This window comes from Phragmites australis, chromosome 14 (genome assembly GCF_958298935.1).
Source record: "Phragmites australis chromosome 14, lpPhrAust1.1, whole genome shotgun sequence".
NCBI lineage: Eukaryota > Viridiplantae > Streptophyta > Magnoliopsida > Poales > Poaceae > Phragmites > Phragmites australis.
The window spans coordinates 28868261-28990156 of NC_084934.1; the positions used below are offsets into that span (position 1 = coordinate 28868261).

The 121896-nt window shown below is 43.2% G+C and overlaps 10 protein-coding genes across 14 annotated transcripts in view; 6 read left to right on the forward strand and 4 right to left on the reverse strand.

Moving 5' to 3' along the window:
- The window catches only part of LOC133891633 (protein transport protein SEC31 homolog B-like), a 10259-nt gene extending 2289 nt beyond the window's left edge, over positions 1–7970 (forward strand). For both annotated transcript variants that reach the window (XM_062332364.1, XM_062332365.1), the window contains exons 8-22: positions 74–171; positions 283–402; positions 2103–2145; positions 2665–2792; positions 2869–2996; positions 3073–3589; positions 3681–3773; positions 4359–4544; positions 4623–4833; positions 5449–5558; positions 5700–5846; positions 6272–6397; positions 6477–6828; positions 7140–7378; positions 7514–7970. In XM_062332364.1, coding sequence (XP_062188348.1) covers positions 74–171; positions 283–402; positions 2103–2145; positions 2665–2792; positions 2869–2996; positions 3073–3589; positions 3681–3773; positions 4359–4544; positions 4623–4833; positions 5449–5558; positions 5700–5846; positions 6272–6397; positions 6477–6828; positions 7140–7378; positions 7514–7606 — 2591 coding nt within the window. In that variant the 3' untranslated portion in view covers positions 7607–7970. The remainder of the gene's footprint in view (positions 1–73; positions 172–282; positions 403–2102; positions 2146–2664; positions 2793–2868; positions 2997–3072; positions 3590–3680; positions 3774–4358; positions 4545–4622; positions 4834–5448; positions 5559–5699; positions 5847–6271; positions 6398–6476; positions 6829–7139; positions 7379–7513) is intronic.
- A 9875-nt stretch (positions 7971–17845) lies between these two features.
- Positions 17846–19818, forward strand: LOC133891360 (xylan glycosyltransferase MUCI21-like). The gene has a single exon (XM_062332072.1). The coding sequence runs from the start codon at positions 17968–17970 to the stop codon at positions 19573–19575; it is 1608 nt and encodes a 535-aa protein (XP_062188056.1). The 5' UTR covers positions 17846–17967; the 3' UTR covers positions 19576–19818.
- An 8543-nt stretch (positions 19819–28361) lies between these two features.
- Positions 28362–34205, forward strand: LOC133890139 (thioredoxin reductase NTRC-like). Its single transcript, XM_062330584.1, has 10 exons — positions 28362–28862; positions 29063–29267; positions 29358–29463; positions 29905–30170; positions 30642–30921; positions 31255–31362; positions 31776–31862; positions 31938–32042; positions 32621–32751; positions 33845–34205. The coding sequence occupies exons 1-10, from the start codon at positions 28673–28675 to the stop codon at positions 33903–33905; spliced, it is 1539 nt and encodes a 512-aa protein (XP_062186568.1). The 5' UTR covers positions 28362–28672; the 3' UTR covers positions 33906–34205.
- A 116-nt stretch (positions 34206–34321) lies between these two features.
- Positions 34322–35892, forward strand: LOC133890140 (uncharacterized). Its single transcript, XM_062330585.1, has 2 exons — positions 34322–35523; positions 35609–35892. The coding sequence occupies exons 1-2, from the start codon at positions 34863–34865 to the stop codon at positions 35752–35754; spliced, it is 807 nt and encodes a 268-aa protein (XP_062186569.1). The 5' UTR covers positions 34322–34862; the 3' UTR covers positions 35755–35892.
- A 6137-nt stretch (positions 35893–42029) lies between these two features.
- LOC133891733 (uncharacterized) lies at positions 42030–45872 on the reverse strand. The gene is made up of 8 exons (XM_062332473.1): positions 45429–45872; positions 44913–44946; positions 44544–44777; positions 43966–44055; positions 43262–43327; positions 43090–43184; positions 42423–42470; positions 42030–42343 (listed from the first exon to the last, which is right to left on the reverse strand). Exons 1-8 carry the CDS (start codon positions 45707–45709, stop codon positions 42226–42228), a joined length of 966 nt encoding a protein of 321 aa, XP_062188457.1. The 5' UTR covers positions 45710–45872; the 3' UTR covers positions 42030–42225.
- A 6194-nt stretch (positions 45873–52066) lies between these two features.
- On the reverse strand, positions 52067–55295 carry LOC133891735 (small ribosomal subunit protein uS9m-like). The gene is made up of 5 exons (XM_062332474.1): positions 54644–55295; positions 53525–53965; positions 52752–52832; positions 52422–52516; positions 52067–52332 (listed from the first exon to the last, which is right to left on the reverse strand). The coding sequence occupies exons 1-4, from the start codon at positions 55236–55238 to the stop codon at positions 52425–52427; spliced, it is 1209 nt and encodes a 402-aa protein (XP_062188458.1). The 5' UTR covers positions 55239–55295; the 3' UTR covers positions 52067–52332; positions 52422–52424.
- Positions 55296–59549: 4254 nt separating this feature from the next.
- On the forward strand, positions 59550–70366 carry LOC133891736 (rho GTPase-activating protein 7-like). 4 transcript variants are annotated; one of them, XM_062332475.1, is made up of 22 exons: positions 59550–59987; positions 60941–60977; positions 61051–61127; positions 61305–61375; positions 61526–61604; positions 61762–61906; positions 62010–62129; positions 62224–62301; positions 62392–62447; positions 62555–62624; positions 62967–63054; positions 63384–63627; positions 63969–64184; positions 64585–64908; positions 65178–65230; positions 65387–65447; positions 65525–65608; positions 65819–65932; positions 66024–66190; positions 68971–69037; positions 69629–69811; positions 69903–70366. In XM_062332475.1, the coding sequence occupies exons 1-22, from the start codon at positions 59946–59948 to the stop codon at positions 70092–70094; spliced, it is 2568 nt and encodes an 855-aa protein (XP_062188459.1). In that variant the 5' UTR covers positions 59550–59945; the 3' UTR covers positions 70095–70366. The 4 variants fall into 4 exon arrangements, 3 of the variants coding, with proteins under 3 accessions (XP_062188459.1, XP_062188461.1, XP_062188460.1); XM_062332477.1 differs by having other exon boundaries at positions 69629–69787; XM_062332476.1 differs by having other exon boundaries at positions 59552–59987; positions 69906–70366.
- Positions 70367–71502: 1136 nt separating this feature from the next.
- On the reverse strand, positions 71503–91844 carry LOC133889993 (ferredoxin-dependent glutamate synthase, chloroplastic-like). Its single transcript, XM_062330425.1, has 33 exons — positions 91244–91844; positions 90222–90534; positions 89254–89696; positions 88969–89100; positions 88702–88800; positions 88542–88612; positions 84871–84967; positions 83941–84033; positions 83703–83848; positions 83011–83170; positions 82302–82412; positions 82001–82216; positions 80977–81134; positions 79381–79510; positions 79094–79152; positions 78622–78727; positions 78280–78376; positions 77666–77781; positions 77390–77587; positions 77182–77292; positions 75368–75607; positions 75047–75145; positions 74444–74539; positions 74160–74357; positions 74017–74091; positions 73752–73880; positions 73570–73668; positions 73164–73306; positions 72984–73077; positions 72677–72915; positions 72516–72594; positions 72194–72277; positions 71503–72107 (listed from the first exon to the last, which is right to left on the reverse strand). The coding sequence occupies exons 1-33, from the start codon at positions 91472–91474 to the stop codon at positions 71940–71942; spliced, it is 4830 nt and encodes a 1609-aa protein (XP_062186409.1). The 5' UTR covers positions 91475–91844; the 3' UTR covers positions 71503–71939.
- Positions 91845–99814: 7970 nt separating this feature from the next.
- Positions 99815–101457, forward strand: LOC133890098 (aspartyl protease AED3-like). The gene has a single exon (XM_062330548.1). The coding sequence runs from the start codon at positions 99907–99909 to the stop codon at positions 101239–101241; it is 1335 nt and encodes a 444-aa protein (XP_062186532.1). The 5' UTR covers positions 99815–99906; the 3' UTR covers positions 101242–101457.
- An 8649-nt stretch (positions 101458–110106) lies between these two features.
- LOC133891579 (phosphatidylinositol 4-phosphate 5-kinase 6-like) lies at positions 110107–114976 on the reverse strand. Its single transcript, XM_062332309.1, has 8 exons — positions 113461–114976; positions 112887–113051; positions 112625–112790; positions 112407–112523; positions 112100–112293; positions 111883–111989; positions 111690–111780; positions 110107–110942 (listed from the first exon to the last, which is right to left on the reverse strand). Exons 1-8 carry the CDS (start codon positions 114957–114959, stop codon positions 110645–110647), a joined length of 2637 nt encoding a protein of 878 aa, XP_062188293.1. The 5' UTR covers positions 114960–114976; the 3' UTR covers positions 110107–110644.
- Positions 114977–121896: the final 6920 nt, after the last annotated feature.

Sequence of the window (121896 nt, forward strand, 5' to 3'; positions counted from 1 at the left end):
TGCATGATGATATACACAAATTGCACTTAGTAGTATACTTCCTTATTCTATTGGTGATTCTTCTGTTGACCAGGTGTAATTGCTATGTCATGGTGCCCTTATGATAGTTCATTCTTGCTTACTTGTTCCAAAGACAATAGAACAATATGCTGGGATACTGTTAGTGGAGAGGTATATTACGACCTAAACATCTGAAAGCAAAGTACAGAGATATATTGTTTTCTGATATGCTGTACTTGTTGTGTTCTTACTGTGCCCTTTTCATCGTATTATTTGTTACAGATTGTTAGTGAGCTACCAACAAGCGCTAATGGGAACTTCGACGTTCACTGGTACCGGAAAATTCCAGGTGTCATAGCAGCATCCTCATTTGATGGGAAAATTGGCATATACAACCTAGAGGTAATGATGGTGATATTATTCCACTTCGGAATAGATGTTAGATATCAGTTCTTAAATTGTTATGTGAATTTGAATTTACTATCAACTTGCTTTCACTCCAAACTGTCATCCATTTATCGAGAACTACTCTTGGATTTTCTAATGTAGTGCATTGAACAATCTTATTGGTCATAGGTTGATAGTGCTGTATAACTCATTGGTATCATTAAAGTAGTGTGACATTTTCTCCTAGTTAGAGTTATCCTATAAGCCAACCTATTGTGCCATTTCCCCTCCCCCCCCCCCCCCCCCAAAAAAAAAAAACCCCTATTGTGCCAACTCAGTAATCCGTCTGGAAAAGGTTTCTGATGAATCTTTCTTGAAACATTGCACAGACACCATGTAAACCTCACAAAGCACCTTGCTAGATTAGCCTTACAAGTTGCCTTGGTAAATACATCATAAGCCCTTCCCAATTCTGACCATCTTAACCATTCTTAGGTTTCCTTAATATGCCCATCTTTTGGGCTTATGACTAAGCATAGAAGGCTGATTTATTGGATAGTTTAAGAGATCTGTTTGGCAGAAATTTCTCGATCATGAGCTTATGGCTGAAGAGTTTGAGGTTATGTTTCTCTACTTAGGAAGTGTGGAAAAGTGCAAACACTTTGATGTGTCCTTGGAGACAGCTGATAATGGCAGTGCTTTCGTTGGGGGTGGGTTTGTGACCCTGACAATGTGCGATTAGATCAATCAAGTTCATCACTCAAGCACTCACATTAGTTATCTGACAGAACATACACAGTATCGTGGATTGCTATCCGGCAAGGTGGAAGGGCAGCCCTCTGGTAACAGCGAGCACTCGAGCAGGAAGCCAGGAACTGGTGAGGTTGTGAATTGCTCATAAGTTAAGCTGTTCACGCCCCAGCGGAGCAGTCCAAGGGTGGGTGAGTGTGCCTGTTCGTGGAAGGAGTGAGGTGGGGAATAGTGGCATAGACTGCCTTGGATCTGGATCTTGCAGTTAGGTGAGAGCACCTGGAAAGGTTCATGTTCTGTTTGGAGATGCGGAGTAACCTAGATGAGGGGGGTTTAGTGGGCTTGAGCTTAAGCAAATAAAAAAATATGAAAAGAAAAGACTAGGCCACATCTCAGAATGGTTAAGATGTTGCTAAGGTTGGCCAAATGGGTTGGGTCCTCAAGCCTCTAAGTTCGACCTTAAGATTCTCCTTTTAATGGGACTTATCACTAAAAGTTGTGTCATAACTAAGCCATTTGATTCACCCTGATTAACCATATTTTTTTAAGAGTGTATATTTATTGGATACCAGTTTCTCTTATTTATTTATTCGGTGTAGAGTTGAATTTTATACATGGTCCATGTACTACCTATAAAATGCATTAGAGTTCTGCTGTGTAAATTTTGTTTCAGTTTGCTCTATCTTGTAGCTATATGTAAACAATTATGTGTTACTCCACTAGTTAATATATTGCAAGAAACTAGGCCCTTTTTAGTAACATCAATATTAATTTGATTAAAATGCATTAGAGTTCAGCTGTTGGTCTATTGCACCAGGTTTATTTTGTCCACTATGCTGTTATCAGAATGACTTCATCCTGCATCACCCGAATACCCGATAGTATTTGTGGGTCTGATTGCGCTTTCATGTTTGCTGTTTGGCATACAAAGCTAATTAGTCCCCTAAAATTTGTATATTTTACAGTTCTCTGGCCTTTATGCGGCTGGTGATGCTGTTGGTGCCCCAGGTAAATTAACATACTGCCTCTTGCTTAAGTTTCTGAGATAATAAATATTCAATTAGATTATTGTGTTTGATCTTGTGTACAGCCTTACATCATCTAAAAGAAATTTCAACCATATTGATGCTTATCCACCATTTCACGACAAGACTGAATGCCATGTATCTATTAATGCCCTTTTCTATATTTGGACTTGTAGTCTGTTGATTATTGGTGGGTTTGTTTCCCCTCATTATGTTGTGTGAACTGTTATAGCGCTTATGTTGCCTTTGCTTGGCCACAAACTGGGTTAGCTGATCTGAACTTACTTTGATTTGAGTGAAGTTACTGAGATGCAGTGAGGCATATATACTCATTTGGACTTTTAGATCTATAAACAGTAAACACTGAATGAAAGGCATCTATTTCTTCAGTCTACAAAGTAACAATTGAACAACCTGAGCAGGTTTTATTTTTCATTAATTATACTAGTGTGCTTACCTTTTCTGTGATATGATTCATTGATGACCAATAAATTATATTCAGCCCGTCCAAGAGCTCCAGCTCCAAAATGGTTGAAATGCCCCACTGGTGCATCTTTTGGCTTCGGGGGTAAACTTGTTTCTTTCCATCCGGCAGCACCCACCCAAGGCGCACAAGTGTCTGCTTCTGAGGTAAGTTTTCTTGGTCACTGCCCTGTTTTGTGCTCCTCTTCAAGTTCTTCTGTGTTAATATATTGTTTTTATATAGGTGCAGGTACACAATTTGGTGATTGAGCAAAGTCTGGTGAGCCGGTCAACTGAATTTGAAGTTGCTATACAAAATGGTGACAAAAGTTCGCTGCGTGCTCTGTGTGAAAAAAAATCACAAGAATCTTTGTATGTACTTCCCTATAGTAGAACACTTTCTAATCTTTGCATAACAACTAACTCTATGCTATGCATGTTTGAGCAGATCTGATGAGGAGAGAGAAACATGGGGCTTCTTAAGGGTTATGTTTGAGGATGGGGATGTTGCAAGGACAAAATTGCTTGCTCATCTTGGTTTCGAACCACCTCAAGAACCAACTGTGAATTCAACTGATGAACTGAGCCAAACTTTGGCAGATACACTTAATCTTGATCATGGCACAATAACCGATAGCACAGATGCTCAATTTCTTGTTGATAACGGGGATGACTTTTTCAACAATCCTCAACCTTCTGAGTCTAGCTTGGCTGAAGAATCAATTTCTACAAATGGTCAACAGATAGAGCAGGAATTGCCTGGAGATGTTGTGCCGTCTGATCCATCAATTGACAGAATTATTCAACATGCATTGGTAGTTGGAGACTACAAAGGGGCGGTTAACCAGTGCCTTGCTGCAAATCGTATGGCTGATGCTTTGGTTATTGCCCATGCTGGTGGTTCTGCTCTATGGGAAAGTACAAGAAATCATTATCTTAAGAACAGTATCTCGCCCTATCTAAAGGTTTCATTTTATTCTCTGTTATTGAATATCTGTATTTTATTGTAGGCATCAATTATTACCGTGGTTCATTGTTATATTGTTTCAAATTCAGGTTGTTTCTGCTATGGTGGGCAATGATTTAATGAGCTTCGTGAGTACCTGGCCACTAAGTTCATGGAAGGAAACACTTGCGCTACTGTGCACAGTAAGTGTCTTTGTGACATTATATATTGCAAGTTGCAACTCGTTTCTCTTGTTCAATCAGTTTGCGTTTTCTTGTATGATTCTTCTCATTTAGAAGAATTACTCTGACGGTGGTTTCAAGCTTTCATAGATTGCCCTAAAGTGGCATTACATTTTACATTGTTATCTCGTGTATGTTCACTGAAGACTAAACTGGTTTCGTTAGTTGTGGGTCCCCATGTAATGTGATGACCTCAAACTGGAGCAGCAGAGTTAAATCGGTTACAGGTGAACCAGTATTGCACACCTGAGGATTGATCACCCTCCTTTTCTTTGGGGAGTGCGGTTTGAACCAGCCTGCCAAACCATATTTGCTGTGTCCAAGCTGCAAGTTGCAAATAGAACCTTATTAAACAAACTTTGGTTATCTACATGCATTTTAATAAATTACTGTTGTTTAGAGAACTAGTGGTCTAACCAGTGGACTGGGTGTTGGCCCAGTGAAATGTTGCATTAGCTGGGTTGATGACTTTTCAGATTCCATATCTATGGTATAGCCGATATGAGTTTGTATTTGTAAGCTAACATAATTGTGAACTTGCAACAGTTTGCACGGAAAGAGGAATGGAACGTTTTATGCGACACGCTTGCATCTAGACTTCTGAGTGTTGGAGATACGCTAGCTGCAACTCTCTGTTACATTTGTGCTGGAAATATTGACAAAGCTGTGGAAATATGGTCTCGCAACTTGAAGTCTGAAGATGGTGGGAAGACTTATGTTGATCTTCTCCAGGTAGAAATGGATAATAGATGTTCATTGTTCTATGGCATGCTCCCAAACAGTTCCTAATTGATTAGTGTGTAAATGCAGGATTTGATGGAAAAGACCATTACTCTTGCCCTTGCTACGGGCCACAAGAGATTTAGTGCGTCACTATCTAAGCTTGTTGAGAACTATGCTGAACTGCTGGCCAGTCAAGGTCTTCTTAAAACTGCAATGGAGTATTTAAAACTGTTGGGATCAGATGAACATTCACATGAGCTGGCAATATTGAGAGATCGAATTGCATTTTCTACTGAAGGTTGCCACAAACTTATATTGTCACTTGATTTTGGTTTTCTGTGCTGCCTCCTATTGGTTTAAAGTTTTTCTATGTGTTTTTTTCACTGGTTTATATTTTGGCCTTGTGATGTGACCACCTATTGTTGAGCTGAGCAAGTTTGGTTGTTTCTGTTATGCGTTCTCTGCAAGCATTGGCAATCTCTCACCTTGCACTAGTTACCAACCTAACACTATAACATAATTCTTAAGTATTAAATCCTGTTGTCTTTGGTGTTTCTAGTTGCAATTTACTATCAAGTTTCTCACTAGTTCATTTACCTTTTGGCTAGCATTCCGCGTTCTAGAACTCTTTTTTAAGCCTGTTGCTAGAGCTTCTGAATTTAACATGCCCACCACACCCCTCCCACCCCATTATTCCTTGGTTTAAAATTGGTGCATCAACATTACTTTAATCATCCTCTATGCATGTGAGCTGTGAATATTCACATTTGAACTTACAGCACAGTATTGTCTTTTGTTTTCACCTTTTTGTATGCAAGAGCAAAAAAAATTTCTTCATCCTGTTGTGCTAATATATTGATAATTAGATCTTGAGATTTTATATCATAGTATTGATCAGATGTATGCTTTCCAGAGAATGATCCTGCTAGGAGCTCTGTTTCTGAAAGCACTGGCACCAATTCCCCCTACGTCACAAATCAACCGAGTTATATCGCCCCTGAACCTTCTCAGAATCCTTACCAGGTTTCCTCTTGTACATTGTTTCCTACTTCAAAAATTCCTGTATGATTTTCACGGTTTAAATGTTTGGAGGAACAAACTAGTAATATCTTTGCTGGAGATACTCGTTTCGTAATATAATGTTTTGACTACCACGAACTGCAGGTACCTCAACCATACAATGTGCCAAGTAATACATATTCAGGTGTTTACCAGCAACCACCTAATGCAGCCTTTGGATACAACAACACATATCAACCTCAACAATCAACTCAGATGTTTGTTCCATCAAGCACACCCGTCAGCTCCCAGGTATTTATGATTCAGGAAGCCTTTTTTTGTTTAAGTATCATGTATGAGAGTTAGCCTAGGCCAATTGTGCTCTGGAGAAGTGCCCCAGTGATGAGTTATGTAGTGCCAAGGACGTAGCAAGGAGTATTAGCATGTCTCATCAAGAATTTGAGAATCTGCCACTTGATGTCTCATTGACATGTCCTTGTGCCACATCAGTGAAACAATGAAATAGCAAATCGGATTTCCATTTTTATTTTCCTTGCTGTGCTTGAATGAAATAGCTAAGCCCCCACTTATCTGTAATTTTTCTTGCTCAAGTATCTGTTACTTTTTACCAGCTTAATTTCACCTCATGTGAAGTTAGTGCTTTGTTTTACCATTTTTCATTTAATTGCTGAATTAACATTCTCATTGTTTGTTTTTGTTAATTTTTCCATCACCAGCAAAGTTCTGATCCCCTACCAGTGCCACAGCAAACAGTAAAGACATTTACTCCTACAAACCTACCAGGTCTCAAAAACCCAGAACAATATCAGCAACCTAATACCTTGGGTTCCCAGCTTTACACGGTAGGTAAACTGGCGACTTTAAGTTTCACCTGATGTTTGTGTGATGTCAGTTACAAACTGTTCTCTCTGTTCTAAACAGGGTGCTGCAAATCCACAATATTCTTCGGGACCATCCGCTCCATATCAAAGTGGGCCTCCAACCACATACAATCAGCCTAGGTCACCTGCTCAATACCAGACTGCTCCACCGGTCCCTTCTCTTGGTGCTAGCGCCCCTGCACCAGGAATGGTCCCTAACCAGATGTTTCCCCATTCTGCTGCAACTAACTCAACATCCAGGTTTATGCCATCAAGCAATCAAGGCTTTGTTCAGAGGCCAGGTTTGAGCCCTGTACAGCCATCAAGTCCAACACAGGCACAGGCACAGGCACAGCCAGCTCCTCCTGCACCTCCCCCGACTGTGCAGACCGCTGATACGTCGAAGGTGTCTGGTATGTGGATTGCAGATGCAAGGCTTGTATCTATTTGTTGTCGGACTATTGAATTTCTTGTTTTACTTGCCGACTAAAGTGATGCTGACAAGAAATCATTAACATGGTCTTCATAGTTCATACTTAACAAACTTTTGCTATTCTGGTTTTAAGGAACAATTTTGCTTGACTTCTTATGTGATTGAAATGGTTGTACGTTAGAATTCTACCAAATATCTAACTTCCGTTTCTAGGAAGCAGCAATTAAAAATGTTCTGCTGTGTTGGTATCGACCTTTTATTTGTGCTGACTTCTCTGATTGTCTTTTGCAGCTGAGCTGAGACCCGTTATTGCAACATTGACCAGATTATTTGATGAGACATCCAAAGCTCTGGGAGGATCACAAGCTACTCAAGCCAAAAAGCGTGAAATCGAAGACAATTCAAGGAAAATAGGAGCATTGTTTGCAAAACTAAATAGCGGTGATATATCTCCAAATGTTTCATCGAAACTCATTCAACTGTGCTCTGCAATTGATAGTAGTGGTTTTGCCACTGCGATGCACCTCCAGGTAGATTTTACCCATCCATCTTATTAGGTTCTGTAGAGTCTCTTTTTTCCATGTTCTGTTGGAAGTTGCTGGATGCTGGATATCAGTTTTCATCGCCTCTGATTCTAACTTTCAAAAACTGTTCAATGATGTCAGGTACTTCTGACAACCAGTGACTGGGATGAGTGCAACTTTTGGCTTGCAGCATTGAAGCGTATGATCAAGACAAGGCAGAACTTCAGAATGTAAACCTGTGTGGCCAGTTCTGTATACACCTTATCTGCTTCTTGTCAGAAAGGTTAGCGTTAGCAATTCAGAGGGTTCGCCAGCAGAGGTGTTATCCTGCTTCTTTGTTCTTGTCTACCAATTCTGCCTAAGCTTGTTGGTGAAAGTGGTCTGTTACTTTGGTGCTATTATACCTTTTGATAATAGTTTTTTTTTTATTTCTTTGTAAGATGATCAGCTGTTGGATTGTTGGTTTTGAATATTATATGTAATAGGGCACCTGTTATAGCTGGTCGATCATCTTTTCCTTTTCAGTTAGAATTCATCACTTTGGACATTTGAAGAACGCCAGATGATTAATACGAGGGACAATGGCTTGTTTTTTGTAGTGTGAACAGAAATTAAAAAAAAATCCTGGAATCGTGAGGTTTGTATTGCTTGTCGAACGTAATTTGAGGGCCATTTGCCGCATTCAGGAATGCCTCCATATTTCCGCTTTCGGACGGATTGTGCTGGCCTGGTCGCCTGGACCATTTCCGAGGTCCTGGCTCTGTGCTTATGGCAGTGTTTCGTCACTTTGGATATTTGTGCACAGGCTAATATTGTGTGAATGGTTATTCAATTCCAGTACGAAGGTCACTAAAAAAGATCCAGTAAGAAGAGTATGTGAATATTTGGGACTTGGCGTTTGGTGCACTAAAAAGATCCAGCAATTCGGAGAGCTTGTACCACCAATGAACCAAATTGTGAAAAATTGAGACTTGGAGTTTGGTGGTTCAGAAGCCTTCAGGGAACCTTGCAATATTACGATGATTCCATTATTTTTTGCGGAAAATAATAATGCCCACTATCAGCTCAGCTTACTGGTAAAAGCTAGAGCTTATACCAATATATCACAGGAGAAACACCACTGGTTTTACCCAGTTCGAAATCTGTGTCTGCGGGGCAGTGTGAGACACCACCGGACCGGACTTGCTCATCGGTCCTTCGCCATCACCAGGCGCATTCAGTTGTCATCCAGATCATTCCCAGGCATTTGGCTTGCTGCGTCACATGAGCGTTAGATTCGCCAATCCCGAATATGATGGAGCAAATGCGAATGTGGTCCGGTCAACTTGCGCATTCTGACACCTCAAGCAATTCTCTCGTGTCTCTCTCCACACCACCGCCTCGCCTCGGCGACGTGCCGTCCGTCGTCCACGGCCGCCTCACATGCCATTGGCGCCCTCCCTCTCCATCTCATCGGCGTGCGCGCCTCGTTGCTTGCTCCCTGCTCCACGAACCACCTAGAGGCCCGATTCCCGCACGCAACGCGCACCCGGTGTTTCAGTTAGCATCTGCATCTCTCTCCCTCCATGTGCTCTGCCAGTTCGATGGCACGCCAACTTGGCCTACTTAACCTGGCATTCCTCCTCCTCCCTGCAACCTGGCTGTTCTACTGATGCACTTGTGTTAGATTAATGCCAGCAAATTCCCCTGCCCCATGAGGACGCCATCAGGCAGCCCATGGCCCTACCGTTTCCTATCCTAAGCCCGGCCGCCGCCTCTTCTCATCGCCATCATTCCTGCTGGTGCAGTTGTGCCCGATGAAGGGAACATCGGTTTCTGGCTGGTGCTCGCTTGTTCTGACAACAGAAATATTCAGATACCCGTAAGGCCGTAATCATGCATATAATGGTAGAGAGACACTGATGGGGGATCTTGTTCTGCTATTGCTAGCATAAATAATTTCGTAATAATTTGGAATCCACATTAGGTCCTCATTTCTGAATGTATGTCATGATAAATTGTCCAACTGAATTGTGAATAGCCAATGACAACAAACTCACTGCCGAGTGCAAGTTGCTTCTTCTTCTCCTGTATGTGCATCTCGATTGCTCTGTTAGACAGACAGTTGCAGAACGTCCTAAAGGCCAAAAAGGGGAGAACAAGAATCTAGAGCCGCCGCAGGCAGGCACCAGAACCGGTAGCCCCCACTGGAACAGAGAAAGGTGTCCGGTAGTTTCAGCCCTCCTACCTATCCAAAAGCTGGGGACCAAACTGCCATCAGCCTATCATATACTAATAACAACTTAGCACCCCAAGAACCACTCAATAAACCACTAAACTATCCTGTTCCCCACAAAGCATTATTTGCAGCTGATGCAATCCAATCTGTTCCAAGTCATGTACAGGTCTCACTGGTGGCAGCATTAGGTCGGCTGTATCTAGTCAGCTTATTTTCGTTAGGCCCATCCAAATGCATGAACTAGTCTAGTACTACTCTACTAACAGCTGCTGCTGCTCTACCACGTACCCAATTGCCTACTCCCTCGCGTTACAGAAGAGTGTCATTTTGGATTGTACGTAGTCAACACGTTTAAACTTTGGTCATCAATATCTTTTTAAATATTTTGATTGAATTTTTGAAAATAATATATCTGGATTTGTCTTGAAAAGTAGTTTCAAAATATTACAACCTCACTATAGTTTTCATATATTATATTGCTAACTAGTGGTCAAAGCAGTGTATTGTGACCGTGTCGATATCTAAAATCCTAAAACGACACTGTTTTTGTGACTGGAGTGAGTATTTAATAAGGGCGAAGCTAACACCTAGGGCAACTAGGTGCTGGTCGAAAACACCTAACTAGAATTTAAGATAAATTCAAATAATTGTAGAATCTAGTTTAGGACACATCAATCCGATCCGGTGTTGCAGGACAAAAACGCCTATAAAAATCTTATTAAAATTTAATGTAAATTCAAATGATTGTAGAATTTAGCGTAGGACACATTAATCGGACCTAGGCGTAGTAAAGTCCTAGCTCCGCCTTCGCCTCTGATTGATAAGCACAAATAATCACTGTTAGTATTCACGAAGTCACAGGGATCATCTCCAGCTTCTGATCTCCACATCCTCCTCAGTTCCAAGCTGTACATCACTAGTTTATTATCAGCTCAACTACCGGTCCCGGCTGCCCCTACCCACACTTGCTGCAGGACTTGGGAACTCAGCTGCTTATCCTTAGCTGCAGCTGAGCAGATGTTTTTTTTCTTTTTCGAAACGGACAGCTGAGCAGATGTGATGTTGCTGTTTGTTTGTTTTTGTTTTTTGGTTCAAGGCAGATGTGATGGTCATGACAGTAGTACTGGACTGTGTACTAGCTGAGCTTGTTGACCTGGGAGAATATTTTAGCACCAACTCGGTTGCTTGCAGCAAAAGTGCTCCAGTGATGCTGTCCTGGATCCCAAAGCAAGCACACGTACAATTGACTTGTTAACATTTTTCTAGGAACTGTTAGCACGGTGATGTCAGTGATCTTGTGTTATAAAAACTGTGGAGGCAGAGGCAGGGTCAGAGTCAGAGTCATTCTTGCATTTACCATTCAGTTTCTGCCTGCCAGTGTACATGCAGCAGATGGATGGCACATGAACACCACATGCAGCAACTTGGAGAGATGGTTAGTGTAGTAAAACTTGGATTTTCTCCATGATCCATTGTAGCTAGTGAAATATCTAGGAATCTATCTGATCACCAAGAAGGTCAAGCAATTTAATTGTTGAGAAAAAAAATAGTGGTGAACTGATGGTTGACAAATGGAGCTGATCAAGAACAGATTGGGTCAAACAGGACCTGCAAGGTACAAACTCCACTACTAATTTTCATTCCGTGCATAACTGTGTATGTATTGACGATGATACCAAGATGTGCTATCCAGTGGACTTGCAGGAGACGGTAAAACTGAAGCAGTACGCCAACCTCTCCATTGCTGTTACTTGGTCAACTTCTGTGTTCTTTTTGACATCAAATTTTCCCTAGCTATTTTTTCTTGATTCTTGCAGATATTGAATTGTTTCTTGTGAAATTCCTAGCTAAAGGAGTCCTTACATACATGGGGGAATTTTTTCTGACTGTAAATAGTTGGAGAAATAAAGAATGGGGTGAAGCAACGAGTGCAGGTTTCAATAACAGCCTTGCTACCCCGTGTTGGAACATGCATGATTCAGCTCTAAGCTGGCTATGCCAGTTGCAATGCACCCCCGTTTTGGATCGCTGGAACTATTGTTTGTTTGTGCCTTTTCAAGCAGATGGATAGGCCTCAGTTTCTGTTTCCTCAGAATCCAAGCTAAACGCAGTGTTAAAAAGTCACTCCTTGCTTTCCGCTGCCTAAGCAACACCTCACATATCTTTCAGATACGATAATTCCAGAAGTTTCAATGTGATGAATCAGTGAGAGGATCTCATGTGGAGTTTCTTTCAGTTCAAAATTGTTATAAGCACCAAAAAAATAGATCGAAAACGAGACACCGAATTTCATGGACACTTGAACATGGAAGTCTTAAAATTCGATCCTTTCTAGTAATAGGAAGTCCAACATGTACCATGTCCATGCACACATCCTTCATAATCAGTAATGCACCTCCGGAAGCTTCATTTCCTTTATGAGAAATGAAGTGGCTGGTGGTAAGTGGATAAGAAGTCATGTCCAAAACCAAAAGGGGTGTCCTCAAAGGCAAAAATCAAAACGCGTGATCACGCATAAGAAGAAGATGAAGAAGAAAGAAAAGGCTGGATCTCCAATCATATGCGTCCAATTATTGATATTTGATTGGCGGCAGCCAAAAGAGAGAGAGAGAAAATAGATATCATTCGGTAGCTTCAGTAGGAGTACTGAACTAAGTACTAGAATACACATCGAATACTTGCTTTCTCCTATCTGAAAGTCTTGCGAAAGTAGCAGTGTATCACACGATCATTAGTTAGTTTCGGTGGCGGCCGATGGACCGATCGGCCCGTGACACCTCGTTCGAACGAACGATCCGATCCGATCCGGACCCCGCGCGCGACGCCGCATCGTTATCGAGCGAGCAGTGGAGCCGGCCGGCCTTTCTCCGCATGCAACTCTAGCTTATCCTCCAGGGCTGGGCGGCTGGCTGGCTGGCGGACGCCATTCCTTTGGCTTCAGCTTGTGAAGGCAGAGGCAAACAATAAGGGCCTCTTAACAACGAAGGAGTAGTGTAGGATTTTTGGAGGATTTAATTCCTATAGAAAAAGTTCATATGAGGGTCTTTGGAGCAAAGGAATGCTACCCAATAAATCCTTTGAAATTCCTATAGAATGGGCTATTCTTAAGGAATTTTGGAGGAGACTGAGCATGCAGGAGGTTCAACCTCATGGTTTTCTTCCTTTGTGTCTTGGATTCCTGCATGTTTTCTGTGTTGCATCCAAACGTCACTTTTTAGACTTTCTTGTGTTCTAAATTCCTATAGGATTTCAAGTGATTGGGCACTTCAATCCTAGTTTTTCATGTTCTTATGTTTTAAAAATACTACGTTCAAAAGAGACCCTAAATTATGCCTTGCACTATAGTGAAATGCAGTCATCCACTGTGGCTAATGCAATACTATAGCATCACCACTTATTTAGCGCAGTCGTATTGTTCGCCGAATACTGTAGCACCAGATATGATCCATCCATCTTTGATCCAATAGCTCTAAGGTAGGGATGTAAGTGGATATCTAACGGGTAGGTCTAGGTCACTACTTAGTTTTTTTCTTAACTTAATTAGGTGGAAGTGAATCTTTAATTATTTTTATGAGTTTTGGGTCGATATAATAACCTAAAAATACAAAACTTGTATCCCTGCTAAGAGCATCTCCAAGAGGCTTCTAAAACTCACTCATAATATTCCCATATAGGGAGACTTATCAGTAAAATTTACTCTCTAAATCTTCTTCCTCTCTAACAAACTCCTAATACTCCACTCCCTATATTCCAACATATCAGAGTTTCTTCCCTCTCTTATATCATTGACGAGTGGACCCTAGCTATCATATGTCTCTTCTCTCCTTTTCTTTTTGTGCCGTCGTCCCAAGAAGCCTCAACCATGGTAATGCCGGGTCAAGACCGTGACACCATGTCCACGCCTCTACTCTCTCCTGCTCCGTCTCCTGCATCTCGCTCTCGGCTCGGCCCTGCTCATCCTCTCCCTAACTCTCTCACGCCAAGACACAGAGTACACTGGCGCATCATAGCCGTTGAGCTCCACCACAGACGCCACCCAAATTCATCGCTACTGAGCCTAGGTTCCCCAGCCGATCCTCCATCCGCTAGAGGAGTGCCGTGTGAAACTACTCACCCCATGTCCACGCGCGTCCCTGCCGAATTGAGGGGTCGAGCTCTCGGCGGGTGGACGAAGGGTGGGCCCGGGGTGGTTGGACGTTTTTGGGAGCGAGGAAGCGTTCTCCATATTTAGCCAGTGAGAGAGAGACGATTTTAGGGTCGATAAATATTATGAGTGAGATTGAAAAGCTGTTGGAGCTAGAATTTAAGATGAAATTCTCTAAATTTAACTATTGAGAATGATATTAAAAGACTTTTGGAAATGCTTAAAGACGTGAAGTCATGGCTTCAAAATCCTCCGAAGTTGAGGCCATGTCATTCTCGCACCGGTCGATTAGGACTCCCAATCCCAATAGTGTCAGCGTCCAGGGTTGGTAACCACGATTAATTGATGGGTTCACGAGCGTTAATTGCGTTGGTAACCACGATTAATTATTTGGTGCGTCCCAAGTGCGTGTATCAGATTAGATTGGGAAAGGGATTTTATTAATCTAGTCGTGGGCAGTGGTGCGGTAGAATAATGGACGTGATGCTTTATGGCTCCAGAAACAAACCGTGCCTAATCGGACTAACTGCCCAATCTCGAAGGATTCATCTTGCACCAAGTTCAATTCGGAACGCGAGAATTTTTCCTCTTCTAAACCTTACAGGAATTGCTGGAGTTTTCGCTTACCAAGGAACTCCTGCGGAATTCTCGCGTTCCAAACGTGGCCTAAATCATTTGGAAGACAGCCTTATTTAGATCGATCCATGAAATTAAAGCATTCAGCGTTGGTACGTGGTTCATGGAAGCAGGCAAGTACGATTGCTCAAAATTCCTGTCACTGGAAGTGAAATAGCTAGGTGTATATTTCCTGTCGTCACTTGATCGAGTTCGTCCTCGAGCAACAAGCACGAGTGATCGCCAGGATCCAGCGAAGCATCGGAAGGCTCCCCTTATCCATGCATGCAGTCGCACGCAAGCGATGGATCCTAATCAATCCAGTTTTCTCATCCCTAACTTACATTTTGGGACTGGTGATGCCGAGATGAAAAAATCATCACAGACGACTCACTGTTAATGTTACATCATCTATCACAGAAAGAAAATTTCGTCTTAATAAGATTTAAAACACAATGAGCAAATATAAGATCTGAGTTTTAGTGGGCACATATACAACCGCCCTCACTTATCATATTCCAATAAATAAACTTGTATGAAATCATCCTGAACTGACATTGACATGTAGGTCAAGTAAACTATACGGTTGACTGTCTATACCGGCTTCGTCAAGAACAATTCACACGGTGGAATTGAAAATTTCTTTTCCGTGTTGTGATCTCGTCAAAAAGAAAAGAAAAGAGGCAGATATGTGCCATTCGAAAATGTGATCACAGCTACCGAGACGTGTACCACAGGTCATACATAATATTAGCCCCCTTTCCCCTATTTTTTTCTTTCAATTCTCTAGTTTTTTTCGGGGCCGTCGATATGTAAAATAGACGGCAAGGCAATGGCGGCGGTCTACGCACGCAACGGTGCAGCGACTTGCCAACTGACAGCCGCGCGATCGAGAGCATGGCACGGGTCAAGGAAAGACGAGACGTCGCCGTCGGATCCCTGCGGCGAGCTTGGGGTCTACCCGGTGCCCGTCCTTATCTCCTTTCCGATCACTGCGTGCTTGTTCGGTCACTACAGCCTCTTTCTTTGCAAATTGCAACCTCGTCACACACTTCATCCTTAAGCTCTCGAGCCTCTTCATGATCTGGTGCACTGCAGCACAGGTCCAGCTCATGCATGCAAGCTTGGTCTGTGGTCTCTTTCTTGCTAGCTAGCTTGGTGGCCTAACCATGCAAAGTACTGGACAATAACCTTCCACTTTGTAAAATATCGTGTGTGTGTGTGTGTGTATAAAACCATATTGATTAATGCAAGTCATTGGTCTCTTTAGACGTCATGAGGAGATGAACGAATCTTATTTTTATGTCTATGTTGGTAAGTATGGATATAATATCATGAGACCAAGCTTATAACCATATTTGTCAGCATCGTAGGACAGATACAATATCATGAGCCTGCATCAGAAAGTTAGCTCACCGAAAAAGTGTACTTGGTTCCTTTCTTTCTCCAAAAGTTGGCATTAGAGGACACTTAACAGGTCAAATGCTAAGCCATATGATGCTCACCAAGTAGCTAGACAAAGGATCGGTCGTTGCTTTCCCTGAGCTCCTCCATTTCCAAGCCATATGGGCATATTACTCCTTGACCCTATTTTTTTTAGGACACAGTAATTTTACATAAAACAATTTAATTCTTCTTGAGTAGGTTGTGTAACATCGCATTGCTAGTATGTTGAGTTGCTGCATATAATCCTTCTTGGAGTACTTAACAGAGGTATAGTAGGTGCCAGCTGAACTTTCTCAAGCTTTTCTCGAGGATGAAACTAGTCTAGAATTTCTTGCTCACGATGATAGGAATGGTGCTAAGTACTGACTACACTTCTAATTCCGTTCTTAAAGCATCTTGCTGTGCAAGTACTGTGTTTATTATAGTGATGCTAACCAATGTGATGTTACTTAGGACCCGCCTTCTTAATTACTCATAAACATCATGATCTGGAATCATGATCCCAATGTATTCCTCCTCTATTCTTATTTCAGTATTAATTCTGTTGTTTTTGCATGGACCCAAGGTGTTTCCTCGTCATGGTGTTGCTTTTGAGAAGTGCGATTGGTGGGTTGCTCGATCAAATCAAACTGAGATGGCTTGGTACCCCTCAAAAAATAATTCCAAATCGACCCAACGCCATTGCTCAAACCACCCTGCAACCTAGCATGTAGCGTATGCGAATTCAAACTCACCCCCAATCTCCCAAGCCCGAGGCAAAATCCATATATCACAATTCAGCTCACACTATCAATGTAATGGATACACCCATCTCACTACACTAGTTTTTTGAACCATTGACGTCCCAAATGTCGTATCGTATAAGTGAGTTATTTATGATCGAGCAGTCTAACACAAGATAAGTAATTTTTTTTAAGTATACGTTATAACGAATTAAACTCCACATGTCATAATTTCTTAGTTTTGTTATTGTTCTAGGAAGCGACAATATATGTCAATATGCTATAACAAATTCCGCACGTCAAAATTTATTGCCTGGAAGTGTTTGCTTTAATAATTGATGATGTACGCTTAAAGGATAGTCTGCAAATTAGTATGGCTTGCATTTTTGCTAAGTGAAAATAGGACATGACTTGATTTAGAATAAATGCTTACAATTATAATTTTTGCGAGGGGAAATTGTTATAGTTTAGAACATAATACTTGACTTTACTATTTAGAAGTCGCATACGCTGATATGCCAGTACGTTGAGCAAAATCCTCACGTCATAATGTCTTAGTTGTGTGTGTATATCTGTTTTAAGAAGTGATTATGTTTTCCTTTCATAAGGGATAGACATACTTCACTACACTAAATCTTCAAGCATCATCATCCCCAATGTTTTGTCGCTTTATACGTGACTTGTCTATGACTAAACAGTTTGATGCAAAACAAGCAGAAATTATCGATTATATATGTCATAACAAATACCACAAGCCACAATATCGTAGCAGTATTTGTTTTAAGGAACAACAATATATGCCATTCTAGCATAATAAATCCTGCTGGTCACAATTTCTCTGTTGCACTTGTTTCAGGAAGAGGATATGTGCTAAGGGATAGATTGAGTTCACTAACCCAATTTTCAACCATAGCCGTTGTAATGTTTTATCATATACACTGGTTGTTTGTGACCGATCAGTTTGGTACAAAAACAAGAAAAATGTCTCAAGTATACATCATACTCGCTCTAGCCACAAAAGAGTATCATTTAGACATCAACACGGTTAAAAATATACTACTTTGACCACTAATTACTAGTATAAAATATATATGCAAAATATAGTGAAGCTTATTTTGAAACTGCATTTCGAGACAATAATCATACAATTTTAAAAAGTTCAATCTAAATATTTAAGAAAATATGGATGGTCAAAATAGAATGATAAGGCTTGATTTATTGATCTAGACTAGATGCTTACTGTTAAGCTGCATAAGAAATCCGCTGCACAGATATTGCGCATTTTGGGTGCCAATAAAATAACTGATGGCTGTGTTGCTAAAGGTAGCATAGCCCAACCTCTAACTGCCACTAGTCTTCTATACTCTTCTGCTGAGCCATTTATACCCCTCTCTCTCTCTTGCTTCGCTCCTCAGCCCTCCGAAACCTTCTCTCTTCTCTCGCAGCAAACATGGTGCAACAGCAGCACAAAATCTACATCTTGCAGTTCAGGAAGGGCGAGCCGGAGCAGGAGGTGTCATGCAAGGTGTCTCCGCCCAAGGGCGGGGGTCGCCGCGTCATGTACTACTACCAGGACTACGGCGGCGGTGGCAAGAACGGCAAGCCGGTGCAGTCCAGGGCGTTCAGCCTGAGGCGCTTCTTGGCTATGCTCCTGCTCTCCTTACTCTGCGTCGGCACGATGTTCGTGGCGCCCGTGTCCTTCCTCTCCTTCGTGCACAGCGACGACGGAGGGGCGGCGGCGGCTGCGGCTGCGGCTGCAGCCACGGCCACGGCCACGCGGACCGGGCCGGCTGGGCCGTGCTCGGCCGTGGGCAACGATAGCCTCTGCTGCGACCGCACGTCCGAGCGCGCGGATATCTGCTTCGCGAGGGGGGACTTGCGCATGCACTCGGCGAGCTCGTCGTTCTTGCTTGTGTCCGGCAACTCGACGGCCGAGGAGGAGAGGATACGGCCGTACACGCGCAAGTGGGAGGCCAACGTCATGGCGACCATTGACGAGGTGCGCCTGCGCCGCGTGTCCCCAGGCGACGCCGCGCGGTGCGACGTGCGGCACGACGTGCCGGCCGTGCTGTTCTCCACCGGCGGGTACACGGGCAACGTGTACCACGAGTTCAACGACGGCATCCTGCCGCTGTTCGTCACGGCACACCACCTCCGGCGCCGCGTGGTGTTCGTGATCCTCGAGTACCACGACTGGTGGATCACCAAGTACGGCGACATCGTGTCCCGTCTCTCGGCGTTGCCGCCGATCGACTTCACCGCCGACCGCCGCGTCCACTGCTTCCCCGAGGTGATCGCCGGCCTCCGCATCCACGGCGAGCTGACCGTGGACCCCGCGAAGACTCCCGAGGGAAAGAGCATCGGCGACTTCCGCAGGCTCCTCGACGACGCCTACCGCGGTCGCATCCAGTTCCTCGAGCGCCTCGAGCGCCGGACCGCTCGCAAGCGCCACCGACGTGGCACTGTCCCCCGCGCGCAGCTCGCGCCCCCGAGGCACGCCGCTCATCAGGACAAGCCGAGGCTGGTGATCGTGTCGAGGACCGGATCCCGCGTGATCGAAAACGAGGCGGACGTGGCCGCGATGGCCGCGGACATGGGCTTCGACGTGAACGTGATCCGCCCCGAGCGCACCACCGAGCTGTGCAAGATATACCGCGAGCTTAACGCCAGCGACGCCATGGTGGGCGTGCACGGCGCGGCCATGACGCACTTCCTCTTCATGCGCCCCGGCAAGGTGTTCATCCAGGTGGTGCCCCTCGGCACGGACTGGGCCGCCGGCGCCTACTACGGCGAGCCCGCGGCGCGGCTCGGCCTGCGGTACGTCGGCTACAAGATCCTCCCCGAGGAGAGCTCGCTCTCCCGCGAGTACCCCACCGGTGACCCCGTGCTCACCGACCCCGCCGGCGTCGCGCAGCGCGGCTGGGACGTGACCAAGAAAGTGTACCTGGACCGGCAGAACGTCCGGCTCGATCTGGCGCGCTTCAGGGAGGAGCTCGTCAGGGCTCACCGGTACTTGGCCGCCGGCGGGAGGAGGAGGAGGCCAACAGCAAGTGTGTGAATGTGTGATCTGATCAATCAATCACTTTGGCCCGGTTTGATTAACCAACAACTCAACTTCACCTGCTGCTATAGTTTTTACACATTTCCCCTCTTTTTTTATACTAACTTGACCTGACAATTCTTTGCATTAGTTTGCGTTTGTCCTTGTACTCGTGATCGATGGTCAATTTACAGTCTGAACTTAATGTGCATACGTACCCAATAAAGAATCAGTGACAGTGAATATATGAGGGGAGACAAATTGCTGTTTGCAAAGCAAGAAAATTTCAGGCCCTGCTTGAAACGCGGGAATTTAACTATATTCTCACGGAGATTTACACTGTTTCCTACAAAATTTCCCCGAAACTATATTCACGAAGTTCTGGTTGGTGCTGCCAAGCGCCAACGGAGACAAACTGCTGCTTGCAAAGCAAGAAAATTCCAGGCCCCGTTTGAAACGTGGGAATTCGACTATATTCTCTACGAGATTTACACCTATTCCTATGAAATCCCTCCGAAATTATATTCACGAAGTTGGTGCGTGTTTGGCGTAGTGCCGTGGCACGACCGCACGAGGATCCATCTGAAATGCATGAAAGGATCGGTCACTGAAAGTGCAACGCTGGCTTGCGTACGAGCTTGGCAGGTTCAGGAGGGAGATGTGTTCCGTGTCTGCTCTCCCATTTCCAGCCAGCCTGCGCCGATCGGTCTTTTCTTTCCGTTGGTTGAAACAGGCTAATCAGCTTTCGTTAAGCGTCAATAAAGCCTGCTCATCAGTGGCCATAAAAAGCGTACGTCACCTATCAGAGTTGGACAACTCTAACGGAACAGGACCGCGGTGATGCATCAGGCATACCTTGTCACGCTTAAGCAACAGCTAGCTGATAACAGCACGATCACCACCCAACAGATTTTTTTTATGACCCGAGCCCTGTTTGTTACGTGGGAATTTTACACAAATCAGTTGTGAGAATTTTACGAGAATCAGTTCAGTTCCTTCAGTGATCGAAAAAAAAAGATTCTCGCGTTCCAAACAGGCAACTGTTCAGGCTCGAGCGGTGAGCTTCTAATCCTTTTTTTTTTAAAGATTGGAAGATGATTTTTCTGGATCCAAAGATGGCTGGCCCTGCCACTGACGTTGGCCCTACCCGTGCTCTCAAAGATGGCTGGATCCGTCACTGGATGGGATAGATAGCTCGTAGTCATAGCTGCTAAAATGCGCACCCATGATTGAGAGTAAGAATGACAATACGGGTATAAGTAGTGCTCATATATATACTTCTATTTATTAGTTGTTTGTCCACCCGTAAGTACATCTACGAACACCCTTATAAAAAGTTGGTCTCAAACTCGTTACCCACGGATACCCGTTACTTGCGGGTATTTTACGCATGGGACGACATGGCGGCGGTGGTGGCTGAGACATGACGATGGGGTGGGGTGGGGTGGGGCGGGGCGACAAGGCGGGGTGGCACGGGGAGACATGGGGTGGCAGCGACGAGACGAGGTGGGCTAGGGTGGTGTGACACGGGGCGGTGGTGGTACGGTGGGTGGGTCGAAGCAGGGTATTTATATGATATAAAAATATTAGGTTTAGAGATGGAATATTTATATGACGGGTATACGGATTTCACATGTATAAGTATGCCTTACCTATATCCGTATTTGTTTATACGTCGAGTAGTATTTTTTATCCATAAATATATTCGTGGGTACCATTTGCTATCCATACCCTATCTGAATATTCGAGTATTTATCCACTGATAAATGGTTAATTAGGATAAATTATCATCTATAAGATCATCTTCAACTATATTTTCTTTATTTGTTCTTTTTCTGATTCCTCTCTCCGTTTCCATTCTATTTATTTTCTTTCATCTACAACGACTTCATTTTGAAGTGATTCATGAAGGGAAATAAGAGAATCTCATACTGAAGGGAATAACTTTAAAAACCTCTTCGTAATATGAATCGTGAAGTGAAACTGTTGTAACGTTAAAAAAAAACAAAATTTTTTTTATAAAAAGATTCTAGACTCTGATGAAAATCGATTGAAAATGATCAAACCGGATGGGTAGATAGGTAGTGGAATCTCGCCATCCATCCATCCGGCGAGACGAGAAGAAGCTGCGAAAGTGGCTGGTGCCTGCTTCACTTGGTTCTGCAAGGGAAAGCGGCGCAAGCACCGTCTCCGGTCGTCCGCACGCGGTGGAATACTTGTGGAAAAATCGGACGGAGAAGCCGCCCGTCGAAATCGAGGCTCGGAATGGCTTCAGGCGCACGCGCACTGCTGGCTCCTGATGGCTTGGCATCCAAGGGCGCTTGATGCCCAAGATGACATCTGCTTCTGTTCTAGGCAGTGCAGTGTGCGGCAAGTCGAACCAGCACTTGTTTTTTTAGACGAACAAGCACATGTTATACTTTCAGTTCTGGGTTTCTTCTTCGACCAAGCATCTTGTCCGTGATGGCATCGTGAAAATAGGAGTATTTTGGGCGTTGGTTTAGCTCTCTCTTTTGTGTCTATATTAGAGATGTTCGGTGTTATCGTATGCTAATGTTTTTTCCGTAGTTTCTCGTCCCTCTGTTTTGAGTAAGGAGTGTACTTTGTTGTAATTTTTTTTATTCTTTAATGAATAGCCGAGATCCTGCCATCTTTTTGGGAAAAATAACATCTTGTCAGTTATCGGCTGCCAAGGTTCACAAGGACTGTAATCTTGACAAATTGTGCTATAATAAAGCTCTCGGATTCGCCTCAGAAACAAGAAGAGAAGAAGATTTGCTCTATTTTTTTAAGGGAAAAAAAGAGAAGACATTCTCTGTAGGCCCTTCGGCAGTGGGGAAACGAAGAGAAGAAAAGGAACGGGCCGAGAGCCCACGAAAAGCATGCATACCCTGAGCTGTCGAGCACCACATTACGGCCCAATAAACGAGGCCACGGCCCACAGCGCCGACCAAAAACATCCCCTCCCGCTCCAACAAAACAGCCCCTTCAGTCGCATTGTCCGTCCCCAACCCAAAGTGTCAAGCCCAACCAACTTTGCTTGCCGACTTTTTATTTTTATTTTTTTAAATCCGAAAATTACAAATATATACATCCGTTTTGAAATTTTACAAATTTATACTCATATCACATGCAACAAGTTTTTTTTTAAAAAAAAAATGCAGCCTTTCAACGCTCTCAAAGTTTTAAATATTGAGAGCATTGGAACCTTGCATTTTTATTTTGTTTTAAATTTATTACCCGTTGGAAGAGCGATATAAGTATAGATTACAAATTTTCAAATTTAACACATATATTTGCAATTTTTAGATTTTAAAAATATAAAAAAAAATCCTTGCTTGCTCGCGGCGGCTCATCAACCAAGCATTCATTAGGTACGGCCATAGCTGCCAACACAGCGGCGCGGGAGGGGGTCATGTGCGGGCGCGGCAACGCGGGAGCGGGCCAGCCGTGGACGAGGGGTCGATAGATGTAGGGGGTAAGAGAGGTGATTTAAGGACTTCTCAAAGAAAAGGAACCAAATGAGGAGTCGGTTGAAGACGATTTTTATCGTCGGCCCTCAAAAATAGAATAGGGGTTAGATGGGAGGTCGGTTAGAGATTCACTAAGGAGTCACATGTGTGTCATGACCCGGCTAACAGGAGGTCGATACAAAAGGAAGCAAGGCCAGTGGCTGGAGGCATCTAAGAATACAACCTGGAACAGACTCTCCTCTTCCCCGATCTTCTTCTTTCCCCGAGCTCTCCTTCGCTGATCCCATTCCCTCACTGCTGCTCTTCCTTCCCACTCATCTGCTCTCCTCATCTACGGCTCCAATCCTGCTCTAGCCTCCCTCTCCTCTTCACTGTATCTTGATTGAACCTGTAGACTTAAATACTTCTGTGACATTTGCAATTGAACTCTTGGTTGAGTGGATTTGAGTCTTTCTGTGTGATTTGATCGCTTGATTCACTGAGGAACGTGATGATAATGTGCTTCCTGTTTCACCGGCAACTGAGGGCATGCTAGAAAAACTTCCATCTGTCTCCAAATAAGTTATGTCATTGCCAGTACCGGTTGCCGGTCTTGGATCCTCCAAGCTCTCCAACTCATCCTCTGCAAATCTTGTTTCTAGTTTGACACGAACATTCTACTTCTTGCTGTGCTTCCTTTTGCGTTCCCTAATTGGAGGTGTCCTTGACTCAAAACCTTCGATACTAGATAAACAAACATTTCAGCTCCAACTGAAGCTCGCACAGTGCAGTGGCCATTGACAAGGTTCTTGTCCAGATGCAGTTCGATAGCATACTTGTGTGAGACATCTTGCAAAAAGGGTTAAGAAATAATCGATAAACTATACCTTTGACGCACTCCGAATTCATGATTGTTCATTGTGTTTAGATATATTCGAACACACAGCTGCAATGCCTCGTCTCAGAAGCAAACATGAAGCTAACCCATTTTGTATCTACTGGTGAAGCACAGTCCATGTTAGTGGCTCTGTGATTATATTGCCGCCGTAGATAATATCTCTTGTAATCATCAGTACACATGAAAAACACCTATCTCTAAAGATCCCAGCTTTTCTTTTCCTGGGTAAGACTGACGGTCCCAATTTGCTTATACCACCACACACATGAAAGAGGGAAAGGAAAACTTAACTGGCAAATTGCAGAGGAGGATGCACTTGAACGTTTTTTTTAGAGGGTACGTTGAGGACGTATACTATACACATATACCACACTCACACACTCGTGCATATCCATACACAGGTCAGAGTGAGATTAAAAGGCACGACTCTAACATATCCATACACACGTCAAAGTGAGATTAAAAGGCACGAGACCTCCAGATAGAGGTGAAAACGGTTCGTATAGTTTCCGACCGATCTCGGTTGAAACCGGAAACGAATAGCTTTTTTTCGAAATCGGTATTGGATATTTTTGGCTCGGAATCAGTATCGAATATTTTTTATGGAATCAGTATAGGAATCGACGTAGCAGTTTTCGATGAAATTGACATCGGCATCGGATATCCGGACTAACTGGGTTCGGATATTATCCGAAATCTATGGCTAAAACAACATTTTAATACTAAAAAATTCAAAACATTATTGAAATAATTATGATATTTTTTTTAAAAAAAATATGTTGTAAAAGATACTATAATCTAGCTCTAAAAAAATTCAACTCCAAATATGATCGGTTAAAAAAAAGACAAATTTCATTATACACAGGTAGCTAAATCAACTATCTTCTACATCACCAAAATTGTTTAGAATTTTTTATGATAATATCGATAGTGTTTTGAATTTTGAGAGCAAGAGAATAAAATATTTTTTATTTTTAAATGTGTCGCCCATTGAAAAGACAACATATTTACTTTTTTAAATAGGATACTTCTATCTCGATCTTAGCCACCATACGGGACGCTGATCAAGGACATAGACATGGTTGTCTAGTGGTTATCATCCTACTCGACAGTAGTGTTAGGGCGCTATTCTTATGGCGGTAGGCTCACATGAAGAAGATCATCTCTTCTATTTATGTATATGTTATCTTTAGTTTTTTTACTAGCTTTGTGAGTTTATAATAAACTAAGTTTAAATATGTGTACTAAGTTTAAGTATTATGTATCTGTGTGAACTTATAAAGTTATGATGAACTAAGCTGTATTGTTTTTTATCCAAGCGACTAAGTATATATATCTCAACTATTGCGTACTAACTTTTTAGTATAAATATGCCAATTGTTTATTTATGTTCTTACATATAATTTGAGTAGTTTTTCGTGTTTCAGTAAATACTCACCGGCCGTTTTCATTTTTGATCTTCGTTTCCGATATTATCCGTGATCATATTCGTATCCAAACTATCCGTATTCGAATCCGATTTTGATTAAAAACAAATAGTTTCAAATACAATAGAGCCCTATTCTGATCGATTCTGAGCCATTTCACCCCTACCTCTAGTGCATGGTAACACATAATACCACTAAATGCATACGCGTGTCTACCTAATTTACCTCGGACTAATTTTGAGTGCTACTGGGAAATACCACATGAGGCACGCAAAGTGCCGATCGTAGGTGTCGGTGTATTAGGAACCAGGGGTCCCTGAGTCCCGAGACCGGACCGGCCATCCGCCACATGTCACCATCCCGCGGGGTCCACCCTGCCGGGTAAGAAGAAACTAAGTCCTGGGGGAAGGTGCTCGGGGCCGTAGCCTCTAGGTTCCCGAGCACCCCGGTTCCCCGATGATCCGCAGAGTCCAAATACCGGGAAGGAAGTGCTCGGGAGAGAGTGTCCGGGGCTGCACGTGGCAGCCCCCGAGGACTCGGTTCCCCGAAGGTCCCACCGAAGTGCTCGGGAGAGAGTGCTCGGGGTTGCACGTGGCAGCCCCCGAGGACCCGATTCCCCGAAGGTCTCACCGAAGTGCTCGGGAGAGAGTGCTCGGGGCTGCACGTGGCAGCCCCCGAGGACTCGGTTCCCCGAAGGTCTCACCGAAGTGCTCGGGAGAGAGTGCTCGGGGCTGCGCGTGGCGGCCCCCGAGGACTCGGTTCCCCGAAGGTTCGCGCAAGATCATTCGACGACCCGAATGGTCCTATCGTCGGGGTGTCAGCCAGTCAAAGGCCCAATGCCGCATTTAATAGGCACGCGTGGCCTGACATCCTGACATACTGACATTCTCAGCTGCCCACGCCCCAGTGTCAGACCCTGCCATGCCCTGGCAGGGGGGGCGTGGGTCCATTAAATGCACGAGTCCCGTCCCGTTTCATCCGAGTGCCTCGGGATAATGTTGCCAGAATCGAAGCGCTCCGCCCGCCACCCTGCCCTGGCAGGAGAACAAGACAGGGTGGGCGCAGCGGGTACCTCTGTGGCTGCCCGGTGGGCCCCCTTTATGGCCCCCGAGGGCTTCCACAGTGGCAGGTGGTCGGATGCGCGCCGCATTTCTCCACCGCCCCTGTCACTTCGCCAAGACGAAATAATGACGCCTTTCTCCGTGGCACCTTGGCACTCGCACCCCCTCTTTCCCATTCAGGATATGTCGAGGTCGGCGCGCCTATAAAAGGAAAGGATGAAGAACACGTAAGAAGAAGAAGAAGCTCTCGGGAGACAGACCGAAAGTGTGTGGAAAAAGAAAGAGGACGCAGACGCTCGAACCCATTCAAGCCAAGCTAGAACACGAGAGCCTCAAGCTCTCTGTAAGCTGCTCTCTCTTGTACCCAGATACATCCTTGAAGAATTCCCTTCGAGGATAGATATAGCACTCACACATGAGTAGGGTGTTACGCCCCCGTGCGGTCCGAACCTGTCTAAACCCCGGTGCACCCATCTTTCTCGCACTAGGACGATCATCTCCCACCAGCCACCGCATTTATTTCTGTTTCCCGCTTATTTCCTAAACAAGCTCGCTCAGGATCATCCCCCCGGTCGAATCTCTAAAAAGGGGGTCTCTCGGGATCCCTGCGACAGGAGTTCATCCTCCGACAGTAGGGATTGAACTTGTGAGTGGCCGCTCGACCACACCGAACACTACCAACCGAGGTGAGGCTTGGTCCTCATGATGCACTTGATCATGTTCTCGAACGGTGTGGAGAGTGTAAGATGGATAATATCTATTGAGCTTCTAAACTAAGTATCATATTAAAAAGGGAAAACTGCAAACCCCCCCCCCCCAAAAGTCACTTGGATTTTGACTTTCCCCCCCAAAAGTTATTTTGTTGCAAAAAACCCCCTAAAAGTTTGACTTTGTTGCAAAAAACCCCCTAAAAATTTAAAAAACTAAAAAAATCATTCAAAAATTCTAAAAAAAACTAAAGACAATTCTAAGACCTTCTGTGAAATTTGTTTTCAAAAATAATATCCTTTGCATCATATTTCATGGAGAGGAAGTTTGGAAAAAAAAGATAAATGTGCAACTCATTTATTAACTCATGTTATTTTAACTTTTTCATGTCTACCATTATTTTTCCTACACAAATAATTGTTTAAGTAAACTAATAAAAGTGGTTTAACTAATTTTGGGGGTGTTATGGATTAGTTATGAATTAATCTATCTGTAACACATTTACTCAATTCTGCACGTTACAATAACTAATTCAAGATTTCATGTATTTTTACAAGATAGAGGATCATGTAAGAAGACTAGAAAATTTTGTTTCATGATTTTTGGATTAGTAAATAATTAACTATGCATTTAACTCGAATTAATAAATGAGTTGTAAGTTTTTCTTTTTTTTCAAACTTACTCTCCATGAAATATGATGCAAAGGATATTATTTTTTAAAACAAATTTCACAAAAGTTCTTATAATTGTCTCTAGTTTTTTTTAGAATTTTTTGTGATTTTTTAATTTTTTTTTTGAATTTTTGGGGGTGTTTTTGCAACAAAATCAAACATTTGAGGGGTTTTTTTTGCAACAAAACAACTTTTGGGGGGGAAAGTCAAAATCCAAGTGACTTTTGGGGGGGTTTTTGCATTTATCCCTATTAAAAATAATAAGAGTTCTATAAAAGATAATTTACGGTTTCAGTTCTTAAAGTGATTCAATTAGATTGGTTCAATAAAAAAACTAAATAATAGGAGTTGAAAAAAATCAACTTTTTATTCACGTTTTTTATTAAATTTTCAAAAAAATCACTTTGGGAAAGAAGAGTTCTGACAAACGGTCCTAGGTCGAGTGCGTACCACCGTGGCACACATTTCCAGGAGGCACGTGCCACGACTTGCTTGACGGGCCACAACGAGATTGAAAGAGGAAAAATATTCACGGCGGACTGTTTTCTAAAACAAAAATCTCCTCGGGAGACGAGGAGCATCGCATGGTTTGATGATTCGATGAGAACCAGTACGCCGGAAACGACAGTGGTGAGGTGGGGGCGGAGGGGCACAACAAACAAGGATGTGAGGAACCAACCAACCAAAGCCCGCCTGCTCGAGCCTTCGGCGATCGATCGGCAGCCACCGCGAGCACGTATCCCACCCATCTCCCCCGTTGGCTCCTGCCTCCTGCGCCCTCCCTCACCCACCCAACCCTATCCATCCATCCATCCATCCGCTCTACACCCTCCGCCACCAAGGCAACAGCAGCCAGCCAGCCAGCCGCCTCTCGCCTCCCTCCCCTCTCCCGCTCGCGATGGCGGTCACGCGCTTCGCCGTGGCCGCCGCCCTCTCGGCCGCCCCGCCCTCCTCCCGCCGCCGCCGGGTCGCCCTCCCCTCCTCCTGCCGCCTTCTCCCTGCCGCCCGCGCACCGAAGGCGCTGCGCTCCGCTGCTGGCCCCGCCGCCGGCGCGGTTGACGAGGATGTCCCCGCCTCGCCTCCCTCAGGTGCGCCTCACCTCTTGCTTCCGCCGCTTTCGGACTTCAGATTGGATTGTCCTCAAACTGCGACTTGCTCTTGCAATAGACGATAGGATACTCGCTTAGCCGCATTTGATCTGGGAGCGGTCGAAGTAGCGGTAGGTTACTATTAGTGGAGCTCAGAGGGAAGCGATGTGAAGTGGATGATCGATTGGTTGTTCTTGCAGATCGGGTGGAGAACCTGGTGATCATCGGTTCCGGCCCAGCCGGGTACACTGCTGCGATTTACGCTGCCCGGGCGAACCTGAAGCCCGTCGTGTTCGAAGGGTACCAGGTGGGTGGTGTCCCTGGTGGGCAGCTGATGACCACGACTGAGGTGGAGAATTTCCCTGGTTTCCCAGATGGTATAACCGGGCCTGATCTGATGGACAGGTAAAAGTGTTCATTATCCAGCTATTTGAATCGATTTGATAGTGCCATGTTGCCGTACTTACATCATCACGGGGGCATTGATTAAACCAGAATACGGAAGCAAGCAGAACGCTGGGGTGCCGAGCTTCACCAAGAGGATGTTGAGTTTGTGAATGTAAAGAGCAGCCCATTTGTTATTCGTAGTAGCGATCGTGAGGTACACGCTTTTGTGCTCTTCCTCTTGTTCCTCCATAATCTGTTTTGGACCAAGGTAGTTTTGCATGTTTATTATGTGGCTGTTCAATGGTCACTAGTATGATCTAATGATTTAATAAAAAACAAAAACTATAGTCAATAAATAAGGAAAAAAAACAAAGGAAATTTTGTAAAAAAAAGAGAAAGAATATAAGGATACAAGATAGATTTTTTAGCTCTTGAGTCAATGCAGTGTTTTATATGGTTTACTTAATCAGGTCGTACACTATTGTCTAGTCTTATGGTTTACGTTTATGACTGGCCTCTTTAGTTTTTCTGCTATCTGTGTCTTGTATGTACAATATATACTCATTTGATGTTGCAATCAGCCAATCACCTGCCATAATGCACACAAACTACTTTATGCATGTTTTCTCTGCACTTATTTCAGTGTCATATATAGGTGAAATGCCATAGTCTAATCATTGCAACTGGAGCTACGGCTAAGCGCCTCCGGTTGCCTCGTGAACATGAATTTTGGAGTAGAGGTATCAGTGCATGTGCAATATGTGATGGAGCATCGCCGTTGTATAAGGGTCAAGTTCTTGCAGTTGTTGGAGGTGGTGACACAGCTACAGAGGAAGCAATATATTTGACAAAATATGCTTGCCATGTTCATTTACTTGTTCGAAGGAATCAGCTACGAGCATCCAAAGCTATGCAGGACAGGTAAATCAATTTCAAGTCTTTCCCTAGAAAAGTTATATTCTGTTCACGTAAACATATTGCTGATGGATTGCCAGTATTTTTGGGCCTTAGGCTTTAGCACTTGTTAATTACTGGGAATGGTGGGTTGGTTTTCTCCTTTTAGCCACAGTAAATCTTGGTAACCCATATTTACCTTTTGGGTTATGATGGCATGGTAATATGCTGCATTGTAGTTATCGTACTTTAGCCCGCGTTAATTTAGATAATGCTTGACGCTGTTCACCAAGTTAGATAATAAAAATCATAGCATTGCTTGAGTTTTCATAGAACCTGCGGCCTGTCTTTGTTTTGGAACTTATATGTTATATGTAGATGAAGTTATTATGTTCTTTGGAGGATGTTAGCTCCTTTTCAGTCACATGAATATTAATGAGGTAAAACTTGAATTCCCTGGATGTTTGGTTAACAGGTTGATTATGGCGAATGTTTCAGAGTACTCAACAACCCCAACATAACAGTACATTTCAATACAGAAGCCGTGGATGTTGTTGGCAATGACAAAGGCCAGATGTCTGGTATTCAACTGAAGAGAATCGATACAGGAGAGGAATCAGTTCTTGAGGTGAAAGGTCTATTTTATGGCATAGGACATACTCCAAACAGTCAGCTGCTACAAGGTCAAATTGAACTTGACAGTGCTGGCTATATTTTGGTTAAAGAAGGTTCAGCGAAAACTTCAGTTGATGGTGTATTTGCTGCTGGTGATGTGCAGGTAACCCCATCTTTCACCTACTGTATGGGACTTCTACATGGTTGCAACTTGCAACCTATCGTATTTCACTATTTATTGAACTTTGGACTAAATCGTGTTGTAGTTTATACACGCTATTGTCATCAGCATGTCATATCTTTGATATCACATAGCATATCATTTATTGATGGATCAAGAAGGAAACCTTGCCTCTTAGTGTCCAGAAAATCCTCAGTACAAATTACAATCTACGTTGTGCTAGATATGTATTTGTGAAATCGAGATATCCTTGTGAATCTTTTAGCCATTCCATGACCATTTTGGTTTTTATGCTTCACTAGTCTGTACATGCAGGATCATGAATGGAGGCAAGCCGTTACTGCAGCTGGATCTGGATGCATAGCCGCTTTGTCAGTTGAAAGATACTTAGTTGCCAATGATCTTCTTGTTGAATTTCACCAGGTATTATTACTTTTTCTCACAGCATCTGTTTCTCTATGGCTAGCTTTGTCGTCATTATTTCAATGGAGGTTGGCTGTCCAATCTTAGATCACTGGAACTACAGTACCATGAACAGCTGCAGTCATTTGTTCTGTTGACTTTTTTTCCAGATATTTCTAGTCTCCTGGTCACCATATATTAGCATTGCCATACCATGTAACCACATTGGAAATTTTCCATGTATGAAATTCGGAGTTTAGACTTTTCGTCATTATGTTACATAGCTAGGTGAAGTTGTGAATGGTGACACGAGCTATTACCCATCTTCTGTACATGCATACTTAATGCACCTTTAGCACCTTTTGTTGGCTATCTAGTAACCGATCAAGCTTACAAGGTACAGTTCTTTGTTCTAATTTGTTACTAAATTGCAGCCTGTTCGCGAAGAAACAAAGAAGGATGTTACAGACAAAGATGTTGAAATGGGCTTTGACATTTCTCACACAAAACACAAGGGACAGGTATTTACGCATAGTTTGGCTCATATGACACAAATATTGATGTGAAAACTGATCCTAATGTTTCCTTTTTTGCAGTATGCACTCCGCAAAATATACCATGAGAGTCCACGGCTTATTTGTGTTCTATATACGTCTCCCACATGTGGTCCCTGCAGAACCTTAAAACCAATTTTGAGCAAGGTTAGTTCCTGAAAGTTGAGATTGAACTCTGAACATCATGAGACGTCATTCTAAATAAATAAAGTGGGCCTTGATAATCAGATTTTTTTTACAACTACATAACTATAAATCTGGAAACAACTTTACTTTCTACCCTGCACAGTTTCTCTTGACCATTGTGTGTTTATAGTGACAATTCAGACATCCAGTAGCAATTTGTATCTGCTAGGAGCATGTTGGAGCTCATTTCTCTGATCTAGAAATAAATACCAAATACTTAAAGAAAGGCTAAGCCAAGCAAGCTAAGGATTCAAGGTCCCAGTACTCATATTTTGTTGGTTTATTTTTAGGTCTTATCTTCAACACAACCTATCAATCATTTAAAAAAAATCCCCCACAATGGTAGGAACTCGGAACACCACTTGGCTGTTAGAAATTAAAATCAATAGTTGCTTGACTAACATTGTGTGCGGCACTGCAACTGCCACTCACTTGCTGATACTGTGCTACAGAAGCTCTCATTCTAACAGCTTACAGCTGTTCATGTGTTAGTTTGGTTGTTTATTTTGTTACTTGCTAATAGATGATGTTTCTTCCAGGTCATAGATGAGTATGACGAATATGTTCATTTAGTTGAAATTGACATTGAGGAGGATCCTGAAATTGCAGAAGCTGCAGGCATCATGGGAACACCTTGTGTTCAATTTTTTAAGAATAAAGAAATGATCAGGTTTGCCATATTTACATGGATTGGTTTGGCTAGCTCTCTTGCTATAAGATCTGTTCATGTTTGTGTCTATCTGTTCTCTTCTAGGAAATGTTAGATCATATATTTCGTAAAGAATGCTGAACTAAACTTACTAGCCTAAGACTCATCTTTGCTAAATATTGGGGCTACTTTGATATATGTGTCTTTTATTGTGCTTGGTCAATCTTTGCGCTCCATCTTTGCAAAAAAATTATATGTTTTACATCATTCTTCACTTTTCAAGTGGAAGCTTTGGTAACAAAAAAGACAATCTAGTCATGAATGCTGCACTTGCAAAAAGTTGCAATGGCAGATCTTATAGTACTAAATAGCGTTGGTAGCGGCCACAATAGCGATCCGAGGTAGCGGTCAAAAATAGCATATTGGAACTTAGCGGCGCTATAGCGCTTCTCAAGCTGCTATAGCGCTTGTAAGACTGCTTTAGCGGCCGCTATTTAGTCATGGTAGCGGTTCATTCCTAGCGCATTATTTCTTTAAAATTTAAAATTTTAACTTTTGTTGTATTATTACCTTGTTGTATGTACAAGTTATGCTTCTAAACTATAAGTTTTAGTTGACTAGTCTATTTTGCATGATTTTTATGATGGGAGAAAGTCATAATATATACACTATTACAAAAAAAAACTAGGTGTTTTTAAATACCGCAATTGGAGCTTAGCACCCGCTATATTTAGGTGTATCTGCTATCAACTACCCTGATGCCAATCTGCTACAGCCCCGCTATCCACCATTTATTTCCTTGATAGTGCATTAGTACCGCAGCCCTTGCATCCAGAGTTCCAGACACAAGCTGGACCTGAGACATGTCATGAAAATGAGGCCAAATCACACAAATAATTCATAGCACTTATGTTTTCTCTTGATATATTTTCTGGTGAGGTTCTCCAACTAAAATGTTCAAAGCCAGCTCCTAATTATAATCATACAATGGAACTACCCTCGAGTATGTGAAACTTCTTTGACGCCACTGAGTGCATTGGAAATCCTTTGGTGCGAGTTGTATATGATGTCATAGGTAAACCCCTCTCATCTTTGGTGATCTTGGAACACGCAGGACTTTCTCTGGTGTGAAAATGAAGAAGGAATACCGGGAGTTTATTGAGTCGAACAAATGAGGTGAAAATGAAGAAGTAATAACGGTTCTTTTGCCCTCTTTAGATGCCGCTCTGGTGGTCAAATTTTGGTCAGAAGTTTCAGATGAGCCTTGATTAGTGCGATGTCAAAGGAAATTTGCCAATAGCTCATATTGGATTCAGCAGCACAAAATATATTGTTTGTTGTACACAGCCTGTGGAGTTGATCCCCTGCTGATCACTGCCTTAACAATGTGCAAGCTTCTTTATAGATTTATCCTCCATTAATCTTCAGGATATACTCGATAATGTATCATTCTATTATGATTTTCTTTTTGGAAATGATGCTAGGAACTTTGGCGCTCAGCGGAAGAGTGAGGGTGGGCACTGGTTAGACTATTCGATGGCCTTCTCTACCAACGAGCTATGATCTCCTGCAACCGCAAGCCATCTCCCTCCTAATCGCTCGCCGGACCCCGCCCGACAACCATCCCGCCGCCGTTTTCCGCGTCCACAGCTCTTGAGAAAACAGATGAACACGCTCGTCTCCCGTCGCTCCGATGCCGTCTCCCGTCTCATCAGCCGCCGCCGCCGCCTTGAGGAAACAGATGACCATGCAACCGGACCCCGCCTGTCGCCCGAGACGAGTCACCACACCTCGCGCCAGGACCCCACACACGACACGGAAACGAAACCAGCGCACGCATGTAGGCGGGCGGCATCCGCTTCCAGATCCTTAGTTTATCCGCCACCCAAAACCGGCGAACCGACCTACCGCCCCGTCGGGCCAGCCAATGCCCACCTCAAATAACTCCCCGCCTCCGGCCGCGGCCCCACCCGGTGGCCCAAGAAAAATAACGTGCCCGCACGTCCACACGCCACCGCGCGGCCACCGCCGCGAGCGTCCCCCGAAAAACGCAGCGAAACTAGCGGAAAAAAACGGGCGAAATCCCCACCGCCTCACGCGCCGCGGCATCGGCGGCGTCTCCCACCGCGGCAATGGAGGTCGCCTCCTCCTCTTCCCCGTCGCCTTCCCAGCAGCCGACCGCTTCCTCCAAGCCGGCCCTCCGGCTCAACCCCGCGGCCGTCCTCCTCCGCCGCCTCCCCACCCCGACCCCGACCACGGCGACCCCCGTCACCGCTGCCCCCCGACGGCCCAGCGGCGGCGCGACCAACGCGCTCGCCGCCTTCCTCTCCTCCCTCCTCCCTCGGCGCGAGCGGCCGCCAAAACAGCCGGACCCCGCCGCATCCGCCTCCGCCTCCGCGGCGCGGAAGGCGGCCAAGGCGGCGGCAGAGGCGGAGGCTGAGGCGCGGCAGCTAGTGGGTTGCGCGGTGCCGCTGTTCCGGCCGTACGTGGCGCAGCTGCCGTGGCACGGCGGCGCGCGGGCGTGGCTGTCGAAGCTGTTCCCGCGCTACGGCCACTACTGCGGGCCCAACTGGTCCAGCGGCAAGGAGGCCGGCTCCGTGCTCTGGGACCGCCGCCCCGTCGACCACCTCGACTTCTGCTGCTACTGCCACGACATGGCCTACGACACCCACGACCAGGCCCAGCTCCTCCGCGCCGACCTCGCCTTCCTCCGATGCCTCGAGGGCAGCCGCCAGACCCCCGCACGCGACGGCGTCGCCGCCGCCGCCATCTACCGTGCCATGTGCATCTTCGGTAAGTTGCCCAATTCTTGTGCCGGTATGCGCAGGTTCGTTGCATCCAGAATGAACCTAAGATCGGTGCGGTGATGCGCGTGCAGGGCTCAAGACGATTCTGATCCCTTACCGGACGAACCTCGTGCGGCTGCAAACCGGGCCGAATTACAACGACGCCTTCGCCGATTTCGTGAAGAGAGTCGCGTCGTCGTCGGGCAGGCCGACCGGCGACGAGAAGCAGCGATTTTGAACGGATTTGCTCCCCTATTCCTTGCAAGGTGGCGGATGGCACTGAATTCATTGGGGAATGAGATAGTACTAGTAATTGTCCCTAGCGTGAGTTTTGATCCGCATATGCCGAGGGAACTTTATGTTCTATCTAATTGGGTAATTGTAGCAAACAACTGATGAGAAAGTTGGGATTTTTACTGTGAATATAGCCAATTTATAGCTTAGAACGTGATCATGTCAAACATTCAAATGTGCCTCTTTGCTGACTAGCTAAATGCAATTTAGAACAACAAGCATGCTGCTGGTTTCCTCCTGTCTTTGATGTGCAAATCTGAACTACTGTCAGAGAGAGAGAGGAATCCGAATTCATTTCATTCCAGTGTTCCAAATTACCTTGTTGCATCATTGACTGCATGTAATGGATGTTGTACTCGATCGGTTAAATGTGATTAAACGAGTGAATTGATGAGTTTCGGAACAGCTGGTGATAACTGAATCATCAGCATTGCAGCTCATCAGCGTCTTCCATCAGTACGCAGGACATGCTAGAATCAGTCCACCAAGTCAGAAAGTGGCGCAATCTTCCAAACAAACAACTATAATCCCTTGATTATCTCACGGGACACAATCTTCCAAACAAATATCATCGCCTGATTCATCTTACCAGACGCAAGCGGCGGGGCAAAATAAGCATGGCGTGATACCAGACGGCGGCGGGGTCGGTCTTCTGAACTAAACTTGGGGCAGCTTCCGAGCACAACGACGTGTGGTGATCCAGCAGGGTAAACTGTACGACCGTGCGGTTGAGCAGCGCGGCGTTCCGGAGATCGCACACCTGGTTACTGCAGCTGTGTGGCGTGTACCGCAGAAATCTCTCGCCCTCGAGATCCTTCGAGACTACACCGGTGTGCCCCGCCGCCACCGGAGGCGGATAAGGGGAGGATGGAGCAAGCATGGATGAGTAGGCGGAGGAAAGGAGGAGGAGCACATCGACGGCCAGGAGGAGGGGCAGGAGCGACTGAACGATCTGCCTGCACCACCGGGTGCAGCTCTCCGGCAAGTCCTTTCGTCGGCGGCGGACGGGAAAAGCAGCCATGCCCATGGCCCATGGGAATAGAGGGGTTTCTGCAAATATTTGGATCCTGAGAATAATCGTGATCCAGATTAGGGGGTTTATATAAGTATTTGGATCATGAAGACTAATCGTGATTCAAATTAAAGGGTTTTATGTAAATATTTGGATCACGAGGAATAATTGCGATCCAAATGGGGTGGGGGGGGGGGGGCTGAGTTGAAAAATGTTTTGACCGCGGTCTACCCTGAGCATGCTTATAATCCGTCAGATCAAAGCTGTGCGATCTAGATTTAGGCCCTATTTGTTTCAGCTTCGGATTCTGGCTTTCAGCTTTTATAATCCGAAGCTGAAACAAACAGACAGCTTTTGGTTATAGCTTTTTAAAATCTGCTGGTTGGATTGTGAGAATCTGAGAAGCTGATTTTCCTCAGCTTTTGATAGATTGTGAAAGTCCATTTTACTAAACTGTCCATTAAATTTTTTTAGAATCTACAGTCTAAAAGTTTTTCACAATCCAGTTTTTCACAATCCAGCTTTTAACAATCCAGCTTTTATAAGCTGCTTTTCAGAATCTCTAGCTGAAACAAACAGGCCCTTAGCTATGGCCCAAGACGACAGGTCCAAGTCCTGGCCCGCGACCTCACCCGCTCCGCCGCTCATCCTCCGATCGCTGACGGGCCGCCACCCGACGTCGACGGCAGGCCCGGATGCTTCCGCCGCCCGTGTCCTGTACGGAGAACCCATTCGGCGTGAAGGCACTCTAGGGTCTTCACCAGCTTCAGCGGAGGACGCGAGCGAGATGCACGAGGGGCCACTGACCAGAGGCTGCGCTCCCATCGCCGCAAAAGCCCAGCGCCGGAGCCGAGCACTGGAGAAAGAGGCGTTCGCTTGGACCACAGCGGCTGACTACGCCTTCGACGCGCTGAAGCGTGCCCTGACGGAAGGACCGGTACCACAGTTGCCGGACTTCGATCGCGGCTTCGTCATCGACTGCGACGCCTCCGGAGCCGGATTTGGTGCTATGCTACACCAAGGCGGTGGCTCCATCTCCTTCTTCAGCCGGGCCGTTGCTCCCAGGGTTTAAAAATTCCTCTGACAACCGACATACGGAGGTTAGGGATTTCACGAAATTCATGAAATTCGGTGAGAATTTGGTCGAATTCATTTGGTCGAATTGGTTTCACCGTGATAAAAAATGGCTGAATCGATCGAGCGAAACCGACTGTATTTTTCGCATTGACCGCATTTTAGTCGAATTAGTCCAAAACCTTTTGAATTTCTAGATTTACCGAGAGCATTTGTTGAATTTCATAAAGTTCAAGAAAAACAAGAAAAATCGTAAAAATTCAGAAAAAAAGATAAACAAATATGGCATGACATTTGTTATATTTTGTTTAATCTCTACCATCTACTCCACACATATTTCATACATAAAGTGTCATTCCATTGTAAATCCTTTTCTATTCGACGAATGTCACAATTCCATTTCTATTTTATATGATTCGGTATGTGTGGTTTGGAATCATTTTGCTAGTTCTAAAATCATGAAACTACTTTTTGTGTAAAAAATAAAAATATATGACAACAATAAAATTCATCACAAACTTTATCACTCACCCCATCCAGCTGAGTCGAAACAGGCCATTTGCACTGTGCATTCGGCCCGTTTCGGTCTTTTTTAATCCATCAATGTTTCAGCACATATTTTCTGATGCAAACGTCATTTTTTTATTTTCTTTTCACATATAGCCTTAGAATTGTCTCTAATTTTTTTATTTTTTTCAAATATAATTTAATTTTTTTGAATTCAATTACAAATTTCGATCGTATTACAAAACCGGACCGCACCGAATTGACCGAATTTCACGGTTTTCGACCAATTTTGTCGAATTTGCGAACCCTAGTTGCACCGCACCACACGAAGCTCCCCGCTTACGAGTGGGAACTTAACGGCCTCGTCAAGGCGGTGTGGCACTAGCGCCCTTACTTGTGGGTGCGCTCCTTCACCGTGCAGACCGATGCCTCGACCAACGGCTATCCATGATTCCTCAGCACACGTGGTTGTTCAGCTATGATTTCACGGGGCAGAAGGGAAAGTTCTACAACATGGTGGGCACACACCCTCTACGTCAACTATGCATTTGTGTTGAGATTCATGCTGGAAGGTTAGATGAAAAAATATGATAGTAGATGAGAGAATCAATGGATAGATGAGAGGGATAGATGGTCGAGACAGAGGGTGTGTGCGCATCACGTTGCAGAGTTGCATCCCACACCAGAATTCCACCGCAGATGCCTTGTCGTGTCAGGACGAGGACGCCATCACCACGCGTGCCCTCTCCATGTCGGATTTCCAGCTATTCGACGAGGCCTAGCACGAGGTGGCAACTCTGCCTGAGGTGGTGGCCAAGACAGCAGAGATCAGTGCAGGCCCAACCAGCTCATTGTGGTCGCTCGTCGATGGCTTCGTTCTCCACGGCGGTCGCATCATTGTCCCTTCATCGTTTGCCTTGTGGCCCCAAATTCTAGAGGTGGCACACGGGACGGGGCACGAGGGCATCCAGAAGACGCTCCACCGGCTGCGTGCATCCTTCTACAAACCCCATGTGACACAGCTGGTGCATGACTTCGTCTAGGAATACTTTGTTTGTCAGCGCTACAAAACAGAGCACCTCCACCCCACTGGTTTGCTGTAGACGCTGGAAGGGACCGCGGACCGTGTGGTTCGACATCGCTCTGGATTTCGTGGAAGGTTTCACCAAGGTCGGCGGCAAGACCGTTGTCTTGACCCTCGTTGACCGTTTCTTCAAGTATGCGCACTTCATCATACTCGGGCACCCTTACACCGCCATGTCTGTCACCCAAGCCTTCTTCGATCAGATCGTGCGCCTCCGTGGGATTCCTTATTAAATTGTGAGCGACCGCGGCACGGTCTTCACGAGCATGTTCTGGACAATGCTCTTCAAGTTGGTCGGCGTCAAGCTCCAGTTAGTCAATCGGAGGTCATAAACCGCATCCTTGGTGCCTACTTGCGCTGTCTCACCGGGGATCGTCCGCGGAGCTGGCTGCGGCTGAATTCTGCTACAATAGCTCTTTCCAATCGACGTTGAAGGCTACACCGTCCCAGTTCATCTACGGCCGGGAGCCTCCTACCCTCATGTCCTATCAGCCGGGCCTTGCAGGGGTCGCTGCGGTGGACAAGCAGTTGCAGGACAGGGACGCATTCCTGGAAGAAATTCAAGACTACCTACTTCAGGCACAGGACTCGATGAAGCGTCAGTACGACAGCCACCACTGTGACATCCGGCTCGAGGTCGGCGAATGGGTGTGGCTAAGGCTGCAGCACCGCACGTCGGCATCCATCACCGACAAGTCGACTGCCATGCTTGCTCCGCGGCTCTACGGGGCATTCCAAGTGGCCGCGCGCGTTGGTCCAGTGGCGTATCGCCTCATTCTTCCACCCCGCGCCCGCGTTCATGATGTGTTCCACATTGTCTTCCTCGAGAGGTTCCGAGGTGCCCCGCCCGCTGAAGTGGTCCGCCCGCCGCAAATCAAGCACGGCCGGGTGCGCTCCCTAAACCAGCGGCCACGGTGTGTTCCCGCCTGAACCGAGGCACTTTGGAGGTCTTTTTTTTTTTTTGGAGCATAACGGGTAGCCTTCATTGATTCAACAGATCGTTACATAAAGAAGCCCGGACAAGAACCGGAGCTTCATGAAATCAGACAGAATTAGGAAGCTGATCAGCTGATCTTGCTAGGACATGAGCTACCACATTACAGCATCTACTAACATGGCTGAAAGAAAAAACAGAAGAACCTCTAGCTTGTTGCTTGATATCCTGAACTAGCAGACCCACACCAGATCGATCCTTGGAGTTCGATTGGAGCTTTTGTATGAGCGAGAGGCAATCAGAGGCAATAAGCACTTGATTATAAGGGAGGGGAGAGACAAAGTGGACTGCAAGCCTAACAGCAATCGCTTCTGCAAGCTCCGGTTCAGTGACCCCGAGAAAACCCTGCCTGCAAGCAGCCAGAAAAGAACCGTTATGGTCTCTGATCACTAAACCAATTCCCATCCGATTGGAATTTGCAAAAAGAGCGGCATCAACATTCACTTTAACCCATCCCTCCGGCGGTGGAGCCCAAAGCTTCGGCCTAGCAGGGTCACACCATTTGGAGACAACGGGTTTGTAAAGATGCATTATAATCATATCAACGTATGCTCGGATTTTCTCAAAGATGCGCAGAGGATGCACTTGGTGGCCGCCATTCCTGACACCATTCCTAGCCTCCCAAATATGCCAGAGATTGACTGTTAAGATTGTGGCTTCCTTCTCCATAGAGTCTGCCAAGAAGTCAAATAACCACTGCTTGGCTGAACAGAAACTTTGGAGGTCTTGGTGCAGTGGGTTGGCCGCAATCCAGCAGATGCCACATGAGAGAAGCTGATCGAGTTCACTCAGCAGTAACCAGAGTTTCAGCTCAAGGACGAGCTGTTTCACCAAGAGGGAGACTGCGCGGTACCAGATGCCCACAAGGCTGCCACAACCTGGCGCCGGAGCTGAGCATGGAGCCATACACACCATTCATCGCCTTGTTACTCTCGCCGCGAGGAGGAGAGGATGGCGACGACGATCTGGCCAGCCTGCTCGCCTCCTCCCGCTTGCGTACACGCAGTTGGTTTGGGTCCTAGTGTTTTGTATCGCGGTTCATCTGTTCTGTGTTAAGTCAAGGCAAGGCAAATCTTGGTTGGCTTCATTTCGATCAAAATTTGGCATTAAAAACAACGGGCTAGGATCTGTTGATCAAACGAGTAAAATGATGAGCCTCCAAGCAGCAGATGAGATCGTCGCACAGCACATGATAACTGAATACTCGTCATTGCATAATTATTAGGGGTAAACAAGGGCATGCTTCCTATGATGCATGATATTTTCTTCAAGAAAAGGAATACACATTGAGGACCTATTTGTTTGAATTTCTGTTTTTGGCTTTTTTGAAAAGTTATGTTTTTTACTTTACTGAAAAGCTATTTTTAAATGCTATTTTTAAATTTTAGCTATTAATTTTTACAACATTTTTTTACTTCTCATTCTTACAGAAACTATTTTTCAACAAATCTATTTATTTAGACTTCTAGTTTCTGAACTTCTGATAGAAGTAAGATCAAAAGCAAGCTAAAACAAACAGATCCTGAGTACTAAGAAAACGAGGACACGTTAAAAATAAGCCTCTGTATTCATTGATCAATATGCTGTTCCCGGTGTGCTTCGGAATTCAGCCCCATCTCAAAGGGACTGTGAATTCTTGGGACTATACAAGTATACGTACACTTGAACCTAGCAAGTTTGGAAATAATTTACTATTGATATTTATTTATACAGACATATCCTAGTCCGTTATTAGAGAAATGACCTAAATTGTCCTAGCATAAGCATGTGGGAACATCCTTGGGAAGTAAGTGTGCTTCGCCTTGACGATCAACCAATACAGAAAGAAGCAGGGGACATGAGCAATGGCCATGGCGAGGTACCTGCACCAGATTAGGATTGTTCTAAGGATTCCTGGTTTATGGATAGTAAAGGATGAAGTAAGGAGATAGAGGCCAATACCAAAGAGGAGCTCCAGACGATGAAAGGTCCAGAAATGGGTAAGGCCACCTGAAGATGGTAAAAGGGACACAATTTCATCACCAAAGCTAGAACTCAAAATGTTTTTCTTATGTTGTCTAACACTACATGAGCATTTATTCCCTTTATTCAAATGCATACATAACTGAACTGAATGAACATATCAACATATACTGCATCAATAACATATCAGCATACTAACATCAACTAGAAGAATTGAGGAATTAGAATGCACTTTACTAATTAGAGCACATAAACTAATGCTGGAAAAAGTGTAAAATTTGTCCTAAAGTTGGCTCACATATGCATGGCCAACACCAAGCAATGAATTTGCCCAAATCGCTTTAAGAGAAAATATATGTCACATGGGTATAGAAAGGCACATCAGCGCAGGCATGGTACATTGCAGAAGTCAACAAAAACGGTTTACGTTTGTCTCCCTTTTTTTGTAGAGTTAATGTACCAACTTGTAGTCTTTTTGTTGGTCACAATGCCAATTAGATTATACGGTGTAAATGATCCTACAGTGCTCCATCCTTTTCTTAGTGTACACAATATACTAACAGAAATATGCATCGGGTTCAAGAAATGGTAAACCAAAGGCATTCCATTCAATTCTCTTAAGTATACGGCAAGGGAGAAAATTTACCAGGATAAGCCTCCACAAGCATGAAGGACCCACTGGAATGTTACATAGGCGCAGCTCCAGAAAACAAAGAAAGCCATTCGGTACCAGGGAAAAGGCTGAAAGCCCACAAGTGTGAAGTAATTAAACCAACCAACCCAAAGGGAAGAACAGTATAATTTACAAGTAATCTTACCATATTGTTGAGAACTGTGTCTATAAGTAGAAAAACAGCATTTAGAGAGTGCATGCCATCAGTGACCTGCAAGAAATTTTTATGGACAAGATGGCAAGATATAAGGCATTGTCTTGAAAACAGTTAATTTGGTGTAAATAAAAACAGCTTAAGCTTCTCGGTACATTTGTGCCCTATGCCTCATGGGAACTTTTCAATTTTCAGGTAGTTAAGGCTAGGCCATGACAGAGATCAAATAATATTGTGTTTTGCTTAGGCTCAGCTCCATAAGGGCTTCAGTTGGAAGATCAACAGCATTAAAGTTCAGATAAAGCTTAACGAATTGTATGCAGTAAATAACTAAATATTCAAACAAGTCTTCACTTCGCTAGCTGCGAATGCCAGGATTGCTTATTACTCTACCAATTGGCCAATGGTCTTTGCTTATTGACATTCAACACTTCAACAAAGACTATTTGACTTCGAACTTTCGATTTTTTACAATGTTTTTTATCACTCAATATAAATCAGTTAGTAATGGGTACCACTGCGATATAATGGGACATAAACAAGGCATTTAACAACTAAGAGTTGTGCCCATTATCAAGTCAGGATAGATTCAATAAAAAATATAAAGAGGTGTGGACTATTGAGGCTTGCTAATGTTTAGTACTACTCAAGAAGAACAGGAAATAATATGTACACAGCTCCGAATGGTTACATACCAATGCTAACCCAAACTTATCACGGTAGAAAAATGGCACAAGGAGCCCCCAAAATGTGACATCAGTCAACATTGTTGCACCTGCACTGGTCTGCATACAGGCAAAGAATATCAGGCAACAGCAATACCCATGCTCAGTCAAGTGTTCATTAGGAGGAAGAAGCTTTGCATTTGTGGTGCGGATGGAAAGAATTTAGGAAAGGCAAGTGGTAAACAAGACAAAGGAAACAAAATCAAACAAATTACAAGAGCTAAATTCCATAGATTAGGCATGATAATTTGTGTTCTTCTGAAATCACATTTTACAACATGTCGAACACACAAAGGTAGTAATGATATCTGTAGCAGCTGCATAGCGACAACTCAAAAGTAACTAGATAAGGTGAATAAGCGCAGTATAGTACTATCTTTCAGTACATGCACTGACTATCGAATAAGATGCAGTAGGCCAGTAGCTAATCATCAAATGTTGCTGTGGCACATTCCTAACAGTGGTAGCATTGAATTGGCAAAACTATTGGGAAAACACATAATGTACAGACATATAAAATTTAACAAGGAAAAGTAGATAGTCCAAACCTGGTATATGATTTGCATGCAACGTCCCCAAAATCCAGCTCTTTTTTCATTCACTATTTGCTCATAATAGCTCACCATCTTATTTGTCTCATCTTTTTTCCTCTCTCCAGAACTCAAAGTGGAAATGTCATGATTTTCAACATCACCACTAAGAAATCCACGGGATTCATCAGCTTTCCTCAAGCTTTTCTTTGAGTAAACCCAACAACCATGAGCTGATACTGCTGTTGCAAACTAAGAGTAACACACCAAAAAAAGAATAGTGAGGTCAATAAAAGGTAACCAAACTAAAAGTAAACTTTTCTTCCAAATAGTCAGAAGACAAGGCAGCTACAGGGTGGTAAGGCAACATGGAAGCAGGGAACGTACCACAAAATATATTGTGACTAACAGAAAGGTCCACCTGCGAATTCATTTGGGAGAATAAAGTTAGCTCAAAATAACGGTTAAGAAACAAGCAACTCAAGGAACCGAACAGCATGCAGCTAAAAAGGATGTCAGCAAGTACATGTCGACTGTCATAGGGGCAATGAATTCAATTTCAACATTGTCAAGATTTAAAGCATGATGCTTTAGATCTATTAGCAGAACATATAATTATTTCGAAGTGTCAAACCAAATGCCTGTTCTTAGTGTGTACCATGCTCCCATTATGCTAGCGTCACAGGATGCTCACTTATTCAGCCATGCAAATTGTCAAAGGCCCAAAACGTCTACTCAAAAAGATCAGCTGAAACGCTAGTTACGCTAACTTGTACCACATTGTAGAGATATACACGCAACGAGGATATGTTCGCATGAACGAGTGTGTACGATACTTGTGTGTGCGTAGCAGTTAAGCCTCGAAAAGAAGGATGGGGACTTGAGGAGGAGTAGGGGCCGTACTGGGTGTAGAAGTAGAAGGCTGCGAGGCCGTTGGCGACGAGGAGGCGAGCGAGGAGCGCGACCGCGGCGGCGAGCGCGGAGGCGCGGTAACCGAGGAGCCAGCCCGGGTGGAGCCGCGCCCAGCAGGGGACCCACAGGTCGGTCGCGCGGAGGGGCGCCGCCGCCCTCCTCAGCCGCGGGAGCAGCGCCGCCGCGGCCGCCGCCGGCAGCACGGTGAGCGCGCCGCACACGAAGACCTGCCACCGCAGCCAGTACGCCGCGCCGTCCGCCGCCGCCGACATCGCCGCGCGCTTTGCCTTTAGAGGCTCGGAGTGGCAAAGGGCGAGGAGCCGGGTGGGGGCGGGTAGTTAGCGAGGAGGAGCAGGGCGACGACTGCTGCGACCGCGAGACGGGCGGACCGGCGGGGTTTGCAAGACTAGTAAGCCACGCCTCGTTTCGTGGATCTGCTGGACTGCTTGCTGGTGGGCAACCAGGTTCGAAAATTCGTTTGGGAGCTGAAAATCGCCCCCAGTGATTTTCCGATATTCATGAAAATAAAAAAATTCGGTTAGAATTCAATCCATCAAATTTATAAATTGGAAGCAAAATTTTAGCAAACAGATCATTTGGTAATCGCTCGAATTCTATCGAAAACCGATCGCATTTCTCGTATTTTGTTTGTGATTAAAAACCACTTGAATTCCATCAGAAATCGTTCGATTTTATCGAAAACCGTTCGCTTTTATCAAATTTCAGAGAAGTTCAAGAAAAAATAGCTCAGCTTTGTAAAATCGATAACTAATTCATCTTAGCTTCAAATAAAGTGAAACAAATTTTGTTCGTTTACTTGTAACATGATCTACATGATAAAAGTATTTATACTTATGAAAATGTTATATATTCTCTGTAAGAAAATATATTTATTAAACCTAGTTAAATATATAGTTAATTCTTTGCTAATCCAAAAATCATGAAACCAATTTTTTGTTAGTCTTCTTACATAATCTTATATCTTTTAAAAATACATGAACTCATGAAATAGTTATTGTACCATGCAGGATTGTGTAAACTTGTTACAACTAAATTAATTCATAATTAACCCACCACACCTACAAACTAATTTATTAGTTTAATTATATTGTGCTTTATGTAGGAAAAAGTTCACTTTATACTTTTGAACTTTGTAAAAATCATGAAAAAATTAATAAAACTCTAAATAAAGTGAAACAAATTTTAAAAATACTCTTAAGATACGTTCTATACAAGAAAAATATGGATTTACATGTTAATCTTTTCATTAACTTTTTGACGATTTTTTAATCCCGGTGGGAACTCTCGGCTCGTACGGCCGGATCGCTTCTTTGGTCATTTTCCGTTGGCGTAAGGCCCTTCCGTTGGTTTTTCTACTCGAAAATAGAAAGCTAAATCAAACATTCTATTTCTGAAAATGGCTTATGAGAAGTATAAGTTAACAAAAATTGTTATTATTAATAGAAGCCAGAAGCTGGTTTGGAGGAGCTTTTATAGCTTCTGAGGGATGATGTTTTGAGAGATATTGTATATATTATACATTTTATCCGCATCAAAAATCAATTTAAAAATAATTTTTTCTATAAACAACTTTTTAACAGCAGCTTTTAAAAACATCTTTTAGAAAAGCCTCAGGCCAACCAAACCAGCCCTAAGCTGGATTGAATATTCATGCATGCGAGACAGCGGATGTTGGCGTCAAACAAGTGAGAATTTTTTTTTTCTGATTACAAGTGATGCACACACACATCACTATACCAATGCATGCACACCACACGAGTGGATCCCTATCACAAATCTACAGATAGTACAACTAAAAACACTTGTACATGTAATTTGGGAACATCAAGATCTAAACCCTAATAGTTAAAGTGTACCATCACGCCTGTACCACCATACCACTGGTTGGTTTTTGAACAAGTGAGAATGTTGGATGGGTTTACATGGACGCCAGGGTGCATCTGGATTTTGCAGTGACGCTGTGATGCATTCAAGCTCGCAGAGATGTTCAAATAGGTCGGTCGGGTCGTTACGGCACAGGCCTATCTAGGCACGGCCCAATTATAGCTCGACGCAATTACAGTTCGACCCGATCGGCCTAGCTAATGTAATGGGTCGTGCCGTGCCGTGTCGGCCTGTGTGCCGCCCCCTTGGCCCACGGCACGGCCCGTCAGCCACCGTGCTGAGCCATGCCAATTCGGGCGTGATTGCGGCACGGTCGGTACGGCGGGGCCTGATGGACATGATGGAGGCACGGCGGCAAACGGCCGACCTGTCGGCACAGCTGGGCACAGCCGACCTTGTAGCACTCTAAAAATAGAAAGAAAAAAAATCAAAATAATAGCTATAAAATTCTAAAAATAAAAAATATAGAAAATTAAAAAAGAGCTTTATTGAGTAGTTGTCTTGTTAGAAACATTTATACTATAACGAAAAAAGAGTACAACCTATTGCTATGCTCCAAAAATTACATGATTTTATTAGGAACTCCAGAATTTTGCTTACAATATTTAGTATGCTTCCTGAAGTTCCTTGTTCTGTTTGTAAACCTGACAGCTAATTTATGGCTGTATATATTACACTTAGCAAATCTTATATGTTTTTCGTTAATTTCTCTAAAGACTTTTTCAAAATGTTGCCTCACCCATGACTACACGCGAGTTCTCGGTATCTTGATCCATGAATGAAAATATGGAATTGATTTATTGAAGTGAGCAAATGGCTTTGGCTAGCAAGTAGAAAAAGAGAGATATGTAGTCGATGGGGATGGAATATTGAGATCATTGAGAGTTCGGCATGGATGGATGGTGGCTATTTGTAGGCAAAATGAGAGGTGGGAGGTGCGTCCCGACCTCCTGGGTTGCTTTCGAAAAAATAAAGAAAAATTATTAAAAAATCAGAAATAATAGAGATACATAATTAATTCTAAAACTGAGTTTTATTGATAGATTATCTCATTAAAAACCTTTCTAGAAAAAAAAAAGTACAACCTAGCTCAGAAAATTAGAAATTACATATTTTCATCAACATCTATATATAATTTTCGAATGAAGCTTCAAACTCAGTGTTCTCTGCAGTGTATTACATTCGCGCTTCAGTTTGTTCCTAATTTTTTACTATGGTTTCACTATCTCACATGACAGATTTTTTCTTCTCTCTTCCATTATCCTTCCAGTAAGACTAAAAAAAGCCTCATAAAAACTGTAGATATAGGAACCATTAACAAATCTCATGCTAGCAGTGAAAGTACTGGATAATTCATTTTGTGCTCATGCTACCATTGCAATATGTTAATATTTTCATGTTCATCGCTCCTAAAGTCACTGCCGATGAAGTTAGTAAGCCCCCCTCCAGATTTTGGAATTCTAGTGCTCGTAGTCATAGACGATCGTGACAAAAAGTCTTAACTTCTTGATGAAGAACCTCCACATAATATTTTTCCCTATGTTATCATCTTCTTACTTGTTATGGGTGCTAGTGGAGGTCATTGCAGGCAAACTCCAGCATACTTTATTTCATATTTACTATAAATATCGAATAACTTAGAACAAATATTAGTATAATAAGTAGAATAATAATGGCTAAGAGCATCACCTAAAATTGTGATAACTCTAAAAAAACCTTCAATTTTAGATCTAGGTTCTAAAATAAAGGCAAAGACATACAATAAAAGAATTTCTTAAGAACTACACATTCTCTTAAAAGATTGTCATTTTTATAGTTATTTAAATGAGTAGCAATTTTAACAATATTATACACTACTAAACAAGATGTAAGATGATAAACTCCTCATAAACTCACAGTTGGATAATAAAAAAATCAAGAAACTCTGGTATCCTTTAGACAACATATAAATGCGCTTCCGTAAATAAAGTTTGACCACATGCTGATGATAGTGTGTATGAATAAACACACAAAATGTGCTCTTACATGGTACACCATTTTTTAGCATCAAGAAAGTAGAGTTCTATCTTACTGCCATATTCACAGTAAACTTACGTAGACGCACACCTATTGCAACACAATAATGCTTATATGATGTAATTTGTTGGTTAGAGAAGTTTACAAAAGATATTGCAGTACGAAAATCGTCTAGGTATTGCGACAGCCTTTTCAAACCGGATTTTACTATAAGATTGATAGTATGACATGCACAATATTGATGTAACAAGAAAGATTCAACATATGTACTAAACAACGGAGTAAGAATATCTATTGCACTAGAGTTTGCACTGGCATTATCTAAAGTGATAGAAAATATTTTATTTATGAGACCAAGATATTTTTTCATCAATATTTTCACGGTATACGTGTTGTCAATCAACCGGAAACCTAATATTCTCTTTTCTAATTCTCAATCATTATTAACAAAATGAGCAATCACACTAAGATAATCCTCTCTAGCCCTACATGTTTATATGTCTGAGATCAAAGCAACTGAAAATGTACATATTTGTAATATTTCCTTAAGCTTATTACGATATGTATCGTAGCATTTTACCATATCCCTACTAGTTATCTGTCTAGAAACATGTATGAACTTAGGATTATGAGCTTGCTTAATGTAATCTTCAAATACAACAGATTCACCGATGTTAAGTGGTAGATCCGCTCTTGCAATGAAGCGGCATAGCTCTTTTTGAGCATTGGTAGAGTCATACTCCCAATGACTATAGAGTCATTGGGGTTGTATTGTAGCATCGTCTACTTCATAGCTGCTCCACTCTTTCGCTTGCAAGTTATGACGTTACTTTTCAAGTGTCACGTTCCACTTAAGGACTTTGCAGATTATTCATGTTTGCAAATATAGCACCTAGCATACCTAATACTTACCCCATCTTCCTCTCTGTAGAACCTTTCAAAGTCTTGTCAAACTTTGAAAGTATCGGCTCTTGAACTTTTAGAGCCGATGCTTGTTGATACGTGTGTATTTGTAGAGCCTGACGATGGATGTGCTGCTGCATGTGAACCAACCAAAGGTTCACCATCGGGTTCATCATCACCTACAGCACTGCTAGCAAATGGACTGTAGTCCCCTGTGAGTCTTTGGAGAGAAAAATCATGATCGATGAATGTATTATGATCATGATCACCGCCGTCTATGATCAACATCGAATGGCACTAAAAAATTCAAATATTCGGAGTTAGAAATAATCAAATAATAAAACAAGAATGAAAAATGATGCAAAAAATCACTAAGATTTCTTCAAGACAGTTGGATGACGTTTTTGAAATTTCTCAGATTTTTGGCAACAATTCAAACTGATTTTGCCAAATTATCGTAAATTCTCAAGAACTTTAAGACAAGAATGAGAGAAGAAAACAAGAGAGCAAATATTGTTATTGGTGTGGAATGAAAGTGCATATTGATCCTCTATTTATAGGTGAAAATGGTGATTTTTACAATTTTTTTGATTTTTTTTAGCCCAAACGATCACAAAACGACTAGAAAATTAAAAAATAATGATAGCTCGTTTAACCCGTTAACTCGGCATGCCCCCACGTGCCTTCCCGTGCCGGTCATGCCACCCATGCCCACCCGGGCTGGCCCACGGGCAACGACTTCTAGCCGACCCAGGCATGCTATGCCGGGCCAACCGTGCCATGGCATACTCGAGTGGGCAAGCCGGGCCACTTCCGTACCGTGCCTGCATCAGCCGGCTGTACCGCACGCTCGGTCCAGGCACAACCCATTGACTCGTACTGTGCCTGAGCCGTGACTACAGTGTTGGGTTTGATGCCTCGGGCCGGCATAGTAGGTACAACATATTTTGACATTTTTACTCCAATGATTTGTTTTGGCCCAACAAGGAGCCTGATTTTTTTATAAAAAAAATTACAACTTTCAGTTTGTAATTTGCTTTATTTGTTTTCCGATATTAAATATCTTGGTTCGTTACCATGCTGATCCATGGACAAATAATACTTCCTTCTAATCTCAAAGGTCGAGAATTGGAATCGTGCCGAAGGCAAGAGCGGATTAAATGGCCATATGATTAAACTAATCCATTTTAAAATGGTTACATTCGCCAAAGCAAAGAGGCATATCGTAGCCAAGCACCAGAATGTACCGAATGAACCTGAGTAGCCATCGGGTTTAAGCAGTGAAAACCCAAAAATTGCGTAAACATACTGTTCAGATATCAGTAACAAATGACGATTTCACTCTACATTCTACATACTCGAGTAGAGCGCTTGCGAATTGTAGCGTGAAATACTCAATTCCCCACCGGGCACCATCGAGAAATCTCCGAAAGTTATCGAAAGATTAAATCCTGTGGCTGCCTCACTAGCTGTGGGCCTGTGGCCGAAGGCCTCTCTCTGACGGTAGCATAGCATCAACATTCAGAGATGTTGACCTCTAGCAATCAGGTGATCCGGCAATTCAAGACGAGCATAGTTCAAACTTCAAAACATTACAGACAGATGGTGAAAAACGTCCCGTGCGAGAGAAATGGATTTCGTTTGGGTTTTTTTCTTTCAGACAGAAACCGGTTGCATACCATTCATTTCCCATGCTCAAAACGAATCTTCCCCAAGGTACATGCAGATATACATGGAGAGAAAAAATAGTATGAAACTATTTATCATAATTCATTGAAAGGCAAGTTTTTGTGAGCTAAACAGAATTCCAATGGCACGGTCAGGTTTTATTGACACAGCTCATAGCAAAGTAACTTCTACATCTTGATGAGGTCAAATGATATTTCCTGGATCGATTTCTGTGTTGATTGTTTGAAAAATAAATACTTAAGTGTCTCATGATCCCCGTTTCAACACAAGCTGGAGTATCTTAGTATCAATCAAGTGCAAGTACAGAGCTGTGTTGACTGGACAACCCACAACAAAGACCAGAGGCCCGCCACAAAAAAATACGGTAATTCTGCACATTGCCCTGAACCGTTACAGAAAATCAGTCAGGATTCCCCTAAAAAACATCAAAACCATATTCCTTTGACAATTTGGCAAACAGAGAGAATTTACCTATTACCGCTTGACCCATTGGAAGCTCTTTCTTGCTTTGGCCTTTCCAGGCTTTTTCCTTTCGACCACACGTGAATCTCTTGTTAAATATCCAGCTGTTTGGTGCATATATACCGACATCAGCAACTTTTGGAAGACCATATATAAATGCAAAATGGCAGCGATGCAAAAACATTCACTGAAATCTGCTTCTGGTGTGAATGGTTGCCAGAAAAGAGAAGGGTTTTCACGATTGAAACAAGTAGCAAAATTCACAATGCCAACAATAATCTAGAGGATTATTGGGAGGGGTAAGTAAAAAAAATAGGTTGCGAAGACCATCTGCTTTACCCGCTTTCAGATATGGACGCAGTCCTGGTTCCCAATTCTGCAGGGCCCTGCTGATCCCTAAGCGGATAGCTCCAACTTGTCCTGCGCTTGAAGAACAGAAATTCAATTTGGGGGAGGAGCCGTGTAATCTATGATCAGTTAAGCAAAAGAGTAAATTCACAAAAACAGCAGTAGAAAAGCTCCCATAAAATAGAATAAATAAGGATGCAAGAATTTTGCAAATCTATGATCAATAAACATTTGAAAAACAGTTAATGTGCACAAGTAATGGTAGAAAAGCTGCATCGCATAAACAGAATAATTAAAGTTGTACTGTTTCATATTCAAAGAGTTAGAGGCATATATAACATTAGAAACAAAGGGGAAATACATACCCAGTGATCAAACTTTTGGCTTGTACATAGTAATCATGAACAAAAGCAGAAAGATTCTGATGCTGGAATCCATGAAATAGCATACGTATTTGTTCAATAGTTTGCTGGAACACATGCCATAGCATATAATGGTACCATATAAACATACATGTTTGCACATCCACGCAGAGTTTACAAATTACACACAGCTTCCTGACCTATTTTAGTATATGAAACTCAAGCATTAATGTATGTCATCAGTTATTTCGTGCTAACCACTAACAAAATTGTATAGAATCCAGCATACCTACCACTTAAACGATTGTAATACACCACTTTCAAATTAGCATGACAATTCAAAATGCCTAGTCCATTGCGAAAAACACTAGAAGTAAACTTGTGGTAGCTATGAACACTGACCTGAGACACCACCACCTTTCACAGTACAGGTTACATCCCAAAGGCCCAAAGTCTTGGTGACAGTAAACGGACGAAGAAGATCAGCTCGATGGTCCATGATTGGGAAGTATGCATCAAAGTCCTTGTCATTGACAATGAACTTGCCATCACCAGGCTGAATCCAAACACGAGCAATGCTGCATTTCCTTTTCCCTGTTCCATAAGCCCTTCCTTTCTCATCAACTTGTCTTACACGTGCCTTAGCGATTTCCTCTTGCTTTTGGCGCTCTACTTCAGCTCTGCTTGATGTTGAATTCAATTTCTGGATAGCTTTATCTTCTATTTCACGTAGGGGAGGCAATCCCTGAATGCCCCGGACATCCTTCAGGAGGATCAAACTATCAATCATATCCTCCGTAATCCCAGAGGCTGCAATGAGATCACCAAATGCACGATTCGGACCTGCAACCATAAAAAAAAAAAATCAGTTGCTGCATCGGCACGTAGTACTGATTTAGAAGTATCCATATGATACTAGTCAAAACCACAAAAAAGAAATGAGAAAGTAAACCAAACGTCAAAAATGAAACTAAATGTGATCATACAAAAAATTCTGATCAGTCATTAAGTCGAACAGCCCAGGAATAATGATTGCCAGAAGTGGAAGTTAAACTATCTGTCCATTTCTATGCTACCTTATGTCCTTATCACATTGGCTGCTTCACAACATGAATTGCCTCACCTGAAGGGGAACTCCACTGGGTCACTGGATACCAACATTTACATCCAAACCTCACATTATGATCTGAAGCTACATTGAATTCGTTGGCATCAATACTCAAAAACTAAGGAAATGTAACATAGCAGGCAAGTCTTCGATCAGGTATAAAAACCCAACCGGCTCAACCCTACACTGGTAAACAAACATCTCACCAACATTTGCAGTTCCTATTCAAAATGCAGAAAACTACTGTGTTTCTGAATACAGTTCTGTAACTTCAAACTGCGGTACTCGATCAGTTGTTCAACTAATCCTACACAACAAACATAAACACAACCGCACCATACTCCCAAATTCGGTTACTGCACTACCGAGAAATCAAAGCATAGGCACACATGAGCACTTCAAGATGAGATCACCTTTGAGCGTCTCCATCAGTTCCTTCTCCCTCGCCCTGTTCTGCTGCCGCTTCAGCTCAGCCTCATGGTCTTCCCCCGTATCGAGCTCATCGAGCCCACCACCCTCGGTTACAATCCCCTCCCCAAGCACGGCCACGGCAAAGGGATCATCCTTCTCCTCCTCCCCACTCAGCGTCCACTGCTCGTCATCGCCAGCCGGAGCTGCCTCTCCGCGCGCGGTGGGCGCCGACGCCGCCTCCTTGTAGATCTCCCCGAACACGTCCCCATTCTCGCCATCCGCCTTCGCCCAGGGCTCCTCGGAGGCGGCAGCGGATCCTATCGGCGGCGCCTCGCCAGTATCGGCGGCGATTTCCTCATGCGCGAAAGGGTCCGGATCGCAGGAGTCCGGCGCGAAGGTCCACGGCTTGTTGCCGTCGTCGTCGTCGCGGCCGGAGGTGGAGAGGAGGCGCGGGGGGAGGAGGCGCGAGGGGAGGAGGTCTGGGAGGCGGCGAAATGGAAGGGGAGAGGAAGAGGAGGGGGCGGTGGTGGCCGGCGTTATGGTTTGGATGCCGTGCCGGAGGTGGCGAGAGGAGTAGAAGAGGCGGCGGAGCAGCATGGTGGTGCGCGGAGGGAGGCGACCATTCGTGTGGGCTAGGGTTTTGGCGGCTTAATTCGTTTTGTTTTATAGTTTCCGCTTCTTCGACCAGGACAGCGCAGTATTCTTCTTTACGTGTCCTGAGCGGGGAGACGTATGGCTACATGGGTAACTGGTGTTCGCGGGGACACGTATTTCCAATATTACGCGTCCCACATTCGAATACGATGAATACAGGGGCATCTTACAAGTGCGTTTTCTAGCGCCGTAGAGCGAGCGATGGTATCATTTCAAGTCAACCTTGTCCTTTCCTACGTGATTCAAGTGAATTGAAGCATCGGAATTGAAGGCGCAGTAACCTTAAAAAAAAAGAGGGAATTGAACCGAACTTGAGAAGTCGAGTTATGTTACTCAGTATAGGTCAATTTTCTTTTTTGGAAAAAAAGAGTTTTATTAACTCTAATTGTTATATCAAGTTAATATTTTTTTAAAATACGTAGGAGAATTACGTATCTTTATATTAAGAAGAATGTTTGATCAAAAAACCTTACAACGACGCGATGCACGCCAAATGATCGCTAAAAAACAAGTTTACACGAAGAGATATACACATAAAAACGACAAACAAGCTACACAAAGTTCGAAGGCTACTCTCTCACGACTAAACAACCTAGTTGTTTGGCGTCTGCTGCAATCCACAGACTCGCTTCATGTTTGATATTTGTCAGCTAGCTGCGATAATGAGGTAGTGGTGTTACTGAAGACACGCCCATTCTGCTCCTTCCACAATTGCCAAGCAACCAGCATGACAAGCGAGTCTACTCCTTTTCGTTGTGTCTTGGACAGTCCCCCCCCCCCCCTGCGCATTTGTTGCCAATTGTCAATGATGCTTAATTGTTGATCCTGGAAATGATGCGGTAGACGAACCCAGTTTAGAATATCCCGTCATATTTGTGTTAGTTACTGAACAGTTCACAAGTAGGTGAGCTGCAGTTTTAGGTTCTTAGTCACATAGCGCACAAGAGCCATCCGTTTGCAGTCCGTGTTGACGACGCATAGCCAGCCACATGAAGAATTTAACCTTGAGAGGAGCCCACGATTTCCATAGCTGCTTTGCTCTAGCAAAGTCAACGGCACCACGGAAGAACATTTGATATGCTGATCTCGCCGTGTATTGCACGGAGGTTGTCCATCTCCAACGAACCATGTCTTCCGTACCTAGTTACAGATGGATATCATGCAGTTTTTCCCAAGTGGCAATGTATTGAGCGATGGCCTGCACAGTCAACGCACCATTGATGTCTCGGATCCACTGCCGATCAAACAACTTGAGGGCTAACAAGGCGACAGAGGTCAGGCGCCAATGATTGAATAGATGTGCCCTCCAACCAATTGTCGGACCAGAAAACAGCAAGATTCCCATCCTGACGTTAATCTCAATTCATGCATCGAACATTGCTTGGACCTCTTTCTCGTTGTCCAATTTTAGTCCATGCCATGACCGAGTGGTGTCTGTTCTCTGTAGCCAAAGCCATCTTATCCGCAGCGTGAATCCGGCAAGCCTTAAATCCATGATGTCGAGGCCTCCCAGTTCAATCGGCCGGCAAACACAAGACTAAGCCATCATCCACTATCCTCTAGACATCAAACTGATACAGCTGTATAAGAGTTTACTCTGATCTCTGCATTGCTAAGATGTACACAATTTTGATCAATACATAACAGAAGTTTTTGGCCAACTAAATTCGCTGAATTTTCTACGAATTTACTGTGCTCCAGGCAAGTCGTTGAGCACATATGCTAGCGCTAATCAAACATTTCGTCTGGTGATATATTCATGAGCAGCAGCGCAGAAGAAATACTACAAAGCAGCGCGAAATGAGCTTACAGTCATGGCGAGAGTTTACATTTTCACCCAGAACCATGGCCTTTTTTTGGATGATTGCCTGAAAGCTTTTATGTTCATAGATTTCTGCAAAGGTTCATGTGGCTGCTTCCTGAACAAGGTCGAAAGTGACAAGATTGAGGCATTGCGCCCATCAGCATGTGACTCTACTGTCTGCACGCTCACTGTAAAAAGGATAAAAGCTACAACAACGTTCAGAGAACTTTCTGCTAAGTGCTAACGTTCAGAGAACAATCTTTTTACTGAAAGTACATGGGCAGTTCTTTTTCAGTCTGTGTGGCTGGATTGATGGTGTTATTAGCGTACCTGGAAATTTTACAGTCTGTAATATGATGATGTGAAAAATGATTACATTATATGCTCTGACGTGATTGGCCGTGGTACCGGCACTCATTTGCAATCATGAAACTGCATCTCATAGTAACCAGAGCTAGTTTACACTCGTGTACTTATGACTCGAGACTAGTTTATCTGGAACATCAGGAATGCTTTACAAAACAGCAATGTCGCAGTTCTTTCGTGCTCCTGATCTGAAAAATCTGAATTTAGCAGCAAAAGCCTGATCACTAGTTACAATCCAAAACTTTCAACCAAAGATTCAAATTTGATCCGAGCTCGATACTCTTCGGAGCACAGGCCAAAAGGGATATTCACTGCAGGTTCTCAACAACCTGCCAGATACAAATTCCAAAACAAATTAATCCAAATAGCTGTGTCACTAGCCAAAACAAAAAGCTAGGTCCTACAGCTCCAAACAGTGGTCCTGTGACGCAAATGGCCCAGCCTGAAAGGATCCCTCCTCCTACCGGCACTGCAGCAGGTAGAGAGGAGAAGAAAACAAGGGCGGAAACGGGAAGAAGGCAAACCAAACCGAGGCCCATCCAGGCTACGGTGAGTCGGTGACCACCTATGCATTAACATAATACTCCCACCTGTTATAAATATATGTCGTTTTTAAAAAAAAAATTAGTCACACTTTTAAAATTTTGGTCAACAATAACTTTCAAAATATTTAGTTTGAAAATCTTAAAATCATATGTAGATTTGTCTTAAATACTTTCATAATATCACAAATACAATTAATTTTATAAATATTAGTTATCAACGATTCAATTTTGTTTCTTATGCATCATAGTTATAAACATGTACACCATCTAGATCTGATATGTTAAAATGTGTAATCAGTTTTCAAAACTCTAGCTTCACGTCTGATCAAATCTAACATCAGAGATAGTGTTTTATATAAAACGATGTATATTATGATTATAAGGTTCAGTAACAGTCCGTCACATCTGGCTATTCCCAGAGCCTTTTTGCTACGGCCTCGTACCTAATCTCCTCCTGATCAGTAGTAGCGTCCCTTTTGAGTCACACCTACTCTCTGCCTAATCCTCCCCAGCACACGCAATCCCAGAGCAAAGTCTTGGGAAGCGTACATGCACTTTACACTTGATGATGCATGTTGACATATATGTTGTTAATAACAGTTTGGTGCCCATCTTAATTTTATAGTTTCATATCACTTTTAGATTAGTGCCACTTGCCTAACATAGAGACATTTTGGCTAATCTATTCAGTCCAATCATACCTGTTTCCCATTTCTGGAGACCAGTTTGCTGAATGTAATTGTATTTATTCATTTATTATGCTATGGTAACAATTTGTTAAATGGAATTCATTGTTGTTATGATGTCTAGAGTACAAGCACCATTAGTATTTCGACCATCGGCTAGGTCAATTTGAAACACGGTGATTTATGTGAAATTCATGCGTTTCGAACATACTGGCAGCATTTAGCGCTGAATTATTCTCTCTCTTGTGAACCAAACATGTATATTTCCTAAACTAAAACGGTGTTCATACGACGGGCGCCTGATTTCTGAACCGTTGTGATTTTGAAGCGTGATCACGTCGTTTTTTCTTTCAGACGATGGCACATCTTGGAAAAGGTGTGGTGTCACGTAGCATAGTACTTTCCCAATTAAACAACGGAACCAGATTAAGGCAAATCCAAAGGTGGTTAAATTAACAAAGCTCATAGCGCAGTACGGCTTGGTGAGAGGTGTTGTTTGGCAGAATTTTAGCTCTATTAGTTATTGAAATTTGGTATCGTTAGCTTCATAGATTCGTTGAACTGGAGTTATATTTTGTTTGGTAATACTCTAGTTTTCAGCTTCATACTAAATTTTAAATTTGTAGACTAAGATAAAGTGATTTAAATCTTTATTTTTAAATTAAAATAATTGATTCAAACATCATCGATGTACCCATAACTGTAACTTTACAAATTAAGCTAGTAATACTCAACTCCAAAAATTATTGTATCCGGAGCTATGTCAGATTGTTTGAGCAAACTATTTCATTTTTATTTTAGACTAAAATTAGGGATATAGGCTGCTTTATTTCAGACGTGACTACGTGAGATAGAGCCGAAAGGTGAAGCGCTGCCGGGACGCTTTGATTGCCGCAGCGGCAGCGTGCGCCCCTCCTCGCGTAATCAATCACCTGTCGCTTACGCTCTCGGAGTCGGAGCAGAGCGGCACCCACGCCCACCACCTCCGCGGCTCCACTCCACGGGCGGGCCAAAAACCCGAGGCCCCAGATCCTAACCACCGCGGCCTAATCCTCCCGCTCCCACCCTTCCACCGCACGCGCGCCAGATCGATCGGTGGCGCCGGGCGGCGGCGCCCGCGCGCGGATCCAAATGCGGCTGCTGCTCATGCGGTAGCTCCGGCTCCGGCTCCGGCTGAGGCTGCGTTTGAGGCGCTGCCTGCTGGCTGGCTGGCTGATGCGGACGATCTGAGGAGGAAGAGGGAGAGGTGATGGCGGCGGGGTCGGCCGAGCGGCAGGCGCGTGGCGGCCCGGTGAGTGTCCGATTCCTCGCTTGCGCGCGGGGTGCCCAGTTTGGCGTGCGTTTGGTATCCGATGCCTTGCTTCGGCGTGCGGATAGGTGTTTAGCTGTTTTGGTGCTGGAATTTTCGGGTTCGAGCTCCAGATGGCGAGGATGAGCAGTGCGGTTTGGGTGGACGTGGTGTGAATGTGTCATGTGTGGGTGGTGACTGTTGCCTCCGGTGCACGATAAAAGGTGAGCTTGCAGGGGTTGCTGCTGCTGCTGCTACTGAATTTGGGTTGGATTAGAGGGCACGGGGCGCATGCTAGCTCAAATTTGTGTAGGAGTTGACATTTTTTCACTGCAGAAATGTGAATGGAAGTGTTTGGGGGGTAATCACATTGGAAATGGTACGAGGATGGACTGATGGAGGCGTTCCAATGTTTTGTTGTGACTTGTTATGTTCAAACTGGACAATGGTTCTGTTGAATTGCTGTCAGAGATGTGGGATGACTGGTGTCACTGATATTTCTGTAGGGTGAGTGGTGTTTGAAAGTTGAGATGCCCTATAAGTAGAGAGGTTGGATATGGAATGGAAGGAGAGTAGGAACCCAGGGCAATGTGAAGAATTTGTAGGAGTTTATTTTGGTTATGTGTGTTTGTGCATATGTGGGCATAGGAGAGCAGGCTGTGTAAATTCATTTGTTAGTTGGAGAGCTTCCTCACGTTCCAAAATGAGGGAACTTCACATGATGGTTCAATTTGGTCACCATGAATTTGTGCTGTGGTGCATCAGATACATAGGTTTCCCTTGAACTTTTGCATTAATGGTGTTTTGTTTATTGTTTGTTTGATACAATACTTCTGAATTTTCTATTTGAAACAAGACTTCTGGACCGGACAACATTTTACATTTTCTGAAATCTGTTCTTTCATAATTACTGTTATCATTACAATATTTCCTACATCCCATGACCTCCTGGCCAGGTATTTAAGAGTGGTCCTCTCTTCATATCATCCAAAGGTAAAACTATTTGTGTTACACATTTTGTGCTTTCGTTTGAGACCATAGCAATGTTACCATTACAATATTTCAGGAATTGGATGGAAATCGTGGAAAAAGCGTTGGTTCATCCTCACGCGAACATCACTAGTATTCTTCAAGAGTGATCCTGTTAGTATCGTTGTTCTTGTTTACAATGTAAATTATGGTTATACTCGGGCTAAGTTTAACGGGACTACTTGTTAGTCATTGTCATATTTTTCCTTTAATTCATTGTTCTGGTTTACGAGATATGTCAAGAGCACTCAGTTCTCATTCTTGATGACTGCATATTCGTTGCATTTTTAGAGTACATTGCCGCAGAGAAGTGATGAAGTGAACCTTACTTTGGGGGGCATTGACCTGAATAATTCTGGGAGGTATGTGTCTATTTGACAAATATTCTTTTTTGTATCTCGTCTGGTCATGCTGAACGTACTAAATATGTTTGTCGTTTGCTGTATATCTGCCTCTCTAGACAAATAACTTGCTATTTCTTCTCTTTTGATATATTTTGCATTCATTTGCAGTGTAGTAGTCAGGGAGGACAAAAAGCTGCTTACTGTCCTTTTTCCAGATGCCCATGACGGCCGTGCTTTCACCTTGAAGGTATACATCTTTACCTTTCACCTAAACAGTTTGACCCACTCGAGCAAACCCAAAAGTTAAATTAAAAGCCTTATGATTTTGCTTCATGCATTTAATACTCCTTCAACTTTTACATAAAAAATACCTCCTTTTCTAAAACCTCCTTTTCTAAATACAGGCTGAAACTTCTGAAGATTTATTAGAGTGGAAAACAGCACTGGAAGAAGCTCTTGCACAAGCTCCAAATGCAGCTCTTGTGATGGGGCATAATGGAATATTTCGTAATGACACAACAGATGTATATGAAGGGGCTATTCCGAATTGTTGGTTCCCTTACAGTTTATACTATCATGTGACTCGCTTCTATTCATGGCGGACTTAATATCCATCTGTTTTTTCATACCTTTCCTCCTCTATTGACTGCAGGGAGAGAGAAGAGACCTATCCAATCGCTAGTTGTTGGCAGGCCAATACTTCTTGCACTGGAAGATATTGATGGCAGTCCTTCTTTTCTAGAAAAAGCTTTGCGTTTCCTTGAGAAACATGGTGGGGCCAAGCAATGTTAATTATCACCAAAATTTGGGACCTGCTGCACTTTACCAATATAAATAGTTAATTGAACTGTGAACATTTTTTGTAGGGATAAAGGTGGAAGGAATTTTGCGTCAGGCTGCAGATGTGGATGAGGTTGACAGGAGATTGCAAGAATATGAGCAAGGTTTTTATGATATTTGGAGTATTGTGATGTTTAGTTTTGGTTTCATTGCACATATGATTCATTATGTGCACTTGTTTCTTTCTATTGCAGGAAAGACAGAGTTTGCACCCGAAGAGGATGCTCATGTTGTTGGTGACTGTGTAAAGGTACCTTGCTTAATTATTATCTTGTTAGAAAGATTCATGGATGTCATAGAGTTTCATTAGTTTGTTTTCTGCTCGCCAACTGTATGAATGCAATTATGTATCTGCAGCGTGTTCTCCGTGAGCTGCCATCTTCTCCAGTTCCTGCTTCCTGCTGCACAGCATTACTGGAAGCTTTCCGTAAGTGCTCTATTCATGTTAATCTGAATATTGTTCCTTGGTTATGGAGGATTGTCTTGTTTGAATTTAGAAATTGTATTGCTTGAGTGGTTCGGTACTTCTGTACATCCTTCCATCTGATTCCTAGCATGGTCCTGTTATGGTCACTGATTAGCGTTCTATTTTCTTATAGTTTAATGGATGCTTAATCTATGAGAATTTCGGATGTTCTTTTTCCAGTCACATATGCAGAAACAAATAGTTAGTGTTAACCTAGTTTCCTAGCTGAGATTCTTGTATAATTTTCAGCTTTCTTTGTTTCCATATTTTGGCCTTTGACATACCTTTTTCATACTCATCTAGGTCTGGAAATTAAGGAATCTCGGATAAATTCTATGCGTGCAGCAATATCTGAAACATTTCCTGAGCCTAATAGGCTGCTGCTGCAGAGGTAAGTATATTTATTTTTCACGGGGATATCTTTTGTGTTTAAATTCTCTATGACCTGATATTATATAATCCTGAATAAGAATAATGCATTCTAAGTTGCATTCCCCTGTCTGCTCAAACATATGGTGAACCGTTTTTCTTTATTGTAAGTATGCAATTTGAAACAACAGGGGACATATATATTTCCATAAATAAAGTTACCAAATCTACATATATTATCTTTACATGTACTTATAGTTTTGTGCAGTCATCAAATTTGCTAGGACCTGTAATTTTTTTATATCTTTTATCAAGCTAATCCTCAACCAATTCATAAACCCATGTTTGCAGAATTTTGAGAATGATGCATACTATTGCTTCTCATACTGCTGAGAATCGAATGACTCCATCAGCAGTTGCTGCTTGTATGGCTCCTCTCTTGTTACGTCCCCTTCTGGCTGGTGAATGTGAGATGGAAGATGACTTCGACATGAATGGTGACACTTCTGCTCAGCTTATTGCTGCTGCAAATGCTGCTAACAGCGCTCAAGGCATTGTCACTACTCTATTAGAGGAATATGAGACTATATTTGATGTAAGTTTACTTGTGCTGTCCCAGTGTCTGTTATATATGTCTGATTATACTATTATTATGGACAATATAAGATGGTGCAATCGGTCAATTGTCTCTCTACTTATCATGAGTGCATGTGATTCATTTTCTGCCTGCACATTTGAAGTGATGATTTTATAAGGGAGCTGATAAATCATTTCAATTTACAGCTGCATTGCATTTTGACCTTCCATATGTCGCAAAGCTCCCATCTTGCTTCATCTGCATGCATAATTGGTTTCTCTGGTGTCTAACCATAGAGTTATGTGTGATAAACTAAAAAGCAGCAGACACCATATCCTTAATGTTTATCATTTTTACAGGATGAACACCCAAGATGCTCCTTATCACCTGATTCTCAAACCAGAGATAGTGGAAGTGAAGAATCAACAGATGATGAAACCGTGGATGTCAAGGATAATGGGTTCCATGATGCAGAAAATGATATTGATCAGGAATTAGATGATGCCGAGCGTATATTGAGTGGAAAATTGAGTGAAAGCAGTGCATGTGCTGGTGGTGACCTATATGACTACAAGGTTTTATATGCTTTGCAATTCTGTTCTAATCAGTATTATATTGTGCAATACTAATCATATATTCGCCTTCTATAATTTTTTAGGACTAAAGAGAAAAAATGCAAATAGAAGCTTACTTCTTTGTTCACTGAAGACAGATCTTTTTCAATATATTTAACATATTGCACCTCATGATTTGGTCATACTAGCATGTCTTATCTAGTTTGTCTCCCCTACTTTTTCCTTGTAAAAAATTCTTATCTTTATTGTCCGTATATTTTTTTCCCTTCTTTGGTTCGTGTAAAGACCTCCGAGTAGCTCAATAAGAAACCAATTGTGTTTTCTTTTTTATTTGGTTAGCATCTTCATTTGTCGATGTCATGACATAGTTTGTGCTTCCTTACTGTAATGTGCACAACAGGTAGTTCATGGCGATGATTCAGATGCTGAACCCTCTGTTGCGGATAAGGCTTTGGAAGCAAAGACAGATTTAAATGATGCTCTGCTAAGTCATTTAACTGAAAATGGCTCAATGAGTGTCCAGCAATCAACGAATGAAAAGGATCCATCAAATCTGGTGTCCAGTCATGAAACTCCATTCTTGATGGGAGAGATTCTTTCATCTTTGGATGCAGGAATTTCATTGCTTGGTCCTGGAGCTGAATATTCTGTGGACAGACAGTCCAGCAAACCCAATGGAACTAAGCAGCATGCGAAGCGTTCTAACTTTTGGGGACGGAATAATGTAAGCGATGAGTTATCTTTTGCTTTTTTTTCTTTATAGGTTTGTTGAATGTTACATTAGCAAGGCCAAGTAACGTTTGTGATCATTGACTTTGGTTTTATGACATCTTGAACCAAAAATTATGAGACTCTGGGAAATCATTACCAGAAATATGCTCCTGTAGCACACTAATTTGCCATCAGATTATTCATGAAGTTTTGTTTTCTTTTTTCTGTAATTATCAACTGTAGCATCTTGATCTTACTGATTTACACGGATGGCTCATGCAGGCAAGAAAAAGCCAACATTCGTCAGAGTTAGTTGATTCGTCAGGTGAAGAAGAGTAAGTTCCTAGTCATTCTACAGCCTAAATTTATATGTTTACATGATTGTTTCGTATAAATAGTCCAGAATTGCAAAGGAGTTTGATTCTTAAAGTTGTTTCAGTTATTGATTTATTTTATACTGAAAGTGCTAACTACAAAAATAAATTTTGCAGGCTTGCTATCCAAAGACTTGAGGTCACAAAGAATGATCTACAGATCAGGATTGCAAAGGAGGTGAGCAAAGGAAAAATACATGTATATCAATTCTTGATTTAGGGGAATCTTGCGAACTAACTGGACATGCTTCTCAGGCTAGAGGTAATGCAATCCTACATGCAAGTTTGGAAAGAAGAAAACAAGCGCTACATGAGCGTCGTGTGGCTCTGGAACAGGATGTATGCCATATTCGATCAGTATATAATTTGATTGCTTCATTTTATGCTTCCAAAATATATCAGAAATTCAGCCATTTGTTGTGCGCATTTTGATTATATTCTGTTTTGTTGAAATCAGCTTTAGGCAATTTCCCACGTAACATTTTAGAACAAGTGCCTCTTTATGAGAGTTTGCTGCTTTGTCTGAGCACACTTAGTTTGTACCACTAGGTGTCAAGGTTGCAAGAGCAGCTACAGGCTGAAAGGGATCTTAGAACTGCACTGGAAGTTGGACTAAGCATGTCTTCTCCACAATTTTCTAGTTCATGCTCTATGGATTCAAAGGTACTCAAATCTTAAGCAAGTTGATCTTCAATTTACTGTACTTGCTGATCTTATTTTGTGGTATCTATTGTACAATATCACTTCGCTTAAGACGAAGGCGGAACTTGAAGAGATTGCTCTTGCGGAAGCTGATGTTGCAAGACTAAAACAGAAGGTTGCAGAGCTACATCTCCAACTCAATCAACAGCGCCAGCACCAATACAGCTCATTCATAGATGCAAATGATCGTTCTCAACACCTTCCAAGTCATCTCTCGCAGTAAGACAATATGTGATGTACGCTTCACAAGTATCATTATTTTCAGTTATCTTTGAACTACGTGCCCACAACATCCAAATATTCCAAATGTTTGAGCTGCACATTTTAGTAACAAAAGCAGAATGTTTGACATTTTGTTAGACGTGTTATATTCCCTAATTGTTAGGAGTGTACCTATTGGCGAGAAGCTCTTCATAGGAGGAGACCTCAATGGCCACGTGGGTACATCTAACACAGGTTTCGAGGGGGTGCATGGGGGCTTTGGGTATGGAAGCAGGAATCAAGAAGGAGAGGATGTCTTAAGCTTTGCTCTAGCCTACGACATGATCGTAGCTAACACCCTCTTTAAAAAAAGGGAATCCCATCTAGTGACCTTTAGTAGTGGCCAACACTCTAGCCAGATCGATTTCGTCCTCTCGAGAAGAGAAGACAGGCGTGCCTGCCTAGATTGTAAGGTGATACCTGGAGAGAGTGTTGTCCCTCAACATAAGCTTTTGGTGGCTGACTTCCGCTTTCGGATACGTGTCCAGCGGGATAAGCGCGCTAAAGTCGCTAGAACGAAGTGGTGGAAGCTCAGGGGGGAAGCGGCTCAAGCTTTCAAGGAGAGGGTAATTAAGGAGGGCTCTTGGGAGGAAGGAGGTGATGCAAACAATATGTGGATAAAGATGGCGACTTGCATTCGGAAGGTGGCTTCCGAGGAGTTTGGGGTGACGAGGGGAAGTAGAAGCGAAGCGAAAGATACCTGGTGGTGGAACGAGGATGTCCAGAAGGCTATCAAGGAGAAGAAAGAATGTTTCAAACGCCTACACTTGGACAGGAGTGTTGACAACGTAGAGAAGTACAAGGTGGCGAAGAAGACCGCAAAGCGAGCAGTGAGTGAAGCAAGAGGTCGGGCGTATGAGGACCTCTACCAGCGGTTAAACACGAAGGAAGGGGAAAGGGACATCTATAAGATGGCCAAGATCCGTGAGAGGAAGACGAGGGATGTCAACCAAGTCAAATGCATCAAGGATGGGACAGATCGACTTCTGGTGAAGGAAGATGAGATTAAGAATAGATGGCGAGAGTACTTCGACCAGCTGTTCAATGGAGGAGGTGAGAGCTCTTCCATTGAGCTGGACGACTCCTCTGATGATGCCAACAGGCGTTTTGTACGAAGGATTCAAGAGTTTGAGGTCAAGGAGGCTTTAAAAAGGATGAAAGGAGGCAAGGCAATGGGCCCTGATGGTATCCCTATTGAGGTGTGGAGATGCATTGGAGACATAGCAATTGTATGGCTAACTAAGCTTTTCAACCTTATTTTTTGGGCAAACAAGATGCCCGAAGAATGGAGGCGGAGTATATTAGTACCAATCTTCAAGAATAAGGGGGATATTCAAAGTTGTACTAATTACCGTGGGATTAAGCTGATGAGCCATACGATGAAGCTATGGGAAAGAGTCATTGAACACCGCTTACGAAGGATGACAAGCGTGACCAAAAATCAGTTTGGTTTCATGCCTGGGAGGTCGACCATGGAAGCTATCTTCTTGGTACGACAACTTATGGAGAGATACAGGGAGCAAAAGAAGGACTTGCATATGGTGTTCATTGACTTAGAGAAGGCTTACGATAAGATACCGCGGAATGTTATGTGGTGGGCCTTGGAGAAGCACAAAGTCCCAACAAAGTATATTACCCTTATCAAGGATATGTACGATAATGTTGTGACAAGTGTTCGGACAAGCGATGGTGACACCGATGATTTTCCAATTAGAATAGGACTGCACCAAGGGTCAGCTTTGAGCCCTTATCTTTTTGCTTTGGTGATGGATGAGGTCACAAGGGATATACAAGGTGATATCCCATGGTGTATGCTCTTTGCAGATGATGTGGTGCTAGTCGACGATAGTCGGACGGGGGTAAATGGAAAGTTGGAGCTGTGGAGACAGACCTTGGAGTCGAAGGGTTTTAGGCTTAGTAGAACTAAAACTGAGTACATGAGGTGCGATTTTAGTACTACTAGGCACGAGGAAGATGAGGTTTGCCTTGACGGGCAGGTGATACCTCAGAAGGATACCTTTCGATATTTGGGGTCGATGCTGCAGAAGGATGGTGAAATCGATGAAGATGTGAGCCATCGAATCAAAGCCGGGTGGATGAAGTGGCGCCAAGCTTCCGGCGTCCTCTGCGACAAGAGAGTACCACAGAAGCTAAAAGGCAGGTTCTATAGGACGGCAATTAGACCTGCGATGTTGTATGGCGCAGAATGTTGGCCAACTAAAAGGCAACATGTCCAACGGTTGAGTGTAGCGGAGATGCGCATGCTGAGATGGATGTGTGGCCACACAAGAAAGGATCGGGTTCGGAATGAGGACATACGTGATAGAGTTGGTGTAGCACCAATTGAAGAGAAGCTTGTCCAACATCGTTTGAGATGGTTTGGGCATATACAACGCAGGCCCTCAGAAGCGCCTGTACATAGCGGAAGAATAAAGCGTGCGGATAATGTCAAGAGAGGTCGAGGTAGACCAAACTTGACATGGGAGGAGTCTGTAAAGAGGGATCTGAAAGACTGGAATATCACCAAAGAACTAGCCATGGACAGAGGTGCGTGGAAGTTAGCTATCCACGTGCCAGAGCCATGACTAGACTTGCAAGATCTTATGGGTTTCATCTCTAGCCTACCCCAACTTGTTTGGGACTGAAAGGCTTTGTTGTTGTTGTTGTTGTTGTTATATTCCCTAATTATCCTTTCATGTTGCAATTCATTGACCATGAAAATATGTTATTGCTACCAGGAACTTTGTCCAACCGGGATTTGATATGAATGTTGCAATCTGTAATCAAGAGAAGCAGAGAAATGAGGTTTGATGTTTGCTGGAATTTCCCTTACTTTGCTATGCTTAAATGCGCAACACCGAAACCCAAGATAGTGCAAAAATTAGCTGACATTAGCCCCGTTATCCACTGCACTTTAACAGTAGTATTGTACAGGTTCAATCTGTTCTAGTTGTAAAAGGGCACCACTGGCAATCTGCCACCGGATGGTTAGCACCACCGGGAACTTTCAAGCAGCACAATGAAAGATGACTCTAATAGCGTATCTACTTTTCTGATGAGTTCCTGAGATTTTCATTTGGCCATATGCTTGGTTCTGTGGCTTATGTCCATCCAAGGCTTGTATTGCTGGTCCTAGATTATAAAGGCCTGCATGCTAATATTTCCCAATATGTTCTGCTGAAAATAAGTAAGGCTCCAAGTAATAGTCACACAGCATAGTTTTTTTTGGCTCAAACTCCAACCTAAACCCCAAAGCACCCAGTTTTAGTGGATAGGTCAACAATTCAGGGAGTCACCTCGTGATGTGAACATGGCCACCGATGACTAATTTTCCCACCATGATGTAAAGCTGGAATTACAGCAAAATGATACTAAGACACGATGGCATTTTGGCAGGGGAGCTTAGCAGGTGCATCACACTGGAGAAGCCTAAAGCAGCATGTGCTAACGCATGGTTCTTCGAGGCAGTCCTCCCGCAAGCAATCCTTGGACGCCTCTTTGGGTGATTCGAGGGAGGCATCAACAAGCATGCCAGTGGAGACCGTTTCGATGTCCGTGAACATCCCTAGAGCAACCGAGGTAAGGGAAACCGGTTCTTCTTATGGCTGCAACGGTGTTAAAGGAGACTACTTCAGTATGAGTATTCAATTCTCTTTGCTTTTATTTGTAGCAGGGTTCAGAATATGGGAGGCAACAGTCCGTGCCATCGTCCACCCTGGTTGAACTGACAACCCGACTAGATTTCTTCAAAGAACGGAGGTCACAATTGATGGAGCAACTCCACGGCCTCGATTTAGGGCATGGATCTGCATCCCATGGTTCCCCTTACAAGTCTTCGTCTCCCTGGAACAGTCCAAGGTAGGGGGAGGTTGTTCAGTTGTTGCAATCCCACGTCTGTATATTCCCGGTACATAATCTTTTTCCCTTGTCTTCTGTAGAAGCCGCTAGTGAGAATGTATGTCCCTTTCCCTCTCCATCCTTCAATTGTTTTGCTGTTGCATGCAGCAGCATTTTTCGAGTGTGATTTTTGTTATGCTTTTGTAATCTATTATTCTATTGTATGTAATGAGTTAAGGGGATTACTGACACTTGTCTTCCAAGTATCTTTGCAATATAAATGTGTTTTTTCGGGGCCATTGTCCAGTTTTACTCTCAATTGACTGAAGTGAGCTAGCCCTCAGGGTACCTCTACCTCCACTGTAGTAGTGGCCAAGTGTTGCCATTTCAGCACCAATGCTGACAAGTCTGCTGTGTCACTTGCATGTCAGCATAGGAACCTCAAGTGGCAAATACTTCGGTGTTCATGAATAAAGTGGCAAATCATTGACATTTCTGATAAAATGCAACAGCGATTTTTCAGGTTTTCGAAAGCTTCTCATGTTTTCATTAGCAAACATGAAGGTGGTTGGCACGCTTGGTAAAGAGCAGACTAAAGCAAGCCTACTTCGGGTCCGTTTGGATAGGCTGTGGCTTCAGAGCTTTGTTGTTTTTTATAATAAAATTTTAACTTCTCACTACATCTAAAAAACAGAAAAGCCAGTCAGAACCTGCTTCTTAGCTTTGTTCATTTCAGCCATAGTCGCTTCCTCAATCAGTTAAAAGCCACAAGAAGTTAGGATCAGAAACCAACCGTTTGGATAGCTTCTGACTTTTTTATAAAAAAATGAAAAAAAAACCCTACCCAAACATCCTGCAAATCAAGAGGCTGACAGTACCACTCGAGCGAAATTCTAAACCCTAACCTCTCCCAATGTCCCAACCCTAATCGTGCCTTTCGCAGATGGTGACCGTCACTGAAGAAGACACCACCACGGATATCGTCACCATTAAGGATGGATGAATGATGTTTTCTTAATTTATCGTCACTTGAAAAATAGCACAAAAAGAAGAAATACCATGGAAAAACAAAAGAAAAATTGCCGTTGAGATCTGTACAGTGACTGGTAATTTGGGATCGCCAATCGGAAGGGAGAGACGACTGAGAGCATAACAGTCCAGACTCCAGACCAAAACTGTAGTGGTAAACCTGAATAGACATGTAAGAGTGCATTTTTTTTTAGCAAGCGACTGCAAAATTCATGAAAACAATAGCTCCCTGGACTACGCTGTATGTTTCTTCAGCGGCACATCACGGAATTCTCATTTACTTGAGATACAAGTAGAAATTAAACTTGCCCAGAACCATAAATGTTACCAAGCCAAGCATTGGATTCCAACCTTTGTTAAGAAAACATTGGATTCCAGCCTTAACAACGATCACACAACGGCCATGAAGCCACAAGCAACAGTTCATTCATGAACGAAAGCTGAGAAATCCTGCTGGACCGTACACCTTATTATGTACATGCGACTTGCATGCCTCCATTAGACGGGTATAAATGTAAGAGCTAACCAAAACATACTTACACAGGGCACGGACCAAGAATCATGTACAAGAACGCAGCAGTTTAAAGAGCGCCTTGCAACCTAGGGTCAGCAGAACAATTTACAGGGGTTACCTAGGGTGCAAGAGCGTCAGGAAGAAACCTCGATGGTTCTGCGAACCCAATTCCAAAAGATGACTTGGGCAGAGCCTCCACAAAATTGCAGTCTTCGGTGAACTTTGGTGCTTCATAAGTAAGCCAGTTACGTTTTTCTTGATGCGGTCAGAGGAGATCACTTTGCGACGAGAATCAAAGAGAGAACACCTTCCTGTTGTCTGATTTGATCACTTCGCAGATAGTTGGGTGGTTGCTTGCTTCGCGAGTACTCTCTCAAACTCGGCACAGGCCTCAGGCGAGTCTTCTTCACTGGGTGGTACCAGTTGCCAGAAGAGTGGCAAATATGCCTCCCATTCCCTCAAAATCGTGGCACCTTTCTCGCTGCCCGTTTTTTCCTTTGAAAACATCCAAAATTAGCTAAGTCAGGAATGGCCAACAGTTGATACACACTTGTTTTCCTAAAGAAAAACACTCCACTTACAACATAAGCTTCAATCAAGCCCTTCAGCTGCATCTGCCCAGCTGGAGCATTCACTCTCTGCATCTTGACAATTTCCTTGTTGACCTATTAAGACAGTTGCAAGTTATAACCTTTGAGAAGTTGTAAATTATGTGGAAGGAATAACATATAGGCCTCTTTGGTTATTACTTTCTGTGCTTATGCCAGGAATTTCATAAAAATCACGTCAGTTGGTAAATGGCAAACATGAACCAACGAAAAGAAATATAGCGACAGTATTAAACAGCCCAAACCCCACTGACGTGCTACACAGAGAGTAAACTTAAGTTTGAAGCTTGCGAACCTTTGGGATGAGTGTATCATCCTCATCTAGAATGTAGGCAAGGCCACCAGTCATTCCAGCTGCAACGTTCCTCCCAACTCTGCAGATTAAGAAATATTCATGTGAAAGGATTTAGGGAAAGGAGGCAACTGCCAAAAGAAAAATCTGCAGGTTGTACTTACTTGCCAAGTACAACTACACAGCCACCAGTCATGTACTCGCAGCAATGATCTCCAGTGCCCTCAACCACTGCCTGGCCTAGAGAGTTTCTAACTGCAAATCTTTCTCCTGCCTTGCCTCTCACAAATACTTGACCGCCTGTGGCTCCATACAGACAAGTGTTTCCAACTATAGTAGCATCCTCGGGAACAAACCCTGTATTATCTACAGGAACTACTACCAGTTCTCCACCAGCCATACCCTGAAAAAAATCAAAGAAGGTTTGATAAAGCTGGTCAGACAAGATATCAAGAGTTGAATATTTAGTACCTTTCCAACATAATCGTTGGCCTCTCCAACTAGCCGAACATTCATTCCAGGAGTCAGAAAACAACCGAAGGACTGTCCTGCACTTCCAGTGAACCTGAAATGTAAAAATAATTATGTTTCTACCTTTTCATAGTAAAAAAAAAACAAAAACATATGCAAAATAGAACATGGTGAACATACGTGATGTTGAGCTGCCCTGCAAAGCCTGTGTCTCCATACTTCTTGGCAATCACACCCGCTACTCGACCACACACAGCTCTATCAACATTATAAATTTGAAACGTCTTGGAAACCACTTTCTCGTTCTCAATTGCATCAGCTATCTGCAAATTAGATAATATATAACTAATGTTGCACCATGCACGTATTAAGCGACGTGTGATTTAACTCAGGTTCCTACCAACTGTACACTTCACTTTCGACTACATGTAAGGCTAGACAGATCATAAATACTACAGTTGTGGTTTCCAAGACAGAGTGACAAGTCACGGATTTCTTTGATTGATAATGCAGGCCAATCAGCTTTAGTAGATAGCCATTAGTCAAGTTATTCCATGTAACTAAGAGAACTTACAGAAAACATTACCTCAGGATCGACAAGGATTGTATCATCAAGAACAGGGCCATTAGTGTGGACGTCCTGGCTCCTAATCTGGGAGCTGCTCCATTTGGGTAATCCAGCATTCTGATATAAGACCATTGATCAATATAGGTGGCATATGGATGAGATTCCAATACATCAAATGACAATGGCTATCAACTACATACTGATAAGAGGTATCCAAGATCAATGTGCTGTGTTTTCACCAAAGAGACATGCTTTGGTTTAAGCAAATCTGTTCGTCCGATTATATCATCCAGCTTCTCATATCCCAGCTGGGCTAATGCGGCCCGTACCTGAATAAATTAAGCATGATTACTTAAATAGAAGTTACAATCATCCCTCAAATAAATGTTATGTGACAGGAATTGTGAAATAAATTAAGGAACAAAGTTTACACAAACAGCATCAGTAATGAGAATCATGCCATACCTCTTCTGCAACAAAGAGGAAGTAGTTGACAAGATCACCAGGAACACCAGGAAACCTAGCACGAAGCTCTTCTCTCTGCAAGTGCATAGAATATAAGGGATAATCCAACAAGAGGAAGGTAAAATAACTTGTGTTGTTACCACCTGACTAGCAACTCCAACCGGGCAATTATTTGTGTGGCAAATGCGTGCCATGACACATCCAGTTGCTATCATAGCTACAGAACCAAAACCATATTCATCAGCACCCATGGCGGCAGCCATAAGAACATCTTGGCCGCTCCTGAATCCGCCATCCACCCTAAGTACCACCCTCTCTCTCAATCCATTTTGTATAAGTGTCTGGAGGAAGCTAACCAGCTTTAGAAAACAGAAAATGATTTGATAGAAAAGAAAGTGACTACAGCAAACAAATAAATGTAGGAAACCTGGTTCGTTTCTGTAAGACCAAGTTCCCAAGGACCCCCAGCATGTTTGATTGAGCTGATTGGGCTAGCTCCAGTACCACCATCATGACCTGATATCTGTGTAATATAATAGTTATTTAGATGCCCAAAATAAGTATACAGTAAATCTCTAATTCACCCAAGAGTACAGTAGGCCTTGGACAAAAAACATTTGCAAGCAATAAAATAAGAGCTCGTAACATGATTTGTCTCAAGTGCTGCAATAATCCATCAACTTTGGAGTTGGAGCAAAACGTTATGAGGTTTAGTGCGTTCATCCGGTCATTACACTAGTTCAGCATCTTGGCATAGTGTGACATAGCTTATGGTATTTCTGGACAAGACTATCTTGTGCTGCATTGCTGAGATTTTTCTGAAGATTTAGTAAATATCAGAAATGTTCTGCCAGAATATGCACTAAGTTCATAGCACAATTTTCACTAGCATGTAGCGCCTTATTACAAAGAGTTAAGACATAAATTGTGTAAACAGAAGGTAACCACAGATACTTATGTGAATGCAGGTCCATGCACAATGAAAGCATGAGTTAAGTCAATGAATTATTAAAAAAGAAGCTCAACTAACCTGAATTACGTCTGCATTTCCCTTGGAAACTCCAGAAGCTACAGTTCCAATCCCAGCTTCAGCTACCAGCTTTACAGACACTTTAGCTTTAGGATTGATCTGTTCAGCCAGATATTTATTACATATCTTCATTAGTACTAAGAACAAGAACCATAAATTAAACAGCATAACTAGTTGACATAGCACCAATAGATAACAGAAGGGATCCAATCCTTGCGAGTCCCGCAGAAAACTACCATTTTAAAGTAGTTGTAGTTCTCCCATAGTACCAATATTACTAGTTAACATTCCAGATTTCACCAATAGTTGCAGAAGACAAACCTGATGGAGATCATAAATTAACTGTGCAAGATCCTCGATGGAATAGATGTCATGGTGTGGGGGTGGGGATATGAGAGGAACTCCAGGCTTCGAGTTCCTCAGCCGAGCAATGTATGCACTGACTTTTTTTCCAGGAAGTTGACCCCCTTCACCAGGCTTCGCACCTTGCGCAATCTTTATCTCAATTTGTTCAGCATTTACTAAAAATGTTGGTGTAACTCCAAAACGCCCAGATGCAACCTGTAAAGGGGCAGTACAGATAAAAACCAACCCAAATATATTAATCCACTAGAAAGAATACATAATGCATCTGTAATTAAGAACTAACAATAAAGACATAGGGAACTTCGCATTTATACTGCGCAAGATAATTCACTTAAATACGCTATAGTCCTTTCTTTGTGTGACACACATGACAACTTATTTATAACAGCAATTTGGACATATGCTACTGAAGTTTCGTGTCTTGAGAAGTGCCACTTGATGTCTCACTAAGATCTTGCCCAGAGACCCCAGAATATGACCAGACATCTCCGGAGTCCAGGCACATCTAGACAGACCTCTAGATCCCTTCTCTGTAAGCAGACACTCCACGGCAGCAGTACCAATTTCCAGGCAGTTCACTAGCATACTAGTATCTGTTTTTTTATTGCGGAAGATTTTTAAGGTTAGCTCCCCACATTTTTGGGAAAAACACACTTATCCAACAGCGCATGAGCTTTCCCGAGGCATCTATAGTCATGGTTTTATTTGCATTCAAAATATACATAATATCCAAGGTATAACAACAACAACAACATTTGTCCTAAGCAAGTTAGGGTAGGCTAGAGATAAAACCTACAAGATCCAACTAAAAAAATGATGAGAAAACAATAATTATAATAAAGGTACTAACAATAGTAAAAAAAATAAAAGTAATAACGGTACAAGGAGACTGATGCATAAGTTATAGTTCTGACACGTGAATAGTTAACTTTCACACGCTTCTATCCGTGAATAGTTCTTTGGAGATATTCTATTCCTTCAAGTCTCTCATTACAGACTCCTCCTAAGTTAGGTTTGGCCGACCTCTGCCTCTCTTCACATTATCAGCGCGCCTCAGTATCCCGCTATGCACAGGTGACTCTGGAGGCCTCTATTGGATATGTCCAAACCATATCAACCGATGTTGGACAAGCTTTTCTTCAATTGATGCTACTCCTACCCTATCACGTATATCATTATTTCGGATCGATCATTTCTTGTATGGCCACAAATGCATCGCAACATACGCATCTTTGCTACACTTAACTGTTAGATATATCACCTTTTAGTTGGCCAACATTCGGCGTCATACAACATCACGGGTCTAATCGCCGTCCTATAGAACTTACGTTTCAGCTTTTGTGGCACCCTCTTGTCACAAAAGATGCCAGAAGCTTAGTGCCATTTTATCCATCCAGCTTTGATTCTATGACTAACATCTTTATCGATATCACCATCCCTCTGTAATATCGATCTCAAATATCGAAAGGTACCCTTCTTGGGAACCACCTCTCCATCTAGACTAACATCTTCGCCATCATTCCTAGTAGCACCGAGATCGCACTTTATACACTCGGTTTTGATCCTACTAAGTCTAAACCTTTTTTTAATTCTAAAGTATGTCTCCACAACTTTAATTTCCTATTAACCCCTATCCTACTCTCTTCAACTAGCACCACATCGTCAGCAAAGAGCATACAACAAGGGATATCTCCCTGAATATCCATTGTGACCTCATCCATCACAAAAAAAAAAGAAGCATATAGCACCAATAAAGTAAAGTGGAACACCTGCTTAATGGCACTTGTGGCGGTGTCACCGTTCTGAAGACCTTTGAGATGAGGAAGTGTTGGAGAATACCCATCTACAACATCTGTGAGGGGATTCCAACGGATTGGGTCCTGCAAAATGATAAGTCCATAAGCGATTCTATGTCGTAGTTTCCAATTGAAGTCCATACGACTTTATGTTCGTATAAAAGAAATTTATCTGACCCACCTCACCACCTTCTCCTGAGTTAGATTTCCCACCTATTCTATTCATTGCGATTGCAATAGCTTCATGTGTTTCTCTTGAAATGGCTCCAAGGGACATTCCACCTGTACAAAAACGCTCAACAATGGAGGTTGCAGGCTCAACTTTGCCAATAGGAATAGGGGCACGATCACTCTTCAATTCAAGAAGATCTCGAAGAACCTACGACATAAAAGATATGATGAGCCTTGTGGTAACAAAAAAATCAATGGGTTGTCAACCTGAAGGATAAGCACCAACATTGACAGGACGGCTTGCAAGGTGTTGTTGGTAGACGGTGTACGCATTATCACTTTTTTCACGAATTGCTTTGTGCAGCAGCTTTGACATCTCAGGATTATTTGCATGGTATTCACCTATTCACAAAGGACAAAACACCATTAATCAGTACTACGCAGTACACAGTACTAATTCAGTACTAGGGGAAAAAACAATTACTTCGAGCAGCAACTAGAAGAGGGTATTGTTTGAGGGAAAGATAGAAGAGGGCATTAAATGTAGACTAAAATGGATGTAGCTATGCAGTCAATTCTAGGACTTTGCTACTGGTAACACCTTTGAAGTAAAATAAATGTGCTAGAGGACAGCTTAAAATTATCATGCTACATAACAGGAGAGGATGCATGAAGGCACTTCCGTATTGGTAAATCCCAAGTATGAAAGCTGAAAGAAACTTTGATCAAAGATTAATGGTGCCATAGTACGTTTTATAGCATATAATACCAGACCAAAACCAGATCTCGGGTCTGAAATAGCGACATTATGATTAAAAAACATAATATTATAGGAAAATGCCAGAATACATGCATCTAAATCATACAACTAAAAATGTTTCGCTACAAGATAGATACTACCTCCAGGTCTGGATTGGATAAATCCAAAGTTTTCTAGCCTCTTCGCCGTATCTTCTGAGAATGCCTTCACCCAGAATGACAAAGTTTCTCTACCCAGCTTTACAAGGATAGGGATAGTAGTGTTAGAGAAGTGTTAGTAAAGTCACAAAAGAGACAAAACGTAAATGAACTACAGGTGATTAAAAAAAGAAGCCTTCTAAACAGTGTGCCCGGACAATCAAAAAGAAAAAAAAGAAAAAATATACAGATCGGAAAACTGTACAACAACTATGGCATTCAAGCTAGGTAATTGATGCAGTGTACTGAAAAAATGGTTAAATAGTTATGATAGAGTTTAATTACCTCATCAAGTGTGAGCCCTCCAATTTTGGACACACTTCCACAGAAGGCAAGATCAACAACTTCTTGACCAAGACCATAAATTTCAAAGATCTGAGCTCCACAATAACTATCCAAACAATGTGGATGGATTAAACAATTGCAGTAGTAGTTCACTCTTCACAATATTGACAGCATCTAGGTGTCGGTGAGAGTCTCTTCTTTTGTTATGTAGCCAAGTGATTTGGTGCTTTATTGTGTCCTGGTGGTTTTTCTCATGTGTGTTGCTGTTGCTAGGTGAGGTGTTTAGGTGACCTTTCTATCGGTGTGTGCTACCAGGGTATGTGTCGGTGTTTGTATCTCTTTTGTGGTGTATCCCCTTTGGGGATGGCGTATTCTCTTCTTTCTGAAATGAATGGCAGAGCTCCTGCCCTTGGTTTAAAAAAACAATATTGACAGCATAACTCTGTTAATTGGATGGCAAAGATAGACAAACCTTGAGAGCAGTGAGATGCCCATTTTTGAAAGAATCTTGAGCAGGCCAGATTTTACTGCCTGAAAAGCGCATCAATTGAACACATTAACAAAAGTACCAATTAAGTGCTAACTAAAACAGGCAAGACCGAGATAATACATCAAAAAATTAGAGCAGGAAAATAGGACATCAACATGTAAACATGGATCGAAGAGTTCAAATGCCGTATTGGATTCAACTATGTTCAGACGCGTGGCGGCGATACTACAATAATTCAACAAACAAGTCACAAGCTAGAGAAAAGATACCTTGATAAAGTTTCTTTGAGCCTGCTCGATGGTCACTGTGGGCATCTTCCCATTTCGCATCAAATTAACAGTTTTGTTGCTCAGCCTCCATTGCCGGCACGTTTCTAGTGCCAGATAAGGACACACAGCACTAATGCGCAGTATAAAAATGAATATTAGTAAATCTAGTAAGAAGATACATGGTTATTTCAAAACTGCATGATTCATGGAGGAAGCACACAAATGAATACTACAATCTACATATACCGGTTCAACCGAGAACAAACTACGCCTGTGACTTATGGATAAATCTACGATATGCCACCGAATAACAGTCTAATTCCTAATATGCCATCCATTGTGAGGAAGACATATGGGACCTGGACCCACATGTCTTCGCCACAACGATAGCATATAAGGAACATTGCAAGTTATTAGTGGCAAATCGTGGAATCTCCTTATCTCCTTATTTTGTATCAAATTATAATATTTAGATCTAATTACAAGTTGATTAAAGGCCAAAAACACATGTAGTCAAACAAGTGAATTTCTGGGTGTCTTGTCATAAGTCTAGGGTCCAACTCCCATGTAAGCACTGTCTATGGGTAGTATCCTCAATATTTGGCTATGTCCAACACTAGTATTGTGCAGTTGTTCTATGTCCTAAGATCCATGATTCAAAGTTGGGAAGTACCTCTTGGTCCGGTGGAAGAGTCGTGGGATTACAATTCCTCCCACTAGAGTTCAAATTTTGGAGCCCATGTTTTACACACACACACACACATCTTTCACTGATAAAATCTTGTGGACGTGTAATAGGGGACGCACTGACTTCTGTGTGAGTGTGGCATGTGTGTGGAGTGGTACGCCCACGTGTGTGTCTTGACTGTCTTCCATGAAGTCGCAAAGAAAAAAGGATCCATGGTTCTAAGTCCAAACGACTGCTTCTCTGCTCAAACAAGGACTTTGATTGCAATTTTGTGGTTATCATCTATACTTCAATTCCACACCAATCGTCAATGTAAATAATAGAAAGGTGGATCTGGTACGCTGGTTTGTAGACTAGAGTGGGCACATTTTATCAACTTTCTCAGTTTGATCATTTAATTTCCACGCTACTCCTCGAAGAAATTCGATGTGTTCCTAGAAGGAATAATATTGGACAGCCACAGCATGAAGGAATAAATCATAAACATATATCGCTAACATATTTATCAGATGCACAAAGGCATACAGTACTAGGTGTTAGCAAGTGGCAACCGACATTTGGAATGATTGATGTTATTATAACTGGAATATGGACTGCATCGCAGAGTTCCCCTAGGCAGCCGCCTAGCTCCACCCCACCTACCATTTATCCCGCCTACCGCCTAGGCATGCCTAATAGCCAATTAGGTGTTAGGTGCTGGCCTGCCGCCCGACTAGCATCTAACGTCTGGGAAAACACTGCTCCATTGTGTTATGACTTCTGTGTATTTTAAAGGTCACGATGACTTTTAATCCCTTTCATAAGTCAATTCAGATTGGGGATGTGCACATGCTTCTATGCAGGATGAAGCAAATATAAGTAACGAATTGCTGCTATTGAAGGAAATCTATTGTTCAACAAACTCATACCTGGCACCATATCCGATCAAACAGGCAAAGTGATGGGTGCTGAAACACTGAGCAGTATCGGCAACAATAGAAGCAGACATACGGAGGCCATTTTGAATCAAATGCTGGTGGATGGCACCAACAGCTAGAAGTATTGGTATGGCAGGCCGAGTTGGTTCCTACATCATCCAGTAATTTAATATTGCAATCTAGGAAGTGTAGAAAAAACAAAAAAGAACAATCCACTCTCAATTGCATCTTGAATATATTAGTATCAACAATCTGAATTTGAACCAAAATGAAAGCTACACATTTTTATGCAAGCAAAATGAAACATTTTAAGTGAATTACAAAGCACTCGATCAAGAAGATTTCTAGCAACTGTAGGTTTTCATCGTGCATCATTAGTAAAACTAATGCTAGCTTTCTGGCCACAAGACAGGACAATTTAAAAACAGAAGTTATACTAGATTTGGTAGGCAAAATCATAGCGAGAAAAAGTTGACAAGATACCCAAAAAACTGTTCAAAGAGGTGGTTGGATCTTTTAGTGATGCTTCCAAGATAGAAAAGGACCAATCTAAGGTGAACAGGATGTGTGTCAACAGTGTTTGTAATAAGAACAATTAGCCTGATTTGTGCCCATTTGAAGTGAGAACATCCACAGACATTAATGATTGTAGGCCTTTCATGTTGATGCACAGGTGTATTTTATTATTTTCCTTCTTTATTTGTATGCAAGTAGATTGTGGTATGAACGCAGCTCTATGGGGCATTATGTTATCCACTTTGTTTTAATGTAGTTTCTCTGGTTAACTGCACAAAACTTGCATGCATATGTAGACAAGTAAGAGTTAAAAGAATGGTAAGCATACATGCATTTAGATCCTAAGTACATTTCAAGAATAAATATCTGTAAAGCTACTTCAAACATATTTTGAATATGTAAAAACAAGAAACAAATAAAGAAAGTCTTGACACCCGAGACTTTGAAAAGATAGCAGCTTTCAAGTACTGTGCTAACATGTTAAAACATCAGTACTCACAGGTGCTTCAGAACGATCAGAAAGTACAAGAAGTTGAGAACCATTCCGCACAGCAGCATCAGCTTCTTCACAAAGAGCCTTAATTGTCTTATCAAGGGAACCATCTAGACCTTTACGAATATCAAAGTATGTTGAGAGTACTTTGGGCTTCAGTGTTGGGTCCTTCAGTAGCGATTCTAGTTCACCTTCATTCAGCACAGGACTTGATAGAGCAACCTGGAAAAGTCAAAATGGTGGTGTTTTGATATTACCCAGAATAAATAAATGTAAAGTCATACACTTACTATGAAAACTAACTTACCTGATCAGCATTTTCAGGGCCAACCTCCAAGATGTTGCCTCTTTTACCGATATTAACTTCAAGAGACATAACTAAACCTTCTCTGAGTGGGTCAATTGCAGGATTTGTAACCTAGAAATGGGAAAGAAAATCTTGTCTAGTAGAAGCCAAAGCTGAGAGGACGTTTGATCTTGATAATAACTTTGTAAATGAGGAGACCAAATTCCATGGAGGAAATGGCACCATTGTTACAAAGTAAAAGTTGAAAGACCAGTTATGACTTCTAGACAGCAGATGCTCAATGAAACAAATTATTCAGTAAAAAAATCACTATTTTTTCCCCTTCAAGGCTATCATACCAACAAAAGAGTATGCAGCTCGATTTACTTTTTGTGGAATTTTTTATGTGAAAGTATTAAATTTCACAATACACCAGGCCAACCTTTGCACGTACACTGATGGATGCAATTGAAGACGGACTAGATTTGCTGGTACTTCAAAATAACATTTTATTGTGCCTGAGAAAAATGTAATTTCCCAACTATCAACTCTGCTATAGATGAGAAGTTTGCCAAGGAGTACATAGATTGTGCAGTCATTTAACAATTGTTACTGTCTAACTGAAATGGAAAAAATTATTACTTGAGTGCATCAGGATACAAATTTCAATCAATCTAGCACTCAGTCTGCACTGTAAAGGGTTCAGATAATTAATTAAGGATTTACTAACCTGCGCAAACCGCTGCTTGAAATAATCATATAACATGTGTGGCTTTTGTGACAACACAGCTAATGGAATGTCATCGCCCATACAAAATGTTGGTTCCTTTCCTTGTGAAGCCATTGATTCAATTACCATTTGCACATCTTCACTGGAATAGCCAAATGCCCTAGGGAAATGGCAGTGTGTATAAATTAAACATTAAGCCCTTGGTATTTGTCTGTTGTGCAACTTCTGATCTAGAAATAATATATCTAGGTTGTACACAAGGAGAACATGTCATTCCAAGATTCCTGGCAATATTTTACTCAACATTAAACCATGGCCATTCCAAGATCAAAAGCACTGTTTTGGATACATCCTCTGAAATCTCAAGAACACTTTTGTCCACGTATATTTTAATCATTATAGTGATATGTAGAACAAAAAATTGCATAGAATATTATACTATGAACATGTTTTAATTTCATAACATACCAATGCTATTTTCATATGAGTAATCCAAACTATTTCATTTATACTAATGGTCACCATACAAACCTTTTCAACATAAGCACAAGATAGAATATCAGACATACATGCATGCTAACTCAGCCGATAGAAAAAATACGAAGTTCCACAAGACCACAACTCGGACAAGTACAAGAAAAAAATTTAATAGGTATTCAAGATCAATGGAACAAAATTTGATGGATTCTCACTGTTGATGTCTCAAAACCGCCTCATTGTCCATGACAGTTGAGGAGAGGAAGTTGACAGGCTTCATTGAACGTGTCCGTTCTTGCAACCAAGTTCCGTAGGGGTTTGCGGAAGCCACACTTTTCTTCACTTCTGTGTTTTCAAGAACCTGGATGATTCATGAGGTTTAAAATCTACACGAGAAAAGTCTGCAGCAGTCAAAGGCAAGAAAGGGAAGAGGCTGTTTGTTTCTATTATAACCTGTCCAGTATGTAGGTCAACAGTTATCATCATTCCGGGACCTAATCTTCCTTTCATTACTACCTTCGACTCATCCATTGGTATAACACCAACCTGTACGAACCCGACATGAAACTTTGGGATTCACATAACACTTGAGAAGGTGATCAAAATCCACTTCATCAACTATTAGCACATACTTTCATGTCATAATTATAAAACGAATCAGATCAGTTTCAAGTTTCAACTGCTCAGGAGATGGTCAAAAGGTGGGAACTGCAAGAGAAGCTTATACAAGATAACAGGAAAAAAAAAAAGGGAAAAAATAAATTGCTATCCTATTACTGCGTATACTCTCTACTACAACTGAAGTACTGTTTGTTTCTCTGCAAACTAATATAGACAAGAGAACGAGCTGAAATTTAGCCCAGTAAGCGTTTTATACATCATAAATTAATAACCCCTGCTACATACAAGTGGAAAGGTCTAACCCCGAATGACAGTTGATACATTGAACAAAACTCAGCCAATGTTATTTATCTAGCGCCACGACATGAATTTGTGGCCAAAAGGGAAAGAAAGCCATGCAGGATCTTTAAAGTTTGACACCAGGCAACACATGAGTATGCACAGTACATTCAAATAGGAACAAATCACTAACTTCGTAGTTTTCTCCTAATCACCTAGCCTAGCTGTCAGACCTACACTTTAGCAAATGGACACAGTACTTACTGAATGTTACATTTAGTTTAGCTTGTGACATCTGAACTCTGCGATTTGGTATAGAAGGGTGTCAGTATATCTGCAATGAATTATTGTGGATAAACCAAATGCTACAATTCAAGGATTTCAAAATGGATATTCAGTACATATGGGAGTAACAATAATTCTATGCTTACATTGTTCTTGACATGCAATTTTGTACATAAGAAAGAAATAGCTGGAACCTACCTCAGATGCAACATAAACAAAATCATCTGATGTTCTCCAATAGCGTGCTGGACGGAGCCCATTTCTATCAAGAGTTGCTCCTACTGTCCTTCCATCACTGAACATAAAAATATACCAAAAAATAATTGTAAACATCGCCACTCTGTTGCAGGCCATTATTCAGTTGGAAAGGCGGCACTGGAATATCTTATACATGAAATTACACCAAAAAAAGGAAAAATTCCGCTACAGTCTATAAATTTCCTCTTCCAGGGAGCTTCCAGACCAGTTCAATGGTGCCTTTCATGATTTTTTTTACGTTGTCTATTGTTATTGTTAAGGCCCATATATTATTAGCCCATATCATGGCTATATATCCACATCAATCCCAATGAAGTGATTGTCTTCTCAAAATCCAAAAGGTTAGTAACATGGTATCGAGCCATGGATTAGGATTAGGGTTAAGGCTAATCAAAAAATTTAACCCACCCACGATCCATTCACATCGTCATCCATTGACGCCATCTCTGGACGTCGTTCTTCATCAGGTCACCCGTCACGTCGTCCTTCATCAGGCTGTCGTCGCGGCCTCTTTTCATTGCCGCCGTCATGGCTGCCCTTCATCGCAGTGTGGTGCCACCTTCTACTACCGCACGCCGCGGCTCATCCTATTCTAGACCCGGATCCGCCGCCCTACATCATGTCGCCGCTGCCCTATCTGGTCGCCGTTGCAAACATCTCCTGCGGAACCGAGCCGTTGCCTGCCTGGTTGCTGTTACGACCCAATCCGCCGCCCAACTAGTCACCGTTGCGGCCACCTCCCATCGCGGAACCGAGACGCGGACCATCTGGACCCCTTGGCACATGACTGCAGTGCAGAGCCGCTCGTCTTCATCACGCGGATCTGCCTGTGCAGCCCATCGTCATGCTCCATTGCAGCTCCTCTTCGTCAAGTGGAGCCGGCCCGCCTCCATCGCCATCTCATAGAGATTGCTCGAACACTTTTGATTGCCTCTTTTGTTATTTCTCATCTTCGGGGCGAAGCTGTTTCCACTGTTGTTTATCTCATAAATCGACAACCAACGTCCAAACTGTCTGGCAAGTGCCCTGGTAAAGTACTTTTTGGTACTCCTCCTAGCTATGATCATCTTCGAGTGTTTGGGTGTATGTGCTATGTTCTGTTTGCACCTCGTGAGCAAACTAAGTTGATTGCCCAGTCAGTTGAGTGTGTTTTTCTATGATATAGTCCTGAGTATAAGGGTTATTGTTGCTATGATCCTTCCTCTCGTCGTATACATATCTCTCATGATGTGACATTTGTTGAGACTCATCCTTTCTTTTATAACCATTCTACTCAGCCATCCTATTCTCCCACAGAGCCCACATCATTTCTATGTCTCCTTCCTATTTCATCCAGTGATGATGTCTCTACATTTCCCCCATCCGTTCCACTAATTCCTGTTGAGCCTCCTCTACCCACTTCTGCTCCACCTTCACCATCTAAACCACCCATCATACGTGTATACACACGTCGTCCCACAGATCTCACAGAGCTTCCGCCTAGTCCTATCTCCTCGACCAGTCCTAATGCTCCTATTTTTAATGAATCTAACAATTTTGATGAGTCGCATGCTATTTCTGATGAGTCCCAGGTTGATCCACAATATAATCTACGGGATAGTACTACTATTGAGCCTCCTGACAAGTTAGGATATGTTCGTGTGTGAGTGCTATTATTGATGAGCCATCCACTTATCAGGAAGCTTCTAGTATTCCGGAACATATAAACTTCCTCACACAAATCACTATGAAGAAAAATATTCTTAACATCCATATGAGAGATAGTCCAAAATAAGTAGTAGCTACTGCAATCATAGTACGAACAATAGTCATATGAGCAACAAGAGCATATGTCTCATCATAATCTTGTCCCCGAGTCTGCTAAGAACCTCTAGCAACAAGACGAGCTTTATATCTCTCAATGGAACCGTCTGACTTGGTCTTAATTTTAAACACCCATTTACATATAATAGGTATTGCATGTGACGGTAATGGAACAATATCCCAAGTGCCAATACGATCAAGGGCAACAAGCTCCTTGGAATAGCAAGCACCCCTAGGTGTTGGAGCTCCTTCTAGACATGTTTGTTGTCTTCGTCGTGTTTTATATGGTCTTAAACAGGCTCCTCGTGCTTGGTTTGGACGCTTTGTCTCTGTGATACGAGTTGCTGGTTTTCACCTAGTGATCATGATCCTGCTTCATTTATTCATCTCTCTTCACGTGGATGTTCTTTGCTTGTTCTGTATGTTGTTGATATGTTAATTACGGGTGATGATGCCGACCATATTTCTCATGTGAAGAGACAACTTAGTGAGCAATTTCTGATGTCTGGCTTGGGTCCTCTCAGTTATTTCTTAGAGATTGAGGTTTTACATTCTATCAAGGGCTATTACCTTTCTCAGTCCAAATATATACACCTATATATATTGTTTCTTGTTCTGGTATTACTGATAATTGAACACTTAAAACACCTATGAATCTTCACTTGCAGCTTCTTCCTACTGATGGTACACCTCTTGAGGATCTCTCTCGATATAGACATATTGTGGGTAGCCTTGTTTATCTCACTGTTACCAGACCTGACATTGCTCATGATGTCCATATTTTGAGTCAATTTGTGAGTGCTCCTACTTCGGTTCGTTTTAGATATTTACTTCGTGTGTTGCGATACTTAAGGGGGACATCATCTCAGTGTTTGTTTTATGCTCATTATAGCCCACTTCAGCTTCATGCTTACTCAGATTCCACTTGGGCGAGTGATCCAACAGATCGTTGTTCTATCACTGGTTATTGCATTCTTCTTGGTTCTTTTCCTCTTGCATGGAAGTCCAAGAAGCAGGCAGCGATATCTCAATCTAGTACAGAGACTGAACTTCGAGCACTTGCCACTACCACTTCTGAGATTGTATGACTTCAATGGTTGTTAACTGATTTTGGTATTTCTTGTGATGATCCCACACCTCTTCTCTGTGATAATACTGGAGCCATACAGATTGCTAGTAGAAGCATGAACTTACCCGATTTCATTGTCATCAAAAAACAATTACTCTTCAGTATGTGATATCCGAACTGTAAGTTGCAGATTTCTTCACTAAAGCACAGACTCAAGAGCAGCATCGGCTGCATTTGCTTAAACTCAACGCTTCAGATCCGCCTTGAGTTTGAGAGGGGGTGTTAAGGTCCATATATTATCTAGGCCCATATCGTGGCTATATATCCACATCAACCCTAATGACGTGATTGTCCACTCAAAATCCCCAAGGTTAGTAACAATTATTTTATCTATACTATTTTATGTCTCCTATGGGGAACTTTACTGCCCTAGCATGGCTCAGAAGGTTTCCACAGCCACATTCAAATAAGCTTCTACAAAATAGATATTGTTCGATGCCACTTGTAATGACAACACATAGCCATCTCTATTATGATCTATCTCTTTACAATTGGATACATACTAATTCTATATTTCATTCCCTGGATTTAAGTACATAGAAGGAAGTAATATCTGTTATAACACAACAAGGCTTTAAACAAAGTGGACAACACTGTGCTTCACATCAAATACTGAAATAGCAAAAGAAAATAAAGAATAAGGGTCACCAGTTCCATATTGGCATAAAAACAATCTTACCTAAATAATAGTAAAGCAGGTCCATCCCAGGTCTCCATTTGACCTTTGTAGTAGTCATAAAAGTCAATTACCTATACACAAAACAAGGTAAGATTCACTTGGACATGATTGTTTGCATAGGTTAATATGAAAGGGACTACATGCCTGCCCATAACCATACCTCAGGGTATTTTATCGATAATGTTGGATGGTTCTTATATGCCTCAGGGACGAGAATCATAAGAGCTTCAGAGGGACTTCTACCACTTCTTAACAGTAACTGATGCAAGAAAGGATGTGACAACTTAACAACAGCACCAGCAGAATTTAAGGTAAAGTGGACCGAAAAAGAAGAAATATGAATGCAGGCTCTGTGCGCACGTGTTTCCTCTCTAATGGAATGCAGGCTTTATGCTATAATTTTAGTGAAAAGTGCACGGCCTCTTACTTCAGCAGTGCTGTCAAGATTTGCTGAATCAGATGCTTTAGGGTCACCAAATGGGCGAATTTCATGCTCACGACCTCGCCATACAGGAGACTGTAATGTGGCTTCCCTTGATCGCATCCAGTTCAAGTTCCCCTGCAAGGAAAACAGAAAACTATAAATAATGCCCAAGGTACTGCTTAACATCACTATCAAAACATTTGGTAAACATCGTAGGAAGGAACTAAAAACAAGATACAGAGAGCAACAGTAACAACACAGGTACTGTTTGAGGATGTTAATGCAAACCTGTATTGTGTTAATCTCTCCATTGTGTCCAAGCAACCTCATAGGTTGAGCAAGAGGCCATCTAGGACTTGTATTTGTACTGTATCTTCGATGATATATGGCAAATGGAGATCTGTACAGTTGATTCTGAAGGTCCAAATAGAATTGCCCAAGAACCTCAGATCTAAGCATTCCCTTGTAGACAATTGTTCTGCTTGACAAAGAGCAGAAATAAAGTTCATCTGCCCAACTGGCAGATTTTGCAGCCCGCTCTATCAGCTTTCGGCAGATGTATAATTCTCTCTCTATGTCATCAGCATTATCTTCTTTTGCAACTTTCACGAATATTTGTTCTATATTAGGCATGGTTTCTTTTGCGTTGCGACCTACCACTGATACATTAAAAGGAACAGGTCTCCAGCCAAGAACCTCAAGGCCTTCATCCGTAAAAATCTTTTCAGTTACTGCAACATGATATGGGGCCACTTTCAGATCATGCAGAAGCAGAATTAATAGCAATTATGGTAACTAGTACCTAACAAGAAAAAAGACACAGTTTTCAAAAGGAAAGGTAAACAAAACCATGCCCATTTTTACTTTTGCAGCAGATTTCAATGAGAGCGTTATTTATAAAAAATACTCCTATGAAGGTAGGCAAACTAGCACACTACAAACAGAAACTAAATTTTTGGCATATTATAACTGTTGATACTGCTTGCTTTCAAAACATCCTATACCAAGGGAAACTAGTGTAGCAGATAAAGTACATTTCGATCAAAGGTTTTAAGTTTTAAGGACCAACATTGTGTGAGCATGCAAAGTGTGGCAGCCTTCAAATTCCGTATAACAATTGAAGTAGGCTGCAACAAGACAGGGACTGCCAAGTCGAAATCTCTGATCCATATATACATAAAAAGTGCTGCACTTTGAAGACAAGAAAATGCTCTCCTGTGTGGGCAGCATATTGTGGTAAAGCATCAAGACATTACCAGCTTTGGCTTCTTCCATGGACTTCTCGTCTTTTGGAAGGAAGACCATGCCTACACCTGTATTTGTTCTGTCAAGGGGAGCAAGTCCTTGCTTGTTGGCCCAGTCATCAAACAAGTCCCATGGAATGCCGCTCATCAATCCTGACCCATCACCAGAGTCATTGTCTGCTCCACAACCACCACGGTGCTCCATGCACCCAAGAGCCATAAGAGCATCGCGAACAATGTTGAACGAAGGCTCGTTTCTCAAGTTTGCAACGAACCCAACACCGCAGGCTCCACGTTCAGATAAGATATCGTTCAAATCTGCAACCTGGCACGAAAAAGGAATTCCTGATGTCAAGCAGAATAAAACACAGCGTCTGATTTACCGTTGTTGCAACCCATTGAAATACATTCCAGTAGGGACATGGACAATGAGTACATTACAAAAATTCCACCTATGCATTACACAATGTGATACACTGATACTCCTGGAAACTTGATCGTGGTTAGTACCTACCACCACGGCTGTCATCTATCTCTCCCTTACACTCAATTGTTTATTACTCCTGTATTTGGTGTGATTTGCTCGGTTGCTACACTATGTATTTCTCTGCATGGAAGGAACAGATCAAAAGCGACACTTTGCAGCGCATGACGCTCAGCCACGGATTAAAAAAACTAACACCTGCAAGCAACCTCTATTTCATAACAGAAGCTTATCGGTTACTGTAATCAGGAGATGTCAAAACAATTGGACTCGTCAACTGTCTGCGCTGCTATTCTTGTTTTTCCCTATCGCCCAGCACAATCGGCATCATAGGAAGCAAACAAAAGTCAAAGCTAATCCAAAAGGGTTTAAGCCATGAGTCCATCAAAACATGCAATCGCCGATGGCTTCATAAACCAATATAAGTAATCCCGAACCCGCAAAACCCCAAAACACGCGCTCTATAACGATGAGAGAGTCACGAGATCATTAACCCCAATCGCGACAGGAGAACGTGATCGGCGGAGCGCCGCCCATATCCATACCATACCTTCTGCGTGGGCTTCTGCGGCGCGATCTCCCGGTGGGTGACGCCGAGCACGGCGCGGGCGGAGAGAGCCCAGCTCCGCCGCGCCGCCGCGAGCGCGGACGGCCCCCGCGCGCGCAGCCTCCGCGCGGCGGCGGCTCTCCCCGCGAGCAGCAGCGGCGGCGACGGGCAGCGGGGCAGCGGGAGGCGCGCGGGCGCCGCGGCCGGCGGCGCCGCGCGTATGAGCGTGGCCATGGGCGACGACGCGCGCGTGATCCGGTTCGGCGGCGCGCCCCCGCGCAACGCTAGCCCCCTCCCCGCCTAACTAATCAACAAACGCACCACGCGTCCGCGGGGCGCGCGCGAGACGGTGTGATATAGCGCGAGCGGGAGCCGGTGGATGTGGCCACCCCGGCCGCGCGCAAGCCGACAAGGGAGGGGATCGTGTGGAGAGGAGGGGAGCGAACAGGATAGGGCCGGACCGGGGCGGGGATGGATGTGGAGTGGAGTGGAGCGGAGGGGAGGGGAGTCGTAGTTATAGACGACGAGCAACGCGACGACGAGACGCGCGCGAGGGCTTCGGCTTCCGCTCGCCAACCGCCTCTCGGCCGCACGGGGGGACGCGCAGCGAGAGCCGAGAGACTGAGAGAGAGAGACCAATCGCACGGCGGACCAAACCGATCGGAAGAGGCCGTGTGGATGGATGGATGGGAGGCTCGGCGCTTGGGTCTGTGTGGTTTTTAAAGCATGGGGTGGCCTTTTGGTGGGGCCAGGGTTAGTGCCGCGTGGATGGCTGGCGTTTTGCTTAGGGCTGCATTACCGGAGGAACTCCATCATTTGGAGCTTCTTTTCTCATGTTGAGAATCATAAGGACCCATATTTTACTCAAAAGTGTGTACGGAAGTGGGGCCCTGTTGTGTTGTTGTTTTCTTATGCCCGGTAGTTGTGGTCTTGGGGCACGTTTGGAATACGCCGGAGTTAGCCTGGTTATAACTTTGCTGGTCAACTTTTTGGCCAAGGATTTTTTGCTAACGTTCTACTCGCGAATTGGTGAGGAAATGAACTAATGTGAGCGTGAGAGTATGGGCGACGCGTGGCTTAGCAAATATGTTGGCACCGAACTAAGCAACAGTCGCGCGTGCATGGACATACCAACTTTTGGTAGGACGCTCTAGGACCATAAACCAAACTAACCCTTGGTTTATAAAAATGAAAGCTCCACGCGTAAGTCTAATATTGAAGGTAAGGTATATGTTTGATATGGTTCAATGTTTACAAGTCTTATGAAGAAACCCATGTACTTATAAGGGTTTTACGAGTAAATATGTGTATTTGTAAGAACTGATGCAACACATAGTTATTGTACAGTGTACTCAAATATAAAGAGCTTTAAATAAATATAATACGTTTGCACGGGTATTTATTAGTTAGTTATGAGCGTACATTTTCTATATGGCTTCACCAGGCATGCGTGCAGTTTGCAAGTGAAAGGCAGGGACAACTTTGCACAAAGATATTAAAAGGATTTGTTGTTTTTGTTATATTCAGTCAATAATGTAAATGCAGCTGATTCATATTATTAAAGAACAAAAGGGAAGTGCCGTCGCCGTGCATGTGTGAATTGCCATGCTCACTTCAGTCTCGGGCTCTCAGCAACCTCATAATCAAAGATGCAAAGTCTTGTCCAGTTTCTTCCATGATGGCATGATAAAGATTCCTATTGTCCAAACTGTTCTTCCAGAGCCTTGTATTCTTGTGCCACTTGTCATTGCTCACTTGTTTATTCTATAATTTCTATTAATCTAGTTTTGTCTGTCACCCTGTCATCCATTTCTTAAGCTCTCGTCGCAGCAGTGCGGAATCTCGATGATATGGAGATGGTTCATGACAACAGGAATCGTTTTGTCAGAACAGAAAGATGCAGCTTTGTCTCACATAATAAGTTGGATTACGTTGGTGATCGACCAAGTAAAACAACTAGTGCTACGTACATTGTAGTTTCTTGTACATCCCCGGACTTATCCAACTTACAAAAAGGACACAAAGGCTAAACACTATCTTTGGAATTGACACATTTTACATATCTTATAAAATGGCCGTTCAAAAAAAATGTTTGATAATCTAACAAGAAATTGAAATGTTACACAAGAGAAAAGATATGCACGCCACAATTAATATTGTTGATGATATTTCAGTAGTGCACTGTGAGAATCTTTCGCGTCAGTGATATAAGATCTCTCGTTGTTTGGACTCCAAATCTCAATCTACAAGATAAAGTAATGGTTCTGGCATATCGTAACATGCCAGTAAGCAGAATCAGGGGCCAAACTTGCTAAAATGATCCTGGTGTCATTTTACTATACATCTAACAACATATACAAATTTATATGATCGATATAAACAGTTTACTAGTAAAAAAAATTATCCTAATGCTAGTGCACCATCCAAATTATATATAGCTTCGCCCCCGAGCAGAATCAAGTATGCGATTATAGTTAAAATAAACTAAAACTTGCTCATCGACGCCGGCATCATGTGTGCTTACGTAGATACATATCACTTAATATAATCCACTTGTATCTGTTTGCTCGTTTGATATCTAATATATTCCAAGTTATAAAAAAAAAGGGGTTGGCTAAGAGAAAAAAATCAAATTTTAAAATTGTCGACCACTTGCCACGGAAATTAAAAATATTTTTTATCTTCTGTGAAGATAAGAAGTAGCAAAAAGAGTCCGTGTCAGGTAGTAACCAACTTGCTTTTCTTTTGGTAACACATGGATTGTATTTGCTGTATATGCCTTATCTGTAGGATTTCTAGCTTGTTCGGATGGTTTTTTTATCTCTGCCATTACAGACGTCATCTTGTCTAAACACTTATTAACTGAAGATTTATACGGATTGTTTTAGTTCTTTTTTCTTATGTTTTGAGGGACAGAGCGCATTGGAGACTTTGGAGTTGAGCCAACGTTGTTTTTTGTCTAGCTTACGACTGAATATTAAAGAAGAGGAAACAAAAGGAGAAGAAGGCTGCATCGCCTTGTCTTCTGAATATTCTGTCCTGTTCGGCTGTTGGTTGGAATCCGGAGATGTTGCGCGAGACAAAATCCACGTCACAGCGAACCTCTTATGACCTGTATATGCATTGTACCACTGCCACAACGACGTTTATTGCGACTTGCAGCTTGTTCGAATGGCAGTAGGTGGTGAAGACTGAAGAAACTTGCATAGAATGAACAATGTAACAAGAATTTTCCATCGGATGTACAGAATTTTCTCCTTTCTTTGTTCTTCCCTTTATATTAATAAAAAGTAACACAGTGGGGGTTTCCTCTACTGTTCAGCTTTAAAAAAAGGACTGAAGAAACCTGGGCTGTTCTGGAACTGGAACGGGTTCCCTTCAAGCGGCAACGCCACTTGGGTTTGACAATTCTTGCTACCTGGTTGGTCGATTTTCCTCTTATTTTTCATTGCAACCCCGTATCTGGAAAGGAAACTAGTGATTATAACGCGTCAAAGCATGAGTTCCAGTGTTTTGTGTTTTATTTCTGGTCCCAGTGATATGTGAGTTATGAAAGAGCAGGTCACATCTCTTTGATGATATTTATTCTTCTCCTAATGAAGGCGAAGGCGAAGAAGGCGTGACTGAAATTGGAGTAATACTTGTACAGATGTCCTAATCTGCGGCGACAAACTTCGGCTTGAGATATGGTCTGTCAGATTCAGACACTTGAAACGAAGGAAAGGAATCCAGATTCAGACAGAGTCGAAACACCGGAGCAGTTGTATCGTTCCTTTTCAGCCAATTAAGCTGATGTAGTGCCAGACATAACACCTCCAGAATCAGCCAACTCTGCATCGCTATTTGTTGGAAGACCCATAATCCATGAGAGAACAATGCATCCGGTCTCCACTATCAAGTAAGCTTTGCCTATCTTGGAACTGCATGAAAACGCCAGCTCTGTCCGGGAACAAGAGGGAAGATGGATAAGTTTACCTGAACAAATGAAACAAAGTGGTAGTAGGCTGAAGGTGAGGCCAGAAGCTGAAGCTCCTTTGTTCTTTTAGCCGACAGAGTTGGCGACATACGAAAGCTGGTAGCACGGAGCGATCGATTCGGGCGGTCGGTGGTCCGTGGTGCAGTGCAATGCAATGCATCAGAGGCTCGGAGCTGAAGGTTTGGTACGTCAGTTCAGCGTGGAGCCATCTTGTTAGCTGTTTTTTTAGAATCAGGATGATTTTATTCGATTAGTAAGCAAAGTACAATCACAAAACTAAAAAGAACATAGTAATACAAATATAAGCCATCATCAGCATCATCCCGAAGCTTCTCCGAATGCCGCTACCAAGCTAGATCGAAAGAGTCGATGCCGATACCTTCTTCACCGATGAGGTAGGACTATTAAAGGCTATTATATTTTTTGAACCATCATAAACCGCGCAAAACGCTATTAAACCACTGAACGAACCGGATAACCCCATCAGATAAGATATAATACATCTTCCCTTTTTAAAAGAAGTAGTAGCAACGACTCCAACAGATATCAACATGACAAAACCATCAAATCGTACAACAAAAAATCCTCTAGAATTCCTCCTCTTGTTCTAAACCCATTAGAAAACCTAATCATCTAACCTAGCAAAAACAACACAAATTATAAACTAATCTAGCAAACTAGGGGCAGCTAGATCGCCATCGAATTGCTCCGCTCCTGAGTCGCCTACCGAATCACCTCTGTTGCCTCTCTGGAACGTTCGAGAGTCCCCTATCTTGTTCGCTGTTGGATGTTGAGTTGTGCAGTGTGCCGCTGCTCACTGCCCAGTCGACTGCAGTACCGGGGTGGAGACTGGACTGGAGAAGCTGCGCGTGATGCCATTGGAAGGCCGTGCCCAGATTCTATGACCCACGCCGTTGGGTGTCGGCCCACTCCAGCCCGAGCCGAGGTGAGCTGCGGCCGTCTTCAGCCATGAGCAGTTGGCCGTGGGCCATCATCCTGCATATGGGCGATCCAAGCTTCGATTCGACCATTTCCTTGCGTGGCGCCCACCCGATTGAAGCACGAATACCCGTGCCAGCCCAACACTGGACGGAGATGTGCAGGAGAGTAACATCTGCCATATCTACTACTGTACGTGTTCAAAGGATATCTGCGCCCGAAATACAACTCTGCAAGTCCTTGCGCAATCACACGGTATATTTCTCTCGTCTGTTCTATAATTTTTTACTTTTATCTATTCATCCAACATGAATATCAACCTAAATAAACAGCATTTCCGCATGTCCAGTGGAATTTTAGAGTTCATATCTACACCAATGCTGAAAAGTCCTCACCACCTGGCACCTGCCGTTTGGTTGCTTTTGTATTTTATTGGTTTTAGACGTAGACGTGATCACAACCGTGCCACTGCAGTGTGTCCAAAACACACCATGAGGATTGATGGTCCCAATTCAGTCTCTTCTCTCTGGTGGCTGCAACAGCAGCAACTTAAGCCGTTGCGCTAACGCGCATCCATTTTCTTACATGATTTTTATACGATTTTTTTGCAACTGTGTGCGAATCAAAAAGTTTTGTACTGATCTGAGAACGGAATTCAAATAAACCAAAAAGGTGAACGGCTTGATCGGAATCTATTTATATTTAGAATAGCTGAAGTGCTAATCTTTCTTATTCTCCCTTCGGGGCTCCTCATGTTGCTACTAATAGAAACAGTTCGGACCTTGCTCATACAATCCTCTTTCAGAATCTCATCGAATACTAAAATTCGCTGCTCTAGACTACCTACCTACCTTACGTAACTGATGATATCTAGCTCCTGCATGACTGTAATTCGTTAGTTCTTCATTTCGATTCTGCTTTTGTCTTGTTGGCTAGCAATACAGATACCGGAAATCTCTACTGTATAAAATACTAAATACTAATTGATTCACATATGACTCTTCTCCTATTCCCATCTTATCTAATAAAATCCTATAAATTTTGAATAATTTACTTATTTTTATCATTCACACTATTTTTCGATCTCTCCCGTCTCTTACCGGTTACAGATATATAATATATTTTACTAATATAAATAAATAAATAATATGAGGAAATTAAAGGATAATCGCCTCCTAATTATTTAGATACTATCTAAAATCAAAATACGGTTTCACTACCGACTTATTCGTTCGATGACACTCACATGACATATACATATCTTCGTACCTTGAGTTTTTGATTGATTTTATCATAATTAATATTTATATTTTTGTTACAACATACGATAGTGTTTTATCTTTTGAAGGTAACAATAGAGTTAATTAAATTTTTATTATAAAATAAAAAGTTTACAACGAATTTACGGCCCGGTATGGCCGTATGGGGGCAGCCATGCGTTTGTTGTCGGAAGCAAATTCTATATGATACTGAAAAACTCTCGTAAAACCTTATTTATATCATCAAAAATTGCTTACTTCGTTGCCAGCCCTTCACCGGCATGCGTGTTGCTCTGCTTTGGATCCGATGCACGGTGCACCCACCCCCTCCGAAACCGAGAAAACATCTCTGCGAGCACGCGCTAAGCGACACGCTGGGCGCCACGAGCATATCTGCGAGATGCCAGGAACACCCAGAAGCAGACATCGATCGGGCGTGAAAAAACTGGCCTGGTTAATTCCACCGCACAAGTCACGAGCATCAGCTTTCACATGACTGGCCATGCACGCGTCAAAATCTTTCGAGCGAATCATCTCGAGCAATGGCGATACCGGCAACCTCGTCGCTCACCACCCTGCATGCATGGTGACAGAACATACTAGCTAATTGCTGGAGGTTAGGAAAATACAACTCTATATATCTTTATATATATACACGATCTATCTCGATAGTTTATTACTTTCGTATACTACTAATCTATCAATTAATTCTATTGTTTATTTTATAATATTTTATCTATCATTTTAATATGAATCTTAAGATAAATAAATAATATTTTATTTATTATTTTAACATGAATCTCAAGATAAATAAACAATCTTGGTAATATAGAATTTTCGTGTTCCTTGAGGTTGGAGCTGTGTGCTCTGGTGCGATGCAGAGGCCGATGGATGGGCCCACATTGCGGTGGCTGTGTATGGGGCGGTGCTCAAGTGTACACAAAGCTTGTGGGCCAATCGCTTCGGCCTGGAGTGACCAGCAAATCATGACACAGATCTAATTCTGTTTCTAACCTAGGCTGTTACTATGCGTCCCCATTCTCAATTCGGCATCTCTTGTACGGTACCAGGATCTCTAGGTTACATTCCAAAGCATGATAACTTTTTGCACTCACGACTCACCTATGAACAGGAGGCTTGTAAACCGAGTCCTTAATGTCATCCGCCCATGCACCATTCTCCTCGCGTGTTTTGTCGCGAGACAGCGAGAGCTTACATGGTCCATAAGAGCATGTACAGTGGAGTTTTTTTTTCTTAACTGCACTAACACATGTAATTAGACGAAGAGTATGATCCTTACTTAAGTATCGATGTTTATATTAGTGTTAATAATATATTTAATTATATTTAAACATATGTAGTATTTATCTGTATTGAAAAATAAATTTATCCTATAGATGCTTAACATTTTTTTCTTAAGTATCTTGTATTGTTCATGTCCTAAGCCAGGTGTATCAACTCTTATTGTTAGATGCATCATTGGTTGTAGAGACCAGAATATGTTTTTTTTTTCTACACGCTTCCAAGAGTTTAGATGTCTGAAATTTGCTATTCAATAAGTCGACCATGAGAACACAGTGATGGAGACGGGTTAGGGCTCCGGAATTGGCGGCAGCGGCTTTCCGGTGGAGATTTATCTATTATTGAGCTTAGAAGGAGGTCGGTGGGTGGCGCAGGAGGTGGACACGGAGGCGGGGTGGCGACGCGAGGCGACAGAGGACCGTCGGATGGGTGGTGTTCGGGCAAGGGTGTTATGACGATGGTTCCGATAGAGAAGGGTTAGTGCGGTGGGGGCGGCAGACGTGGATCTGATGGCTAGGACGTCGTCGAAGAGGGGAGGATGTGGGCAGGGTGGAGGAGCATGTCCCAGAGAGAGTAGCGGTGTAGGAAAGATGAACAAGGCTGCATTGGCTAATAAAGAAGAGAAGATGGTGGGCGCTGTATTTTGATCTTACGATGGAAATTAGTTGACTGAGATCAACGTCATTTTCAGCCGCTGTAATATAGCATCACTCTTTTTTCTATAATCTAAAAAGACGTTTATCAACTGCTTCAGACCCGTACATGCCGCGTGAGAACCGCCGTGCAAAAGACAAGGTAAGGCTGCTGTGAGTCTGTGACGAGCACACAGCCATTTCCTTCCCATTGCGCGGTGCAAAAAAATGGACCGACACGAAGATCAACGCGCCGGGCGTGCGTGGAATGCCTCCGTCGGTCGAAAGACAGCCTCCGATCACGAGCTGCAGCAGCTTGGTCCCCGGCGAGCCATGGCAGCTCGCACGTACTGGGTGACAGGGTGAGTGCGTCTAGCCTGGCCAGCACGTCGGTCCAAGAAGAATCCTCACGGGCGCGCCATGGCACGGGCTCTGGCCTTGTAGTTTTGCGTCACGGCTCACGTGCCCCACTGCTATATAGCCACGGTGTCGCACCACCGTCTCACCTCGTCGACACGCTTCCAGGATTGTAGCTCGGCCGGTGTTGTACACGCAAAGATGCACAGCTGCAACATGGGTAGGAGGATGCTCATCGCTCTGTCGGCGATGCTGCTCGCGACGGGCGCGACGGCATCGCACCCGTCGTGCCCAGCGACGCCGCCGGACACGGGGACCACGCTGCAGGTGTCGCACGCGTTCGGACCGTGCTCGCCGCTGGGGCCGGAGGCTGCGGCGCCGTCGTGGACGGGGTTCCTCGCAGACCAGGCGGCGCGCGACGCGTCGCGGCTTCTGTACCTCGACTCGCTCGCGGTCGGGGGCCGCGCGTACGCGCCCATCGCGTCGGGGAGGCAGCTGCTGCAGACGCCGACGTACGTGGTGCGCGCCCGCCTCGGCACGCCGCCGCAGCAGCTCCTCCTCGCCGTCGACACCAGCAACGACGCCGCGTGGATCCCCTGCTCCGGCTGCGCCGGGTGCCCCACGTCGACGCCCTTCAACCCGGCCGCCTCCACCTCGTACCGCCTGGTGCCCTGCGGTTCGCCGCTGTGTACGCAGGCGCCGAACTCGGCGTGCCCGCTGAACAGCAAGACCTGCGGCTTCAGCCTCACCTACGCTGATTCCTTGCTCCAGGCCGCGCTGTCCCAGGACTCCCTCGCCGTCGCCAATGACGTCGTGAAGACCTACACCTTTGGCTGCCTGCAGAGGGCCACCGGCACGGCCGCGCCGCCGCAGGGCCTCCTCGGGCTCGGCCGTGGGACCCTGTCATTCCTGTCCCAGACCAAGGACATGTACGAGGCCACCTTCTCGTACTGCCTCCCAAGCTTCAAATCCCTGAACTTCTCCGGGACGCTGAGGCTCGGGCGCAAGGGCCAGCCGCAGCGCATCAAGACGACGCCGCTGCTCGCGAACCCGCACCGGTCGTCCCTCTACTACGTCAACATGACCGGCATCCGCGTGGGCAAGAAGGTGGTGCCCATCCCGCCGTCCGCGCTGGCGTTCGACCCGGCGACCGGAGCCGGCACCGTGCTGGACTCCGGCACGATGTTCACCCTGCTTGTGGCGCCCGCGTACGAGGCCGTGCGCGACGAGGTCCGGCACCGCGTCCGCGCGCCCGTGTCCTCTCTGGGCGGGTTCGACACGTGCTTCAACACCACGGTGGCGTGGCCGCCGGTGACGCTGCTGTTCGACGGCATGCAGGTGACGCTGCCCGAGGAGAACGTGGTGATCCACAGCACATACGGGACCACCGGCTGCCTAGCGATGGCCGCGGCGCCCAAGGGCGTGAACACGGTGCTCAACGTCATCGCGAGCATGCAGCAGCAGAACCACCGCGTCCTGTTCGACGTGCCCAACAGACGCGTTGGCTTCGCGCGCGAGCGGTGCACCGCCGCTTAGATTAGATGGCTGGGCTTGCCTGCGTTTATCGATCGTCTCCGCCGTGCTGGCGTTGGTTGTGCCGTCGGTGCTTTGATTCCTTTTTGGTATCGGTCAGGGTGTCTCGTTGTTCAGATCGACCATGTGTTGCCACAGGTTGATTGCGTTTAGGGCTCAACTGCGTGAAGCTATGTTGCCGGTTTAAGAACTTAGAAGTGTACTGCCGGTTATTTTTTTAGACAATGGTCTGCCGTTTGTTTAATAATGTACTCTTCCAAAAATTTAGGTGCCTCAAATTTAGAAACGGGAGCATATATACGACAGAGATTGTCGGCTAAGTCATAGCTGGTGAGGTTTAGGATTCAAAGAGAGGAGGGGATTTTCAAGGTTGCCGATGTGTTTCGCGGGTTTATAGGGATGCCCGGGGAAGTAGGCCAACCCAGCGAAGTAGGCAAGCATGAGGGCAGGTGAGGCGGCGGGGGTGCCACTGGTCGTGGACAGCGAAGGACAGCCGGTGGGCCAGTGCCGGAGCGGGAAGGCAACAATGTCGGGTTAGCGCAGTGGCGGGCGACGGTGGGAGTGTCGCAAGAGACGGGTATGGGTGGGCGATGCGGAGAAGCTAAACACCGGAGAAGGAGGTTAAAGAAAGAAGATACATCGTTGAATTTGAATCCAATGGTCCAGGGCATCGATTGAAAAAATTGAAAAACGAGCACTGGTCATTAGCATCCGCCTTAATTACAAGCACCTCAGCACCTCAGAATTTGTGTTACCTCTTTTGCTAGCACATGCCGCACCGTGGGCAGATGGTCGCCGCTCCGTGTCTAGCCTCATGATGCGGGCGCAGTCGCCCCGAATAGGCGAAGCCCATCAAATGGGCGGGAGGTTTTAAATCTAAAAAATACCGTATTCCAATGTTCTAAAATTCAAAATACTATCAAAATAGTCACAAAAAAATCTAAAAAAATTGGTGTGCAGAGGATGCTATAATCTATCTTAAAAAATAAGCTCAAATAATTACTTGTACAATTAGAAAAAACAATTTTTTCATGACTATTTTAATATTGTTTTTAAGGGTTTGTAAATTTTCAAAACGGACCTATAGTTTTGTATTTTTTAATTAAAAACATATAAATAAAAAAATCCTCTCAGTGGGGTTCGAATGTTTTAACCGTAATAAAGCCCAATAGCTGCAGGTATCGGCCGAAACCACTGTTTCACTCGGGCGGGCATCCCTGTACAATTTCATTGGACCGTATGTGAACCCATGACCAGTCGTGGTCTGAAAAGAATGGGCTGGGCATCCTTGTATAATTTCATTGGGCCAAATGTCAATCATCTCATTGCACCTGCCAACCAGCCAGCCATCATCTTTGGGCAGAGCTTCCATTCACCATTTTACCCATTCTTAGCATTGCATCCCGCAGTGTGTGCCTGACTTCAGAGTTCAAAATCACCTGCTAGGATCGGGCAAGTCGCAAGGTCTGATTGCTACAGAGCATATCTGAACGGTGTTCTAATCTGGTCCGGTTGATACAAATATACGTCAGTAGTATAATTTAGTAGGAAAGCTCACCACAGTTTAACCCGACGGATGCATGCTTCTATATCTGCTAATGCAGTCGGATCTACTTCTCAGTATCACAAAATCATCTTCGTATGAGTAACCAATCAAAATCTTAACTCTCACATCTGATAATATGGTTTCAGATTTGATCAACCAAACAGAAAATCAACTTAATCTATAGATATAACTAATCAAACACTCTTATTTTAATCAAACACGTTTATTTTTAACAAATATAACTTCACTTGACCTACTTCCCTAATTAGTATTACGACCGTACAAAACTTGCACGATCAACCAATCACACCCAAAGCAACCCCTTCTCGTCTCTCGGTCTCTCCGCTTTGGCGTCCGAGTCCACGCGATGGAGTAAGTAAAATCATGGTAAATTTGTCTTTTAGTTACTCACTAGTAACTTTGTCTTTTACACCAGAGATGATCAAATGAGCCACTCGGTCCGGCACGGTATGACCGAATATGATTCTAGCATGGCGACACGGTCGGCACGGCGGGCCCAACAGCATGGCAGCCCGACAGATACGGTGGAGACATGCTCGACCCGACAACACTCAAAATAGAAAAATAATAATAGCAACAAAATTCCAAAAAAATATAGAAAATAAATAAAAAATAGCTTTATTAATTGGTTGTCTTGTTAAAAACCTTTCTACTATAAGAAAAAAGAGTACAACATATAGCTACGCTCCAAAAATTACATGATTTCATTAACAACCCTAGCATTTTGCTTGCAATATTTAATATGCTTCATCAAGTGTCCCGTTTCATTTGGAGATCTGGCATCTAATTCATGGCTGCACATATAACACTTAGCAAATCTTACCTGTTCTTCGTTAATTTCTCTAAAGATCTTTTCAAAATATTACCACATCTATGACCATGCACACGAGTTCTCGGTATCTTAATCCATGAATGAAAATATAGAATTGATTTCTTAAAGTGGGCAAGTGGCTACTGGCTAGCAAGTAGAGAAAAAGAGATAAGTGGACGATGGGATCACTGTGAGTTTGAGATGGTATTTATAGGCCAAGACGAGAGGTGGTTGGCTGGTTGTTTTTAAAAAATAAAAAAACATTAATAAAATAAAAAACTTAGAAATAATAGGAACAAATAATTAATTTAAAAATAATCTTTATTAATAATTTGCCTCATTAAAAATCTTTCTAGCAAAAGAAAAAAAGAGTACAACCTAGCTCAGAAAAATAGAAATTACATGTTCTCATCAACATCTATATATAAATTTTAGAATGAATCTTCAAGCTTAGTGTTCTCTATAGTATGGTACATTTGTGCTTTAACTTGTTCATAGTTTTTTACTATGTTGAGTATTTCAACCATCTCACTTGATAGATTTATTCTTTTCTCTTCGATTCTCCTTCTAGTAAGACTGAAGGCAGTCTCAGAAGAAACTATAGATACATGAGCCATTAATAAATCTCATGTTAACAGTGAAAATACTAGATAATTCGTCTTGTGCTCATATCACCATTGCAGTATGTTGAAGTTTTCTTATTCATGGCTGATAACATAGCTGTTGATGAAGGTAGTTAGCTCCACTCCAGATGTTGAAATTCCGGCGCTCGTAGACAACCGTGACGAAGAGTCTGAAATTCTTGATGAAGAACTTGCACCAAATATTTTCCTCACGTTTTTACTTGTTGTGGGTGCTAGTGAAGGTCGTTGCAAGCGAACTCCGTCATACTTTATTTCATATTTACTATAATTTTGAATAACTTAGAACAAATATTAGTATAATAATTAGAATAATTATGACCAAAAGCATCACCTAGAATTGTGAGAACTCTAAAAAAATCTACAATTTTAGCTCTAGGATATAAAATAAAGACAAAAGTGTACATCAAAGGAATTTCTTTTCAATACTTTAAGAATTTAGATTTCATATGAACTATATAATCTCTTAGAAGACTGTTATTTTCATAGCTGTTTAAATGAGTAGCAATTTTAATAATATTATGCACTACTAAACAATATGTTGGATAATAAACTCACAGTTGAATCATAAAAAAAATCAAGAAACTCTAGTATCTTTTTGGCAACATACCAATGCGCTTCTGTGAGTAAAATTTGACTCCGTGCCGATGATAATGTGTATGAATAAACACATCAAATGTGCTCTTATATGATATAATATTTTTGAGCATCAAGAAAGTAGAGTTTCATCTTATTGGCATGTCCACAACAAACTTGTATAGACACACATCCATTGCAACGTAATACTGTTTATATGCTGCAATTCGTTGGTTAGAGGAATTCACAAAAGACACTGTAGTATGTAAATCATCTAGTTATTGCGACAGTCTCTTCAAACCGAATTTTACTATAAGATTGATAATAGGACAAGCACAATATTGATATAACAAGAAAGATTCAACATAGGTACTAAACAATAGAGAAAGGATATCCATTGCTCTAGAATTTGCAACAGCATTATCTAAAGTGATAGAAAATATTTTATTCGTGAGACCAAACTCTTCAACTTCTAAGATATTTTTTTAGCAATATTTTTCACGGGTATGCACGTTATCAATCAACCGAAAAATTATTATTCTCTTTTCTAATTCTCAGTCATTATTAACAAAATGATAAACCACACTAAGATAATCCTCTCTAGCCCTACCTACCCATATGTCCGAAGTTAAAGCAACTGAAAATGTACATATTTGCAACATTTTTTAAGCTTGCTACAACACATATTGTAGTATTTTACCATATTCCTACTAGTTGTCTATCTAGAAACATGCGTGAACCTACGATTATAAGCTTGGTTAATGTAATCTTCAAATGCAGCAGACTCACTGATGTTGAGTGGTAGATCTACTCTTACAATGAAGCGACATAGCTCTTTTCGAGTATTGGTGCAGTCATACTTCCAATAACGAACAGAGCCATCAGAATTGTACTGCAACACCGTCTGCTTCATGGCTGCTCAACTCTTTCGCTTCTAACTTGTGACGTGCCTCTTTAAGTACCTCATTCTAACTAAGGGCTTTACAGATAATTCATGTTTGCAAATACACCACATAACATACCTGACACTTATCTCATCTTTTTTTTTAAGAACCTTTCAAAGTCTTATCAAACTTCGAAAATACCGGTTCTTGATCTTTTAGAGCCGGTGCTTGCTAATGTGTGCGCACGTGCAGAGTCTGACGATGGAGGTGCTACTGCATGTGAACCAACTAGAGGTTCACCTTTGTGTCCTTCACCTGCAACACTGCTATCAAAGGGGCCGTAGTCCCCTGTGAGTACTTAAAGAAAAAAATTATGATCAATAGACATATTATCATGATCATCGATGTCTATGATTAATGTCGAATGGTAATAAAAAAATTGAAATATTCAGAGTTAAAAATAATCAAATAATAAAACAAGATAGAACAACGATACAAAAATTCGCCAAGATTTCTTCAAGATAGTATGATGTCGGTTTTAAATTTTCTCAGATTTTTGGCAATAATTCAAACTAATTTTGCCAAATTATTGTAAATTCTAAAGAACTTTGAGATAAGAATAAGAGAAGAAAATATGAGAGCAAATATTGTTGTTGGTGTGGAATAGAAGGGTAAGATGGCCCTTTATTTATAAGTAAAAAATGGTGATTTTTTAAATTATTTTCAATCAATTTTTGTCCTAGCTACGATGACTTCTTTATATATTGCATTCATAAAATCTACTAAAATATATACTTAATAAATATGTTAGTCCAATTAGCTATATTATCATTAATCATCGAAATCTCATTACATGCCATAAGACATGTTCGCTACGACACTGACCAATGCAGTCTGACACATTTGACCGAACATCGGCTTCACATGCCCTGGCAACAGAAGGTCTTCACTAAGCTATTGGGGCTGCACTATCGCATCATTTACAGGAAAGGCAGCACCAATCGAGCAGCGGACGCCCTGTCTCGTCGGCCTTCGTCTCCATCGGAGCTCACGGTGATTTCATCTTGTTAGCCATCCTGGCTCCTGGAAGTCACCGCCAACTACAACAACGATCCATTTGCGCAACGTTTACTAACGGAACTGGCCATGTCTTCTTCTGATTCGCGTGGTTATACTTTGAATCAAGGGATTATTCGCTACAAACAACGAATTTGGATCAGCAATGATGCAGAATTCCAACGCTGTATCATCGACGCACTGCATAATAGTGTCGTGGGTGGGCATTCAGGATTTCCCGTTACCTATCATCGCATCAAGAAACTTTTCACCTGGTGCGGAATGAAATCACTGATTCATGAGTGGGTGACTTCCTGCACAACCTGTCAACAGGCAAAGCCCGATCGTGCCAGGTACCCAGGGCTCTTACAGCCTCTGCCCATCCCAACTCAATCTTGGCAGATCATTTTGCTTGATTTTGTGGAGGGTCTTCCGCGTTCTAGACCATTCAACGCTCTATTGGTGGCGATCGACAAGTTCTCAAAGTACGACCATTTCATCCCCTGGCCCATCCATTCACGGCGGCGCAAATTGCTAAGGTATTCCTGGATTCAATTTACAAATTGCACGGCTTGCCCATTTCCATCGTGTTTGACAAGGATCAAATCTTCATGAGCTTGTTCTGGCAAGAGTTTTTCAAGTTAGCTGGCACCAAATTGAGGATGAGCTCCGCCTACCATCCGCAAATGGATGGCCAGGCCGAGCACTTGAACCAGTGCGTCGAGACTTATCTACATTGCTTCGTTAGCGTGTGTCCATTGCGTTGGAGCCAGTGGATAGCGAAAGCAGAGTTCTGGTACAACATGAGCTTCCACTCCGAACTGAACAAGTCACCCTTCAAGGCCCTCTACGGCACAACACCTCACCATCTCAGGATTGAATCGCTGGACTCTTGCCCAGCGTCGGAGTTGGCATTGTGGTTGGAATAACGCATCCTGGTGAACCGCCTGCTTCATCAGCACTTGTTGTGAGAGCAACAGCGTATGAAGCTACAAGTCGACAAGAACAGGTCCGAGCGCTAATTTAAGGTGGGTGATATGGTTTTCTGTCTGTGCCAACCACAAGCTGCAAAACAACAGCTTCAACCATATGTCCAGACATCGGTGGCTGTCTGTGCCAACCACAAGCTCGCCTTCAAATATTTTGGCCCGTTTCGCATTCTGGAGAAGATCAGCGCTGTCGCGTACCGATTGAACTTGCCTCCATCCAGTTCAATCCATCCTATCTTTCATGTGTCTCAGTTGAAAGCAGCGATCGGGGCCAAGGCTCAGGTATTGCCTGAATTACCATCTGCTAACTATTGTCTTTAGGTGCCCGAGCTTGTTTTGCAGCGTCATATAGCTACGCGCGATTCGTCATCCATCGCCCAGATGTCGGTGAAACGGTCTACTCTACCACTGGAGATGGCGACGTGGGAGGACGCAGACGCGCTGCAGCAGCGATTTCCCATGGAGGGGAGGGGATGTCAGCACTGGCGACCAGGAAGACACAGGCGCAAGCAAGGAGAAGGCAACATCAGTCGAGCCCAGAAGGTCCACAAGGCAGTCGAAGCCCAATCCGAGTGTATCCGGTCCAAGATGGGCCCGTGCGTGAACCTGTGGCCCAAATGGCTCATGCGTGAGTATATGAGAGAGTAGGAAATGAGTTGTGACTCTGTATGCTCTTCCTCCTCCGTCTGAACCTCTAAACCCAAAACCTCTCTGCTGTAACTCATTCTTCTACCTCTCAATGCTATCCCGGATCCTACCCTAACAGAGCAAACCTCAAAAACCTGAGATTTGATCTATAAAGTGTGTAGGATACAACCACCTTCACTAACCACCTAAGCCAAAAATTAGTTCTCGGTCGACTTCTGTTTCATAGTACCAGCAAAACTTTCATAACAGCAAGAGAAACGCTGCACTGTTTATCTGACAAAATCATCATACGTTGATTCCTTTTGGGAGATCAAGACAGGTTCCATTTATCTGGGGCTCTGGGACCTTCCTTTCCGGCCCCTTGCTCTTTCCTGCTTGGCTTGCCTTTAGGCGGCAACGGTTAGGCACTAGCCTTGAGTTGTGCTGCTGCTGACAAATCTGAGACACATAGAAGACGGCTAGACGATAGCTGTAGCAAAAAGGAACCTTAATCAGACTTCTTTTAGGTGCTTAACATTTTAGTAGTTGTTTACAAGATAAATGGAACGATGTGATTCTACTAAAACAGTTACCAGACTAAACAGGCGGTTACTGATAATGATATTATTTCTAAGCATGTATATGATGATATGGTAGAGAACATGCACGCAACATACAATCATTGCAGATTCTTTCAGGTATATATATGGTACCGTGTAATGTATATGTTTAATTTGTCCATAAAGAAATGGCCGAGCCTTTTCTCTCCAGATTATTGTTTGCTATGCTACGCTGGCTCATTGGATGCCACTTTATGTTCTTTTGTATACTCGTGGCATTCTCGTGCTTTCTTGTTTTAATTTTCGTTAACAGGATCGCCGGTGACCAATCGGCAACGCTCCTGCGTCCAAGAGAAGGTTCGGCGTTGATAGTTGCCAGCCACAACTCCTCAACGACACACAGAAAAATGGGACACAACTGTCTGATCTTTTCAGCTCTTGCTCGAATTTTCTATTACTTCTGGTTGTTAGGATATGCAGGGGCAGTCATGCTGCAACATCAGAAGATCAGGGTTTTCTATATAATGCTTGTGGCTGATGCCAGTACCAGTGCTGTTTTCACCTGGCAAAAATTAAAATGCTTTTGGAACCAGCCTGCCAGGTGCATGGCTCCTTCCAAGAACAGAAGAACTTGGATCCACGCCATTTGCAAAGTTTCTCTGAGTGTTTCACCAGACCTAACATTAACCAATCATTTGCTTCAGAAGAAGCACAAAATGACATCCAGGTTCTTATGCATGACTGTGACTGAAAGGTGCAGGCTGACATGCATATCCAAACCTGCCAATGCAATCCTCCAATAGCATCAGCAAACAAACATGAGCAGTGGACAGTGACCTGTAGATGGCTTGCATGCAGATTGCCGATTCGCCATTCACAAGTTTTCATCAGATACTGTTGTAGTACATAGCATGCAGGGTTTTTTTAAGCGGGAATGTGCAGGTTGAACACCTGGCTGATGATTGATGAATATGTCATTTTCATTGCAGGGAAGCAAGTTACACAAAGTGCGAAACATTGCTACATCTGTGTTCTGGCTCAATGCACGCAAGCCATCATCACCAGCTGACTCTAAAGCACACCAAATGCTGATGCCTCAGCTGCCACTAAGTCTGAGTTGGCCCCATCTTAGTGTTGCATCATTGGAAATTAGCCAATATCCAAAACACGATCATTCATTTCGAGAAAAAGAACAAAATTGAGTTATCACTGCTAGGTCCCCAAAAAAACATGTACACGATTGTGAACTCCAAGGATTTCCTACGGGTGAGTTGGACGATATCAATCAAAACAGTGACAAAAGAATAGCACCTGATACATGCTACCCTCAGGTAAAAACATGTACAACTCCAGGCTGGCTTGCGCACTTGTGGTTAAAACTTTTCTATCTGTAAGTTGAATCATTAAGTTAACATCTCCTATCCTACAAAATATTAGTGACCTCTATATATGTATGTATATGGCTAAATATATATACATAAAGAGCCTGACGATTGCTGGAAGACAATGAGAAGATCTTCGAGCAGCTCTACCATCCAGATGGCTTCTACCCGAGCTGCAGTCATCCGTTCTGGTACAGATGACCGACAGCTTTGGGGATACCCACTGCACCGTGCCCAGCTTGGCCTTTCTTTTGACACTTGAAGGATCATCTGCGCCTGGAGGCTGCGATAGCTCTCAACCTCCAATGTGTTTTCAGCTGTCTACCTTGTCTTCTTGAAACGCTTTGTATATGAAATCTTTAAAACGTCTGGAATACTGCCTCGGGTCCACTGCTGATATCGACGTTGGATCATACTGGAAAGATTTGTATGCATGCTCAAGCTTTTTGCTGATATCGTAATCTTGAAGTATGTCTATAATCCCAAAATACAATATAACATCATAGTACTCCCCAGTTGGCTCTCCAATGAGCTGCAATTCGCAGTCACTCTTCCGAGCAGTGAGTTCAGCTCTTGCAGGCATGTTCGCCCCTAGTTTGATTTTAGTACACCTGTCAATTTACAGTAGTCAGATAAAAATTTCAAGTAAAAGGTGAAACAGCATGAATCAGAAGGGATTCATGGTAAATTAGTATTTGTCCTGTGTTTATCTTTATCCTATCTGGATGTTTCAATTGTGTGGGAACTCTAGATGGTATATACCCAATTTTCTCGATTTACTACCAGCAGTTCAACTAGCACATAAAACCATATCTACTCAGCTGGCAAATATGAACAGAAAGGAGCTGATAGGGGCATAGGGTATCAGCAAAGATGCCTTAGTGTAGCTAGAAGTCATGGTGGGCATGAACTAAGTGGACACATTCTAAATTTTGAATAGGTCACGGAAGAATGATTACATGGTTACATCTTCAATTATTTTGTCTCACTTCTGAAGATTGTACCAATTAACCATTAACAATTTAGCTAGTGTAGGTCTTTCCAAAAAAAACTAATATAAGTCTCTTTCACTAAGGAATAATAAAAGAGCAAACTATTTTCATTTGGGTTGAAGTGCTGCTTAAAAAAATTATGAATATCCTGCAACCAAGAAATCGGTGTCAACATTCAGGCATATATAAATGGCTAAAACCTCACATTGACATACAATATTTCATGATTGCTGGTATGAAGCCTAGCAAATATGACATAAGGATCGTGACAGATAGACATCACAGAATCATAATTATTCTGAAAACTATAGGTCGCATTCCAGAACCACAAAGAGAACATATAAAGTAGTTAAATGTCTGGGTTACCTGTTTGCATCAGCAAGAAACTGATCTGTGTTTCCTCTTGAAAGACGCGGCATTGATATGTTGTTGATATCATAGTCAATGAAACCTTCAACTAAACAAAGAACCTTGTAAGGTACAACTTACCATGCTAAGAACTTGCTAAAATATCTCTGTTTAGAAACTTGCTTAGGTATTTTTGGGTTTTCCAACAAACCTTCAGTCAGAAGCTTCTCTCTATTATCTCTAAAATGTACACCCACCAGAAGACTGTAATCCATAATTTTCTCCTGCTCAAGGAAATCACAATCCATGTCCACTTGCCTGTTTCAACACATTTAACATCTCTATTGACATTATGGACCAAAAATGCCATGATTTTAATTGGCACTAAACTAACACCAGAAGTAGAATACGAGACAAAGTATGGGCACCTTTGGAACTCTTGAAACCATTGCTTCTTCAATCTAAAGATGAAGTTCAGATCGAGGTCTTTCAGAGTTGTATACTGATCGATCTCTGTCCGTGGCTTGTCAGTTGTACGGCCAAGAGACGAGCCTTTCAGATCAAAACGCCTATGAATAGAATATTCTGAGCAGAATAGATTTCCCATTATGACAAAACGAACCTGGTTAGTGGCACGGCAGCAAACAGTTAGCGCATAATTTTTTCACATTGGCAGATAATGCATATTTAATTGTAAGTATGGAGAGCAACTATACAGTCACATTCATCTCTAACCTTCTTCTGATTTGCTCCAGCTAGCTTGACACAATGTAAACCAAAAAATTTGGTTACTAGAGTATTTTCAAATGCCCGGACATGATTGTAATAAGCTGGAAGCATCTTCAGAAGCATCTGTAATGTAAACAAGAACTTTATTGTATACATAATAAAACTTCTAGGCTTATTATGAAGCTTTAGAAGCAAATAAACAGAAGGAGCCACAAAGAACGAACCTTCACTTCGGATTTCTTCATCGTCTTTATCATGTACCGATCATCATTTGTTAGGTAGAAAAAGCTTCCACTCTTACCAGGAGATGAAAGCTCCCGGAGAGCCTCGTTTCCGCAAAGGGATAGCATATAGTCAGCAGCGTCCACCTTGAACAGCTTGCGTAGCGTCCTGCAATTGAGTTCAGAAGAGATGGTATGTTGACGAGCATGATGACACAGGAACATGGTACATCATATATCTTTATCAAGGGAGTGATGAACCAACCGGAACACCTGTGGGCAGTAATCCTTCCATCTGAAGTCACAAGAGTTGTGCGGAGGGGTGTATTTTGAGCCTTCTGGAGGGAACTTTGTCCATACCTTTTCCTTTGGGTCAAAAGCCGACGATTTCAAATCAAGCACAATTGGGCCTTGCTTCCCCACTGCATGCCTGTGTCCAGATATCAATGTTAAGGCAAGAGTTTTCAATCAACTATGGAGAAAACATGAAAGAACGATGGCTAATATGCTTGCAGGGGGGATCGGGTCTTATTGGTGGAAAATTTCACACAGAAGGGTGAGGCCTTTACCAAATAGCAAATCAAATTCAGTCTAGCCACCTAGAAATTCTCTCTTTAACCATTACACGACCCAAAGAAACTCTCTGGTGATTCAGATGTCAATATTCCAAATTAAATCTTGTCAATCAGCAAGGCATCAATCAAATTCAGTGCGAGATTTTTCATCTAAGATTCAGTGCAAATATCTCTGGCATTACGCGATGCCAAAGTGACATGCTCGATCTCACAATTGCACAACCAAAATTATTCAACCATTGGAGACAGACAAACTCCACGCACCTGATCCCGAGCTGCAAGTTAAGCATGAGCTCGTAGTGTTTGTGCTCCTTGGCGATGGTCTCTCCCTGCTGCTTCGCCTCCCGCGGTGGCACCCACTGGGTGATGTGCGGAGCCGGCGACGGCGGCGGCAGCCCCCGGCCCTCACCGCCGTCATCCGTCGTCACGCTCCTCCGCGCGGCCACCGCCTCGTCCCCCAACGCATGCCCGCCCAAAATGTCGCACGTGATGTCGCCGTCCGACTCCCAAATGCAAATCTTGTCGTACTTCCTGTCGCCGCCGGAGCTGTTGCTCAGCCCGGACGCCGAGCTCGCCCGCCCTTTAGCTGCCCTGTTCCCCGACGAATTCAGCGACTTGCGCGGCGACGGCGACTCGGAGCTGCGACCCATGAAGCCCGGCAGGTCCCTCGCGAACACGTCGCAGGGATCACGCGCCGTTGGGGACGACGCCGCCGGGGACGGGTAGTAGACTCCCTTCTGCTGGACAATGCCGGTGGGGCTGTCGTGCGTCCAGTAGCCGACGTAGACGCTGCCGTCGGCCCACCGGAAGGTACCCTGGCCGCGCGGGCAGCCGTCCTCCCACCCGCCGTCGTAGCGGTTGCCGTTGGACCAGACGAGCGTGCCGCGGCCGTGGATGAGCCCCGCGCGCCACTGCCCCGTGTACTCGGTGCCGTTACGCCAGGTGTAGTGGCCGGCGCCGTCCTGCAGCCCCGCGCGCCACTCACCGTCGTACTGGTCGCCGTTGGCGTAGCTCTTCTTGCCATTCCCGTGCTTGAGGTTCATGGACCAAGACCCCCGGTAGGTGTCCCCGGCGGCGCCGGTGTACGTGCCGGAGCCGTCCATGAACCCATCCTTGAACTCGCCCTCGTAGGTGGCGCCCGACGGCCACGAGAACTTGCCCCGCCCCGTGGCCTTGCCGTGCCGCCACTCCCCCTCGTACATGCACCCGTCCGTCCACAGGTACTTCCCCGCTCCGTGCGGCGCGCCCCCGTGCCACTGCCCCGTGTAGAAGTCGCCGTTGGGGAGGCCGCGCTCCACTTTCCCGTGGTGCTCGGCGTCGTCACCGCCGGCCGACGAGGACGATGCCGAGGAGGACGGCGTCTCGGAGTCGTCCGCCGCCGACATCGGGGACACCCGGCGCCTGCCGACGGGCTGCGGATGCTGCACCTTGCGCACGGTCGCCTCCCACACCCTGGCGCCGGCGTGCTCGTGCATTGGCCGCGCCCGCCTGTCCCGGCGACACCTCGTCCTCCTTCTTTTCCGCCGCCGCCGCCGCCGCTCGAGCTCCCCGCCTGGTTCCCTGGCTCGGCGCGCACCGCTGTGCTTGACCGTGGATCTATCACCGTAGGAGGCCGCGCGCACGCTGCCTCCACGGCGGCATTGTTGGGTGAGAGAGAGGTAATGGTGCGGAATGGATGGAGACACGCAAGCGGGCGAGAAGGTAGGAGAGGACGGAAGGAAAGAAATGTGTTTTGGGTCAGGAGGTGGGGGAAGAGAGGGCATGGAAGAGGAATGTAGGATGGTGCGGGTAGGGTTCGAAAATGCAATGTAACCATTTGTTTATTGTGATTACTGGTTAATTTGGTCTATATCGTATTTAAAAATTAAGTGATTACAGATCGAATTTAAATTTTAAATTAAAAATTAAAAATGATAAAATTTGACCGATTTCTACTAAATGTCACCAAATTATTGTACGGTTACCGCGATTACCGACTCCAGACAGTTTTCAAGAGTCTATCTAATTTGTGAACCTTGTGTGGTGCCCTCGGTAGCGAGGGGAGAGGAAAGCTTTTGGTTTGCTTGGTTCTTTTTCACTTTCTCTTTTATCTCGTTTGGGTTTGCAATAATATTTGAACGAATAAGAAATTTCTACCGACTCTTGCGCACGCATACTTATCAAGACTGTTCAATTATGTTAAGATTCGTGCTAGAGGAATAAATAAAAATTATATGATAGATAAGAAAATTAATAAATAGATGAATATCATGTGGGAGGAATGGATGGACATATAAGCCATACATTTAGAAGAACTTGTGGAGTTGCATTTTTCATATATTGAACCATGAGAAACCAGTGGAAACTATATGGAAATTGTAGTGTTCGTCCGAGAGATCTCCCAAAATTTAAATTACTCTGTACGTTCCAAATAGGATTTCTACGATGCATTACATGTATTTTCTTTCACTATTTTGTTATCTCTAAATCTTAGTATGAATTTACTTTTGCAATTTCCTAGAAATTTCAGTTGTAAGTTTCTTTAGGTGTGTAAAACTGTACATCGTCTCGCCATCTTTTACTGGTGATTTTGTGGCTGGAGGATGAGTAGTTAGGGCACGTTTAAAGGGATGATATCACCTATATGTAAGAGCCGTCACATATGATTTTTGATGATATAGAGTGGTCTTAAAGAAGAGAGAGGAATATCGTCTCTTGCACAAGAGACTGTTTGTAAGATGAAAAACGAAGTCAAATATATACTGTATTTATTATGATCTGGTACTAATAGACTAAGAGTTGTAGAAGTTGTCTATAGCGTTATCTTTAAATGATATGTAGTGGGTTAGGCATCTTCTAGTGCTGTGACTGATTTTTTAGGTATTAATTAGTTGTTCAGCTAGGAAAAAACTGATGGGACAACTAATTTAAAGAGGAGATATAAAAAACTTATTTTTTACGAAAGAAACTAGCACTCTATACATCATCCTGTGAGACAATTAATTGTCTTGAAAGATAACTAGTAAAATACATACATACATTAAAAGTTTTGTTTCTTAATAACAATTTCTTACTCTTTCTTCTCTTAAACATCCTCTAAGAAATAAGTATCATGAGTGGCCTTAGGCTACTCCCAGTGCAGGGTATCATATATATAAATAAAGTGTGATGTAGAATTTCGTACTGATGTGTCAATTAATTAAAGAAGATGGATGAGATAATAGTATTTTATGAAAGATACAACTTTGACATGATATCATAGATGCTATCACAATCTCCTGAGCAAATTGTGAGGGAGGCTTTATTAGGTGGATCAGCTATAGAAATAATGTAGTGAGTGAGAAATATTTACTGCTATATAAATATGATATGACAACCTAAAAAATCGTGCTATAGCTTTAACATTAAGAGTAGTCTTATAGACAACAAGTTTATATAACTTGTGCATGCCCTTACCGATTTATAGCGGTGGTTTTTACCAGTTTGTGCCGGCGATTGTCCTATGTAATTCGTCAAAAGGTTAGAGATTTCGGTTCTAGCGCTGTCCCTATGCTTAATTAGCAGCGCCAACTAACTGATTAATCAATTCTTGGCTTAATTTAGGAGGCCTGTCCGTCTGTGAGGTGGCGGTCTCCGAGTTTTTCTCCTAGGTTGGCTAGGAGCCCCAGGTCCTCGACAATAAGCAGCACAGGAATGCCAAAGCTGCACTATTTTTTGTATCTTCTTCAGTTCTTTTCCTCTCCATTTTTTATCAGCAAGCCCAGCCTACGTCCCTAGCTTCCAATTGGGTTCAGCTCGGTGTCTTGTCCCTGTATCTTACACACCTGCTGGACCAGCATGATTCAGGTGCAAGTGTGTTCAGTTGCAGCTTGTGATGCTATCTTTAGCTTGGTCCTGATCTTTTGACTTGTAGCTCTAACCAGCTGTTTAGTTAAAGAGCACTACTACTAATGAATGACCGGCTTCTAATTGCTGCTTTATATGGCTAATCTGGTGGTCCTACCATAGCTTAATCAGAGGAGGAGAACAAAAGGAAAGCTGATATGATAAAAAAAGTATCCAGGGAGAGTGAATCTTCAATGAGATCTTTTTTTTTAAGTACAAGTCGGATGCATAATTACTCACGCACGCACATCACACTACGCTCATACATACATAACCACGTGGATGTGAGCTACTACACGTCTTCAAGGAGATCAAATTGGGCGTGCTTTTAGCAGTTCCTCTGCCATGCAATTTGGCATTTAAAGATTGATTTTTTTTTTTGGCCCCTTTAACTTGGGTTGACATTTGGCAAAAACTCAATTCAAAACCGACGACATTCAGGAGTACTATATTCAGCGTTAATGTATGATGATCTGGTTGAAGAAAATGGATAAACAAATTGAGGAAAAAGTGCTCCATAAATCTAACCACACTGACAATTTCGTTCACCTTGTCAATGGAGTCACTAGTTAACAAGAGAGCACGTTTCTTTGTTAGATCTCTGATGGCTGCTTCTCGTTCTAACCTCTGAGTAATGGTATCAGCAAATCTGCAGGTGTAAAATGATTTCTGATAGGTCAACTCTGTCGCTAGCAATTGCTAATTTCTCCTTGTGCATCTTCAAGATCATTGGCAGTACACTGCCAAACTTGCAAGTAGCAAAGGCCAATAATTACCGGTACCACAAACCAGGTCTCCAGAACTAATAACAGTTGTCGACTTGTCGTGCATCCAAATAAGCGACCATATATATCTTGCTCCATTTCTTAAAGATACCTGCTGGCACAGAGCTAGTTAAATTTGTTTCATCTAAAACAACTCTTTTATTTAGTTTTTTCGACACTTGTAGCATTTTCTGTGGCCGGTCAAAACTTGACCAGTTCTCTCTGAGCTAATTCCACAACAAAACTACTTCTCCCATCCATCCAATTCACAAAGCGACAGACAGATAGGTCTAGGAGCAAAAAGACCAAAGGAAAAAAACATGTAGGGCACAAGCGAGGTCAAGAGAGGTGTAATATTGTTCTCTTTCTGTTCACCATGGCATTTCTCTTCACTTTGTTGTTCAGATAAATTACTAATTCCAATGCTGTTTCGTTTTTATTGCCCAAAATGTTGCAGGTCGACGAAGCATATGGATGAAGATATCAAGCACTGTACAAGAATCAAAAGGAATCAATGGGTGCACAAGACGTGTCTGATGAGGAAATGTGTAGAGGAAAACGACCAAAGACACATCACAACGTGAAGATCTGTCAGATGAGGAAACAGTTCATCCACATGAGCGAAGGTCTGCACTGCTGCACATGATTGGTCATATAACCAGACCACTCACAAAAATTATCGTTGTCATATACTCACTCATATATAGCAAGGTGAATTAGAAGATCCTTGTGGTGCAAGCCTGCGAACGCAGAGAGAGGCCAAAAAAGAAAGGGCGTGCTTGTTGAAACGCATCATGCTATAACCCAACCTGTCTCGGAGATTACCCTGCGGTTTATAGGTGTGATTTAGGGCGACGGTGATCTTTATCCCAGTGGTGGTTCAGTTGTTTTCCCAGGACCATGCACATGAACAGCAACAGCCAATTCTATTAGTGTGTGATTGTTTATCCGTATAAACTATATACGTAGTCTGAGAGAAAGCAACTTGAGAGTAACCGTATTTGCTGAAAATAAGAGTGTTTATATTGATTGTATATATCTGGACATGTTGAGCAGAATTTCTATTTAGTTGATCGAAATTGAGATTGTACAAGAGGTCAGATGTGTTGAGATTATAATTCATTATTTGTACGAGGATGTATAATTGATGACCGAATTTATCTGACTTGTGGCTCGACTGCACACACAGATATGATACAATTGCATATGTCAGATCTGACTTACCGTATATTTACACTACCAAAATAGGACAAAACAATACAAGCGACCAACCAAATGAGCTTCTCAACATAAATATGAGCTAAGATGGTGCTCATCCAAGCAACCAATCACTCCTTAGCGAGTGGAGAGTGCAATGCGGCAGCAAAACCGCACTCATCCTCGTCTTAACAGCCATGATTTGGAACGCCACTAGACGTGAACACAAACGCCAAAGCTGAAATGCCATCAATCACTATTCACTGGTGATCAATGGACCACATTTCTGAACCAATGAAGAGCCAAATGTATGCAAGGATTCCAATCAATCTCAAATTCCCAAAAAAAGCACAAAAGAAAGGGGACGCAGGATTGTGAAACGAGGGTGAAAACGGGTTGCAGAGCCACAATGAAGACGGGTTGCATCGCATCGCATCTTCCATATTTGGCTCTTTTTCTCAGTACTTTGCCTGTGCCAGTAGGGACCGCTGCGTCCGTGCCTCACAGCTTCTTACTCAACCTGGTTGAGGTTATCTTTGATAGATATTCTAATTTTTTCTATATAATATTATTATAATATCTTTTTTTTATCTATCTTTTTACTATCTTTTATTACTCTTCTCTTTTCTTTAGATCTATATACAAACTTTTGAATAGTGATATGGCAGCTCAAGCTCTCACAAATTTGCTGCACCCATCCAGCGAAAAGGCTGAGCCTATATCACGGCACCGCACGAAACGGCCTTCGCCGGAGCTGCTTTGCGGGCGAAGAGCGCTGTAGCGATGGATACCGCATGCATCCGCTGGAGCTGCCTGAGCTCGAGCCGTCGAGAACCCGCGACGCCGACCGCAGCGAGGCCACCACTGCTCCACTTGGCGCCGAGAAGAACTGATGACCCCGACGCGAGCGGGTGTGGAACGGGAAAACGTTCGCCAGGTGACCCCCGAAGGCGCCTGCGCTCGGCGCCCTTTCGTGGTCGTGGCACGAGCCCGAATTGGTGCGGCCGCCGTCAGCGCGGGGCGCCCTGCCATCCGCCGGACTCGCCATGAAAGGAAGCCGTGATCCGATCTCGGATGACGCGGATGCGCCTGGCCCACGGCCTTTTTGCCGGGGATGGGTCGTCAGATGTTGGTATCGTGGTGGGATTGTAGCTGCCGCAGCCACCGGCTCGGGAAACAGCACTCGAGTACTCGTACGTGGTACGCCCGCCGGGTGTTGTGTTCCTGTACTTGATGACCGGTAGTGCTAAACACGAGTAGGCCAGTGAGGCGGGCAACGTTGTGCTGCATTGCTGCGTCGCTAGGGAACAACAGGAGGAGGAAGAAAAGAGCTGCGCCGGGATCTGAGGGATGGGCTTCGTCGACGGAAAAGCAAGATGTTTCAAGTCTCGGTTGGAAAATAGCGTCGCCCTAATTAGAAAGGGTGCTGCGTGCGCTGCAGCCTGGATCGAGCCATGACGAGCTTGCACGTGGATTGCTGATTTCTTGGCACCATCCGTAACCAGGGAGAGCGCCTGTGATAATTCAGTCACCGTGAAAAGAGTCAGTCCCCAGCTGGAATGCCCTAGCTCGCTAGCAGCAGCAGAGCTTTCAATGGCGCCCTAAAGTGGTGCCGTTAGGACCGACTAAATAAGTTGTTGCTTACATATCTTCATGATACTCAGCGCGAAATAAACCTCGAGCAAGGACACGATCGAGTAATACACTAATACTACTTTCCAGGACGAGTTTCGAGACAAACCATGTGTGTGGCAGCAGGCCGCTCTCAAGCCATGTGGATGGGTTCGGAGAAACGCTTGGATTTCAACCAATTCCACGTGGAACACTACTGGAATGTCAAACCGTGCCCCCTAAAATCACCCGATTGTTGCATGCAAAGGAAATGAGCGAAGCAAATTTTATAAGATTTTATTAAGAAAGATACGTATAAGATTTTATTTATATCATCTATTCTATGATCTAATGGTTAGGTTAAAGAGAATAAAAATAAAATAGACACGTGTTATTAAATGGAGCAAATTCCGTAATTGACGCACCGTCTATCAATATCATTTATTTGGGTTGAGAATTGAGTGAGAAAATTACAAAATAAAAAAAAATCAATAAATAGATAAATAAAAAATAAAAAATATAAACGAACAAAATAAATCATGTGTGTATACCAAGATATGGAGTTACATTTTGTCAGCACCGCCGGCCGCCTTCGGATCCAACCGGCCCCTAACCAGGCAGTCCATCAGGCATCGACGCGGCCGGTGCACGGGACACCGAAACAGACGGGACACGGGTGGGTGGCCGCCGTCACAAGCCCTGCAGGAGCAGTGCTGCACTGCATCCATCGCGAGCTGGGTCGCGGTGGCCCTGCCGCCGCCACGCCCAGGCGCCCAGCACCGCGGGCTCCACGCCGCAATCCCCTGTCCCCTTTCCTACTTTTCCGCCGCCCCCCTCTTCTCCTCCCGACACTCCACCCCGCGCGCGCGGGGCACCAATCACGACCCCCTCCTCTCCGTCGACGTTCGCCACCGCTGCCCGGAGAGCGACGTCTTCCTCTCTTTCATTTCACCCATCTTGGCTTGCTGCAAGCCTGCAACGTTGTAAGCTTCTGCTTCTCTCGTCGCAGCCAAGAAACACTTTGTCAATATTGTGTCAGTATTATCTACCTGACCGTGGCCGATGATCCGGCTGCACGTTGTGCTCATCTGACAACTTGCCAAATAGCAGCACGCTAACCTTGTCGGCTACGGTTACAGAGCTGTTACGTCAGTCAGGTGATCCACGAAGAAAAGCTGCAACGTTTTTTTTTTGTTTCTTGAAAGAGCCGACTTGCTGAGTTGCGTGCACCTGCACCAGACCGACAGATAGGGTTGGTTCATGT

What these genes read in the sequence shown, in the direction of transcription:
- LOC133890140 (XM_062330585.1), top strand. Translation starts at nt 34,863, where the DNA reads ATGGAGGTCGCCTCCTCCTCTTCCCCGTCGCCTTCCCAGCAGCCGACC. An exon ending in CCGTGCCATGTGCATCTTCG is followed by an intron (nt 35,524 to 35,608) that starts GTAAGTTGCCCA and finishes ATGCGCGTGCAG; the next exon opens with GGCTCAAGACGATTCTGATC.
- LOC133890098 (XM_062330548.1), top strand. Translation starts at nt 99,907, where the DNA reads ATGCACAGCTGCAACATGGGTAGGAGGATGCTCATCGCTCTGTCGGCG.
- LOC133891736 (XM_062332475.1), top strand. Translation starts at nt 59,946, where the DNA reads ATGGCGGCGGGGTCGGCCGAGCGGCAGGCGCGTGGCGGCCCG. An exon ending in TTGTTGGTGACTGTGTAAAG is followed by an intron (nt 62,448 to 62,554) that starts GTACCTTGCTTA and finishes ATGTATCTGCAG; the next exon opens with CGTGTTCTCCGTGAGCTGCC. An exon ending in AAGAGAAGCAGAGAAATGAG is followed by an intron (nt 69,038 to 69,628) that starts GTTTGATGTTTG and finishes GCATTTTGGCAG; the next exon opens with GGGAGCTTAGCAGGTGCATC.
- LOC133891360 (XM_062332072.1), top strand. Translation starts at nt 17,968, where the DNA reads ATGGTGCAACAGCAGCACAAAATCTACATCTTGCAGTTCAGGAAGGGC.
- LOC133890139 (XM_062330584.1), top strand. Translation starts at nt 28,673, where the DNA reads ATGGCGGTCACGCGCTTCGCCGTGGCCGCCGCCCTCTCGGCCGCCCCG. An exon ending in CCCCGCCTCGCCTCCCTCAG is followed by an intron (nt 28,863 to 29,062) that starts GTGCGCCTCACC and finishes TTGTTCTTGCAG; the next exon opens with ATCGGGTGGAGAACCTGGTG. An exon ending in TTCGTAGTAGCGATCGTGAG is followed by an intron (nt 29,464 to 29,904) that starts GTACACGCTTTT and finishes TGTCATATATAG; the next exon opens with GTGAAATGCCATAGTCTAAT.
- LOC133889993 (XM_062330425.1), bottom strand. Translation starts at nt 91,474, where the DNA reads ATGGCCACGCTCATACGCGCGGCGCCGCCGGCCGCGGCGCCCGCGCGC. An exon ending in GCGGTTTTGAGACATCAACA is followed by an intron (nt 83,171 to 83,702) that starts GTGAGAATCCAT and finishes CCATTTCCCTAG; the next exon opens with GGCATTTGGCTATTCCAGTG. An exon ending in CGGTTGGAGTTGCTAGTCAG is followed by an intron (nt 74,092 to 74,159) that starts GTGGTAACAACA and finishes ATGCACTTGCAG; the next exon opens with AGAGAAGAGCTTCGTGCTAG.
- LOC133891735 (XM_062332474.1), bottom strand. Translation starts at nt 55,238, where the DNA reads ATGCTGCTCCGCCGCCTCTTCTACTCCTCTCGCCACCTCCGGCACGGC. An exon ending in ACTGATGGAGACGCTCAAAG is followed by an intron (nt 53,966 to 54,643) that starts GTGATCTCATCT and finishes TTATGGTTGCAG; the next exon opens with GTCCGAATCGTGCATTTGGT. An exon ending in GCGTCCATATCTGAAAGCGG is followed by an intron (nt 52,517 to 52,751) that starts GTAAAGCAGATG and finishes TGCACCAAACAG; the next exon opens with CTGGATATTTAACAAGAGAT.
- LOC133891733 (XM_062332473.1), bottom strand. Translation starts at nt 45,709, where the DNA reads ATGTCGGCGGCGGCGGACGGCGCGGCGTACTGGCTGCGGTGGCAGGTC. An exon ending in ATAAGTTTGGGTTAGCATTG is followed by an intron (nt 43,328 to 43,965) that starts GTATGTAACCAT and finishes AATTTCTTGCAG; the next exon opens with GTCACTGATGGCATGCACTC. An exon ending in GCTTGTGGAGGCTTATCCTG is followed by an intron (nt 42,471 to 43,089) that starts GTAAATTTTCTC and finishes TACCATCTTCAG; the next exon opens with GTGGCCTTACCCATTTCTGG.
- LOC133891579 (XM_062332309.1), bottom strand. Translation starts at nt 114,959, where the DNA reads ATGCCCTCTCTTCCCCCACCTCCTGACCCAAAACACATTTCTTTCCTT. An exon ending in TACTGCCCACAGGTGTTCCG is followed by an intron (nt 112,791 to 112,886) that starts GTTGGTTCATCA and finishes ACTCAATTGCAG; the next exon opens with GACGCTACGCAAGCTGTTCA. An exon ending in TGAAGAAATCCGAAGTGAAG is followed by an intron (nt 112,524 to 112,624) that starts GTTCGTTCTTTG and finishes TTTACATTACAG; the next exon opens with ATGCTTCTGAAGATGCTTCC.